The sequence below is a fragment of the Mus musculus genome, chromosome 10 (genome assembly GCF_000001635.26).
Source record: "Mus musculus strain C57BL/6J chromosome 10, GRCm38.p6 C57BL/6J".
Lineage (NCBI taxonomy): Eukaryota > Metazoa > Chordata > Mammalia > Rodentia > Muridae > Mus > Mus musculus.
In genome coordinates this window covers 89,713,980-89,858,158 of record NC_000076.6, presented here as the reverse complement: position 1 = coordinate 89,858,158, position 144,179 = coordinate 89,713,980, and the positions used below count along the sequence as shown (strand labels likewise).

Sequence of the window (144,179 nt, the reverse complement as noted above, 5' to 3'; positions counted from 1 at the left end):
GTATGTGGCTGTGTGTGTGTGTGTGGCTGTGTGTGTGTGTGGCTGTGGCTGTCTCTGTGTGTGTGTGTGTGTGTGTGTGTGTGTGTGTGTGTGGCTGTGTGTATGTGACTGTGTGTCTCTTTCTATGGGTCTGTGTGTCTCTATGTGTCTGTGTCTGTGTATGTCCGTGTGTGTATGTGTCTTGTGTGTGTGAGACTCTGTGTGTGTGTGTCTGTGTCTGTGTGTTGTGTGAATGTGTGTTTGTCTGTGTCTTTGTGTATGTGTCTGTGTGTGTGTCTGTGTATGGGTCTGTGTGTGTGCCTGTGTCTGTGTGTGTGATGTGTGTGCGTATAGTATATGGGAAGTTGTGGTGTATGTGTGTGTCTGTGTTCTGTGTATGTATGTACATATGATGTGTGCATGTGTGGCTCTGTATGGTTGTGTGGGCTATGTGTGGCTGTATGTGACTGTGTGTTCTCTGTGTGTATGCACATATGATGTGTGTGTGTGTGCATATTCCTATAAGCATTTTATAAGCAGTTTTGGAGATATGCATCTGCCACAGCTCATGTGAAGGTCAGAGAACTCCTCAGTTTTCTCTCACCTTCCACCTTGTTTTGAGGCACTCTTTGTTGTTCACCCCTGGATGTGCTGGGATACCTAGCCTGTACCCCCTGCTATTTTTCTTTGCCCACCTCCTATCCCATTATAGGAACACGAGGGTTACAGACACGCCACCACGCCTGGCTTTTCCATGGGTTCTGGGGCTTCAGACTCAGACCCTTGTGCTTGTGTAGCAAGGGCGTTACCCACTGAGCCACCTCCCCAACACTTCGGCTGAATTTTTGTTGATTAGACCCAACAGGTGGACTAAGATGTAATGATGCTGAACATTTTGGCAAGAGGAACTCTCCTTAGATGACCAGCCCATGAAGATCGCAGCCAGAGCCTGTTTAAAAACTTTGCCTGTAACTTAATGTGAACTGTTTCATTACAAGTTTTGGAGATATGTACATGTACAGTGGCATCTAGAAACTTCTGTCCCCTTCCCCACTGCCACATGTCCACCAGCAAACAACCACCGGGAAGGGATACTGCGCTAGGCTTTCTAATGTGAGACTGTACATGTTATGCCTCTTGAAAATCAGCTTGTGATAATGATATGCTGATGTCATGCTTTTGCCTGTGGTGGTTTGGATGTGCTTGGCCCAGGAAGTGGTACTATTAGGAGGTGTGGCCTTGTTGGAGGAAGTGTGTCACTGTGAGGGTAGGCTTTGAGACCCTCTTCCTAGCTGCCTGGAAGCCAATCTTCTGTGTGCCTTTAGATGGAGATGTAGAACTCTCAGCTCTTTCATCACCATGCCTGCCTGGATGCTGCCATGTTTCCTGCCTTGATGATAATGGACTGAACCTCTGAATCTGTATGCCAGCCTCAATGAAATGGTGTCCTTATAAGAGTTGCCTTGGTCATGGTGTCTCCTCGCAGCAGTTGAAACCGTAAGACACTGTCGCATGCGTGAAGGCACAGAGGATCATGGAAGTCGGCTCCCCTTTCAGCAAGCATGCGAAGAAACACACTTACACTGCCTTTAATGATGTAACAAGAGCATGGATTTCCCTGGGTATCCATTCAGCTCTTCCTGATACTTGCAGTGTACTAGGAAGTCTGCCAAGTGCTGGCATTTCAGCAGTGAACAAGCCAAATGTGATCACAAGCTCACAGAAGCCACAGTCTATTGAGGCAAAGGGCTGTGGAACAGGGACCAATGAACTTGGTGAGTGTTAGGAAGAACATTCAAAGCCCCGGGACACAGAGCAGCAGATCCATCACCTAAGTCTGGGGTACGGGGAGTAAGTGGAAGATCTGTCTCTAGGTGAGGTATTGAATCTGGGACCTGGGAGATGAGGCAGAAGGAGGAAGGTAGGGAGGAGCATCCCATGAACTGATATCTGACCCTTATGTCTCCCCCTCTCTCTTCACGTCTGCTTCTAGCTTGCTGTATACCCTCACATCTTCCCACTGTGCTTATACGAGTCATTGAATTTTATTCTCATCATTGAATGCTCTTAATCTCAAAAACACATAAGGTATTATAAAAAATGCTTTTTTCTATACGAGAAATAAAATTCCTTTTCCATTTGCGTATACCCCCCTGACATCATTTTAAATGGTATTAGTGTGAAGAAGTCTCCCTGTGAAGGAAAACAAAATAAATAAACCATGGCTCACACTTCACAGAGTGCCTGCGTATATGTTACAGACCAGCGAGTAGGGATGGGAACAGCTTCAACAATCTGAAAAGAATGCTAAGCTAAATATAAAACCGGAATAGTTAATTCTAGCTATAATTGTCTGCCATACATATGCTTTTTAGTTCCCACGAGCTAACAAAGAAACATGTGCAACTGATTCTCTATTTATTTGCTGCAATACAAAGTCCTCCCACCTACCATGTTCATGGGCTGGCTCCTTCCTGTTACCCAGCTGAAGCCGAAACGTGCCAATATGGGGACCAAGCTGGACTCAATTGGCAGCCAAGAACAGAAGGGGAACCATTGTGAGATTTTTCTGGGCACAGTAGTTCTCATCAGACTAAATGTATGTGCTTTATTTTATATTGCTACCAAATGCTACCCAAGGCATTTTCCATTCTCCTTCAAGTCACAGGGTATGGCATAATAAAGGGCTAGAACTGTGGGCAGAAAGCCTGGGTTTGAGTCAGAACATCTGGAGTTCAACCCTGGTTGACCTTTCCTTAGTTTAAAGACCTTAGGGAGATATGGTGCCCACATGGGAATGTAATACACACATTACCTTCAGAGGTATATTATTAGCTTGCTGGGATTGCAGTAACAAAATACCACAGAGTAAATGAGTTGAAGAAGAGAAGTATGTTTCCACATAACTCCAGAAGTTAGACGTTACAGGGTTAATATCTTCTGGCCTCTCTGGTTGGCTCAGCTTCCCTGTTGTCACAAGTCTTACTTCCCTGTGTCCTTATCCTGACTCTCTCCTTCTTACAGGGACAATACTCAAATTGGATTAGGCTTGTCTTAACTCATTTGTTTCTTTATAAAGACCTAGCCACCAAATAAGTCTCATGCAGATGTAACTGGGATTGGAATTTTGACATATGAACATGAACTTGGAAAGACACAGTTCAGCCCACAAGAGCAGAATGACAGATTTACTGTTTTTCTCTCTGTCTGTCTGGTTGTGACATAGCCACATATATCCCAAGCTGGGTGATTTCCTATGTAACTGAGGCTAGCCTTGAACTCCTAATCCTCCTGCCTTTACCTCCCTAATACAGGAATTATAGGCATGCAGAGCACATCTGGCTAGTTAGCTGTCTTGAAAATCAGATTAATTAAGGCTACTATTTTCTTTTTTTTTTTTAAGATTTATTTATTTATTATGTGTAAGTACACTGTAGCTGTCTTCAGACACTCCAGAAGAGGGCGTCAGATCATGTTACAGATGGTTGTGAGCCACCATGTGGTTGCTGGGATTTGAACTTCGGACCTTTGGAAGAGCAGTCGGGTGCTCTTACCCACTGAGCCATTTCACCAGCCCAAGGCTACTATTTTCTAAGTAGATGTTCAATAAATGCTCATTAAATCTAAACAAGTGAAATTTAAAAGTTATTATTTCTAATGTTATCTATATCTCCATTTGGTGGCCAAATTGGTGGTGAAGGTAAATCTTAAATAACAAAACTATATTTTTACAGGGATACAGAGCTCCTATCTGGTGTTTAGAAATGATTTCAAGTTTGAATTAATTCCCTTTCTTCTTTTGAGATTTAGCATGTCAGGGAGACAGTATTTCAGTTTGAAATTCATAAGCTCATAATACTCATTGGAGTTGTAAGAATTTTCTTATTGTGAAAGTTCTGAGTATTTTCAAAATTTTAATAACTGGAGCTGACTTTTTCTCCAATTACATTTTTTTTAGTTTTTTATTTAGTATTTGTGTGTGTGTGTGTGTGTGTGTGCGCGCGTGTGCATGCATGCATGCATGTGTGTGTGTGTGCGCGCGTGTGCATGCATGCATGCATGTATGTGCGAGAGAGAGAGAGAGAGAGAGAGAGAAGAGAGAGAGAGAGAAGCTGGCTTATAGGTGGAGGCAGAGGACAACTTCCTGAAATCACTTCTCTCCTGGAGACTCAATACAAGACCATCAGGCTTTTGTGACAAGCACTTTTAGACCATCTTACTGACCCCAAACTACAAATGTTTAAGTTGATTGAGTAATTCTATAAACTCTATTATGTTAAAAATATAGAAATATGAAAGATCTCACACCCAAATTAACCACACCCAAAGTCTACACAACTCAATGAGCTGCTATATGATTTTCCTTACCCTTGGGAGTAAGGAAAGAAAGTAATAAAAATATTCAAACTGCTAGGGTAAGTAGGGACTTGTTGAACTACTTATCTTTAATACTAGGAAATATATATTAAAAATACACTCTACATAAAGTATTTAAGACTCATTCTAAATTAAGCATGTTAGCTCACGAGACCGTAATCCTATAATCCCAGCACTCCAGAGGCCTTGGCTACATAATGAGTGTTCAGGCCAGCCTGAGTTACAAAGTGAGACCCTATTTTAAAAAGTCTCTCTGTCTTCTCTAGATATACATCGCATATGTTTGTAAGATTGTAGAGAGGGAAACTTTAAAATCCTCCTTATCCAGTCCCTGGGCATGAGATGGCTTAGCCTGTAACAGTGCTTACCAGTATGCCTGATGACCTGAGTTAAATCTCTAAAATAACCAATGTGGAAGGAGAGAACTGGTGTGATGATTTGTATTTGCTTGGCCCGGGGAGTGGCACTATTTGGAGGTGTGGCCTTGTTGGAGTAGGTGTGTCACTGAGGGCATGGGCTTTAAGACCCTATCCCTAGTTGCCTGGAAGCCAGTCTTCCACTAGCAGCTTTCAGATGAAGATATAGAATTCTCAGCTCCTGAACCATGCCTGCCTGGATGCTGCCACGTTCCCACCTTGATGATAATGGACTGAACTTCTGAACCTGTAAGCCCACTCCAATTAAATGTTGTCCTTTATAAGAGTTGCCTTGGTCATGGTGTCTGTTCACAGCAGTAAAACCCTAACTAAGACAATCAGCTCCAACAAGTTCTTCTCTGATTACCATATGTGCGTTGTGGAATAGCATGTGTGGTAGGTTTGAGTGAAAATAGTTCTCATAGAATCATTATTATGGGTATGGCCTGGTTAGAGGAAGCGTATCACTGGGATGGGCTTTGAGGTTTCAGAAGCTCAAGCCAGGCCCAGTGTCATTCTCTTTTCCTTCTGCCTGCTGATCCTGGGGTAGAACTCTCAGCTACCTCTCCAGCACCATGTCTGCCCGTGTGCCACCATACTTCCAGACATGACAATAATGAACCAAGCCTCTGAAGCTATAAGCCAGGCCCAATTAAAAACTTTTCTTATGCCGGGCGTGGTGGCGCACGCCTTTAATCCCAGCGCTTGGGAGGCAGAGGCAGGCAGATTTCTGAGTTCGAGGCCAGCCTGGTGTACAGAGCGAGTTCCAGGACAGCCAGGACTACACAGAGAAACCCTGTCTCGAAAAACCAAAAAAAAAAAAAAATTTCTTATTAAGAGTTGCTGTGGTGGGCTGGCAAGATGGCTCAGCAGGTAAGAGCACTGACTGCTCTTTCAAAGGTCCTGAGTTCAAACCCCAGCAACCACATGGTGGCTCATAACCACCCATAATGAGATCTGATGCCCTCTTCTTGTGTGTCTGAAGACAGCTACAGTGTACTTATGTATAACAATAAATAAATCTTTAAAAAAAAAAAAAAAAAGAGTTGCTGTGGTCATGGTGCCTCTTCACAGCAAGAGAAACCCTAACTAAGCATGATCACCCAAACACATATAAATAAATGAAGTAAAAATGAAATACAATAAGAATATAGATAGATGACACATAATACACACAACATGAAATTATAATGGTGACTATTTGGGTAGAGAAAGGAGGCCATGGGAGATGTGATGACAGGTTAATGACAAGAAGGTAAATCTGACCAAAGCACATAATATACTAAGCCAGGTGAAGTGGCACATGCCTATAATCCCAGCTCCTAAAATATGGTTTCAGATGAGTAAGGAGTTCAAGATCACCTTCAACTACATCGTGACGAAAGGCCAGCCTGGGTTACATGAGACCCTGTCTTTTCAAACTCTCCTAAAGTTGTAGCACATACTAATATCTGGTACAATGAATAAATGCTCATAAAAAGAATTGTAACGATGAGTATTAAGTTGGCAAGGTGAAATCTATCTGCATTATAAAACATTTATACAGCATTGAGTACCATGACTGTGTTCTGAAAGCCACACCAAGCTAAAGGGAAACAACAGCAAACCTGCAAATAGGTTTACATACCACAGGCACAGGGCAGTCCATGGCCTTTGCTTAGGAAGTCAGAAAACATTGAGAGAGAGAGAATGATTGTATTGTTTATCTAATCTTAAGTGACTAAGTTTGGGTTTCTATTGCTGTGAAGAGACACCATGACTACAGCAACTCTTATAAAAGGAAGAGGATTTAACTGGGGATTGCTTACATGTTCAGAGGTTTAGTCTATTGTCATGGCAGGAAGCATGTTGGGCTGCTGGGAAGGGGCTGTGAATTCTGTGTCTGGATCCTCAGGCAACAGGAAGGAAAAGTAAGCAACTGGGCTCAGTTCTAAAACCTCAAAGCCAGTGACAGACTTTCTCCAACAAAGCTACACCTACTCCCACTGCCTAATAGTGTCACTCCCGGGTGACCAAGCATTCAAATCTTTGAGTTTATGGGGGCCATTCTTATTCAAACCACCACATAGGCAAATGGGTTTTTAGACACCTCAAAATACTTGCTCTTCTTCACCTCACACAGCAAAATCTGCGCCTACAATTTAGTATTGTGTCAGTAATTCAGATAGGAGCTTTCCCATAAGTAAGCAAGGACCAAAGGGCGACGAACATTTCAGAGGTAACATCAGGGATCAGATGCCCCGCTTTGTTTAAGTCTCCAAAAGGTGAACCATTAGCCGAGGGTAGGTGAACCATTAGCCGAGGGTAGGTGGTGCCTTCAAACTCAGAGAGGAAACAGAGTGGGAAGTATTCCTGAAATTGAAATTAGGGTGAATCCTAGAAAGCAAGGGAAAACTTCATTTCCACACCCAAGCTTGTGTCCTGAAATCTCTACTCACCTTCAAGTAGTTTAGAAATCAAGATTTATAGCACACAAATTGTATCCTTTAGAGACAGCCTCTAGGATGCTGTTGTGCTATTGACCAAGCTGTACTTAAAAGATATACTGTGATGTAACAACCACTTGCTTTCACAGCGTACCCTCTGTGGGACCAGGAGTTTTCAGCTAAGTAGGGCTGCAAGGGTTTATAATGTAAGTTTATTAAGATCCCAGCACTTGCTCGACAGAGGCAGGTGAATCTCTGTGAGTTCAAGGCTAGCTTCATCTACATAGGAAGCTCCAGGCCAGCCAAGGCTACTTAGTGAGACCCTGTATCAACATAAATATAAATAAAAAGTGTATTAAACCAAAAGTTAAAAACATGATCAAGAAAATATTTCTCTCTTTCCATTTTTTAAAAATGAAATCTTGCTACATTGCCCAAAGTGACTTGACCTCATGATTCTACTGCCTCCACCTCATGAGAGATGGAAATATAGGCATGCACAATACGCAGTTTGGCACATAGGCTTAAGGGTTAAGCTCAGAGTTTGCCTTAATACAATAAGATGTATTTACTAATTACATCAATCACTGTGGGTTAGCTACAATAACAAATTAATACAAGAAGACAACCTACCCAGTGTCTTTTCTTATAAGGACATGAATCCTATTGGATTGGAGCCCCTTTTTTTTTTACCTTACTTACCACTTAGACCTTATATGTTTAGATACAGTCATATTGTTGGGAGCTATTAAGACAACTCTTGATCTCTGAATTGGGCCTCTCCCCCTGAGAAGAAAAGGGGATCAAAAGTGGGCCACCGATGCTTCGATTACAAGAACAACCACGGGATGTTCCAGCCCTAAGTCATTGCAGATGTCCTGACCACACCCTGATACCACCAAGTTCCTGCTTCCCCGTGTAACTGCCTAAGAATGTGCAATTCTATTGTCCCCCTCCCACTGATAAGTACTTCTCCTTTTGCTTGTATTGCCCCCACCCCTCCCGCTGCTAAGTATCTGTACTTCCCCCTTTTGCTTGTGCATTTAAGCCTTGGGCCTTTCTCAATACATTTGGGGCTTTGATGCATTCCAGAATGGTTTCCGTGTCGTTATTCGCACAAGGCCCTCATCTCTCTCTACCCCCCACCTTGGTTCTTAGGAGGAGGTCCCCTCGAGACCCTCAAATAACTAGACCTGCTAAACGGGTCATCACATAGGCATTTATGTCCTTTGAAATCTAACTTTAAAGTCTCACTATATAGCCCAAGCTTGTAGAGGAATTTTAATCTAGCAACATGGCTGCTCTGGCAAAAGATCACATCCAAAGATCTAGGTCTGTGTATTCAACTGGAATGCAGACATGCTCTGGATTGCAGTATGCTCTGGCTACAATACAGACATGCCCTTAGCACACACCTTTAATCCCAAACAATGAAGGTAAAGTTAGTTTGTAGACAGAAACAGCCATGTTTGAAAATGATGTTTAATTGAGGGGCAGACAAAATGACAAATCAGAAAAAGGTGTGACAGAATGAGTCAGAGATAGGATATACCCAACTGTCACAGGATCAAACAGGAAAGGAGAGACAACTTAAGAAAGCAGTGCAGAGAGACAGGGAGATAGGGGGAGGGAAGGAATGGGTTCAGTCAGTGTAGCTCAGGCAGTCAATGCACATCAGCAGAGACAGAACAAGCAGAGAAAGAGCCAGATTAGAACAGACTTCCAAAGTTAGTTTGAAGCCAAGCAGAGCAATTCAATGAGAAGCCCTGAGAAGCCAAATTGAATCAGTCAGCTTGGAGAAGAATTGGCACCAAAACAGCTGAGTTGAACCAGCCAGCCAGAGTTCAGAAAGAGCTAGAAAGGGTGAGCTTATTCAACAGTGAGCCTCCCAGACAATGATTACATCTGGAGAATAAAGCCAACATTTACACAAACTGGCCTTGAACTCAAAATCCTCCTAGTCTAAGTCTCATGAGTGCTGGGATTAAGTATGGTTGTGTACCCATCTCCAAGTTAGGTCTTCAAGATGAATTTTTAAAAGAGCATAATTCCATTCATAGCATTTACACTTTAAAGGCCTTCAAGGAGTACCAGTTGTATAGAACCAAATATAATTATGGTGTTTTCCATAACATATTTAGCTTGCTTTGTTTGCATTTTAACCCAATAGGCTTTCAAGACAATATTCATAGTCTTAATAAAGGATAAACTTAACTAAAAAAAGAAAGAAAAAGCCGGGTGGTGGTGCACGCCTTTAATCCCAGCACTCGGGAGGCAGAGGCAGGAGAATTTCTGAGTTCAAGGCCAGCCTGGTCTACACAGTGAGTTCCAGGATAGCTGGGGCTACACAGAGAAACCCTGTCTCAAAAAAACGAAAAAAGAAAAAGAAAAAGAAAAAGAAAAAGAAAAAGGGAAGGGAAGGGAAGGGAAGGGAAGGGAAGGGAAGGGAAGGGAAGGGAAGGGAAGGGAAGGGAAGGGAAGGGAAGGGAAGGAGGAAAGAAAGAAAAAAAGAAAGAGAAAGAAAGAAAGAAAGAAAGAAAGAAAGAAAGAAAGAAAGGAAGGAAGGAAGGAAGGAAGGAAGGAAGGAAGGAAGGAAGGAAGGAAGAACTCTGTTCTACTTAGTTTAAGAAAGATATATTTTTACATCTATCCTTGAAATTTATTTAAAATTGTAAGTGACTGCTACATTTCTTGCTAAATCATTACAGTGAGAATATGCTACCGTTCTACAAAACACTTTGTGTAGTGCATTATTGATTGCTGGCATTTCACTCACTTCTTTGTTAACTGAAATACCACTGTTTTGGACTTCTGCTGCAGCCATATGATTACCATTGATCTGGAATCAAAAATGAATTTTTTTATTCTTTAATAGTAGATGACAATGCAATAGTGGTGGCAAGGATGAAGAAAACATAACTGTCCAATATAGATTATTGACTTAGACATCATTACTCCTTGTGTACCTTTTATTCTGGGTACTAATATCTTACGTTGTTGACGGTGACTTAACATGATTAAAACATTAATGTACAGATAGCATAGTCTCACAATCAGTTCTCAATTATACTTTTTGGTTACTTCAACATTCCTAAATCTGTTACAGCCATATGAGCTTACAAAAAGATTGAACACCAAATAATGAAATTTTGCTGGAAACAGTATTATATTAATAATTCTACAATTCAATCTACACTGGCTACATAATAGCTATTATTAAAAATATGATTATGTGTTTTTAATATTATAGCTGTTCTGGGGAAAGGCAGTTATGTTTCACAGAAAATGGATTTTTAGGTATTTAAATTGATGTTCATGAAGTACATTTTATTGTGTGACTAGCAATATTTTAAAGAAAACTCATGTTAGAATTCAAAATATGCCCCCTTAAAAGCATTCTGGAAATATCATTGATATATCATAGAGTTTATCTGTTTTAAGTATAAAGTTGTATAACATGTAGAGTTGTACAAATACCACCAGAATCAAGATTCGAGTTTTAGAGAATTTAGGTCAACCAATCAATACTCTTGTGTCCCTGCAGTGAAGCCATCCTTGATTGTGACCTACAGCTTCTGGGCCAGCTACTTCTACCTTTTCCATAAATTTGTATTCATATTTCATCTCTACAACTGATTTCTTTTATGTTAAGGAATGAAGTATGTTCTTGCTATGGTATACTTAACTTCTAATGTTTATTTATTTCTTTTTAAATTTTTTAACTTTTTATTGATTCTTTATGAATTTCACATCATGAACCCTGATCCCACTCTTTTCCACATCCCTTTATTTATTTATTTTTATTTTATTCTATTTACATTCCTGTGGTTGTCCCCCCACCATGGTCCCCACCCCACAGTTCCTCATCCCATTCCTTCTCCCCCTTGCCTCTGAAAGGGTGCTCCCCTCCACCAAGCCTCCCCCTTGTCTGGGGCCTCAAGGCTCTCAAGTGCTACATCCACTCCAGTAGTGACAAGTGGGACAGGCCCCAAAAACCTGGGCACTGTCCAGAGGCGAAAAGTTCACGGAAACTTGGTCTCCTGGAATCGTGGCATCCTGTATTACAAATGCTCCAATGTCCTTGCTTTAGTTGGTAAACAGATCTGTGTGCTTTCCCTTAATATTGCTTTATTATAAGTGCCTCTATTTGACATATAGCTAAATTAGAATCTTCACCAGTCCTAGTCAGTACTTGAGCCAACCCTAGGCTTAGATAGCTAAAGTCACTGCCCTACACAGGAATTTACCATAATATCTAGGAAGAAGGAAGTTTGTGATCTAAGGAGGAACCAGAGTAGATACTTAGAACTAAAGATAGCTGAGTTACACCCATACACAAGAATTTACAATGGCCTAGGGGGAAGGTGGACTATACAATAGACTAGAATAGGAACTATGGCAAGGGCATGAAGCCCTTGCCCCTGGATTCTAAAATTAAGCTGACCTTAGGTGGGGCTGCTTTTGATCCCAGTTGTTAACAGTGAATTTTATCCCAGTTGGTTCCTGCCAGTCCTTCCATGTTTGCATTCTTCTGTTTTATGTAAGAATCAGGTAACCTCCTTGAACCTTGCCTGTGTGTCACCCAACTTCCCTATTTTCTTCTGTATAAAAAGTTTGGTGCTCAATTTAACAAATTACATTCAGATCCACACTCCCTTGTGTTGCGTCTGTTTGTCACCCCTCCATCTCCCCAACTCCTTTGCCCACCTACAACCAGAAACCAGTTCTGCACAGATAGGAGACCCAGAAGGGGTAAGTCTGTGGCACTCAAGGATTAGGTACATCTTCTCCCACTGATCCAGACCAGGCAGTCCTCTACTATGTATGCGCTGGGGCCTCCAACCAGCCTGTGTGTGCTACCTGGTTGGTAGCTCAGTCTCTGGGAGCTCCCTGGGGTCTGGGGTTAGTTGAAACTGCTGGTCTTCCTATGGGGTCGCCCTCCCCTTCAGCTTCTTCAAACCTTCCCCTAATTCAACCATAGGGGTCCATGACTTCAGTCCAGTGGTTGGGTGTAAGTATCTACATCTGACTCAGTCGGTTCCTGATAGGGCTCCTGGGGCTCTCAGAGGACAGCCATGCTAGGTCTGTAAGCACACCATAGCATCAGTAATAGTGTCAGGCCTTGGTGCCTGCCCCCCATGAGATGGATCCCAAGTTGGGCCAGTCATTGTGAAGAATGAAAAATTACTGGCCTCTTGTGAGAACATGAACTTTCACCTCGGAGCCCACCCCCTCCCATCTGGAAAACATACTTGAGAAAAAACATTTTCTGGAACAACCACAGAATGTTTCAACAGGCCAGATGTATTGCCAAACACAGGATATGACTCTTTGGTTGAGTAAACTTGTGGTTGTTAAACTTCCCCTATTCCCTCCCCATTCCCCCTCCCAGTTTGTGGTTTTTTCCTTTAAAAGCTTGTGAAAAATTTGAGTCGTCGTCGAGACTCCTCTACCCTGTGCAAAGGTGTATGAGTTTCGACCCCAGAGCTCTGTGTGCTTTCATGTTGCTGCTTTATTTCGACCCCAGAGCTCTGGTCTGTGTGCTTTCATGTTGCTACTTTATTAAATCTTGCCTTCTACATTTTATGTATGGTCTCAGTGTCTTCTTGGGTACGCGGCTGTCCCGGGACTTAAGTGTCTGAGTGAGGGTCTCCCTTCGGGGGTCTTTCATTTGGTACATTGGCCGGGAATTCGAGAATCTTTCAATTGAACAGCCTTTCCTTCAGACTCTTCTCCATTTTGGTCCCTGCAGTTCTTTTAGACAGGAACAAGTCTAGGTCAGAAATTTTGACTGTGGGTTGGTGACCCCCTGACTCCACTTGAGGCCCTGTTCATCTACTGAAGGTGGACTCTTCAAGTTCCCTCTCCTCATATTTGGGCATTTTGGCTAAGGTCACTCTCATTGAGTCCTGAGAGTCTCTTACCTCTCTGGTCTCTGGTACTTTCTAGAGGTTCCCCACCCCCTACTCCCCAAAGGCTGCATATTTCTATTTGTTCTCCTGGCTCTCTGGGCTTCTCTCCTGTCCCCCTATCCCTAATCCTATTCCCCCTTTCTACTCCCCCCAGATCCCCCTCCGTCTCCTGTTTCTTTCCCCTTTTAAGTGGATTGAGGCATCCTCACTTGGGCCTTTCTGTTTGTTAAACTTCTTATGGTATGTGAGTTGTATCCTAGATATTCTGTACTTTTTGGCTAATATGTACTTATCATTGAGTACATACCATGCATGTCCTTTTGGATTTGGGTTACCATACTCAGGATATTTTCTAGTTCTATCCATTTGCCTGCAACATTCATGATGTCCTCCCTCTTAATAGCTGAATAATATTCCACTGTGTAAATGAACCACATTTTCTGCATCCATCCTGCAACTGAGGAACATCTGGGTTGTTTCCAGCTTCTGGTTTACAAATATTACTGCTCTGAACATAGTGTAGCATGTGTCCTTGTGGTATGGTGGGGCATCTTTTGGGTATATGCCCAAGAGTGAGATATCTGGGTCTTCAGATAGAACTATTTCCAGTTTTCTGAGGAACCACCAGATTGATTTCCAGAGTGGTTGTACCAGCTTGCAATCCCACCGTGGCCATGGAGGAGTGTTCCTCTTTCTCCACATCTTCACCAGCATCTGCTGTCACCTGAGGTTTTTTGTTTGTTTTTGTTTTGTTTTGTTTTGTTTTGTTTTGTTCTCCCTGAGACAGGGTTTCTCTGTATAGCCCTGGCTGAGTTTTTGATCTTGGCCATTCTGACTGGTGTGATGTGGAATCTCAGGGTTGTTTTGATTCACATTTCCCTGACTAAGGATGTTGAACATTTCTTTAAGTGCTTCTCTGCCATTTGAGATCTTCTTTTGTGAATTCTCTATTTAGCTCTATACCACCCTTTTTAATTGGGTTATTTGGTTTTTTTGAGTCTAACTTAAGTTCTTTATATAGTTTAGATATTGGCCTTCTATCAGATGTGGGGTTAATGAAGATATTTTGCCAATGTGTAGGATGCCAATTTTTCCTGTTGACAGTGTCTTTGCCTTATAAAAGCTTACATGCTTTTACACCCTCTGGGCTAGCGCTTCTATACTCATATCCTTGGGGCTGTCTCACCTGTGCCCACAACACCAGAACCAACTTTACTGTGCTGCCCAGGTGATGTTTGGGCCACAATCCCATGTGCTGAAAGGGATGTGGTAGGGCCAGTTCTACCCAGCCGTTGGACATCAACATGGCCCAGGCCAGAGATGTCCACATGGCCTTTAATGGAAACATGAACCAAGAACATCAACACAGACCCCTGCCACTGCAGGGCCATCAACCTAGACATGGCCCTCAGAGACAGGAGTCAATGACAGCACAGTCTGGGTCAGTACATCACCATGGCCTCAGGTGACAGTATAGGCTATTCCCATCAGGCTGTTCCTCACCAGCCTTGTGTCCCCAGTTACACCTCTTGTCATGGTGCATAAAGGGTTCCACTTCTCCTTTTCTCCCATCTCTTCACTCATACTACATACAGTCTTCCACCCCTGGGTGGTGGTGGACGGGCCTCCCTTCTAAATTTTTAGGTTTATTCATTTTCACTTTCTGTGTATGATTGTTCTACCTACATGTATGTCTGCAAACCACCTGCATGATTAGTGCCAATGGAGACCAGAGGAGTGCATCAGTTCCCCTGGGGTGGGAGTTGGGGATGGTTGAGTCATGATGAAGATGCAGGAAACCAAAACTACAAGTGCTCTTAACTGCTAAGCCATCTATCGAGCTCCTTACTTGTCTTTCTAAAGTATGGAAATGCCTGAACACATCCATACAAGTAACATTGAACAGACTGAGTAGAGGTTTTTGGAGGGATTATATATGTATGTAGCTATATTTATGTGTATGCAATAACAAACAGTAAAGCTGCAGTTGTATTCCTTCAAGCAGAATATTTCTCTCTACTATGATGCTTGTGAGAGCCATCATGTTATTCTGAACATCACTAGCTTCTACGTTATTTGCTGAATTATATTCTGCTGAACATATTTGCCAAATTTGCTCCAGTCATTGACTGATAACTGGGGTAGTTTGAATACTTGGTTCCCAGCTGTTTGGGAAAGATCAAGGTGTGTGGTCTTGTTAGGAGGTTTGTTACTAGAGGTGGGCTTTGAGGTTTCAAAAGTTCACGTCATTTCCACCACTACCTCCCCCTTCTCTCTCCCCCTCCCTATCTGTCTCCGTGTCTCTCTGTCTCTGTGACTCTGTCTCTCTTTCTGTGTGTGTGTGTGTGTGTGTGTGTGTGTGTGTGTGTGTGTGTTTGTCTGGTTCTTGTGGATCAAGATGTTAAGATCTCAGCTACTGCTCTAGCAACATGCCTGCCTGCCTGCCTGCCTGCCTGCTGCTATGCTTCCTATCATGTTGGTCACAGACTCACCCTCTGAAACTGTAAGCTCCCAATAAACTATTTATTCCATAAGTTGCTTTGGTCATGGTACTTCATACAGCAAGTAAAGTAGGACAATAAAAACTTTAGTTACTTCTGTTGGCTGGTTATTAAAAACTAATGGTGGCTTGGGAACATTTATGCAAAAAAAGTTTTATGTGGAGATATATTTTTACTTCTCTGAGGTCAGCATCCAGGAGGAGACTTGATGGATCATGTGGAAGGTATAGTTTCCACTTTAAAGACTCACTCAAACTACCTTTACAGTAAATGCACCACTTGACACTGCCACTAGCAATATATGACATTCCAACTGTACCACGTCTTCACCAACACTTGGAAGTTCGCTTGCTCAAAGATATTCAAATGGAAATGTGGTAGTATGGTGTAGATTTAATCTAAAGTCTCTAATAGCCAAAGAGTTTATGTTTCTTTCTGTTAACCATCTGTACAAATGTCCCGTTTGGGCTTACTGTTGTTTGATTTGATTTATTTTTATCTTGGTATCAAGTTTTATATGCTCTCAATTAGATATGAAAACAAATGTTTAGTCAGGAAAAATGCTTAGCAAATATCTTTTCCCTCGTTGTGACTTGTCTTTTCATTTTTCTATTGATTTTACAAGCAAAGTATTTTTGAAATTTGTTTAACATTTTTGGACATATTTCATATTTTCTGTGTCTTAACCCAAGGTTGCAAGGATTTTCTTGTGTGTTTTGATATGTTGTGAATTAATTTTGATTTGATACAAATCAAAATTTGCTTCTTTTTTCTTAATTTGCTTAAGTGTATCTGATGTCTGTGGGTGTTTTACCTGCATGCATGCCTGGACCCCACCTGTGTGTAATGCCTGCAGAGGCCAATAGAAGGTGTCATATTCTCTGGGACTGGAATTCTAAATTGCTGTGAGCTGCCATGCAGATACTGGGAATCGAACCCAATGCCTCTGGAAGAGCATCAGCCAGTGTCCTTAACTGCTGAGCCATTGTGCCAACCCCCTCATTTTTCATTCAAATGAATATCTAGCTATTTCAAAATCACTTTCTGAAAACACTCTTCTTTACCCTTTGAAATTAATTGACCATTTAAGTATGGGTCACTTCTGGATTCTCAATTCTCTTCCACAGATCTATATGCTTCTCTTCATGAATTCTTCAAGTGTAATCACCCAGAACAGGATAATATTTAGAGAAAATGAGCATATTGATACTTTCCACTGAAGCATATAATGTATCAGAATTTAAATATAATAATGGTCAAAGATAATTAATCTCTCTAAAAAACATAGCCTTGCCCACACATTTTAAAACAAAAATAACAAGTCAATTTCAGTAATTCTTACGGGACCTAGAAAAAAAACTAAAAGAGAATACTGCTAGAAAGCATAAACTCTACTGTTAACAACTACTACATTGCTTATATTCATCTAGAAAAACAACACATTTAGAGAGGATAAATAAATGCTGTTATGAGACAATTGAGGCATAGCAAGAACATACCTTCAAAATTTGGGCCAAGTCTTTAGGCAGCAGCAATTAGTGGGTGCACAGGATAGCTGAGTGTTTACCAAGCATTCTGGAAACCCCGGGTCCCCATCCCCAGCAGTGCCTGTAATCCTAACACTGGGAAGGCAGAAGCAGATGGGTCAAAAGTTCATGGTCAGTCTCGGCTACATGGTGAGTTCAAGGACATCATGGGATATATGAGGTGTTCTCTCAAAAAGAATAAGACTCACAGATAGAAGCAAACCATTGTCAGAAATTTAGAGTTTAGAGAAAGAGAAAGATCCAAGAGTTGCCACAGGCCTGGAGAGGCTCAGATGTTTCTATTTTCAAAATATATGAACATGAATGCTAAGAAGCCATGTTATTGAAAGCTGCAGTCATGGGACAGATGAAGCATACAGTTTATCAATATATTTTTGGTAGAAGATAAAAAGCTTTTCTTCACTACACTAAATGATTGGAATTAATATGTGAAGATAGCAAGCATAACTCCTGAATTATTTAAAGGAGCCAATATGTATGTCTTTATAAAACAAACAAACAAAACAAACAAACAAAAAACAATCTCAGACCTATCTCTGGAAAAGTCATATAACAAAATGAAAACAGAGGTATAAAACCAAAAATGCAGAAAGATTTGAAAATTGATTTTTGCTATGCTTAGTTCTGCATTTGAAAGAATTGTAAGTCTTAATGGCATAGATCCATCTCAAGTCATTCAAAACGACCCTTTTCTCTTTGTGACAGAGCTAATGATACAAAGTATCAACTGGGTAATACCCAAGTCCAGGTTAAATATATGAGTTTAGAGGTCACGGAGGAAGCCAGGGCTAGAAATATTAATTCCGGGATAGTCAATACACTCTTGCTATGTAACAGTAATTGCTAACTGTCAGCTCGACAGAGTCTAGAATCACCTATAAGCTGGATCCCTGGGCATACCTCTGGGAGATTATCTTGACTGCAATAAATGATCCGAGAAGATTGACCATGTGTGGAAATCAGTCTCTGGCTAATCCACCCTATATAATGTTACTTGTATGTTTATATCCAAGGTGGGCCATTTGATATTATATTGGCGTGCTCTTCCCTGGGAAGGACTATTTCTCTTAGTCTCAGCATTCCTTAGTTGTCTGTAGTTCTTCATAAAGGGTCAAAGCCTTGTGGTCTTTCCTCTCTCCACTTCTACATATCTACTGTTGTCCTTGTCCAGCTTTTGATTGGGCAGTCACACTGGTAAACTTCTATTTCTAGGAAACACAACCTCACAGAAAATCCCTTGGTCCTCTGGCTCTAACAATCTTTCCACTCCCTCTTCCTCAATGATCTCTGAAACTTACGTGTAAGAGTTACATTGTAGATGTATACTCTGGGACTGGGCTCCACAACGGCATCTTGCTGGTTTTCTGTAATGCTCTCTGAGTCTGTTGCAAAGCAAATTTTCTCTGATTTGGGGTGGTGGAAGGGTGGGGGAGTGAGTGGTGGTGGTAAGGATTACATTTATCTGTGGGTATAAGGACAAGCATTTTAAAATGTAGTTATGGATTGTGCTGGTTTGCCAAAATGGTGGTTGTAGGTTCTCTTCCAAGATCTATGAATTCTCCAGCCCTGGGCAGTTGGCTTGCCAGTACTAGAATTAAGGTCCACCAGCCAAGAGAAGTCTGGGATTACCAGGAGCTAGAAGAGGCAAGGAGAAACCACATTCAGAGAGCAAGACCCTGCTGACCACTCTATGTTAATGTTCTGTTGCTGTGATAAAGCAAAGTAACTTGGGGAGGAAAGGGTTTATTTAGTTTACAGTTGTAGTTAATCGGGAAGAGAAGTCAGGGCAGGAACCCAAGGCAGAGAGGTCTGGAGGCAGAAACTGAAGCAGAGGCCATGGAAGAATGCTGCTAATTGATTGACTTGCTCCCATGGCTTGCTCTGTTACCTTTGTTCTGCAGCCCAGGACTACCCGCCCAGGGATGGCACTGCTCAGAGTGGGCTGGGCCATCCTACATCAATCATTAATGGAAGAAAATGACCCCAATGACCCGCACACAGGCCAATGTGATAGAGGTACTTTCTCAACTGAGGTCCCCTTGTTCTAGATGACACAATGTGTGCCAAGTCTATAAAACACAATACAAAACAAAATCACACATGCCAACACACACTCCCATTTGACTGCTAGCTTCTAAAACTTTGAAATAATAAATTTCTATCACTGTAAGCCACCCAGTTTGTGGGGTTTTGTCATGGCCACCCTTGGAGATTAATATATGAAGACTATTAAGAGGATATTCGTCTCTATATGATCAAATCATGATGGAAATTATTAAACGGTCAAGTAAAACCCTTCGCTTGCATAGACTCTGAATTCTCATGGTTTTGTTTTGTTTTTCTCTTGGACTTGCATACCAATAAAGCATCATTAAATCTGTCTTTAAACCTTTCCCATAATGACACCCACCTGTGCGGTTAAACCAGCCTAGAGAAATACACATGATTACACTGGCCGGTTTTACACATGAGAAATTACAGATGGATTCTAATGCAGGTTGGCAGTCATACTGTGGTCCTCCATTACATTCATTCTCTCCCGTGAAAGTGTTTCTCCTCTTTCTTTCTCAAATTCTTCAATACCTACTCCTTAATCCCTGTAACAACCTGCCCCGAGAATACAAAACATCATTTAGATATTTAGGCAAGCTCTCATAACATCAGCCCACCTACCTTCGTGTGTTTTCATATTCCATCATCTGCTTGTGCTCCTTGCAAAAACTGACCCTCTCAATTGTGCCCCATATACAGTGTGACCCTCTTGTGACAACATAAAGAAATTGGCTCTGAAATTCCCTTTTGCTCGAAATTCTCCTTTGCTCCTCTAGTACAAAATGTCTCCTGGTTGAGTCATTCTCATTATCCAATATTTGACATAAATATACAAAATAATAATAATAAATTGTATATATTTTATTGTGTTACATATTTATTACATAATCTTTATTATATATACTCTATATAATTATATATTTTATTATATATAATATATGTGATTAGATTATATTATAATTACATATATTAATATATTATTATTATCTCTTTCATTCTACTTCTCTTCCAATTACAGACATACTTCTTCCTTCCACAGGGTGACATTTACTCTAGTTTATACTTAATTAATTAACTCGTGGCTTAATTATTAATGGTGCCCTTTTCAAATGTTTCAGTTAGGACTGCAAACTTCTAAATGTAAAACATCTTCAAAGAGGTCTCTGATCACTCTCTCCCAGTTCCCCTTCTCTGATCCTCGAGGGATCCACTGTACATGGGACACACACACACACACACACACACACACACACACACACACACTACTGCCCCTTGTGGCTGCTCTTTTCATGTCATCCACCTTGCCCACGTTGTGAAAAGGAACTCTTGGTTTGGTCCTTTGGGCAGCTGATCATTCCCTTCCTCTCAATTTCTGCAGTTCATTTGGCTGTCTTGGCTATCCCTCATTCTCAGCTGTGACAAAGAAACAAGTGCTCCAGCTGTGACAAGGAGAAAGGAATAGGAAAGCACAGGCCCCTCCCTTTAAGGAATGTCCCCACAGCAACATAAAAGTTTTCTTTGTAAACATGGCCTTCACAGCTGCACCTAGAGGCCTGGAATTATATATACTCACATATATATAGTAAAAATGCAAATACATTTTCGTGTGTGCACATGCTCCAGAAAAACCACCTAAGAACTTGGAATTCCAGTTCCAAAAGAACATGCATGGTATGTACTCACCTATAAAGCTATTAACCATAAAATACAAGTACTCCACAGACCCAGCGAAGCTAAACAAGAAGAAAGGCTCAAGCAAGGAAATTTGTATCTCACTTAGAAGGGGGAATAAAATAGTCATAAGAGGCAGATGGAGGGAGGGAACTAGAAAGGAGGGGGTGGGAGAGGAATGGGGGTTCAGAATCAGGTATGGAGAAGAACAGGAGAGATGGCCGTGAAAATGAATGGGAATCTGCAGCTGATGGAGTGAGGAGGTGGGGGCATCTCCAGGAGGAGACAGAGACCTGGGATAAGGGAGTCGCCTAAGAACCAGTGGGAGTCACCTTAACTGTGACTTACAACATTGGGAATATGGAACCTGGAGAGGCCACCTCTTGTAACCAGGCAGGAACCCAGTGGCAAGATAGAGACACCAACCTACCCTCAAAACTTTCAACCCCAAATTTATCCTGTCTATAAGAAATGCAGGCACAGTGGAGGGAGTAAACTGAGGGAACGGCCAACCAATAACTGGCCCAACTTGAGACCCATCCCATGGTCAAGCACCAGTCCCTGACACTGTTAATGATACTGCTATGCTTGCAGACAGGAGCAAGGAGTGAGGCTCCATCCAGCAGCTGACTCAGATGGATACAGACACAGCCAAACAGTGGATAGAGCTTGGGGACTCTATTGGAAGAATAGGAGAAAAAATTGCACGCCCCTAAGGGGATGGGGAACTCCACAGGAAGACCAACAGAGTCGATTAACCTGGATCCTTGGGAGTCTGAACCACCAACCAAAGAACACACTCAGACTGGACCTGGGCCTCCCCGCTCATATGTAGCAGATGTGCACCTCGGTCTTCATGTGGGTCCAAACAACTGGAATGGGGGCTTTCCCAAAAGCTATTGCCTGTCTGCGGATATGTTCTTCTAGCTGGGTTGACTTGTCTGGCCTCAGTGGGAGAGCAAGTGCCTGTCCTCACAGAGACTTCAAGTGCCAGGGTGGCGGAATACCCAGGGGGCCCCACCTGCTCAGAAGAGAAGGGGAGGAAAGGATGGGGGGAGGATTGTGTGAGGAGGTGACCGAGATGGAGGCAGTGAGCGGGATGTAAAGAGAATAAATAAAAAATTAAACTTAAAGTTAAAAAAACCTGGGTATTCAGTTATTATGGAAGAAGGGAAGAGAATATTTGAGACCAATTAGCACAGTAATTTTCAGGTTTACTATAGGATTTTTTAAGGCTATGAAAAAGCAGCCATATTCTAAAGATATGATGATGAAAGGCGGTGATAAGGTTAATAGCAAAAATAATTCTGTTTCCCAAGCATCAAGGAGACACATGTGAGGACCCAGATATAAGCTCATGTAAAGACAGTTATCTGCTTTTTTTTTACAAAGACGTCTAAAATATACACTGTAGAAAAGACAAGCCTCTTCAACAAATGGTGCTGGGGAAATGGAATGTCAATGTGCAGAGGAATAAAACTAGATCCTTAATATCTGATGCGTTATTAATATGAATGTATACATATATATATATGTAGCAGATGTGCACCTCGGTCTCTATGTATATATATATACATAGAGAGAGAGAGAGAGAGAGAGCAGATAAACCAAACAGCGAACCTGGCCAAGGCAATTCCATGTGAGAGTTTATTGTGCAGAGGCAAAGGGGGGCAGTGAGGCGAGTAGAGGGGCAAAGAAGAGAGAGAGAGAGTGAGGAGGGGGTGATCTCCTAATTTATACAGAAAATGACATCACACAGTGAGGGTGAGAAGTGAGCCAAGTGGGTTGTGGGATTGAGGGTCGTTGGCTTGGCAACGCAGGTCAAGGGTCACATTGTTAGGCCTGGGTTTGGAGTGTCCTGGTACTAACAATATCACTGTGCATAAAACTCAACTCCACATGGATCATAGACCTTAGCACAAGACCCGGGACTTTTGGAGGAAAAAGCAAGAAGTGTGCATCAGCTTCAGGCACTGGCAGCAACATTCCAAACCAGACTCCCATGGCTCTCGAAGGAAGACCAACAATCAACAAATGTGACGTCATGAGGCTGAGAACCATCTGTCCAGAAAGGAAGGTGTGATGAGAATAAACACGGCCCACATAATAGGAGAGAAACTCCCCAGCCACTTGCCTGACATTCTTGAGCTTTCATAAAGAAGTGGGGGACCAAACGTTAAGAAATTAAGCAGCCCAATTAAAAATTGAGCTATGGACTGAACAGAAAGTTCTCAAAAGAAGAAAATGCGTATTTCTACGAAACACTTTAAAAAGCGCTCAGCATACACAGGCTGGACCTAGCCTCCCTCCCCCACTCCCAACATAGGGGTACATAGGTAGCAGATGTGCAGCTTTGTCTTCATGTGGGTCGCCAACACTTGCAGTGGGGGCTGTTCCTAAATCTGTTGCCTGCCTATGGATTCCATTCCCCTAACTGGGCCACCTTGTCTAGCCTCAGGGGGAGAGGAGGCTCCCTGTTCTCAAAAGAGAAGGAAAGGGGAAAGGGGGAGGGGCTGTGTGACGGGGATAACCAGGAGGCGGGGGAGCTATGATTGGGATGTAAAGTGAATAAAAAATAAATTAATGGAAAGAAAGTGCTCAGCATTCATAGGCACCAACTAAAACTACTTTAAGATTTATTTCACCTGGGTAAGACTGAGCATCCTCAGAAACTCATGGATTTGTGGTAAAAGTGTGGTCACTTTGCCCCTTCTTAGAATTGGGAACAAAACACCCATGGAAGGAGTTTCAAAGTTTGGAGCTGAGATGAAAGGATGGACCATCTAGGGACTGCCATACCCGGGGATCCATCCCATAATCAGCCTCCAAACGCAGACACCATTGCATACTCCAGCAAGATTTTGCTGAAAGGACCCAGATATAGCTGTCTCTTGTGAGACTATGCCGGGGCCTAGCAAACACAGAAGTGGATGCTCACAGTCAGCTATTGGATGGATCACAGGGCCCCCAATGGAGGAGCTAGAGAAAGTACCCAAGGAGCTAAAGGGGTCTGCAACCCTATAGGTGGAACAACAACATGAACTAACCAGTACCCCCAGAGCTTGTGTCTCTAGCTGCATATGTATCAGAAGATGGTCTAGTCGGCCATCATTGGGAAGAGAGGCCCCTTGGTCTTGCAAACTTTATATGCCTCAGTACAGGGGAACACCAGGGCCAAGAAGTGGGAGTGGGTGGGTAGGGAAGTGGGGGGGGGTATGGGGGACTTTTGGGATAGCATTTGAAATGTAAAATAAGAAATTACCTAATTTAAAAAAACATTAAAACACACACACACAGATACACTGATGGTGTGAGTGAAAACAAGGGCAACCACTTCGGAAATCTAAAAAATAGAACTGTCACATGACTCACATGACACAGCTATACCATCCCAAGGACTTTAGTTACAACTACAGAGATATTTGGACACCTATGCTCACAGTTGCTCTATTCAAATAGTGAGGCTGTGGAATCCGTGTTATGTCCATCAAGAGGTCAGTGGGTATCTGGGCAGAGTGGCACACACCTTTAATCCCAGTACTTGGGAGGCAGAGGCATAAGGATTCCTGAGTTCAAGACCAGCTTCATTTACAGAGTGAGTTCCAGGACAGCCCGGGGCCACACAGAGAATTCTGTCTTGAAGAAACCATAGAGGGGATGGGCAAGAAAAAAAATGTGACATGTGTACATTGTGTCATTTACTGAGCTATGGAGAAAAATGAAGTCGTGAAATTCACAGACGAAGAGATGGAACTGGAAAAACTGATAAGTCCCAGAAAGACAGATGCGTCTTTGCATGCAGATCCTAGCTTCAGAGCTTGGTTGGTATCTAACCTGGACTCAAGTAGAAACCAGGACACTGGAAAGGAGCTTTTTGGCGGCACGCCAAGGGGCGGAATAGAGTAGATTACAAGGAAAATGGAAGCAGAGATTCGGACTGTTGGGGTGGAAAGCTTGGGGAGGGAGGAACGGGCATGGGGATGTGTGAGAAAGTGGAGGGGGAGGGGGCTTACTCAGAGGAATATGGAAACCAACTATCTCACAATCAGAATTGAACACTAACCGGGCAGGCCGTAGGATACATGGAAGATGAACAAAGGGGAGTTCAGGGAGTCGGAATGGGGCAGTGGTGAGAAAGGGAGGGGCACTGGGTAGGGTAACCAAAACTAAGGGTGTATGAAAAAACTTTATGGGAACCCACTAGTTAGTTACTATGATCATTTCAAAATTCAACTTAAAAGTAAAGGTTGAATTGGAATTACCCTGTACAAGTGGATAATATAACTTTTAAAAGATATGGTTTGTTATATGAAAATCACAATTGAAGGCATAGTTACTGGTCAGGGGGATCCCAGAGTTCTCCCAAACAGCATACACGATTGCCAGTGCCTTGTTACTCCCTGTAAGAATATGGTAAGATCCTGGTGCTGAATAAACCACACACTTTGGCTGCAGGATACACACACACACACACACACACACACACACACACACACACACACACACACACACACATCAAACCAGCCGGGCACTTCCTCCCTGCTTGCACTCACAGTGGGGGTGGGTGCTATGCAGGCTGCTTGGGGGAGACCACTCAGGGCACAGGGCACCTATACCAACACTGCACCAGCTCAGGGAAACTGCAGGAGAAAAGGAGAGGCGAACACAGAATCTGGAGAGCTGGAGGAGAGCTGCAGCAGAAATGCTGCCTTCCAGACATGCATGATCATGCACTCGTGGGAACACAGCAGCTGTGGTTGCCTGAACAAGATCAAGCCAGCTGAGATTCTCTCTCTACATGAGAAGCTCCAAGCTCCAGCCTTCACTGAGGAGCTACTAGTAGTTGCTAACTGCTGGGGGAGGAGCGATCACTCTTTAGATGTGCCACTGGAAGGTTTCCTGGGTTCAAGTGGTTGGTCCCAAAGCCATGCACGTATGGGAAGCACTAACTGGGCTTATTAAAAACAAACAAAGCACCCTTCAGTGTTGTCTTCTTTCTCCCCTCCTCCTCCTCCTCCTCCTTTTATCTTTATCATCATTGTTGCCATCATCATCATCATCATCTTGGTTTGGGCTTTTCAAGACAGGATTTTTCTGTGTAGCCCTGGTTGTCCTGGAGCTCACTCTATAGAGCAGGCTGACCCAAGCTCATAGAAATCCTCCTGCCTCTGCCTCCCTCCCGAGTGCTGGGATCAAAGGTGTGCACCAACACTGCTTGGCTCTTCAGTTTCATTATTTGGCAGACTTCCCTTTTGCTTTTCCTTCAGTGAAATTTAAATGCATCAAATATGTATGGTAGCCAATGTGCAGGTGGCACGCCTAGTAAAAGTGATGGTATGTCTACTGCATAGATGCAGAGTTAAGACAACTGAGAGGCAAAATACATAGATCCACAAACTCTGTCTCAATCTGATGCTCAGTAGAAATAAACATAAGGAACAAGTTGAAGAGTTGGCTATGATTTTACTCGTTGCTTTTTATGTGGCTTTCAGCTGTTCTTCCCATTTCTGAAGACGAGCTTTGTGAACCTTCTGGAGAGAAACCCCTATCTGAGGACAATATGGCTGGATGCAGTTATGATACAGTTGAGGATAGATCCGATGAAGTAAATGCAACGTACACTCTTTTGGTACAAATATTCTCACTCAATTACAGAGTTGTGCACAATAGTGTGTACAAAATCACCAGGTAACACCTACACAATTAATAATAAAGGGACTGATAAGTTTTATTCTACTCCATGAAGTATCATAAAATAGTTACAAAGAGCTCAGTCATATTGGAAAATGTTCGTAAGAAAAAAGATATTTCATGGTTGAATAAATGCAAGTGCTAAGTAATCAATGTAATTAGGGAATAAGAAAATTAAAAATCCTTAATATGCTGAAAAAATAGATATTAAAGTGCAATTTCCAGTACAAGTGGAGAAACCAAGCTCTTGGGACATGCTCCACGGAGCAGATGAGGCCAGAAGACTCAAAGAGAAAAGAATGTGTCCTGCTACTGCCTTGAACAGAGAGGGCTGAGAGCTGAGGCACGCCTGTGCTCTCTACAAGCTGGGGACACTTTCCATAGCTCTGTCCTGAAGCTAAAAGAGAACTGACTTTAATCAACCATCTGAACGGGCTTGGAAGGGCATTCACCTTGGGACCCCGGAAAGCAATGCAGCCTTGCCTGTCACCTTGATTTCAGCCTTCGTAATGAGGAGATCGATCCAGCTGAGCCACACTGCGCAGGAAGATTGTATTGTAAAGTACATTTCTGGTATAATTTATTATAGCAACAATAGAAATGAATAAAGAGGGAAATACCGAGGCTGTTTAATAGATAGATGCCTGCCTGCGGTCCATGTAAGGAATGCCTTTCAACTTAAAAGAGTATGGACGTGTGGTAGATATAACCTGCAAGAAAACTTAGTATTGGGGCATATACACAGGCTGGACTGGAAAGGGCGAAACACCATCAAGAGCCTGGAATCACTTTGTTGTATAATGTAAAGTTGCCCCACAAAAGCCTTACCTGTGCTTACGTGTTTTACAAGGCTAATAAACTGATTAGAACATACGTGATTGTGGCTAATTGAAACGTTGCAGGTTCAGAGCCAAATTATCCTACACTATCTTTTTAAAACTATATCATATCATATCGTGTGTGTGTGTGTGTGTGTATGTGTGTGTGTGTACACGTACATGTGTGCACATGAACGCAGTTGCCCGTAGAGGACAGAAAAGAGTGTAAGATCCCCAGGAGCTAGAGTTAGAGGCAGTTGTGAGCCACCACATGGATGCTGAGAACCAAGCGGGCATCCTTTGCAAGAGCAGGGAGCACTTTTAATCTCTGCATCATTTCTCCAAGCCTTGAGCTATTTTAGTCCCTTTAATCGGCATGTGCTGCCCATCTCTGTTTGACCTAACATAATGGTGACCATTACGTAAGCTCTTTCCAAATGGACTAACAAACCAACAGTTTCCATCGACCCAAAGGCAACCTAGTAGTGTCACCAGATCGCATCCAAGACCCAGAGCTGAGATCTCTCCACTTTTCTAGAACCTGTGTATATGAGGTCTCCAGCAACGTATTTGGAAAGTGCCCCAAGTGAGGACTTTTTGTCCTTTTGCTATAAAAACTTCAGTCCCCATGTTGGAACACAGCATTTGGGGCAACCTGAATCTGTGTTCCCAGGCCATAGTTGCTCTAATTTGGCTCCAGAACAAACTCTTATTTCCTTGGAGGTGAGAGCTGCGTTTTCATTGGGGGCTACTGTAATATGATCATCAAGGGGACGAGTGGACGCAGATCCATGGTGAATCTGCGTAGATCTCAGGCACACAGAAATGCAGCTCTGACTAGGTAGGTCAGTGCTTCTCAACCTGTGGGTCCTGACCCCTTTGAGAGCTAAAGGACTTTCATAGGGGCTGCATATCAATTATTTACATTATGATTCACAACAGTAGCAAACTTAGTTATAAAGTAGAAATGAAAAGTCTTATGGTTGGGGGTCATCGCAACATGAAGAACTGCACACATTACAACTGTCACAGCGTTAGGAACGATAAGAACCACTAGGCTAGGTCGATAAGCTAACAAAATCATGTATTTATAGATCATTGCCTCAGACCATCTCTGGCCATGGCCTTCATATAAAGGATCGGTAAGGATGATGGGAAACTGACTTTCCTAGTTCTGGGTGTAAGCCCCCCTGGGACTGGAAAAGCATGTTTCCAGCGTGGTAGATGATGCCTTCTGCCTATCTGTAGCTAGTTTTATGGAACACAGTATAGCCACTCATTTACATGTTGCTGATAGCTGACTTCAATGTTATGGCAGAGATGGGTGCCTGCAACAGAGACCACAAAATATATACCCTTACCCTTTGCAGAAAAAAAATGTGCTGACTTCTGTCCTAATTACCATAATTACTGAACACCCCCCCAAATGAAATAAAGATATAGTAAACTTTTTAAAAAACCCTACAAATGTACATGTATAAACCATACATATGTATATTTAGGAAACTTGACTCAGTAGAAATGACCTTGAATGGTTATAAATCACACAAATTATACATGGTGGACATTTGAAACCCAAGTAAAAATACTCGTTGAAGACCCTAAAAGAATTATCTGGACATCAACTGCAGCTCCTGGATCCAGCCACATAGCCTGTCTCTTAGTTCTGCCTCACACCTCCCGACTTGCAGGTGGCGCTTTCCAGACTTCAGGTCCAGTGTCATCTTCTAAGAGGTCTTTAGTCTCCAAGACTGGATTACACAGATTTACTTTCTCAGAACATACTGAAGTTATCCATTTGCCCCTCCTCTACATTGAATCCACACAAGGAGGGAGAGCTGGCGCTCCTCAGACCCTGCCTGCCACACAGATGTTAGAAACGTGTGTAGAGTACTGAGAGCGTCACATCCCACGACAGCCCTCATCCTCATCGGTAGGACCGTTTTAAATGGTCTGGATGTTTAGCAGACTGTGCTTCCCCCCCTGACTTTCTGGTTGACAGCCTAAGGCTTTCGTTCTGGTTTACATTCATTTGTAGTGGGTAAGGGGAAAGCAGCCATGCTGCACAGGCTTCTCAAGGCAGAATTGTGTCAACTCCTGGGACTTGTTCCCCTCTGTTATATAGACACTTCTTCCTAGATTGAAACACTCCATCCACCAAGGAAGATCTTTAAGACAGGTAACCAGGTCAAAATAGTTTCAGGAAGTCCCTGAAGCTGACAAGATTCACGCACAGCCATCTCACTGGCCACATAGGTGCTAATTTCAATGTTTCAACATTTATACGGATTTCCCTATACATCATGGTAATTCATTAGACTGCATCTAATAGTTTCTAAAAAACCATCATGCTTCCATTTTACATCATGTTAACTTTGGACTGCTCAAGAACCAAACAAAATATATCAAATATAATTCAATAAACTGATGGTTTAAAAACATTACTTAGTATTTGAAAAGAAACATTAAAATGTTAAAAACTAGAAAAGTGGCTCAGTAGTTAAGAGCACATACTGGTCTTCTAGAACCAGAGCTTGACTCCCAGCACTCACGTTAGGTGGCTCCCAATCAGCTCTCATTCCAGCTTCAGGGGACCAAATGCTTGCGGCTTCTGTAGGCACCTACACTCACATGCACATATCCACACACAGACACACATAACTGCAAATACAAGTTTGTTAAACTTGCCTGTTGGGCTAGGGAGATGGCTCAGTTGATAAAGTATTTGCCACAAAGGCATGGGAAGCTGAGTTTGGAGCTCTAGGACCCAGGTCAAGAAAGCCAGGCATGGCTCACAGACTAGATCGGCAAGTGCAGAGTTTGCGTGGGTCTATATACTAGGTCCTCTGCATGTACGTTCCGGTTGTTGGCTTGGTGTTTGGGAGACTCCTGACTATGGGAATTGGGGTGTCTCTGACTCTTTTGCCTGCTTCGGGGGCCCTTTTCCTCCTCCTACTAGGTTGCCTTGCCCAGCCTTGATGTGAGGGTTTGTGCCTGGTGCTATGGCATCTCATGCTGTGCTCAGATGATGTCTCTGGGAGGCTTGCTCATTTCTGGGGGAGTTGGGGGGGGGAGAAAGGGGAAAAGGGAAGGGAGAACTGGGAGGAGTGGAAGCTGTGCTTGGGATGTGTTGTAAAGAAGAACAAATAAAAACAATATTTTAAAGGTCAGGAATGATGTCACAAGTATGTAATCACATGTATGTAACCATAGTGCTAGGAAAACAGGTGGATCTCTGGAGTTCACTGGCCAGCCTAGACAAACCAATTCAGTGAGAGACTCTATCTCCAAAACTAAGGTGTGAGGGGGTAATCCGAGAGGGCAGCCAACATCAATCTCCAGCTTCCATACATGCATAAGCATAAGTACATGTACACACAGAGAGACAGAGAGAGAGAGAGAGAGGGAGAGGGAGAGGGAGAGGGAGAGGGAGAGGGAGAGGGAGAGGGAGAGGGAGAGGGAGAGGGAGAGGGAGAGAACATAGTGCCTCTAAGGATAAGATAAAAGAAAAGATTATTTGGGCTTTAAGGAATTAGGCACAACTGAAATTTGGAGTGTCAGCCACTTTTCCCAGAGAGAAAGCATTTCCGACGCTGCTCCCTGGACTATTTGCACTCTGTTTAGCAAATGGGATTGGCAGCTCTCAACAGCCGTACCACCATATGTCACCACAGATGCCAGATGACACTCTGAGTAGCAGAGGAATGTGCTGGTTTTCCACCTTGTGACAAGTCAGCCAGAAACTCAAATACCCTACAAGCTGAGGGCAGTGTGGCCCACACTCCCACAATGCTGTGTCACACTTTCTCCACTGTGGACAAAAAGCCCTCATATCCACTTCTAATAACTAACCACCTTTCTGTCCTTGTCCCATCTCCCTGACATCCAGCCAAGGAAAAGGCAATCCTGAAACCTCTCCTCACATCTCACTTAATGTGCGACGGCCAGCACTGCATAAGGCCCAAGAAATGCAAAGTTTAATAACAATGACAAAACCCTCCTGTCCTCATGCAGCTTACCATCTAGTAGGTCAGACGCTAATCAGACAGACATGTCTAAAATCACAGAGGCTACAGCAGCAGAGATTTGTGATCAAGTGGGAAGGCAGAACAGCTGGTCTTAAGGAATCATGGAATGTTTCCCTTAAGAAAGGATGGAGGGGCTAAGATCTGAGAGACAAACAGGAATTAGCCAGGCAACGAGGAAGGACATATATTTCAAACCCCTGAAACATGCGTCAACCAAGTTTTTATTTCATGCTTAGAACAGGGTAATGAGGACAGAGGACAAAGTAAAACATGCTTAAAAAATAAAAAAGGCTCACTAGTAACAATAAGTGCTAATCTCTACTTTAGGTGTGTTTTTAAGAGGTGTGTGTGTGCTCAAAACAACAACAAAAAAGAGGTGTGTGTAGGTGTGTGTGTGTGTGTGTGTGTGTGTGTACCAGATTTAACCCCTTGCATGGTGAGAATCAACTTACTGGAAACAGTAATTACACATGAGGTAGACTTCGAGCAACAGCAATGAAGAGTTACTAAAGGATGTTTATTCTAGGGACTAGAACAGCTTTGGTTAAAGTTGCTTACAAGGCCACACATGGCATCTAGTTGGCTATTATTAGATTTATACATGCTCTAGCCAGACAGAACTCCAGCATGGAAGAGTAAAGTGGCACCATTGTCCCACCCCAAGCTGACAAGCTATGACAAGGCATTTGATTGGCTATAGGAAAGTCAGGTTTCTTTAATGATGTGACCCTGGTATACTGACCACATCCAGGAGCAGCTGGCCAACACAAACTGGATTTGATGGGTGGAGATCATAAAGTTGGGTGGGTAGCGTGGTGGGGAAAGAACTGGGAGTTGGGGAGGGCATGTGTATTATCAAAGTACATAGAATTAAATTACCAAAGAATTAATAAAAACATTATCAGATGGTGGAGAGAGCTCTGTTTAAAGACCAGGAGACCAAGGAGAATCAGAATCACTACAAGCAGGCCAGTTAGGAGACAACTGTAGCAATGCAGAATAAAGTTGGTGATGGCCGCTCTGGTGAGAAATGAAGCAGACAAAGTTGTTTACAAAGTGAAACCTAAGGACTCGGTGAGGGAAACAGTACATGTGTGTCCTGGTAGAATCTAGGTGAGCGGCTCTGGACCAGGATTAGACACACACTGCACAGATGGAACCAGGATTGAACAGACACTGCACAGATGGGACCAGAGCTGGACACACATGGACACAGATGGGACCAGGGCTGGACACACACTGCACAGATGGGACCAGGGCTGGACACACATGGACACAGATGGGACCAGGGCTGGACACAGATGGGACCAGGGCTGGACACACATGGACACAGATGGGACCAGGGCTGGACACACATGGACACAGATGGGACCAGGGCTGGACACACACTGCACAGGTGGGACCAGGGCTGGACACACACTGCACAGGTGGGACCAGGGCTGGACACACATGGACACAGATGGGACCAGGGCTGGACACAGATGGGACCAGGGCTGGACACACATGGACACAGATGGGACCAGGGCTGGACACACATGGACACAGATGGGACCAGGGCTGGACACACACTGCACAGGTGGGACCAGGGCTGGACACACATGGACACAGATGAGACCAGGGCTGGACACAGATGGGACCAGGGCTGGACACACATGGACACTGATGGGACCAGGGCTGGACACAGATGGGACCAGGGCTGGACACACATGGACACAGATGGGACCAGGGCTGGACACACATGGACACAGATGAGACCAGGGCTGGACACACAAGGACACAGATGGGACCAGGGCTGGACACACATGGACACAGATGGGACCAGGACTGGACACACACTGCACAGATGGAACCAGGGCTGGACACACATGGACACAGATGGGACCAGGGCTGGACACACACTGCACAGATGGAACCAGGGCTGGACACACATGGACACAGATGGGACCAGGACTGGACACACACTGCACAGATGGAACCAGGGCTGGACACACATGGACACAGATGGGACCAGGGCTGGACACACACTGCACAGATGGAACCAGGGCTGGACACACATGGACACAGATGGGACCAGGACTGGACACACACTGCACAGATGGAACCAGGGCTGGACACACATGGACACAGATGGGACCAGGGCTGGACACACACTGCACAGATGGAACCAGGGCTGGACACACATGGACACAGATGGGACCACGGCTGGACACAGATGGGACCAGGGCTGGACACACATGGACACAGATGGGACCAGGGCTGGACACACATGGACACAGATGGGACCAGGGCTGGACACACACTGCACAGATGGAACCAGGGCTGGACACACATGGACACAGATGGGACCAGGGCTGGACACACATGGACACAGATGGGACCAGGGCTGGATACAGATGGGACCAGGACTGGACACACATGGACACAGATGGGACCAGGGCTGAACACATACTACACAGATAGGACCAGGATTGGACACACAGTACACAGATAAGACCAGGATTGGACACACACTACACAGATGGGACCAGGCCTGAACACAGACTGACTGAAGCCTTGGATATCACAGTATGTTGATGAGAATACTCAAAGGCTCAGATGTTTGGACATTTGGTCTCCAGTTGGTGGTGCTGTTCGGCTAGGTTTAGGAAGTGTGGCCTTGCTGGAGGAAATATGTCACTAGGGATAAGCTTTGACATTTCAGAGCCAAGCACCATTCGTAGTTTGCTCTCTCTCAGACTCCTGCTGAGTTCAGATTGTGAACTTTGAGCTGTCAGAGCCACCATGACTGCTGCCTGCCTCTGCTCTGCTACCATGGATTTTTAACTTTCTGGAATGCTAAGCCCAAGCAATGCCTTCTTTCTATAAGGTGCCTTGGCCACGGTGTTTTATCACAGGAATAAAAAGGGAACAAGTACAGGGGTGGATGTAGGGGATTAGGTGGAGTGGGCAATAAATATCATTAAAATCCACTGCATGCATGTATGAAATTCTCAAAGAATAAAAAATATTATATTAAAAAAGAAGTTAATCCCTTGATTAGACAAAATATAACTTTCATACTAACAATACTACTCTCCTACAAGTAATATCAAATGATAGTATTTGAAATTTCTAAGATATGAGAAAAGAATAAATGTAATATACCAAAAAACGTTTTGACATATGTTAACTTAAAAAGCAAAGCATACCCCGCCCACACACAGAGAGAATGAGGTAGTGGCAAAAGGAAAAAGATACAAATTCAAATATGAATGAAAAAATAGGAAGCCCACAAATAAACCTATGAATTTATAACCAACAATTTTTGACCAAAATGCTAAGAATATAATGGAAAAAAGACAGCCTCTTTAGTAAACTGTGCTGGAAAAAAACAGAGGCAGAAGAGTGAAATCGGACCATCACATACACTAAATGCGAACATCAACTCAAAATAGATACAATACTTAAAAACTCAGTTGTCAGGGGCTGGAGAAATGGCTGAGTGGCTAAGAGCACTGGCTGCTCTCCCAGAGGTCACAAGTTCAATCCCCTGTAACCTAATGGTGGCTCACAACCGTCTGTAATGGGATCCAATGCTCTCTTTGGTGTGCAGTTGTGCATGAAGACAGAGCATATAAATAAACAAATCTTTTTTTAAAAAATCAGCATCAATGTACTGGAGGGGGTGGTAAACACGGAGGAAAAGTTCTACGGCATTAGCCTTCAAAAGAAAAGTTTAGAATACAATCCCTGAATACATGTAAGAACAACAAAAGCAGGCAGACAGGATAAACGCAGACTGAGAAGCCTCTGGGCTGTGAAGAGATGAGCTACAGAATGAAGGCACCCACTTTGCAGCTATGTATCTAGCGGGGGAGGGGGGGAGGGGGTGGGGGCGGGGGGGAGGGGGGATACACAGCCAGGACATATGTAAAGAATCCAAACAGCTCAGTAACAGGAAAGAGCCTTTTTCAAAGTACTCACGTGGCCTAGAGAGATAGTTCTGACAAACAGCAAATATTACAGAGGACATGAGAAATGCTCAGAATCCCTAATCATGGGAGAGCCCACAAATTCTAATAAAGAAGATGTGGTAGTTTGAGTATGCATAGCCCAGGGAGTGGCACTATTTAGAGGTGTGACCTTGTTGGAGTAGATGTGTCACTGTGGCCGTGAGCTTTAAGACCCTCATCCTAGCTGCCTGGTAGTCAGTTTCCTAGCAGCCTTCAGATGAAGATGAAGAACTCTCAGCTCCTTCTGCACCTTACCTGCCTGGATGCTGCCATGCTCCTGCCTTGATGACAATGGACTGAACCTCTGAACCTGTAAGCCAGCCCCAATTAAATGTTATCTTTATAAGAGTTACCTTGGTCATGGTGTCTCTTCACAGCAGTAAAACCCCAACTAAGACAGAAGCCAAACAATAACAAGCTTTGGTGAGGACGTGGAGAGAAGTAAACCCATGTGTACTGTTTGTTGGTAAAAATACAGATTAGTATGGCTATTATGAAAAACAGTACAAAGTAAAACACAACAACCAGTGACCTCCCACCCGGATAGACAGCCAAAGAACAGCAAATCAGTGTCCTCAGAGAAAGGCAATGCTATGCCCACCACAGAGACTTTCCTAAGGGGCCACTAATAAATGGAGAATGTGATTTACACACAACAGAAACACATTCGGTACTTGGAAAAAAGTCCCGTCATTGATGCCAACCTGGCTGAGTCTGGAGGACACAATGCAAAGGGAAGTAAAGCAGACACACAGACACATACTGCACGAGCTATACTCACCGTAGAAGAGGCACACTCCTGAAACCAGGCACTAGACGTTAGGGTGGCTGAGGAAGTGGGCAGATGTCTATTGATAGGAATAAATTTCCAGTAGGAGAAATAAATTCAAGAAATCTATATCATGATAACTACAACTTATGCTATATACTGTTAGCTAGTGAGAGAATAGATTTTATGTATTTCAGGGATTGTATTTTAAACCACACAATGTACATGATATAATATATATGTTAAATACCTTAACTATTCCATAATGTTTGTATGTATATATATGTATACATATATATGTGTATATATACACACACACACACATATATACATAGACACACGTATATATAAACGCACATGACTTTTAACTTATCAGTTTAAATTTCTAAAAGTTCCCCAAACAAAAACAAAAAATAACTACCACTTTCCACTTCTGACCATTCATATATATCTACTAGAGATTTACCCAAAATAAAATTCAATATATGACAACTTTATTTCCAATTAATAGTAATGTTAAAAATCGTGCTATGGTGCTCGCTTCGGCAGCACATATACTAAAATTGGAACAATACAGAGAAGATTAGCATGGCCCCTACGCAAGGATGACACGCAAATTCGTGAAGCATTCCATATTTTTTATGAATTTCCTAGGCAAATGGTTGGACCTGGAGGGCATCATCCTGAGTGAGGTAACCCAATCACAAAAGAACTCAAATGATATGTTCTCACTGATAAGTGGATACTAGCCCAGAAGCTTAGAATACCCAAGATATAAGATACAATTTGCAAAACACATGAAACTCAAGAAGAACGAAGACCAAAGTGTGGACACTTTGCCCCTTCTTAGAATTGGGAACAAAACACCCATGGAAGGAGTTACAGAGACAAAGTTTGGAGCTGAGACAAAAGGATGGACCATCTAGAGACGGCCATATCCAGGGATCCATCCCATAATCAGCCTCCAAACGATGACACCATTGCATACACTAGCAAGATTTTGCTGAAAGGACCCTGATATAGCTGTCTCTTGTGAGACTATGCCGGGGCCTAGCAAACACAGAAGTGAATGCTCACAGTCAGCTATTGGATGGATCACAGGAACCCCAATGGAGGAGCTAGAGAAAGTACCCAAGGAGCTAAAGGGAACTGCAACCCTATAGGTGGAACAACAATATGAACTAACCAGTACCCCGGAGCTCTTGTCTCTAGCTGCATATGTATCAAAAGATGGCCTAGTCGGCCATCACTGGAAAGAGAGGCCCATTGGCCATGCAAATTTTATATGCCCCCGTACAGGGGAACGCCAGGGCCAAAAAGTGGGAGGGGGTGGGGAGGGTATGGGGGACTTTTGGGATAGCATTGGAAATGTAAATGAGGAAAATATCTAATAAAAATATTAAAAAAGAAAAAAAAGTTAAAAAAATCGTGCTATGTTTACTGTAGGTTTATTTCTTTTTTTTTCTTATTCTACTAAATAGTATGAGATTAATTTAATGAAACAAAAACTGTCCCAGTATCTTTCAATTAGTGTGTATAATACACAATGACACCTCCATCAATACACACACACGCGTACACACACATGAGCTGAGTCAGTGGGGAGTGTGTACTGCTCTTCCAGAAGATTCAATTCCCAGTGCCCTTGTCAGGAAGCTGACAATTTCCTGCTAACTCCAGCCCCTTCTGGCTTCCACAGGCACTATACTCATATGCACAAACCCACCCTCACATATACACAATCAAAAGTAAAAATGAAATCTTTAAAAATTAAAAGTCCTCTTTAAAGAAAAACAGGTAAGACAGTGACTCGTCCCTTTACCACTGCCTTGACAAAGTCTGCAAACGGATGACCGTGCTGAGATAAAACCTATAATCATGCACTTTAAATCAAAGCCACATCACTAATTGTGGCTCTAGCCAACTTATTTTGAGCATCAAAGGTCTCTTTCCTCTCAAATTTCTAGCACCCCAATCACACCCACCTCCTGTGTTTGTGGGGGTACACGGCAATATTTTGGGAGATGTTTCCTTAATCGTAAACCACTATCAAAACAGCACTTTTATGAAGAAAAAAGAAAAAGGAAAAACCAATCGGACAAAGTATATTGAATGCTCAGCATATTATCATCTCTGTTGTTTATACGATTTCATGGGAAGGCCAAATACATCTTAAAGGAATAAAGAAAACATTCAGTGTCTAGTAACATTAAACAGTTTAACATTGTTCCATAGAAAACTTGTATGTTTATGTAGAACAGGTCAGTCCTGAGAAACAGCGTCAGCTCAGAAGTTCATGTCCCATCCGTCCTCCTCTGTGAGACTGCTCTTGCTGAATCCATACCAGACATCAAAGGTTAGCAAGGTGTGCATTCTGAAACTCTAATTAGACCTCCATACTTCATCTAAGGCTACATACAGCTTAGAGTAACAAAGTTTTCACATGGTGTTGTAAATACTCTGAGGTAATATAGTAACGATTTAATTTGTTCTTGGCTGTATGTTGGCTCCCAAACAGTGCCTGTTTTTATCAAATGATGTCACCCGAAAAGAATGATGTGAGGAGAAGGAAGGCAAATACTGTTCACAATAAAATTTAAATCACTCCAACGTGTGATGTAATGAAGGATGTGATTTCTGCCAAGTCCTCAGATACAGGGATGGCTGTAATTCCGGCCAACATGCAAAGCACCATGAGTGTCATAGCAAGGGCCAGGGTTCCCAAGTACCTTAAAGAAAGAACAGTCCAGCTGTCTCATGGCCTATCTGGATATAGTTCTATTGAGGAATGTGAAGTTTAAAATAGACACCACTTACTTTAATTCTATCAGAAATATACTGTCTTCAAAAACCTGTTTCTTAAAATACTCATGTACTTTATTTCATAATTAAGATTCTCTCATGGTGTTTTCAACCTTATCCCATAGAAAATAGATTTCAAAATTTACCAATGACTCATATATAAGACTGTGTGTGTATGTGTGTGCACACACACATATATACACACACAGACATACATCACAGAAATCTAATCAAAACTGGCTTTATATATTCATATGAGCAAACACATGTGTAATATGATGCTACAGGAATGGTATGAAATTGTTCTGCATGTGTGAAAAACAAATTCTCTGAAAACATTCTCCTTAAAGAGGAAAGATAAAGAATTATTAAAATAGTATTAATTAAAATTTTTATAGTTACAAATACCGCCAAATATCGCAAGATAACTTGCCTTTTTACTTCTAATGACACACATTTAATGGAATGTACAGGAATGCTTTAAGTCACTTGCCCAGTGCCCTGTATTTGTGCTTTGATTTTACACGAGTGCCTCACTGAAGCCTCCCCATCACTTAAGGTGACTTTCCTTTCACATTTTCAAGTTGCTTCACAAGTTCGGTAGGGTCAAGAGTTTTCCATTTGTAAACTCAGTAATTATATAATTTATTAATCTGATTGGACTTTTTACAACAATTAAATAATTATAGATTAAGTACATAATTTTAATAACATCTAAAATGTAAGCCTACTTTTCTTTTACATTAGCCCTAAAAGTATCTTTTTTTTTTTTTTTTTGTAAATAATAGTAAATTATTAACAGAGAAATAAATTCAGCAATCTGCATGAGCACAACAGGTCTTCGTTTTTCTTGTAAAAAATGCTTTTGATGAGACACTGAAGTTAGGAACTGACATTTCTCATTAGGCATGTAACTGTGTTACAGTGTGCGCAGCCTTCACGGGGCCACCCAGATGACTGTACCGCTTGCGCCCAAGGTTTCCTCCACAGGGTTTGGAACAGCCGCCACTTCACCACTCGCTTTATTTCATGTAAAGGAAAACTTCCCACTAACTGGTTACATCCTTCTGTTAAACCTAGCCGTCCTTCTCCAGCGCTCTAGCCCCGGTTCTCACGGCCACGGCAGCTACAGGCCCATCCTCTTCATTTGATGGAGAAGCTCATCTCTGGCCGAGTGAGCCTCCGCGAGCTCCATTTTAGCTTGAGCTAGTCTCTGCCTGAGACATTCGTTTTCCTCCATGAGCTGAAATGACATTTGTAAAACAAGAGGTTTTAATCACTTCCCAAAAATGCAACTATTTTATGTAGCATCACTTGGGATGGTAAACCACCCAGTGCTGGTGAGGGTCCAGTTGAGCTGAAAACTGGGAAGCAATTACTATGCAAGTAACCGTGTTCCTACATTTTGACCCAGTAATTGAAAATACTAATTAACTTCTCAGTTCCAAATTTAAAGTGATACTGTGTCACCGTACTACACTGGGGCCTCTGTGTCTTCAGATGCGCTGACCTTCCTTCTCTGTCATAAGCCTCCATCTTTTTGCCTATACCAGCCAGTTCTTTCAATTTGCCACCTCCCCACCCACTCCTTTTTCACCCCTCCTGGGACCCCTTCAGTTTTCAAATTTTATTAGATCTCACGGTTTCCCACTTTCTCTTTTACCTAAGTCACTCTCTTAGGTGACTTTCACTAGTCCCATGATACAACTAGCTCATAGACAAGAGACAGCCTGGCCCAGAACAACCCTCTCCTCGTCTTTAGACTCACGCTGTGAATACTCCAATGGGCATTTTCTTTCAGACGGTCAAAACTAGCTGGGCGTGGTGGCGCACGCCTTTAATCCTAGCACTCGGGAGGCAGAGGCAAGCAGATTTCTGAGTTCGAGGCCAGCCTGGTCTACAAAGTGAGTTCCAGGACAGCCAGGGATATACAGAGAAACCCTGTCTCGGAAAACAAAAAAACAAAACAAAACAAAAAACCAAAAAACAAACAAATAAACAAAAAAAAACCCAGACGGTCAAAACTTTCTAAGACTTATTGCAGGTGTTTTGCCGTCTCAGAGCTACTGCATATGAGGATACAATAAAACTAAGGACAGTCTGTGTTTACAGAGATCAATTAGAGTGTTCAGTCTCTGTACCCGGTCAGAGGTGTCATCTAGCAAACCCCTCAACAGATCAATGAGTTCCTTCTACCACCCTACCACAGAGAATTAAAACTCGGCAGAATGTTTTTTATCTATAATTTCAAATAATCAGAAGCAACTTGAATGTTAAAAAATGTCAAACAGGGCCAGTGCAGTCCCAGCACTTGGGAGGCAGAGGCAGGCAGATTTCTGAGTTCGAGGCCAGCCTGGTCTACAAAGTGAGTTCCAGGACAGCCAGAGCTATACAGAGAAACCCTGTCTCGAAAAACAAACAAACAAAAACAAAAAACAAACAAAAAAAGGAATGTCAAACAGAGTGGTCAGAAATGCTAATACATCACATCACATCATTCAGCCATTAAAGTAAGCTTAAAGTAAATGTAATGACATGAAAACACACGAGATAATGTTAAGCGAAACATAGTAAACTTTTTTTTTTTTTTGTGGTTTTTTGAGACAGGGTTTCTCTGTGTAGCCCTGGCTGTCCTGGAACTCACTCTGTAGACCAGGCTGGCCTTGAACTCAAAGATCCGCCTGCCTCTGCCTTCCAAGTGCTGGGACTAAAGGCGTGCACCACCACGGCCCAGCTGTAGTAAACATTTTTAAGGAATTGTTTAAGAATGAGTAAGGTTCTGGAAGGACAAAAACACTGAGAGAACTTCAAGAAAACAGAAAGAAATTGTTTTCTTATCTTGCTCCACATGAATAACTCTAGCATCTACGGCTTACACACGGCAAGGCTTTACTGACATACATTAGAGGTATTTTAACTGTTAGTGTTTTAGAATTCAACCTAAGTTTCCCCTTACCTGTTCCCTTGTAATGTCGAGAAAGTTGGCTGACTGTGAAGGCAAAGGAACCTCTGGGCTCGTCTGGGTGGCTTGGGTGACACTGCTGTGCATCCTCACGTCACACATCCCCCGGGTCCGCACTACTGAATCACTGCTGGCACCGTCTTTGAAATCAGTCCCAGTGTTAAACAGGTGAGAATCTGAACAAACAAATAAAATGCTCAGACAACAACAATTCCAAGTCACCTGACACATCTTCAGAGTTCTATTATGAAAAAGTAATTTTAAAATGAGAATGTAACTGTTAGTGTGAGGACAGTGGTTTGTGATAGAGAAATAGGGGAGACAAACACAGTAAAACCAAAAGCTACTCTTTCAAAAGATCCCACAACAAGAACAACACCATGCCAAGAAATTGAAAAATAACATCAAGATGCTTGCAAACAGAGACATAACCATCCTGTACAAAATATCAGTAAAGTGAATATACATACCAACAGATAAAATACAAACTGCCCCTAGGCAAGTAGTATGAAATGCAGGATGTCTTACATTAAAAAATAAAAAGGTGAAATGATTGTCTATATCTACAAAGTAATAAGAACCTTAGGCTAACTGCAAAGCTGTAGAAAAGGCACTTAAGGCCTGGGCATGGTGGCACATGTCCTTATCCAGCACTTGGGAGGCAGAGGTGGACTGCCTCCACCTTGGGAAGGTGGGTGTCTGAGAGTTCTAGGACAGCCTGGTCTACATGTGAGTTCAAGGACAGCCAGGGATATATAGAGACTGCCTGGAAAAAACAAAATAGTACAAAGAAAAGAAGGCACTTGAAAAATCCTACACCTTACCATAGTGAAAGTATAGAGACAGTCGGAACAGGATGGGCACTCTCTCGGGGTGACACCCCACACTTGTGTACTTAATGGTATCTTTTCCTCTTTGCCAAAGGACAAGGATGTCTGTTCTCACAACCTCAATACTGCCCTAGAAGGTCTAAGCCATTGCAACTGGGCAGGGAAAGGAAATCAAGAGACCTCAGCTGAAGGGAAGGAGTGAGGCACTTACAGGTGATAGGATCACAAGAATAGAGAAGGAGTTAGAAAAAACAACCGAACGGCTGGAGAGGAGGCTCAGCAGTTAAGAGCACTGTTACTCCTCCATAGGTCCTTAGTTCAATCCCCAGAATCCACACAGTACCTCACAACTGTCTATGGGATCTGATGCCCTCTTCTGGTGTGCAGATGCCCACGCAAACAAAACAAAACCTTGGTTTACATAAAATAAATACATCTAAGTAAATAAATAAATAAATAAATAAACAAACAAACAAATAAACAAACAAACAATTGGAACTAGTAACTGTTCAGCAAAGGTGTAGAATTAAAAACAAATAGTAAGCCGGGCATGGTGGTGCACGCCTTTAATCCCAGCACTTGGGAGGCAGAGGCAGGCGGATCTCTGACCAGCCTGGTCTACAGAGTAAGTTCCAGAACAGCCAGGGCTATACAGAGAAACCCTGTCTTATAAAACCAAAACAAAACAAAACAAACAAACAAACAAAAAACAACAAAAAATAAACGATATTAACGTATCACTATATGGAAAGTCTTAAAATGAAATTTAGAAAACAATCCCATTGAAATGTTTTCAAAATTAGTCATCTCCCCAGAACCACCAAACATATTTTTAGAGAAAAGAAAAGAATACTTCAATTTAGAAAGATCGTAGCACATCTTTTGAGCCAGGTGCAACCATAGCATGTCTGTAACTCAACCTTAGAGAGGCAGATGGGAGACTCCAAGTCCCAGGCTAGCCTGGATTACAGAAGAATGTAGGTAAAGCAGACTTCATAAAAAATCAGATATGGCTGTGTTTAAACCTATATAAGTTTTTAAGATTTGTTGTATTCTTATTTTATACATGAGTGTTTTGCCTGCATGTGTGTCTGTGTGTGTGTACAGTGCCTGTGGAAGCCAGAAGAGGACATTAAGCCCTGTAGAGCTGGAGTGGGTTTACCCCTAGGCCCATGTTCTCTCCGGTCTTAGGTTCTTCGCCTCATTAACAGTACCACGTATAGGCTCCATCTCATGCAATAGGCTTTAAATCCAATTAAATATTTGCTGGTTACTGCCATATCATTAATGCTACTACTGTAACAACGGGCATATCTTCGAGAATGTCATTATTGTAATTCACAGGGTTTGCAGCTGGGTGAGACAGATGTGTGTCCAGCACTCAGGTCATGTGTCCAGCACTCCAGCACTATGGATGCCACTAGGAGGATATGTGTCCAGCACTCAGGCCATGTGTCCAGCACTCCAGCACTATGGATGCCACTAGGAGGTCATGTGTCCAGCACTCAGGCCATGTGTCCAGCACTCAGGCCATGTGTCCAGCACTCCAGCACTCCAGCACTATGGATGCCACTAGGAGGTCATGTGTCCAGCACTCAGGCCATGTATCCAGCACTCAGGCCATGTGTCCAGCACTCAGGCCATGTGTCCAGCACTCAGGCCATGTGTCCAGCACTCCAGCACTATGGATGCCACTAGGAGGTCATGTGTCCAGCACTCAGGCCATGTGTCCAGCACTCAGGCCATGTGTCCAGCACTCCAGCACTATGGATGCCACTAGGAGGTCATGTGTCCAGCACTCAGGCCATGTGTCCAGCACTCAGGCCATGTGTCCAGCACTCCAGCACTATGGATGCCACTAGGAGGTCATGTGTCCAGCACTCAGGTCATGTGTCCAGCACTTGGGCCATGTGTCCAGCACTCGGGCCATGTGTACAGCACTTGGGCCATGTGCCCAGCACTTGGGCCATGTGTCCAGCACTCAGGTCATGTGTACAGCACTCGGGCCATGTGTTCAGCACTCGGGCCATGTGTCCAGCACTCAGGTCATGTGTCCAGCACTCAGGCCATGTGTCCCGCACTCCAGCACTATGGATGCCACTAGGAGGGCTGAAGCTTACAGTTGAGCACCAGTTCAAATTCTCCACTGTCTATGCCACAAATATGCAGTGTCTTCAGCAACAGATCTAACCTTCAAATTGTGGAAAGTAACCAAGTTGGTTATACTGTATGGGCAATATGCTGTATTATTTAGGTGGACAGTGGAACCCAATTGGCCAAGAACTCAAGATGTAACCCATTTGGGGGATTTTATTTGGTAACGCATTATGCCTAGCTGGGATACTGTCTTTCTCATCCTATGGTGACTATATGTAAACTCTTCACCTGACTTTCAAGAAGCCTTTAGTATATGCTATCTCCACCCCAGACCCCTCCTCTAGCCTGACCTCCCATCCCCATTAACCCTCCCATCTAAGTTCTCCTTTATCCCTTCATAGCCTGGGAAGAACCACTCCTTCCCTTAGTCCCTGACCAGCTACCCTACTTCTGTGTGATTCTCAAACAAACCTTCACATCCAGGGCATAAAAACTAGCATCCACATTCAGAAGATGCACGCAGGCTTCGTCTCCCTGGGCCTCCGTTACCTCACACAGGGTGTTTGTTTCTATCTCCATCCAGTTCCATGCATATTTCATATCTTTCTTTTTCTTAACAGCTAAACAGTTGTGTACTCCTAGTGTTCCTATGGGAGGTGGAAGGCAAAGACAGAGAATTCCTGCCTTGCAGGCCAGGCAGCCTGAAGTACAATGTGATAAGGGACAGAGGCTCTGCTGCAAACAAGATGGAAAGTGAGAATGACCCACTATCTGAGGTTTCCCTCTGACATTCACATGCTCACTGCAGCATGAAGTATAGACACACACACACACACACACAAACAGACAGACAGAGAGAGAGACAGAGGGAGAGAGAGGGAGGGAGGGGGGAGGAGAGGGGGGAGAGAGAGAGAGAGAACACAAAATCACAAACACCTTTCTTCCTTTCATTCCAGACACATCTGCAGCACAGGTATGAAGCTTACTACTGCTGCATCACTGCAGGGTTTACACGGATTCTGTAGACTAACGTGGCAAAAGCATTCCCCAATCGTCACTACTGAAAAGCCCCATACAGTACAATGAGACAAAACCCAGCAGCACGTGACTGTGCCGTGGCGTCATTTCCAGGGTACCTCTGATGTGGAAAGAGCCATCATCACTCCTCTCCACCACGAGACGGTCAATATGCACAGTCACAGGGCTCGGCTGCAGGGACACCGTGCTGCCCCGGGGACTGTCATCCTACAGGTAAAGAGAAAATACTGTCATGCTCTTATAAAAATAAGTGAAAATACTGAAACAGTCAACTTGAAAGAACATGATGTCATAGATTTATATAAATACCTTTAGTTAGTATGTCAGAAAAATTGTCTGCACTATTTTCCCTTTCTAAAAAGGATCTCTGTAGCATTCACTGTCAATATTAGTCACTCGATTTCATAAAATCTGACAGACGACACAGTTTAGGAATACCATGATTTAGACACAAATCGAAGTCCAGAGAAGGTAATGTGAACATTTATAAAAAGTTAATTGCTAACATACTTTCAAGTTTATCTTTGTGTTAGAAACTTGTATTTTCATTGGCATTACTGTTGCAACAGTTTCATCCTCCAGAAAGTGTTGAATATTCAGAAGGGAAGAGGTAAGGAACTCAGTAGTAAAGTTCTCAATGTGGCATTGGAGAAATCCATTTTTTTCTGCAAGCAGAGAGTGCACGACAGCACCTGGCCCACTTTCAAACCTCAGAGAAATCTCAGGCGAGGATTTAGGATGAATTATAGCTTTCTGGTCAGAACCTGAGAAACAAACATAAAAAAATGTAATTTTGTAACTAACACTACCAAAAAAGGACATTGCCACATATTATAACAAAAAAATTGTTGCCATTATATATGGCATTATATGCCATTGTATTATAGTAAAAAATATCAAAGATACTGCATATTAAAGAAATCTATGAAACAGCTTTAATATTTACTAATTTAAATGACTATATTATAAATAAAATATATCAAAAACAATATAATTTCACTTTTTCTCTGCAATTTTTAAATACACTACTGGCAACGTTTCTATATTTTCTACTTTTTCATAATAGGAGTATATTCGTGATGAACTCTGATAGGATACACACTTCACGTGAGTACCTGGCCATGTCTATAAGAAGACAGCTAAGTGTGGTGAAGTGAGTCTTACAAAGGCTTTTCATCTTCCTCAATAAATTAGGGTGTTAAACAATGTGAAAGTCTAAAGAAGACACGACATTGAAACATTCCCGAAGAACACTTATAGTAAAGAATATGTAATTCATATATAATTACATCTAATTATGGGTTGACCTTGTTCCAAGAAAGAATTTGAGTTGGTTGAGAATGGAGATAAACACCAACATAAAAAAATAAAATTTTAAACTTCAACAGAGTCTTATACTATATCCAATGTAAAAGGATACTAGTAAAAGAAAACTGATATCAACTATGTAGGAATAGAAACTAGTGGAATATTTTACTTCTTTATTTTATGCCAACTAATGTCACAATAAACAGAAGAAAACAAGTACACAGCACAGCAAGGAGACCCCACAAGGAGACCCCACATCAGAAGGGGCAAGACGGTAAAGACAAACTCCAGCGCCTTCTGTTTTCAGTCAGTCAAGACAAAGTATTTTGGTTACAAAGGCTAAAAAAGGCCTGGAGTCTTTTTTCAAATTTTCACTTACTCTTCTCTCACAAATACATCCTGACTGCAGTGCCCCCATCCTTCTCCTCCTCCCAGGTCCCCTCTCCATCTCCCCTCTCCCCAGATCCACTGCTCCTCCATTCTCCTTCAGAAAAGAGTCAGCCATCCTGAGGATATCAACCGAACATGCCATAACAAGATACAGTAAGACTAGGTACAACCCCTCCTATCAAGGCTAGGTGAGGTAACCAGTAGGAAGAGTCAAAGACACCCCCACTCCCACTGTTAGGGTTCCCACAAAAACCCCAACTAAACAACCACTGCAAGTATGCAGCAGGCCTAGGACAGGCCCATGCAGGCTGCGATGGCCACACCAGTCTGTGTGAGCCCCTGTGAGCCCTGCTTGTTATGTTTCCTTCCACCTCCCAGGATAAGAAGTGACAGCATAGCCGGGTAGTGGTGGTGCACGCCTTTAATCCCAGCACTTGGGAGGCAGAGGCAGGCGGATTTCTGAGTTCGAGGACAGCCTGGTCTACAGAGTGAGTTCCAGGACAGCCAGGTCTATACAGAGAAACCCTGTCTTGAAAAAAACAAAAACAAAAAACAAACAAAAAAAGAAGTGACAGCGTGCTTTCTGGTACTATGCCAAACTATATTAATTTCTATACATTATCTATCATATAGAATTCTATACACACAGCAACAAAAAAAAAATTCACTGACATCTTATTCAATATGGTCTCCCTCCAGCTGAGTCATAATGACAAGGACAAGACTATTAGTGAGCCACGTATAGAACACAATCTGTGTGAACCATAACCTTACCAACTGGACGGTTACCAAGGTAATGCCGCAGACTGACGTTGCCTAACTGACTTGGCGTCACCTGGTTCACCTGCAGACAGACTTCTGTGTCTTCCCCTCGGATGTCAATTTCTCCATTAACACCAGTGATTCTAAACACCACGACTGACATCTGTCAATGGGTGTATAAATACAGTTAGTACTCCATGGAATTCCGAAAACAATTAAGGAAACAATTAGCAAATATTAACCTCAGCAAATACAGTTCTCACTTATCAGTCAAGCCACCCTTGGGGGCCCGCAGAGCCTGGCTATTGCATTCTATAGCTTGAGCGTCTCTAGTTCAAAATTAGAAATGGACTACTTTCCACGGGACAGGGCAATGCCATGAGTAAGAACCTCCATAGCCCCGAGTGGTTTCCCGCAACTCTCGGAACCTGTACAACGTTACCTAGAGGCTGTGTGCAAGCAAGCTAGGAAACATAATCCACTTTGCGTTTAGAATCAAGTTCCATGTCCAAGATACCACACATGGATAATTCCCAAATCCACCAAATTCTTAAGTCCAAAACTACGTCTGGACTCAAGGATTTTGGACAAAGGATGTTCCGCCTTTGTAGCCGAGCTCCAGAGGCTTCTGTCCTCTGTCAATAAAGAGAAAGTATCTGCTTACAAAGACTAATAATGTGACATGTCCTTATGAAGGGATGGTTACTAAAAGGAGGGTGTGTCTACATTTTTTTCATAAAGCTTCACTGTGTCGGCAAAGTTTAAAAGAAACTAGCATCCTGTCTATCTCGTCTGTAGGAGGACTCTTACTGTGAGGACTGGATGCCTTCTGAGCTGACAAGCTTTAAAAAGTTTACACAAAAAATAACTAAAATATCGGTCAAGATATAAATGGGAACGGAGACAGAAAAAATGCACAGAACACTCCCCTCCTTTCTTCAATACAAACCGAACAGACTTCAACTGAAAAGCACAGGAATAGCTAAGCGGAAGGAACTGTCCACAGCAGAAGCCGCGCGCAGACCGTACAGCACGTGAGTGGCCATCGTATAGATGGAGCTCCTCAGACATGCTTGCATGAAGCATAAGGGACAGGCGGCCTTTCTTCCCACAGAACCCTGGGCCGGTACCAGATCGTCGCGGTTCTCCTGCGTGCCCTCTGAGTTGGTGCTGACAGCCTCTGGAGAGGCTTCCCCACAAGTCTGCGTATTTGCACTTGTGTTCACACTCTCTGCTGGGCTCTGGCAGCTTGTATTTGAGTTCCTTTTCATTGCTGAAATAACACACAGGTAAATTAATAAACTAAGATCTGTTTATACATGTTCCAGCAATGTTTATATTTATTGAAAAATGGACGAATGCTTTCAAGCAAAGCCTTGTTTAAATACCTCTAAGCAAACAGAGTCAAATTACGGTCTCTCAGCAAATGAGAAATGACTTCCTATAGTTAAATGCCAGAAATACTGTGCTGATTAGATTTATGTCAACTTGACACAAATTACAGTCACGTGAGAGGAGAAAACACCTCCCTCAGATCTGGCTGGGGACCAACCTATAGAGCTGATAGGAGAGGGCCCACGGCATTGTGGGTCATGCCACCCATGCCACCCCTGGGCTGGTGGTCCTGGGTCCTGTATGAAAGCAGGCTGAGCAAGTCCTAAGAAGCAAGCCAGTAAGCAGCACCATTCCATGGCCTCTGTATCAGCTCCTGCCTCCAGGTTCCTGCCCTGTGTGAGTTCCTGCCCTGACTTCCTCCAGGGATGGTCTACGATCTGGACGTGCGAGCCAGACCAACCCTTAGTCACCAACCTGCTCTTGGTCATGATGTTTCTTTACAGCAACAGAAACCCTGACTAAGTCAGATACTAAAGCCCTAACTGTAGTGAACTAACAGTGACAGTGATGATCAGAAGGAACTGAGAGGCAAACCTCCTCCTGCCTGTCAGCCTCACATCTCCCCTCGTCACACACTGCACAGATCCAGTCTGAGTCCCTCTCTCTTCTCCCCACCCTACAGCAGCCCCAATCACCTCTCACATGAATTGAATATCGTGTGACTATTCTCCTCCCTCAAGCTATCTATGAGAAAAGGAATAAGATCATTAAGTTTTGTATCTATCACAGATTAATATTGTAAAATGCCATAAAAGAACTAAAACTCAAATGAAGTCCAAGACACAAAAACTATACCCCCAACTCAGCTCCTTCTTTACTGCCGTGTAACCAGCTGGCTTCTACCCCATGCCCCTGAGTGTGGGACGTTCAGTAAGTGGATATCCCACCAGATATGGAGACAGAGAGGTGTATGTGGCGGTAACTGTGGTGCATGTTAACAGAACATTTCAGTCTTTCTCATAGTCCAGGGATAAGATGTCTATGATTTTTGCTAAACTGTACAGAAATAAAACAGCTCTCCAGGCCCAGAAGAAATACTGTGAAACAGAGAAGCATTCTTCACAGTGAAGAAAGTGAGACCTGGGAACAGCAAAGTGGCTCAGTGGGTAAAGGCCACCATGCCTGACAACTTGAGTTTGACACTCGGTGGAGGGAGAGGAACAACTCCTACAGGTTGCCCTCTGACCTCTACTCATGCCATGGAACATGTGTGCTACCCTGCCCCACACTCTCCTATAGACAGATGAATATAATTTCTTGAAAAAGAACTAAAGGAAGGAAAAACGACATGAAGAAAAACTAAACTGAGGTCAAATCATAAAGAACATCTTCAAAACGAATTAAGAATTCTAAATTTCACAGCCTTGAAGCAATGAAGATTCCTAAGATTAAACTGGAAAATAACATGATCAAATTCCAAGGGGTAACTCGAGGAGTCCTGCTAGCAAAAGGACAGCCACTAGCAAGTCACAGCTAGGAGGACAGGGCCAGACGTTCAGAACTGAGTCATTCTGTCTGTCCATTCGATGTCATTAATAAGCGTGGGGTACAACTTTAAGTACTTACATAGTACTTCTTGTAAGCGGTCTGTTCACTTACCCTTCCCCAGCAACACGTGGCTGTCGCTTCCATCGCTCTCCGCCTGCTCTTCCAATACCATGCTGTCCAGGGAAAGGGTATCCAGGGAGACCTGTGAGGCGCTCCTTTTCATGTTCTTGTAGGAAACAGAGAGTGGAGCTGGGGAGGGTGGGCAACGTTCCTTAGATTTAGCACTGTCAGCAAACAAAATCAATGGAAAATTACCCCAGGTATTGAAAGGACTTCGCCTTCCACTCTTAGTAGTGCTGGGGAGAGGGAGGGCCCCTGGAATCCCAGAACTGCGGAGGCAGAGGCAAAAGGAGTGCTGGAGTCCTAGCCCAGCCGGACCACAGCAAGACACAGGCCCAGCAAGGAAGCCAGCGTGTAGTAAAGGTAGCATCACATAGCGTCCCCAAGCTAGTAAGTGCTAAGAAGTATACCAAGACATACAAGTAAGGGCTATCTCAGATTCTGAACACAGACTCTTAATCCTGACAATGCCACACTTTGTCCTGAGGTTTTCTACTCCCAAACAAAACTAACAAATAAACAAGCCAAAGAAACAACAGAACTAAAACCACTTCCATTGCAACTGCACCATTACCTTAAGGACGTCTGGGATTTAGGTGCTCTGGCTGGGGGCGCCTCCTCTTTACTGCTCTCCGGGTTCTCAGAGAGGGAAGCTGCTTCAGGAAGGAAGTCTTCAGCTCTGAAGATGGAGTGTATGGCGTCAATTCCCTTACCAGTTACAGGGTTTGAAGGTGGGTTATGGTTGCCGTCATCATCCAGGGAAAGCCTAGTTGAGCCATCTCTGTAGTTTAAGACACTATCTGAGTCTGTGGAAGCCACATCCTTTGTGTGACTCCCTTCTGAGGTCATTTCTCCTGAGCCACTCTTGTGAGAAAGTCCACTACTTTCATCTTCACTTATTTTCCCTAAATGTTTATCTGATAAGTAGTCTAGAAAAGAAGTGCCTTTTTGCAGGTTTGTGTCACTGGCTGATTTGAAAAGCAACGGATCCTTTAAAGGGGCGTGGCTGAGGTCAACACTCATTGACCTGTTGTCTGACATGTGATTGAGAGTAGCATTTCTAATTCGGTGTATACCACTACCACCTTGTTTTCTCTTTGAAGACAAAAACCCCCCATTTTCTGCTGGCAGGAAGTCAGGAAGCAATGGGCTCCCACTTTCAGAAGCAGGAGAGCGCAGAGCACTTGTGGGATTCACTGGATGAAGCAGCAGGGCAAGCTCCGCACTGCGAAGTAAAATTCCAACGCAAACAGAAGTCTGGGAAGCGGGGCTTCCAATCACAGCTTCCACATCCCTCCGCAAGGTATCCGAAAGCAGAACGAGAGACTCGTGTATGAAAAGCAGCAGCAGATATTGGTAGTGATTGATCTGCATACTGACATGTTTATGAACACGGACCAAGACATGAACATCCGCATCTGAAGAGGAAGAGGAAAACCTTAAAAATGTGTCTGATGAAGGTCTTTGGCCGCCATTTGTCAGAGGCTCAGACTCTGTACTGTAATACTCCTTCAAGAGTTTCTTCCTCTTCATTCGGCCAGCCAGATCACTGGACTCACTTTGTGAGGTATTAAGGGTCACTTGATCACAAGTCTGGAACTCTTTCTGTAGCTCTGCGTATCTTGTTGGCTGGCAAATCCAGATAGACAGAGGGAAAGCATCTACAAAGCTTACTGGCCGCCCCTTCCCGCTTTTCATCCCTTCATAGTCTATCCAAAACTGGGAAAAGTACACCGCCCACACATCGGTGGCAGCAGATGTTTTAAGAGTGTTTTTATTCAATTTAGGGATAATATTCCCTTTATAAACCTCATGCATTTTGGTATCTTGTTCGTGGGCATGTCTCTGGAAGATGGGATGTAGAAGATTAAAACTGTCACAGGATTTGGGGAATCTAGTATAAGTTTTGCTAAAAAAGTCACACTCTTTAAAGTCTTGACACAAAGCTTCTAGATCAGAATGGCGGCAGTTCGGACAGTGCCTCGTGTTGGTGGCTATCATTTCAGAGCTCTGAATAGACACCGTGTGAGGCTGATCTTGATGGCAACCTGCCTTCACTTCAGAAGGAATGACAAACTGGAAGGGGAAAAAAATTGAGTTCAGTTTACAAATCCCTACATCATGAAAAATACAAAAGACTTGGTATTATTTTTATTGTTTTAAAGATTTATTTATTATATGTGAGTACACTGTAGCTGTCTTTAGACACCCCAGAAGAGGGCATCAGATCCCACTACAGATGGTTGTGAGCCACCATGTAGTTGCTGGGATTTGAACTCAGGACCTCTGGAAGAGCAGTCAGTGCTCTTAACCACTGAGCCATCTCTTACTTACTAAATGTTTGAGTACACACACAAAAAAGCACTAAGTGTGAAAAAGCGATATTCGATAGTTTTGTTAAGCTACTTTTAAGCCCAAGTGTTCTAGGAGACTGAAAGAATGACAGCAACTGTACAGACAGATGTCACCCGACTTGTTGTTCCAGGCTGCAAGAGAGCACACAGCTGTAATCGTAGCACTCTGGAGAACAGGCAGGGTATGCTGAGACAGTGAGACTAAGGCAGACTTATGACATAGTTCTCAAGAGGGAACTGAATCAGTGTTCCTAGCAAAGAGTCCAAAGTGGTTTCTGGGTACTGCTCATGCCCAGAAAATATAATGATCATTGTTTAGTTCTGTCTCAAGCACTATTAAACAACATGTTCCTTTATGCTAAGTTGAGAAGATTTTTCCTTATATGCTAGGAAATGTGGAATATTAGCTGCACAATGTTTTATAAAAGCGGCTACAACACATAATCTATCAACAACGGACCCTTCAGTAAATTGTCAGTTATGTCCACATCTTATTCTTTTTACTAAAATGTGTTTTAAAAACCTAAGATTGTATACAAATTAGATTAGTGGCTACTTACTTACAAAGCAAGTTTTGTTAACTTTAGACACTAATAATTGAATAATATGAACAAATGCAACTCATACACTTTAAAAACTTTGCTGTACACTTAACCTTTTCTAGAAGAAAAAAAATGTATAAACCCTATAACAGGAACAAAAAGGACTAAAGATTTTTAAAACCTCTTTATGTGACAGTGACTTGTTTATTATTTGCTGTCAGAGGAAGTTTGTGGAAGTCAGAGGACAACTTGCAGGAGTCAGTTTTCCTCCCATAATGTGGGACCTGGGGACTAAGGTCAGGTATTCAGGCTTACATGCCCCATTTTTACCCACTGCACCATCTCACTAAAGATTTACATTTTACTGCTATCTCTTACTTTCAAATGAATAGAAGTCAGAAAAATTAAAATCATAAATACACAAAAGTAGAGGAAACACTCTCAGATTTCCTATAGCTGAGAATCAAAATTCAATCTTACATTTCACCATGAAATTAAGATTATAATTAAGCTTACTCACGTCTGAACAGCACGTTATATCCTGGGATTATAACAATTAGTCAGTTTTATATCTATAAAAATGGCTTTGCTCTCAGCTGGGTGTGGTGGACATGTCTTTAAACCCAGGAGGCAGAGGCACGATACCTTTAGCATGAAGCCCCACTTGTTTCCACGATACCTTTAGCATTAAGCCGTCAACTCGGATGTCAACATGCTCATCGGATTTTGAGCTGTCATTCAACTTGTACACAGCCATGAACTGATTAAGACTTTGTTTTAAATCCAGCAGAAACTGGTTTAACCACAGAATGCTCCTTTCATCTACAGTAAACTGTAGAGCATTCAGCTGGCTATATAGGTTGGGAGATGGAACTGTGGAGAAAAAAAAGAAAAGTGTTAAGCTCCCTCAGCGAACAGACAGTTATGTTTCCATAGAAAAGATAGCCTTAACAAGTAATATTTCTCCTTAATCAATATCACACATGAAGCTACATATGTGACTAACAGCAAATATAGACATAAGACATTTTTCTATGCTTCACTAACTGAAAAAAATATAATGTAAATAAAATGCATAAACTGGGAGTCCTGTTAGATTCACAGTGAAGCAGAGTAATAAAACATCACCCTCTTAAAGCACGGTGTCGAAATCATGGCCTGCCCGTAAAGCCTATCTGCCTATCTATCTACCTACCTACCTACTTATCTACCTACCTACTCATCTATCTATCTATTTATCTATTTATCTATTTATCTATTTATCTATCTATCTATCTATCTATCTACCTACCTACCTATCTACCTACCTACTTATCTATTTATCTACCTACCTACCTACCTACCTACCTACCTACCTACCTACCTACCTACTTATCTATCTATTTATCTATCTACCTACCTACCTACCTACCTACCTACCTACCTACCTACCTATCTGCATCACACTCTGTGTCCTATAAAGAGGTGTGCCAGGCAGAAAGCCCATGAGGGGAGAGCATACACAGCCCACTCTCCTCTTTAACAATGGCCTAGAACAGAGCTTTCAAGTACAGCAGTAACTGAAATGTCTCGGATAATCCATTATTATACACTCGGTTTCCTCCCACTAAACTAATGCTGATAATTACAGGTTGTATCTCTTCTGAAACCGCAAGTATATTAATCATAAAAACTACAGGGTTCAGAACAGCTTGATGAGGTCTTTATTCTACAAGACTAAGAATCCTGAGAAAGGACCCCAATTTTCCAGTAATACTTGATACACCAAGTGAAGCGTCCTACAGTTTCTGATAACTATGGATATTTTTTCAGTGTATTGGTACTGCCTCCTACAGAACCAACTCATGTTTCTAATTGAATACATATAGGCTTGGTTTTTTTCTCCTTAAGCCCCTTTTTTTTTTTTTTTTTTTAAAGATTTATTTATTGATTATATGTAAGTACACTGTAGCTGTCTTCAGACACTCTAGAAGAGGGAGTCAGATCTTGTTGGGGATGGTTGTGAGCCACCATGTGGTTGCTGGGATTTGAACTCTGGACCTTCGGAAGAGCAGTCGGGTGCTCTTACCCACTGAGCCATCTCGCCAGCCCCCCCCTTTTTTTCTAGAAATGAGGTCTTCTCTACCATGCCTCTCCACCATGATGGTCTGCACTCCCAAAGCCTAAGGCCAATGCAGTAGGCAGAGGATAGATGGGCTGAAACCTCTGCTACTGCCCCTAAGTCATCCCCGTCCGGAGCTGAAGGCCCTGTGGCTAGAAGAACTTGAAAGACGGAAGGAGTAGACGTGAGATGATTTACTGGGGCCTTGAGGATGATAAAGACAGGACACAGGTGGACAGGCGTGGTTACCGGTCCAAGGATAAACCATAAGAACAGAACGTACTGTGTGAAAGTAAAATGTGGGCTGAGCGAGCAAGTTTCTTCTTCAGTCCAATTGAAATTTAGTAGGAATGGAATAAGCCATTCTGGGGGGTGGGGGTGGATGGCCAGAGCACATCATTGTTAACAAAATGGCAAAAGTGACAGAGCATTAAGTTTAGATGCAGTAACTAAGACATCCCAAAGAAAACCCAAAGCTTCTACAGCCACCAGCACAGGCATACTTTATTTTAATGATCTAAACTTGTCTAAGATCAACAACCTTCTATGCATATAAATGTCATGATTATTAGGTAAACATGCCTAGGACATTTGTAAGGACACAGTAACTATACACATATGTTTTCAGGTGCAAAGAACATTGCACAGGATGATCTATGTTTGACTTTGGGTACCTGCACTCATCTCTTCATTCCATTCATAAAAGCAAAGAAGCTTCCTTGAAGGTCTACCCCTAGGCTTTATGCTACAGACACAGAACATAGAAGAAATAAGGGATGTCCAATTCCATTTAACTTTCCATACATGAGACAGACATAAAACAAAAAAGTTGTGATTAGAAACTAGCTGTGATGTCGAGGTCCTTGCCTTTGGGATTAAGGGGAAGTAGAGTGCCCAGAGAATGCATCACACTCAGGAATAAAGGGAATTTCTAAAGAGAGACTGTGATGGCAGCAGCCATAGACGACGAGACGTCGTCCCCACACGGGGCAGCCCTGGGCTCCATGTGGCATTGCTAACAGGCTCTTCAGATGACCATGTAGCTCAGGGATACCTACCTGCTTATTTGTTGTTCTGGTGTCAGTTTCTGCTTGTCTTGGGCTTGGTGGTACTGAGGAGTGAAAGCAGGCATCACAGATGCCGGGCAAGCATGCCGCATAGTTCCATCTCAGCCCTTCAAACAGTGCAAACTAAGCTAGAAGGAGCCTGTCCTGGGCTCCTAATGTTAAGGGGAAGGGGCAGGATCCAAACCAAATACGACAAAGAGGCACACATGTTAAAAACAAGATCAAGAATACTATGCTTATTCTATGAGCTGAACTGTACACTCTACCCCACGCCTCTAAAGTGCTTCTGTTTACGGTTTAAATTCAGCACCTCAGAATGTGACTATTTGGAGACAGAGCTCTTGAAGATATGAAGGCAAAGTGAGCCCATATGAGTGGACCCATGTCCCACATGGCTGATGGATGCACAATGGTGTGCACTTTAAACCCAGCATTAGGAGGCAGAGGCAGAAGGCCAATCTGGTCAATAGAGCAGGCCAGCCAGCCAGCCAGAGTAAGACACTGTCTCATTTTTTTTTTTTTTTGAAGTTATGGCACCTGGAAACTAGTCTTTACCCCAAAGAAAGCAATCCTTGGAGAATGAAACATTTTAGTTAGGTACAACACCATGGAAACATTCAAGAAAGATCAGATGACAGGCGAATGGCTGCCATGGATGGCTTGGGAGCAGCATACCACTGTGGGAAGGAATATGGACAGACCATGCCTGCATTTCAGGTGTGCTCTTCTGTCACTTATGAGACCCTGGGAATATACTTCAGACTATCTTAACCCTACCTTCTTAGTCAGAAGAGGAGTTGAGAGAAACAACTCTTAAATGCACACACAGAAGAATAGTGCAAAGCAAACAACAACAACAAAAAAAAAAAAAAAGAAAGAAAGAAACCCCCCCCCCCCAAGGATTCCATGTCATCCATTTGGTACAAATAAAAAAATAGCATGACAAAATGCATTTCTCTAAAGTGATTTCTAAAATGCCTTATTTTAAAACAAAAACAAAAATTACTTCAGGAGCATAAAACTCCTACTGAAACTAAAAGCCTACATTACTATGTCAAACTGAGCTAGGGAGATGAGTGAGCTGCTCTTTCAGAGGACCTGGACTTGATTCCAAGTCCCCATGTGACAGCTCACAACCATCTGTAACTCCAGTTCCAGGGGATCTGATACCCTCTTCTGGCTTCACTGCATACTATATGCAGGTGGGGCACAGACATACATGCAGGCAAAACATTCATATATATAAAATTATTATTTTTAAAAAAGTAAATCAGCATTAAAGAAAACAGACAAATTCTTACAAACATGAAGACTTGAGTTCTTAGAATTCTGTAACAAAAGCTAGGTATGGCACCTATAATCCCAGAATAGGGAGGTAGACAGAGGCAGGATTCCCTGGGATAGACCAGTCAGCCAGCCTGCCTAACATACTTAGTAAGCTGGAAACATCTTGTCTCAAAAAACAAACTGTCAAGCATGGTGGTACATGCCCTGCCCTCAGTCACAGCATTTAGGCAACAGAGATAGGTAGATATCAGAGTTCAAGGCCAGCTTGGTCTACACAGAAAGTGTCAGGCTAGACTGGTCTACAAAGTAAGAGTACCAGGATAGGCCAGACTAAATAGTAAGACCCTATCTAAAAAAGGCCAAAGCAAAAACAAAGCAGACAGACAAACAAAACAGTCAAAGTGGACAGTTCATAAAGAATGACATTGGAGCTGGGCATGGTGGTGGACACCTTTAATCCCAGCGCTTGGGAGGCAGAGACAAGTGGATTTCTGAGTTTGAGGCCAGCCTGGTCTACAGAGTGAGTTCCAGGACAGTCAGGGCAATACAGACAAACCCTGTCTCAAAAAACCAAAAAAAAAAGAAAAAAGAAAGAAAGAAAGAAAGAAAGAAAGAAAGAAAGGAAGGAAGGAAGGAAGGAAGGAAGGAAGGAAGGAAGGAAGGAAGGAAGGAAGGAAGGAAGGAAGGAAGGGAGAGAGAGAGAAAAGAAAAAAAAGAATGACTTCGGAGGGGACACAAACTCTGCAGATAGCCCCGTAATACCCAGAGGCAGCTCTACTCCCAGGCACTCCAATATGCCCAGGATAAGAGGTGAGGAGGACACAATATCTGTCCCCAACACCAGGAGTAAGTGGGACTGGTGGGCCCCAGGCACGCATGAACTCCGCCAGACCAGTGGCACAAGTTCCTTCTGGTCTGTCTGGGTCGGCGCCCTGAGCAGACCTAGGGCACAAACTCTGCAGCCAGCCCCACAACACCCAGAGGCAGCTCCACTCCCAGGCTAACACACCCAGAATCAGAGGATCCCAGGATCCCAGGATCTTGATCTCACCAGGATCTCAAGGTCCCAAAGGCAGCTTGACTCCCAAGATCCCAGAATCATAGGATCAGAGAAAAAGCTTGACTCTGAGGATTTCTGACACAACCAGGATCATAGGAAGGACAGGTTCCAGTCAGACACAGGCAGGGCAGGTAGCACTAGAGATAACCAGATGGAGGGAGGCAAGCATAAGAACATAAGCAACAAAAGCCAAGGTTACTTGGCATCATCAGAACCCATTTCTCCCACCATAGCAAATCCTGGATACCCCAACACACCAGAAAAAGCAAGATTCAGATCTAAAATCACTTCTCATGATGATGATAGAGAACATTAAGAAGGACATAAATAATTTCCTTAAAGAAATACAGGAGAACACAGGTAAAGAGCTAGAAGTCCTTAAAGAGGAAACACAAAAGTCCCTTAAAGAGTTATAGGAAAACAATCAAACAGGCGAAGGAAAGGAACAAAACCATCCAGGATCTAAAACTGGAACTAGAAACAATAAAGAAATCACAAAGGGAGACAGCCCTGGAGCTAGAAACCCTAGGAAAGAGATCAGGAGTCATAAGTGCAAGCATCACCAACAGAATACAAGAGATGGAAGAGAGAATCTCAGGTGCAGAAGATACCCTAAAAAACACTGACACAGCAGTGAAAGAAAATGCGAAAAGCAAAAAACTCCTAACCTAAAATATCCACCAGGAAATCCAGGACACAATGAGAAGACCAAACCTAAAGATAATAGCTATAGAAGAGAGTGAAGATTTCTAACTTAGAGGGCCAGTAAATATCCTCAACAAAATTATAGAAGAAAACTTCCCTAACCTAAAGAAAGAGATGCCCATGAACATACAAGAAGCCTACAGAACTCCAAATAGACTCAACCAGAAAAGAAATTACTCCTGTCACATAATAATCAAAACACCAAATGCACTAGACAAAGGAAGAATTTTAAAAGCAGTAAGGGAAAAAGGTCAAGTAACATATAAAGGCGGGCCTATCAGAATTACAGCAGACTTCTCACCAGAAACTGTGAAAGCCAGAAGATCCTGGGCAGATGTCATACAGACCCTAAGAGAACACAAATGCCAGCCCAGGCTACTATACCCAGCAAAACTCTCAATCACCATAGACAGAGAAAACAAGATATTCCATGACAAAACCAAATTTACACAATATCTTTCCACCAATCCAGCACTACAGAGGATAATAGATGGGAAACACCAACACAAGGAGTGAAACTACACCCTAGAAGAAACAAGAAAGTCATCTTTCCACAAACCCATACAAACATAATTCCACCTCTAACAAGAAAATTAACAGGAAGTAACAATCACTTTTCCTTAATATCTATTAATATGAAAATTAATATTACCAATATACCCTAATCTATTAAATTCAAAAATATGAGGAATAGAAATTTGTCAGCTGTCATCCCATGGTCTCTCTAATTTGGTAATGGGAGAAATACTGTTCAATCCATATACACTTTCTGCTTGTTTGTACATGACAGTGTCTTGCTGTGTGCCACATAATGGTCTTGAAATCATGCTTCTCCTATCTCAGCCTCTATTAGTAGGATTGTTTATTTGATGTTTTTACACTATACTGTGGTTTTCAGAGCAGCTTACATATTTCCAAATTATTTATACAGCCAAAAGAAATGTAGACAATTAATTTGAGTGGTGGCTTGTAAGAGAACAGCCAAGAGTGAGACTGAAGGCTTTGCTTGACACTTATAATTATTGTATCAATTTTGAAGAAGAGGGCTTTATACATTACTCTTATTCTGAGATGAATGCTTTTCAAAATCATCACAGTCAATAAACCAGATCTTACCCTCACCTAACGTCTGTGCCACCCTCCAAGCAGAACCATGGCTCACTGAAACAGTTGATGAACGACTTCATGGATAGACCATCTTAATACACACACCATTTCTTAAATGAATGTACCCTGTTCCCTGTGGGCTGAGAATGATGACAATCACTCAAGTCAAATAGCTTTGACCATAACAGGAAATCTGTATCCAAAAATCATGCTTACAATTCATTCCTTAGCATAGCAGAACTGTCAACTCTTAGCTTATCTACTATGGAGGTAAAATCCTTTGGTGGGGGCTGGTGTGATGGCTCAGTGGTTAAGAGAACTAACTGTTCTTCCGAAGGTCCCAAGTTCAAATCCCAGCAACCACATGGTGGCTCACAACCACCTGTAATGAGATCTGATGTCCTCTTCTGGTGTGTCTGAAAACAGCTACAGTGTACTTACATATAAATAGTAAATACATCTTTAAAAAAAAAAGGATTAAAAGAAAATCCATTAGCGATGTCAGGGACATTCAAGTACAGCCTTATTACAGTGAACAGCAATGGCCAAAAACTGTTCTTAGTTTGTGTCTGTACCACAGTAAGAGCCAAAATTTTAAGCACTACTATAAACAAAGCAAACAAACAGAAGACTTTATCTATTTGTGATCATTTAAAAAAAACTAATAGTGATATATTATTTTAAAATATCATACAGCTAATATATTTAGAGTTGTTTAAAATTTATATTGAGAAAATATATTTTCAGTATTGCTGTAGACAAGCATCTACATAAGACTGTTCAATTGATTGTTGTTTTATATCGAACAACTTTTATACTACTCATTTTTATTATTATAATATTTTACAAATTTTAAAGAATATGATAAAAAATGAAAGGTATTACAGGTTTTTTGGGGGGACTCACAGGGAGGAGCTGGGGTATAAAAGGGAAGGAAGAATGTAAGAATGTGATATAAGTCTATTTAATCAAAATATGTTTTTAAATGTTAGCAAATTCAGATAAATTGAAATTATGGTTTTTTTTCTCATCATAATGCAATAAAACTTAAATCAAAGGAAAAAAATTAAAAACAACAAAAAAAGAATGACATCAACTTGAAGTTGGTCTCTGACCTCCATGCACACAAACATCTGTAGCCTGCATGTGTGCACACACGCACACGCACACAAATACACACATGCATGCATGAGCACATATGAAGATTACAATATAAAGAAAGACTTCATTTCAGATAAAACAAAACAAAGGGGCATAAATATTCAAAGAAACAAATGTACAATCATTTTAACTTTAAGAAGCCAAAATAGCCTATAATAGTCAAGAAAAATTCTTTATAGCTAAAAGAAACTTCAATTATTCCATTTTTAATAAAATGGATTTTTATATATCTGACTTTGCCAATGGAATTTTATAAAAGAAAATGACCACTCTCTACATAACATTCATTCATACTTCATTTAACAAATAGCTAGTAAGCACAAAAAAAGCAGGATAGAAGCACAAACTGCAAATATAAAATCAATCACAAATGCCACAAGATTCCTGCCATCAAAGATGCCACAGTAGAAGGAAGAAGGATGTACAAACAACTATTAACAATATGCAGATGTGTAAGGAACAAAGGTGTCCACATGAAATGGGTGTCATAAACACAGCGATAAGAGTACACTTTCTGGCCGGGCAGTGGTGGCGCATGCCTTTAATCCCAGCATTTGGGAAACAGAGGCAGGTGGATTTCTGAGATCAAGGCCAGCCTGGTCTACAGAGTGAGTTCCAGGACAGCCAGGGCTACACAGAGAAACCCTGTCTCGGAAAAAAAAAAAAAAAAAAAAAGAAAAGAAAAGAAAAGAACATTTTCCTACATAAATTAATAATACCTAAAATATTCATCAAAAAATCCAATTGTGAACAAACAATAACAAAGTGAACTCTCTTACTTGGAAAATCCTTCCCATCTGGATAATAATATTCTGTGAATTCTATATAGATAGCTGACATTTCTTGTGGAAGATACAGAGATTTTTTGTTGCAGGAAATCATACTTTTAGGGGAAGATCGACATTGTTCTGCTGTAGAGACCTGAGAAAACAAGTTTGCTTAAATACCGAAAAAAACAACTTGCCAAAGAATTTCTGCAGCCCACATAGCCATCACTTCCAAGCTCTTACAATCACCTCTGGGCCAGCAAGAGGGCCGTGTGGGTAAACGTACTTGCTGCCAGGCCTGCTGGCCTGAGTTCAGCGCTGAAAGTCACATGAGAAATGAAGAAGACTGTGTCCTACAAGCTGTCCTCCGACTTCTACAAAAATGCTGTGTTGTGGGCAGGGGTGTGGGTGTCAGTGACACACTAAATATATAAATAAATGTATAAAAAGAATACCCAAAATGAAATATCCATGAGCCATTCAGAAAACTCTATAACCAATTGGATCTTTATCAACTAAAAACTCAACTTTTACACTACCTTCAGTAAACTTACTCTTTTGAGTCTTTAAAATGACAGTTAGTTAGTGTAGATAAGTAAGTGGTAGATTCAGGACACAGATTGGAATCAAAGTCAGACTGTTTCTCAGTCTGTACTTTATAATTCTCTATTAATATGAAAGAGATTTAAAGTGTGTGATACAGAAAAGAACTGCCAGAGAGATGGTGGTGGCAGTCACACACTGTGAATGTATTTAATTTCAACAAATAGTAATTTTAAAGTAATTATAATGGAAAATTGTGTCAATTTTATAGAAACAATTGATGTAAAACACAGTATAATATAAATAGTTCACTCAAAGTCATTTGATCTCTTAATTGTTTTCCATGAGGACTATTATTTTTAAGGTCCTGGTTTTATTTATATGTATACATAAAATATAAATATATCTTAAACTACTTTTGTCAAATGGCTCATTTGTAATTAAGTTAAAGTAATGTATGCATACTAGGCTGGGGATGTAACTCAGTTGGCAGAGCGCTCACTTAGCATATACAGACCTCTGAGTTCAATCCCCAGCTCGTTACTGCACAACCCAGGCATGGTGGCACAGGCCTGCAATCCAGGATTTTAAAGATTCAGTCAGGAGAAAAGGAAGTTCAAGGTCAACCAGAGCTACGAGGCTTGCACACCTGAGAGCCACTGTAGCAAAAAGAGTGCACTAGTTCTCAACTAGGGAAGCTTTATCAATGTATGTATGGAGGCTAAGTTACCAGGATTGGAAATTGCTTTAACTGTCTCTTTGTTCAACAAATGTCTATATTCCTTTTCTACTATTATTATTCCTGTGTGTGTGTGTGTGTGTGTATGTGTGTGTGTGTGTGTGTGTGTAGCTGTGCGCGCCATGGTACACATACATGTGGCAGTTGGAGGGCACTTTCTAGAGTCAGTTCTCTCATTGTCATGTGGGTCCCATGGATCAAACCGAGGCTTGGAAACAGACACCTTAACCTGCTCAGCCATCCTGCAAACTCCACATGTATCTATTTCTTGTATGGAGCATTAGTAGAATATTTTTTCTTTTGATAATGTTTCTTCTTGAAATAGTCGTTTTCTGGTTACTTGTACAAAAAGATTTAAGGGAATTTACATTGTATAATTTAAAACCCCTCTGCACATTAAAGAAACAAATCCTTCTTAATATTGTCAACTTAATAAACAAAAGCATATTCATATTTTTAATTGTTAAAGTTATTAAAATTATGATGAAAACATCACTACTTTCTGTCATTTTTTACTTTTGTGGTTTTTCAAATGTTTCTAGATAAAGAGTTTCTTCACCACTCTATGAACAATGAATCATTTCCCTATGGATTTACTTAAATGTTAAAATTTAAAGTCTACTTTAAAGCTAAGTATGTGGTGCATGCCTATAACCCCAGCTCACTGGAGGTAGAGGCAGGAGTAAACACAGCTCAAGGCTAGCCTCAGCTACATAGCTACATAGGAGATTCAAGGCTAGCCTATGCTACGTGAGAGTCTGTCACAAAGAAAAATAAAGCAAACAGCAAGTAAATGAGCTGCATTATATAAACAATTTGTAAAAAAAAAAATAGCTATTGCACAATAAGAAAATAATCAGGGCTTTACATATACGCAAATGAAACTTTTCAGTAAGACTTACCACAATAAATGCTAACACCGTATAAATGATTATAGGAATCTAAATGTTTTTATTTTTAAAGACAGGTCAAATATAAGGTATTGTTCCTGAAGATGGAACAAACTATCAGGCTATGTTGTGTATTACCGTGATGACTGAATAAAGCATGACCACAGTATGACTGAGTGAAACAGGACATGTGAGGCAGAGCCCATCACAGGGACGTCCGTTCACAGCAGTTAATCTACAAGGGTTGAGCACACAGCAAGAAAGGTGCTTCAGCTTCTTCCACACACACCACTGCGCTCTGAGAAATTTGGTCTCCAAGTGCTCTGGGCTTTGCTCCTGCTCCCTAGAGATAACCAGAAACCATAATTTCCTATTCACAATGTCAACTGATAGAGTTAGGAAAACCAGAAGACTGTGGTTTGAGCTGGTGACACTGGATAATCCTCTTAGTGGTTAGAGGTTGAGAAAAACACTGGGTCATCTGCCATCAGACAACTCCAGGATGGTTCCGCCACAAGGCAGCAGCACTCCAAGTACAGCAGTGCTCCCTAGTACTCCTCAGCTGCACTGAGGTGCTAGGGAACCCAGGGCCTTCTGAATGCTAAGGAAGCTCTACCACTGAGCTACACTGACAGCCTAAACGGCACTCTAGGTTCCCAGACTGCACCCTGTGCATTGTCTCTACGACACATTCTACTTTGTATTCTTTTTCTTTACAATCAAAATGAACAAAACAGATTTCAGAGACCTGTGAGGCTTTAAGCACAGCACTAAGCTGCGTGTAGTTTTAGGCAACCCCAAGACTGTATGGTGAAGAAGCCTCAGCGCCACTCAGCTTGTGTCAGTCAAGGTAACAAAAGTCAGCAAACTGATAGTTTCAACCCCATATAATTAGGTTTCATAAAATCAGTCTAGATCTTTAAAGATAAATGGTGGTATTAGTTAATTGGGTTGCTTATACAATGAAAAGATTTAATACATACCTGATATATATTGAAATCTGCAAGTCTAACAACAACAGAACTAGACATGAGCTTAGCTTTTGACGGTTGAGGTAATACTGAAGGTGTTTTAGGAGTCCCTTTCAGAGTTGAGTCTTTCTCTGTGAGAAACAAAAACTCCTTTTAGTTTATTAAGAAATTACTTTTCATAGGTAATCTGCTTAGAGAAAGCTACTAGAAACAAATGAAAGCTAAATTTCTCAAACAAGGTAATATACATGGATATAAGAATGCAGGCTTTTATAATGATTTTTTTAAAACAAGAATCATATTTTCAATTACATTTTAAGCCACTCCCTCAGAATGTTAAAGTAAAAGATTAACAAGCAAGCCACTTAAGAATATAAATATTCTAAGTGGTTATTACTATTATTAGTTATATTAATCTTAAAAGTAGAGAGCTGACTCGGCAGCTAAAAGCCCATACATAGTTCTCTTACAGAGGACCCAAGTTTGGTTCCCAGTACCCATGTTAGGCAGCTCATAGCTGCCTACAACTTCAATTCCAGGGGATCTCATGCCCTCCCTAACTCCACAGGCATTGCACTCATGTGCACAAACCCATACATAAACATACACACATATAATGTGCCTATACAACTATTAAAATTTTAAAATAATGCTTAGAAATAATATTTATAAAAATATATCCTCACCCTCCCTTCCTCTCCCCCATCCCACCCCAGCCCACCCCGTTTGAGTATCAGGGGCATGTCATTAGGTGAAATACCTGTTTGTGTGTGCTGGGGAGAGGCATGTGTCGGGGATTTAGGAGGTGAACCTAAATTACGGTCCTTCATGGCCTGCTTAAGCATTTCCACGTTGCATTCGAATTCATGTAACAACTCATTAGCCCATCCGTTTTTTGTTTTAGTTGCATCACTGAAATACATCCAGTGACTGCAACTATCTCCTGCAAAGTGAATACGAGGACCTTTACTGCACGCATGATTTCTATTCTGTTACAGCTTTTTATAAAACAGTCACTTTTCTCAAGAGTCAGTTTTCTTTTCTTTTGAGACATGGCCTTGATTACAGGAGAGCTCAGCATCCCAGGCTATAGCTGTCTTCAGACACACCAGAATAAGGCATCAGAACCCATACAGATGGTTGCGAGCCACCACGTGATTGCTGGGATTTGCACTCAGGACCTCTGGAGGAGCAGTCAGTGCTCTTCACCGCTGAGCCATCTCTTCAGCCCCCGGGGTTTTTTTTTTTTTTTCTTTTTCTTATTTGTGTAAATTACAAAACAAAAAATAATATACTACCAAAATTTAAAAGATTGGTATGATAGTCAAATTAATTTGGAAATAAATCATCCTATTTTAATAGTTTTGGATATTTGGGAGAAAAGAATATATACATATTTGGTGATTAAAGAGCCTATAAAATCTTACTGATGAATTTAGAAAATACAGAAAAGTGGAAAAAAGTTCCAATATCATTTAAAAATTTAAACTATTGACTAATGATTTGATTTGTCACAAATAAAATAATACAAATGAATGTTACTATATTCTAAATTTTTATAAGCTGTAAAAAATGTATTTATGCTGGGTGTTACAGCAGATGCCTTTAATCCCAGCACTCGGCAGGCAGATTCTCTGTGAGTTCGAGGATAGCCTGGTCTACAAAACTAGTTCCATGACAGCCAGGACTGCAGAGAAACCTCCTCAGAAAACAAACCAAACAAAAATGTATTAATTATTTATTTAAATAATTTTATTTATTTCTCCCCCTCAACTCATGTGGGGGGGGGGAGAGAGGGGGAGGGGGGAAGAGAGGTGGGGAGAGAGAGAGAGATGCTGTGGATCAAACCCATTACCCAAACACACTATTCAAGTTCTCAATCGTTTAGTGATACCTTAACCCAAACCAGTCAGTTCCTAACAGCTGCAGTTTCTAATAATCTACACCTCAGTATATTTCTAAGGCAATGCTGCCAGAAGAAAAATAATAACATCTTGATCTCTTTTCTTCTTAATAAGTTAAAACATACAAACAATTAAATTTGAAAAAAATAATTGGCTATGTCATTTGAAAAGCAAGATTTGCATATTTTAAATAAATTATTATACACACCTGCTTTATGATAAGGATAATAGTCTATGGTCAGCTGTGTGAAAGAGAGTTGCATAGCACCTCCACTAACGCGTCTATTTGACTCTGGGAAGAGAAAAAGAGAAGGAGAAACACAAAGCCAGTATTAGAAACACTGAATTTATCATTAAAAAAGCATCAGGAAAACCAGAGTCCAAGTAGCACTAGCAAGTACACAAAGCCAACGTCATCTGCTAGCCCAGTTCCCACCCATCACTACAACGTGGCAAAGCTCCCGGTCCTCATCTGCACCTCTGAAGCAGTCAGTGAGGTAGGTGGCTGGGCAGGCAAGAACACTTGCCATGCAGCCTGATGGCCGGAGCTCAATCCCCGACTCAGGGTAGAAAGACTCCCAGACGTTGACCTCTGACCTTGACATGGTCAGAGTTGTTTCAGAACTCAAAATGTTTTCTGTTTTGGTTATATGAACGTGATATGATATGTACATAGCATATTCAGTAGTTTCGGAAGTAGTGCTCAGTAATAAAAAGTATTCTACAGCAAAACCTGCCAAACAAGTAAAATAAGTGAAGTAATAGATACGTCTTGGTTAGGTTTTACCACAGACAAGTTTTCTGCAAACTGATGAATGTTTCAGAGTATTTAGAATTTCACAACAGCAGAAGCAGTAACGTGGCAGGGGTGGAGAGCAAAGAGAAGATTTGGGGTCTGTCAAGGAATCTGTGGTCATTTTCTGTCACTGTGTGACATTTGGTTTATAGTTGTCATTTTCTGCTGTAGACTTTAAAGCACAGTAACAAAATGTGAAGTTAAAGCCAAGTGGTTTTTGCTCAGTACTTTCTGGGCTCTGTCATTCTGCTTTGTCTGATAACTAGAATAATTCTATGTACGCAGGCCTTAATAGTTTCTTAGCTTTAAAACCAGTAAAATCCAAAGGATATTCTGGTATAGGCCTGAAGAACCCAGGTCAAATACCACAATTTTAAGGAGATCTCCAGCTTGGCTCTAAACCCTGGCCCTGAGTTAAGCTTGCCTGAACTCTCCCAGTCAGTGGGCCACTGACACTGTGACAGACAAACAGAAACATCAAGCACTGTGTGGGACCTGGGTTTTCTGCCTGCCCTGTTACCCGAGTCTCCTTAATAAGGATAAAAACAAGGGACGTGGACTCACAGGAATCTGCTTCCGTATGAACTGCTGGGAAGACGGGGCAGGGGACACAATGTTAAAGACAAAGACACAGCTGTCTTTATGTGGATAAAGAACATGGACTCAGGGCTGGATTGATGGCTCAGAGGTTAGAAGCGCTTACTATTCTTCCAGGTGGGTTCAATTCCCAGTTCCCACACAGCAGCTCACAACCATCTATAACTTTAGTTCCATGGGATCTGACATCCTCTTCTGGCTTCCAGACCAAACACACACCAGTGCACAGACACATTTGTAGGCAAAATACCAATAGAATTTAGGTTTATGATAGTTGATATCACAATGCTCAAAGCATGATGTAAATACTCATGAAGGAGAGGATGACATTTATAGATAATTGTAAGTTATTCAAGGATGTCATGTATTAAATCTTTGTTGTTTTCAGACAGGGTTTCATTATGTAGTTGTAGCAGGCTGACCTGGAATTCAGACTTCTGCTTGCCTCTGCCTCTCCAGGGCTGGGAATAAAGATGTGTGCCACCATATTGGCCAATCTTAGTTTTTTAAACCTAATTTTACTGTTAGCATTGATAGCCAACAGTTATCATTAAGTTAACATTAAGTATTAGGGCTGGGAGATGTCTCAGCAGTTAAGAGCACTGACTGCTCTTCAAAAAGTCCCGAGTTCAACTCCCAGCAACCACATGGTGGCTCACAGCCATCTGTAATGAGATCTGCTGCCCTCTTCTAGTGTTCTGAAGACAGCTACAGTGTACTCACATACATTAAATAAATAATTAAATCTTTTAAAAAAATGATTAAGTATTAACTTTTAAAGCCAAATAAAACTTCATATCAATAAAATATTTCAAGTAATGTTTCATATTCTACAATATATACTCCATGTAATAAACAATAGTTTCATACTTGATCTGTACAAAAGCCAAAATAGTCTGGTGTAAGATTACCTTTTTCTTTTGCATGGATATCATCACAGATGTGTAGATCTAGATGGGAAATCACTAGATGATGGGAGGTTTCCTTCACATCAAAGTCATTGAACAGTTTCACAATTGCATCACTCAGGTCGGGAGCATTGGCAGCCTGTGGGGTCTTGACGTGCTGTGCAGATGAAGTGACTGTAGAGCTCTAAAGAGTCCAAACCACACTATCACTGCCCACTCGCTCCTCAGAGTGTCACAGACAAGCAAACCTGCATGTTTCCAGCAATAAACTCATGGAAAATGAGCATGATACATTTTGTGCCAGTAGCTCAGCTGCTGGTACAAAAAGCCCAATAAATTTCAGTACACATCTGTACATACTTACATTCCTAGTTTTCTTTATCCTTGCCTCTTCAGTCAAAGCTGCTTTCTCCTCTGTATTTCTTTTTATGGCTAACAAAACAATACACTATCATTCTAAAACCCTCAGGTCCTTATCTGTAACTTTTGGAAGACATAGGTATTGCTTTCCAATCTGGCTTGATATTTCTTTCAAGCTATTTTCAAAATTCCATGTACACACTTCTCCTGGACTAGCCCTGCCCTCTTGCTCTAACCCATCCTAAAACAAAAGAATATACCTTCTTCTCAGCACCTCATGGTATCTGCTCCAAAATTGACCACGTAATCAAATACAAAACAAGCCTCAACAGATACAAGAAAATTGAAATAGTCCCACACATCATCACCATGGACTAAGGCTGGTCTTCAACAACAAAATCAACAGAAAGCACACATACACGTGGAAGCTGAACAACTCTACTCAATGATAACTTGGTGAGGGAAGAAATAGTGAAAAAAAATTAAAGACTTTTTAGAATTTAATGAAAATGAAGGTACAACATACCCAAACTTATGGAACACAATGAAAGCAGTGCTAAGAGGAAAACTCATAGCTCTGAATGCCTCCAGAAAGAAACTGGAGGGACTGGGGAGATGGCTCAGCAGTTAAGAGCACTGACTGCTCTTCTGAAGGTCCTGAGTTCAAATCTCAGCAACCAGATGGTGGCTCACAACCATCTGTAATGAAACCTGACACCCTCTTCTGGTGTGTCTGAAAACAGCTACAGTATACTTATTTATAATAATAAATAAAATCTTAAAAAAAAAGAATTTTATTTCACAAACAGGAAAGAAAGAAAGAAAGAAAGAAAGAGAGAGAGAGAGAGGGAGAGAGAGAGAGAGAGAGAGAGAGAGAGAGAGAGAGAGAGGGGAAGGAAGGAAGGAAGGAAGGAAGGAAGGAAGGAAGGAAGGAAGGAAGGGAGAGAGAGCACAAGCAAGCAAGCTGGAGAGAGCATACACTAGCAGCTTAACAGCACACCTGAAAGTTCTAGAACAGAAAGAAGCAAACACACCCAAGAGGAGCAGATGGCAGGAAATAGTCAAACTCAGAGATGAAAACAACCAAATTAAAAAAAAAAAAAAAAAAAAAAAGAGGAGGCTGGCAAGATGGCTCAGCAGGTAAGAGCACTGACTGATCTTCCGAAGGCCCTGAGTTCAAATCCCAGCAACCAGATGGTGGCTTACAACCATCCATAATGAGATCTAACACCCTCTTCTGGTGAGTCTGAAGACAGCTACAGCATACTTATAATAAGTAAATAAAATAAGAAAGAAAGAAAGAAAGAAAGAAAGAAAGAAAGAAAGAAAGAAAGAAAGAAAGAAAGAAAGAAAGAAAGATTTGCCTTACTTACATTCTCGCAAACTGAATCCAAGAGAATATCAAAATGATCATTCACCATGATCAAGCAGGCTTCATCCCAGGGATGCAGAGATGTTTCAATATATGAGGAATTCGTTTTTAAAATGGAGTTTGGTACTTTAAACTCCAAGTTACATGCTAGGATTCATAATGTGCTCACCATATTATATTACTTGCAATAACCCAATCCTTCTAGTTCCTCCTGAGACATATTAGCTCCTCCTCCAAATGGATTCAAAACAAAGTAATGGAAGTCATTTGTCACGTAGTCAAGGGAATCATTCATTTTTGACAGCAAGTAGCTCAAATTTCCCGTCTTGTTCCCAGAAGTACTTGTTCTTTCTGGACAAGTCCATCACAGACTGAAGACTGGTAAGAGTGCCCTTCATTTCTTACTACGTAGGATTATTGTGATCATGGCCCTGGCACCGGAGAACTCGTGTAACATCTAAAACAAGCACATTCTCAGGCCATCAGGAGAAATAGAGAGAACATACGGTGTGGAACTCAGTTTCCGTAAAATGCAAGTCTCAGAAACAGAGTTGGGGGTGTGCTGTGTAGGCCTCTGCACACTGGCCCAGGAGCCCCACTCCTTGTCTCCCACAGGAACGTGGGGACTAGAGATGATTACATTACATCTGGCCTTCTGTGGGTGCTGCGGGTCCAAACTCGGATCCCAACAATGGCTCAGCAAGCACTGTTTCCATGGAGCCATCTCCCTAGCTTGGCTCCTCACTTTTTAAAGACATGGTCTTATGACAGTCCTTATAAAACATCTCCACATATATCCAGAAGATGTCCCAACCGGTAAGAAGGACACATGCTCCACTATGTTCATAGCAGCCTTATTTATAATAGCCAGAAGCTGGAAAGAACCCAGATGCCCCTCAACAGAGGAATGGATAAAAAAAATGTGGTACATTTACACAATGGAGTACTACTCAGCTATTAAAAGGGATGAATTTATGAAATTCCTAGGCAAATGGATGGACCTGGAAGGCATCATCCTGAGTGAGGTAACACATTCACAAAGAAACTCACACAATATGTATTCACTGATAAGTGGATATTAGCCCAGAAACTTAGTATACCCGAGATATAAGATACAATTTGTAAAACACATGAAACTGAAGAAGAACGAAGACCAAAGTGTGGACACTTTGCCCCTTCTTAGAATTGGAAAAAATCACCCATGGAAGGAGTTACAGAGACAAAGTTTGGAGCTGAGACAAAAGGATGGACCATCTAGAGACTGCCATACCCAGGGATCCATCCCATAATTAGCCTCCAAACGATGACACCATTGCATACACAGCAAGCGTTTGCTGAAAGGACCCTGATATAGCTGTCTCTTGTGAGACTATGCCGGGGCCTAGCAAACACATAAGTGGATGCTCACAGTCAGCTATTGGATGGATCACAGGGCCCCCAATGGAGGAGCTAGAGAAAGTATCCAAGGAGCTAAAGAGAGCTGCAACTCTGCAGGTGCAACAACATTATGAACTAACCAGTACCCCGGAGCTCTTGACTCTAGCTGCATATGTATCAAAAGATGGCCTAGTCGACCATCACTGGAAAGAGAGGCCCATTGGACTTGCAAACTTTATATGCCCCAGTACAGGGGAATGCCAGGGCCAAAAAGTGGGGATGGGTGGGTAGGGGAGTGGGGGGAAGGGCATGGGGGACTTCTGGGCTAGCATTGGAAATGTAATTGAGGAAAATATGTAATAAAAAAAAAACCAAAAACAAAAAAAAAATCTCCAATCCTACAACTCAGGCAGGACTCTATGCTCCTTTCACGTCTCCAGTCTGCCCTCGTGTACTTCTTCCCTCTGAAGCAGGGTTGATTTTATAATATCTTACAAAAATTTTACAAGTTATGAAATTTTTCAACTTTTAATAAAATAATCAAAGATACTATACACTGGAATTTTCCACATCCCTTCTAAAAAGATGTTTATGTATTAGTAATTAGAATTTAACACTGGGAAAAACTGAAAAATTAGTTTTCTTCACATAAATTGACATTTCTTATACCCAGCTCACCCACCACTGGCCATCAGAAAATCCTAACAGATGCTCTGCTTTCAACACCAGTGTCTCCGGACAGCTATCTGTGCTGTTAGCCTTCAGTGCCTTCTCTTAAAATATCCAGGCCTGATTTCTATTTCCCTTGATTTTTTTTTTGTTGTTGTTGTTTTGTTTTTTGTTTTTGTTTTTTTTTCGAGACAGGGTTTCTCTGTGTAGCCCTGGCTGTCCTGGAACTCACTTTGTAGACCAGGCTGGCCTTGAACTCAGAAATCTGCCTGCCTCTACCTCCTGAGTGCTGGGATTAAAGGCATGCGCCACCATGCCCGGCTCCCTTGATGGTTTTTAACTTCCTAAAAGGCATTATTGGGCTAGAAGATCGCTCAGTGCATAAAAGCAGTGACTATACAACCACAAAGACTTGAGTTCAAGTCCCCAGCCCTCATGTAAACAGTGGGGTGCTGCCAACTCTCACCCCAGCACTGTGAGGCATAAAGCCAGGATGACTGGGGCTGCTTGCCATTCCATTTGCAAGCTCAGGGAGAGACTCTGCCCCAAGGAAACAGGTACAGCTGATGAAGCAGTGGCTCAACAGACTCCTATGTCCTCCATGCACAGTGCCATCAAACACTCTACACTGCAGATAACATTGTCCTGCATCAGATTTAGATAAAGGAGATAATTTCAATGTCACAATATCACAAAAAGAAAATAACAGCTCACCCATTGAATTGGTTAAACGAGTTACACGGGCGTTATGCTGTGAATCTGTAGCGTACCTGAGTAGGTTCAGGAGCCATGCTCTTCCTTTGCTCCGTTGATTTCTCTATTGCTTCACTAAGAGACTTTGCATATTGCACCATAGCCTTCAACTGGGAATCCGTTAAAACCCATAACAAATCATCCAGAATTAGAACTAACTTTGTTGCAATGACATTGCAGTCTTTTAACTGTAAGAAAAATGATTTAGACAATTAATCCAAGAACAGAACTTATAACACATTTACATTTTTTTAAAGCATAAAGTGTTTTGGTTGGATTAAATGTGAATTTGGATATTGCCTTTATTTAATAAGTATTTAAGCCATCAAGCTGGCTCAACAGGCAAAATCACTTGCCACCAAGTCTGATGACCTGAGATCAATCCTCAGAACCCACATAGTGGAAGGAGAGACCCAACACCCCCAAAACATCCTCTGACCTTCACACACTGAATGGCATGGGTATCACTTCCCACAAGATAAATGATAAACAAGGATAAAAATGTAACAAATATTTATTGAGTTCCTATATAATAGAATATTTCTCAAAGCTAGAAACCATGTTACAAGAAAGACTGACAAGCTTCTGAAGTACAGATTATACAACATGTATATAATTTCTATGTCCAGTGTCACAGATCATAATCACTTCTACTAACTGAACTCATCCTACCTGAGAAAGAGGAATTAACAATTCATCAAATACCTGACGGCTATTTCACCCACACTTCACATTTCAGGGAATCTCTCTCTGTTCAACTCACAGAAAGCCCCCTTCAGCGGAGCTTACCACAGATGCGCACGTTACTGTGCAGCGACACGGAGCACAGAGCATGCTAAAAGAATCCTCTCCTCCTCTTTCGTCTCACCTCCAGCCCCAGTGGACTCTCACGCTCTCACCCTCTTACCGCTGATTTCTTCATTTATCTAAGTTACCAGCAAAGTCGTTTTTTGTTTGAGACAGGGCCTTTCTATGGAACTGGAACTGGATCTCTGCCTTGCAAGTGGTGGCTAAAGGTGTGTGCCATGATGTCTGCCCCCCGCCCCCGCCCCCGCCCCCGGAAAAATCTTAAAAACTTACTGACCTTTGGGCTACTGATAGTAAAGACCACTGTTGAGAAGTTTCTTCTTCCTCTGCCTCAACTTCTTCATCTTTTTTTTTCCTAGCTGCATCTGAGGACTGAACTCAGGGCCTGGCTGATGCTACGTTAGCATCCTACCACAAGCTATACTCCCAGCCCGTGACATGAAACTCTAACACAGGAAACATCCAGCAAACATGTGAATCTAAAAGAATCTATTCACTCACCTATTCCCAGAGCAAGAGTGCTGTATCTGTGCCAGCTTTCTACAAGCACAGGCGACGAGTGCCACCACATCCCCCTTCACCTGCCAACACTGTCTGAACAGGGCACACCGTGTCAGAGCACCCCTGACTCTCCTGCTTACTCTATCAGCTATCACAGCAGCCCAAAAGACCATCTTACTTACTCTTCTTTTAAGGGTGACTCGGATTTTTGACTGATTAGTTATTAATCGAACAGGAGCACACATAATTTCAAGATGTGAACTTTGGGTAGCATCTGCCTCAATTCGAATCATCTGCCAATTTATTTCTTTAAATGTCAAAACCTAAGGAGAAAACAGAGATTAGCTGTTTCTCATGCAAAATAAGACAAGTGTACATTTATGAAAACAAATAAAACATGCACATTCCCAACTAATTTGTGTGATATTCTAAAAATATTTGGGCTATTTTTATATGCTTCATCAAACGCAATAACACACATTCAGAATCGCCCTCATCTGTAAGAGTCCTGGAAATTTCATTTAGAAAACAGCATCACCAACAAGGAGCACCAGAATCATCACTAAAACAGTGGTGGAGTAAAACGCAAAGGAGCTAACGGAGCTCTCTGGGATTGGCCGACCTCAGCTTGACCCCTGGAACCCACGCAAATAAGTCATTCTCTGACCTACCTCCACATGCCATGGTGAGCACGCATGCCTGCACGTGCACCAACACACGAGCACACATATATACAGAAACAGACACATACACAGGTACATACATGTACACACATGCATGTGCAGACACACACACACAGATACAAATAAGTACACAGTCACACAGAAACACATGCACATACACACATGCACACACACACAAAGTAGGACTCATTATTTTCATAAGGTCAAAGATTTATATAGTAAAACATTAAAATTCAATAATTTAGGTTAATATCAAAGGATACTTGTAAGTCCAGAAGAAAAACAATCCGCTAGAATATGATTCCTGGCAACCATAGATGCACATGACTAAGCGTATGTAAGGGTACCATGTGTGCATGTGCCTGTAGACGCCAGAAAAGAGTCAGATAACCCTGGCGCTGGAGTTCCAGGTGTCTGTGAGGCTCAGAGTGTAGGTCCTGGGAACCACATGCAGGCCTTCTGCAATAGCACCATGTACTCCAACTGCAGGGCACCCCTCCCGGTGCTCTACTAATTGTGTGCATGCGTGGATATGTGTACATATGCGTGGGCATCCACGTGCCTCAGGGGGAGTTAGTTCTCTCCTCCCACCACGTGGGTTCCAGGAATGTATCAGGTCATCATTTGACAGCAAGTGCCCTCACCACTGAGCCATTTCACAGGTCCCAGATGTAATGTGAAACTGTCTCTGTTTATTTATCACTGACTAAAATGGGTTTTAGTAAGACAAGAAGCCTCTTACCTCTCCTCTCTGCGGATCCTGAATCCGAGTAAATCTCAGGTCTCCGTGCTCCCACTGTGCATTGACACTGTAGATACGGAGCTGAGAAAGCTCAAAGGAAGCATTGAAAGCTTTCGCTCCAATTCTGATGACGATAGAGTTGACAGAAACAGTAATTCCCTCAACAACCTTCTCAGCAAAGCCGTACTCACTGGAAAACAAGGCAAAGCAAAACACAATGCACGATAGGGAGAATAAAGCCAGTAAGAGGTACTGGCTAGTGATGGCATGCAAGTCCACATACAAAATGCTTAATATCCAACTCACACTTCCCAACGTGAGAACGCCAAGGCAATCAGTCTTACTACACAGTTCCCCTTCAACAATCTTACAGGGGTTTCTACCTTTTCTCCAATTCTTTCAGACAAGCCAGTCTAAAAACAAACCACTCTATCCAACATGAAATTTTAGTCCATACTATAAAGTAAGTTTCTATATAATGGAGAAATTATAGAATTACCATGAAAGCCATTTTCCCTGTCACTGTTGCATGTGGTCCAAAGCTAAGCTCCACAGCCAATCAGCACAGCTCTTTTAGGCATTGAGGCACACTTTATACATTACACAAACACACGGGAAGTTAGGATTAGTCTGAGTTGCTCCTCTCCATCCATAGTGTGCAACCCTGTGGCCCTCACCTGATCAGCCATCTTACCAATCTTACCAGTCTTTTTTTTAAAAGATTTATTTTTATCTTATACGTATGAGTATTTTGCCTTCGAATATGTAAGTACACAGAGACCAGAAGAAGATGCTGGATACAGCTACAACAGAAGTTTGAGAAGGTTGTGACCAGCCATGTGGGTGCTGACACCCAAACCTGGACCCTCTGCGAGAGCATCCAATGCCCCTAACTCCAGAGTCATCTCTCCGACCTCTTAAATAAATAACTCTTCTTTTTTTAATCTCTTTTTTTATTAGATATTTTCTTTTTTACATTTCAAATGCTATCCCCTTTCCTAGTTTCCCCTCCGAAAATCCCCTATCTCCTCCCCCCTCCCCCTGCTCAACCTCCCTCCTGCTTCCTGGCCCTGGCATTCCGCTATTCTGGGGCATAGAACCTTCACTGATAACTGACTAGGCCATCCTCTGCTACATATGCAGCTAGAGCCATGAGTTCCACCATGCTCCACCATGTTTTCTTTGACTGGTGGTTTAGTCCCAGGGAGCTCTGGATATTGGCCCTGAAGCTCAGAATACCCAAGATACAATTTGCAAAACACATGAAACTCAAGAAGAAGGAAGACCAAAGTGTGGATACTTCGATCCTTCTTAGAAGGGGGAACAAAATACCTATGGAAGGAGTTACAGAGACAAAGTCCGGAGCAGAGACTGAAGGAATGACCATCCAGAGACTGCCCCACCTGGGGATGCATCCTACAAACAAGTAATTCTTAAAAATCGATTTCAACTTTTCAGTACTGAAAAGGGGCTTCCTGGGAAGGCAGCAGAGGGACAAGCCAAAGGCTTCAGCAATTTACCTCCTGCTGAGAGCAGCAGGGGATTAAGAAAAAAAAAGACTTAGTTACCTGGGCTCTTTTCTCTGTGGCCCCTCACTGGCGAGCTGGCCAGGTGAGAGGCTCAGAGTTAACTCTTCGTGAGCCAAAAAGAAAAAAAAAGGAAGAACAAAGTCAGGCACGCATACACACACACAAACACACACATATACACATACACACACATAAGCTTACACACATATGTATGTAAATGCATATAGACAGACAGACATATGTAAATATATGCATTTGGTGGGTGGGGCAGAACCCCAAAAGCCACACTGTATTTCTTTTCTCTAGCAATTTATACCTTCTAGACAAAAGTTCTTTATAAAATTAACTCATAAATAAAACGTTACACAAAAGGAGAGTTACAGAAGGATGTGAATAGTAAATTCAAATCAGTGTTACATTCTGTAAGCTCATTATCAGTTCAAAGCAACAGTTTCACATGGCCTGACCTTATCACAGCACACACCAGTGGCTTCATCCTTGGACCCGACCTAGTAAGAATCTCTTTCCTTGATCACAAATGTGTCCCAAGTGTATTTCTCTTCTTAGTATAATTTATAAAAGCTCATTGCATTCTTTTGCTTACTATTCTATGAGGAGGGGCACATTCCATTCTTGATTCTAACTCTATTACATCTTTCTGGCAAAGCAACTAAAACCATCTCCTTAAACTTTCTTCTTAAAATTATTTGAATCAAATCAGGAATGTAATACAGTAATTGATTCATCTAGCATTAATTCATGTTGATCAGCAGGAAATCTGCCTAATAGGGTGGGCCGATGCCCAGGCATAATTAGGCTATGTAATACTGGCAGGAAAGGCACATCAGCAGAGAGAAGCAATCTGGGACAAAGTCTCTGGGGCTGTGCATCTCCAGAGTGCACCCATCTCAGCCATGCAAAACAGGGCCATCTCCAGGAAACTCACTTACTTGCCGTAGCCTTTCCTAGATGGTTTCTGTCACCAGAAAGCTTTATAAAATAGTCCACACGACACTATCTTACTAGCATCTGATTTTATCAATCCAAATTTAACTTGTGGAATGTGACTTTTTTGAAACTGATTATTTTATACTTCTGTAATTTACAAAGACATCAGTTAACTTTTAAGAATGACAGAAGTGGGGGCTGGAGAGATGGCTCAGCAGTTAAAAAGAACTGACTGCTCTTCTGAAGGTCCTGAGTTCAAATCCCAAAAACCACATGGTGGCTCACAACCATCCCTAAAGAGATCTCACGCCTTCTTCTGGTATGTCTGAAGACAGCTACAGTGTACTTACATATAATAAATAAATAAATAAATCTTAAAAAAATAAAATATTAAAAATAAAAAATGACCGAAGTTCATTAATGCCTAGGAAATGAGATGCAGAGAAACATTAATGTTCCAAGACTCTAGGGTCGCCTGAAATCATAGATTCTACCGAACTGTATAATAAATACTATTTCCTTCATACATATATATGAAGTTTAACTGATAAGTTAGACACAAGAGGCAGCAGTAAGTAATAATAAAAAAGCAAGTATAACTACACATTGTAGGAAAAAAAGGTTATGAGATATGGACGTTCTTAAGACATTTTTGGTTTTGAAACAGGATCTCAAATAGGTAGCCAAAGGTGACCCTGAACTCTTTATCCTTCTGCCTCTACTTCCTGAGGGCTGGGATTCCAGTCATATCTCACCACATTTGTTTCTGAGTAGTGCTGCATAAATCCAGGGCTTCGAACATGCAAAGTTAAATAATCCATCAACTGAGTTACATCCCCAGATCAAAATAGCTTAGGCAAAACATACCCTTCTTGTAATAATGTAAGAAGATATAGGCCCAGATGATAGATTAAATAAACAGCATATATACTATAATTTTATGAGTACTGCTATGTAAAAGTTACTTGAACACAAAACACTGTGATCCTGACAAATGATCAGAGACCCAGGCGGCTGTCTGACCATCCAGCAGCAGCCTACACAGAGTGAATACAGTGGACAAATGAATGAGTTGCATATCCAGTTAAATTTCAGTCTTTCATGACATTCATAATAGCATAGATTTTCAAATTTTATTAATTATTTCCAGAACTTTCCATCTAGTATGTTTAGACTGCCTCTAGTCACAGTTAACTGAAGACATGGAAAATGAAAGCAGACAGCTGCTGTAATGAAAAATAAGAGAAGTTCTGATTTACAGAACGCCTACGCTCTTCTGCACTGCTCTTGCCTACTCATTACTATTTAACAATTCGATGATCAAGAGGAATGGAACTTAGAATGAATCAGCCACTCACAGAATGTGGGGACTGTCTAATGGAGCGGTGGCCTCAGTAGAGGGTATGTGAGGGTAAAGGGTTTTATATCTTCCTATCCTGTTGCTGCAGATGAGAATGCCTACTACAGAGCAGAGCAGTCTATAAGAGCCACACAGAGCCACACACGCCGTGGCTTACCTCTGTCCTGAGGCAGTTGCAATCGGTGACGGACCGTTAGGGGCTCGTGGCTCTTCACATGTACTCATCTCCATTATCACCTTATCTAGAGACTAATAAGAAAGTCAATAATTAGAGATGTATGTGAACTGTCAAAGGATGAAGGGTACTATGTCTTTTGCTTATGTAGGACGGAAGCTAACAATTATAAAAACCCTGAAAGAGAAAACAAAGCATTCAGCCCTGCACAGAGACACTGATCTACTAGTGGGAAAATTACATACACATTCTATGAGAATACAGAAGCAGCCATTAACTGATTAGGCCACTGGATTTAATGAAGCACTATCTCTAATCCCATATTATTGCATTACTGATAAATTATATATTAATTAATGGAACGGAACTACATCTAAAAGTCTTATCTTGAGACCTAGGATATGAGACATAACAGTGAGCACACTATGGAGTAAGAGAGGGAAGCACTCCATAGGAGGAAAAGTTCTTCTCTAGATAGCTTTTTCCTTGAAGATCGATCTAATGTCTGTGACAGTGACTGTATCCACAAATTCACGACTTTAAGTACAGCATTTATCATTATCTAAAGTCATCTTATTTGATTGTGTATTCAATCAACCTCTGTTAAAATATAAATTTCTTAAGATCAAAGAACAGGTAATTTTAGTCAAGTTACAGTTAATATAACCCATTACAGGAAACTAACCAGATTTCTGATTTATAAAAATATTTACTAATAATTATGCTTTCATTTCAGAGGAGAAAAGAGAACGGAGGCAGGAAGGGCACCGAGAAGGTGGTGGCACTGTTTCAGGCGAGAGATGAGGAAGCCAGATCAATCATAGATTCCAGAGATTGATTGAAGTTTCTAGCTTGGAGCACGAGGTGGAGCTTGGTGGCACAGCACTGACTGAGATGAGTACAGCGGGTGGGACAAGGGGTTACGGAAGAGTAATATGCAGTGTTACGTATCCTGTGTTTAAGGCTTTCTCAGGATTTGGGGTGGAAATAATTAATATAGGAATTTCTGGTTTAGAAAGTATCTTAGTCAACAATAACTAAAGTCAAAAACAAGAATAATCTTGGTTGGGCAGTGGTGACACCACTAGAGGCAGGCAGATCTCTTATGGTTTCAGGCCAGCCTGGTCTAAGGAATTGCTACACACAGAGAAAGCTTGTCTTGAAAACCCAGAAAGAAAACACGTGATTTTATAAGGAATACTTATGGAATGAGGCTAAACCCGGTAGAAACTAACACGCTCAGGGACGCGGACTCAGTTTAGAACAGCACGCCCAGGATTACAGAATGCGTGACCAACAAGGCATTAGGAATCCAGGGCTGGGAAAAGAGCTCAGGAAAAGTGCATGCTGCAAAGCCTAAACCTAACCCTAAGTTCCCCACAGGAACACAGGGTAACATGGCAGGGGACAGAGCCAACTCCTGCAAGGTGCCTTTAACTTCCACATGCCTGCCATCTCTCTCTCTCTCTCTCTCTCTCTCTCTCTCTCTCTCTCTCTCTCTCACACACACACACACACACACACACACACACACACACACAAACACACACACACACAACCACACACACACACACACTATAAAACAAAGGGTTAACTGATTCATTTTTATCCCATTCTCTTTAAAAAGTGAAGTTCATTACAGAAATATGTACTAAACTTGATTAACCAATAAAAGCAAAAACATAGAAAGTGGTTTGTTAAATTTAAATTAAAAGATAAATTTCTCATATTTTAAAGTTCAAGTTTCACACATAATGGCTTTAAAAAAACTAAAACCAATAAAAATAAAGTGGAAACAAACAGATGGAAAATCTAAGAAACAAAATAGTAATGTTTACAGAGCAGTTCATTTACACATCTAAATGCCTATTTTTGAAAGAGGTTCAGTACTCACCAAACAGATAGGCTGTGTTTTCAGTTTTGTCCATGGAATCTACAAATAAATTTATTTCTTTAAAATGAATTATTAAAACTTTATATGAAATAGTAATCAGCAGATATCTTTGCATTTAAAAGATAGCAACTTATACTTTATACTATACATCTCTCTCAGATTGTGAAATAATAAATTGAGGAAATTATTAACACTATTGAAATCAAGGTATCTATGTTATATCAGAAAATAGAATTTCAAGTTCTATTAGTTACATGTTTTTATAATATATTATTATTAATAGTCTTTTTTATTTTTTTAATATTTATTTATTTGTTATATGTAAGTACACTGTAGCTGTCTTCAGACACTCCAGAAGAGAGAGTCAGATCTCCTTACGGATGGTTGTGAGCCACCATGTGGTTGCTGGGATTTGAACTCAGGACCTTCAGAAGAGCAGATGGGTGCTCTTACCCACTGAGCCATCTCGCCAGCACCTAGTTACATGTTTTTAACCTGTCCTTAAAAATACGTTTTATTTTCATAATTTAAGAATTATCAGCAAAACATAATCACTTTTCTGTTGATTAGTTTTTTAACTTTAGAATTCCAACCATCATATTTTTAGCTCCGTAAAAGCAAATTCAAAATAAACCCACTGATGGCAAACACCAGATACATCGCAGAAGCAATGTTCGTAAACAAGTCTTTGCTGATATTTGAGTCACAGACACAAATTAAAGAATGATGAACACCAAAGGACACAGGACCCTTTTCCAAAGGAAGCCCAAAGTCTATCTCTATATAGAACACACACTGTCTCTCCCATGCAACTGCTCACCTAAACCTGGTCTTTAGCAGCAAGAAGTTATAAGATGTAAAAACTGATATAAGATTGAAACAAAAATCAGTAAAATAATAAGAATAAAGACAGTAGTGAAGTAAATAGATATCCCTAACCGTCTCAAAACAGCAAAGGGGTAAATGAAAGGCATAAAACTCTAAAATAGCATAATGTCTACAATAACAAATGACAATTCTAATATACGTCTTTAAAATAAAGTATTAAAAATTTAAAACATTTCATTTGACAATAAAACCTGGGGCGGGCTATCATTGAATATATGCCAAAGTAAAGCAATTAATTTATAATAAATCAATTTTATTAAACTATCAATAAAGATGTTTTAAACAAAATGTAAATGTAAGTTGTTAATATGTTACTTCAGTTATACTCATAAGGGATGAAAACCATTCATGCAGCTATTTTCTGTGTAAATACTAGGAACACAGTGTTTCTTTATAAGCAGTTCTGAAGCCGAGTATCTATTGAAGCCGAGTATCTATTGTGAGAGCAGGCAGCCTCCGCAGACAGCCAGGCCTTGCTTACCCTGATGGAGGCTTTATTGCAGAACACCTTGCTGATGGCCAGCCAGGTGGGCAGGTCCAGCATGTTCTGCAGCACCTCCTCGTCCAGCTCCAGGTTCTTCAGCTCCCCCTCTCCTTTAAGGGTGCTGAGGTTTATTTTGTCAGGAGATAAGTTTTTAGTGAATCTGAAAGAGACCACACTTACATTACTTTAGTGTCAGCTAATGCACCCTACAGACAACCTAGCAAATACAGAGTTCTAGAAACACATCAGCAGACTAAACTCCACCACAGAGATGAGTTTATTTTAACCCATGTCCAGTGTCTGTCACTGCTGTTCTCTGCTCTCCAGGCCACAACTCTCTAATAGTGAGTCTACAGTTTGGGGGCCCCGATGTGTACATCATTCCTGTAAACAGCTGAAGTCTGGTCCTGACTCCCTCAAATGGATGAAAACTGTGTATCCACCACTGCTTTCCAGGCACAATGCAAGCCCAGTCCCTACCACATTTTGTTCACTGTAGACCCTATCAGAGAGAAGAGACAATGCTATGCTATTAACCAAGCACACAAAGGTAGGGAAATTGAGAGGACCCTCTAACAGCAGCTCACATGGCACAGATGTCAGTCACCACGCAAAGAACAAGGGTCAGAGGTCATACCACTCCTCTGAGGATCACCTGCTACTCCCAGCCTTAGAAACCAACCCAAAACACTTCAGAAATAAATTCTGACGTATAGTGTTTTTAACTTTTCTGAGGAAGGAAATTACACAATCCCATTTAGAAGTTGATTTTGATATTCTCTGGGTAACTTTTTAAAACTCTGACTTAACTCTAGAAGCACCACTTGTTCCTCCTACAAGTTTACCTACAGGAAGTCAGAAAACTAAAAGTACTTACTGAAAGTGCAAGAAATCATGACAGAATAAACGCTGAACTCTAATGAAGACTATGATCTCTTTTTCTAAAAAGCATTTTTCCTAAGGTTTGGAAGTATTAAGGACAGGACACAGCACAGCTCAGAGGTCAAGCTTGCCTACCACCTGTCTGATTTGTTCCCATGGCTTGCAATCCAGTTTGTGTAATGAAGCCTCTCTTAGGGGATATTTGTGGAAGACCTTTCCTATTCTCACTTTAAATTTCATCTCTGCTTTTCAACATGTTGCTTCAGACATTTAATTGGTATTTTTAAAGTTAAAACAAGTTGATATAACACTGAATTCCTTATAAGAGTACACACGAGAGCTGAGTGGAGGGAAAGATGGCTCAGTGACTGAGAGCACTTGCTGCTCTGTCAGAAAGCCTGAAGTTCAGAGCCCAGTACCTACAATGCAGCCCACCAACCGCTGCAGCTCTGACTCCAAGAAATCCAGCATGCATTCACATAACACACTTCACATTTACACATGTACGAACATAAATGAAGCATAAGTAAATAATAGAGTGAGTGTGTGTGTGTGTGTGTGTGTGTGTGTGTGTGTGTGTGTGTGTACCTGCAGAGCCCACAAAAAGGAGGTATCAGATCCCTCTAGCTGGAGTTACAGACAGTTGGGAGCTGCCTGATGTGGGTGCTAGAAACTGAACTAGTATCCTCAGAAAGAGCAACAGTGCTCTTAGCAGTGAAGCCATTTCTCTAGATCCCTAAAATAAAATCCTTTAAAAATTATTTTACCCTGTGTGCCAGACAGAACAAGAAACCTGAACTTCTATGCTTGGTACTACAAACAATAATGATAATAATAAACTACAAACCTATTTTTCAATACTTTTAGAGATATTTCTGAAACCTGAAAACAATTCCTTCTCCCAAACAAAAATTTCTAATTTTACCGAGCTACTCTTCAAAAAGTAATTGCTGAGCTGGGTGGCGGTGCCACAGGCCTTTAATCCCAGCACCTGGGAAGCAGAGGCAGGAGGATCTCCAGGTTCGAGGCCAGCCTGGTCTACAGACTGAGTTCCAGGACAGCCAGGGCTACGCAGAGAAACCCTGTCTCAGGGGAAAGGGGGTGGTGGGGTGGTAGAGGGGTCTGCAAGAGGACTCAGCAGGTAAGGCACTTACCACAGCCTTGTGACCTGAGCTCAATGCCTGGATCCTCCAAAAGTGGTGAGAGAACTCACAGCACTGTCCTCTGATGTTCACACACACACAGTGGCATGAGTGTGCCTCTTAACCATGCATACACAATAATTATAATAAAGAAATGCTTTTAAAGCCCGGTGATTGTGGAGAACTGGAATGTTACAATTGGGAGCCAAACCAGCTTGGGCTCTCTAAGTCCCCTAAATATTCCCTCACTGCCCAGCTGTTTCACTTAACACCCCTAACTATTAAGTAAGTCCACCAGAATGTACAGAGACCATCTGATTTTACCAACCCGGAGACTAAGCATATCAGACAACATCTGGGGCCTACAGAAGAGACTTTGTCCACTTTGCTGTAATCCCCCTACTGAGTTCCCACCAATGTATCTGATGTGTCTTGATTTATGATGTTCTTTGCTGTTTTACCATAAAGGCTTCATGAACTGTTACCACACTGGAACATGGTATTTGAGGTACACTAAATCTATGTTCCTGGGCCATGGTCCTGACAGCTGTGTTTTCTGTGCCAGCACTAGGAAAGTCAAAGTTCAGGGAGACCAAAATCACCAATCACTGTCATAAAGATGCTATACTTCAAGTTAAGAATTTAACACAACCTCAAGAACCGCCACAAACCAATGAATAATCACTTCGGAAGAAAGCCTGCTTGCTGTACACATAAGCACATCTCATCCCGTAGAGCAGCTTTGCCAGACTGACCAACACAGCTACTCCTGAGAACAATCTTCTTCCCATCTCCTCCAGCCCAAAGCCCCAGAATGCCTAGCTCTTCCTCCACCAACCAAATTCCTACTTCCCTCTTATGGTCTAGTATTGTAGTCTGGACGATGGATGTTCCCCCAAAGAGCCCTGTGCATAAAGGATTGCTTGGTTCCCAAGATAGTATGATACTGTGACAGTAAAGAGGTGAGACCTAAGCCAGGTGGTGGCGGCACACGCCTTTAATCCCGGCATGCAGGAGGCAGCGGCAGCTGGATCTGAGTTTGAGGACAGCCTGGTCTACGGAGAGAGGTTCAAGGCAGGCAGGGCTACACACACACACACACACACACACACACACACACATACACACACACACACACAGAGAGAGAGAGAGAGAGAGAGAGAGAGAGAGAGAGAGAGAGAAAATAGGAATCTCTCTCCCCCCCCCACCTCCTCTTAACCTTCCCTCACACCTCCCTCCCCCTTCTTCCCTTTCCACTCCCCTAACTCCCCCAACCCCAGCAAATGTCACAATGGATAGCTAAAAACAGGAAAAACCCTGGGCTTTCATTTTGCATCTGCTCTCTTCCAAATCTCAGCTGAGATTCCTGCTCAAATCTGCACACAGGCAAGTTAATCATTTAAGAAGCGTCTGCATAGAAACTGGTAATTCAAGGTTGGTTAGCCCTAAATATACCTATTCTATCTCAGCTCCCTTCCGGACTAAAGGCACCAAGATAAAAGTGAAGTATTTTCAAGATTTGCAAGGACATTCAAAGGTCAGTTTTTACATCAGGTTCTGCGTGTCCTGCAGCAGCATCTAGAAAGTTCTGGTCTTTGTCACGAACTTGCAGTCACCTTAGATAGAATTCAGGAAGAGATTCTCTGGCGAGAATGCCTCTCTCCCCCTATTCCTATCCCCACCACCCAACCCTGACAAAATGGAGGTGAGGGATAACTACTCTCTACTGAGTCTTCTAGAACCTGGAAAATCCAGAACTGAAACTGAGATAAGGACAATTGGATCACAGCGTGACAGACTCCTTACTTAATGCTCCCCCTCACCCCTGAGCTAATTCTTCCTGCTGTAGATCTTTATCCAATGGCCGCACTGATCCTGTTCCTGCCCCACCTTCCCACTACTATTTCCTCCGTAACTCCCAGAGGGTGATGATGGTTGAGTCAGTCCTCTGTCCTATGACTCCTGTGACAGGTTCTTAGGTCCTTTGGGATGTCAGGACTCCGGCCTCTTTAGCTTGTTCTCACTCCCACTCGCTCCTGCTCCTGGCTCAAGATATCACCACTTGTTTGCTCCCAATACATTCTCCTGCCATTGCTCTCTCCCATTTGCCACCTGGTGATACAGCCAAGGATCAATCTAGAGCCACTTGGACCTTGAGCCTTCAAAACTGTGAGCTAAACACTTGCTAAGTAGCCTGTGTCAGATACTCTGACAGACTGGCGACTAATCTATGCAGGTCAAACGGAACTAAGAAATACTCTCTGATGTCTCCAAGTAGACAAACATTCTTTTCTGTGTGTTTCCAGACTCTTTACACAATGGCTGCTGATTATCAGCTACACTTCTGAAGTGCTTTATAGACTTCATTTTGGCTTATAACTTTCTAAAGTATGTATAATTATACCCTTCATCCTAAAAGTGGAGAAACTGGGCTGGCAGGATAGCTTAGAATTTGTGAGAACCTGAGTTCCATTTCTGGTACCCAGATGGTGGAAGATGAGAATCAAATTCTGTACATTGTGCCCTCACCTCCACACTCACTCTATAGCACACAGACATGCATGCACACAATAAACAAACGTAATCTTAAAATTTTAAGTGATGAAACTGAGTCATTAAGATATTAAATAATTGGCCAGACATGGTGGTGCACACCTTTAATCCCAGCACTCAGGAGGCAAAGGCAGGCAAATCTCTGAGAGTTTGAGGCCAGCCTTGTCTACAAAGCTGGTTCCAGGTGAGCTAGTGCTGTTACACAGAGAAACCCTGTCTCAAAAGAACAAAAAATAAACAAACAAACAAACAAACAAACAAAAGCAAAACAAACACACACACCCCAAAGATACTAAATAATGGGCTGGAGAGATGGCTTGACGCTGCTCTTCTCGGGTACCCTTGTTCAATTCCCAGCAGCAACATGGCAATTCACAACCACCTGCACCTCCAGGTCCAGGAGATCTAACGGCCTCTTCTGACCTCCCTGGGCACCAGGTGTGCACAAGGTACACCCACACACACACGTAGGCAAAAACCTCATACATATAAAATTAATTTTTAAAAACTTACAAATATTAAGTAACATGCTCACTGACATACAAAGGACCAGGAACTGAACACAGGTACTCTGGTTTCTCAAGCTGTAACAATGATGATAAAGAAATGTAAATGAAGAAAATATCTTAAAAAAAAAAAAAATACCTAAAAAACAAAACAAACAAACAAACAAACAAAAAAAAAAAACCAATGATGATAGATAATAAAGAAGCCAGAAATACACACTGGAAATCAAACAAATTGTGCTGGTCAAACTGGATGCCTGATGTAAAAGAATGTAAATAGACCCATACTTATCACAAACAACTCCAAAGGGATCAAAGACCTCATCCTAAAACCAGATACATGAGGAAATGTCAGTGGACCAGAAAGCCCATCCGATGCTCGGCATCCTAGACACAGTCAGAAACAACACTTCCCTACTTGAATAGGTGGGATTTTTTTCCACTTTGGAACACAAAGATGTTCCCCCTTATACATTAAGGGCAAATGTACCATGTATATGCAGATGCCTGGAAAAGTTATAGCTGGATGTGAGCCTCTGATGTGGGTGTTGGAACTGAACCTGAGTCCTTTATAAGAACAGGAAACCACCACTCCCCACACACAGCTTCTTCTTTTATGAAGACAGTCTCTCCATATGGCTCTGGCTGGCCTGGAACTCACTATGTAGATCAGACTGGTCTCAGACTCACAGAGATCCACCTGCCTCTGCCTCCTGTGCTGGGATTAAATGTGTGCGTCAGCATGCCCAGCTTATGTGCCCCTCAGGAAATAATGTCAACCCTTCAAGCCTGCCTTGTATTAGAAACTGCTAACTTCAACTACACTTCTACCTATAAGACCAAGTGAAGAATGTACATCAAAAATATGCTTCAGTAACTAATTCCTTGAAGATGACCCTGTACCATGTAGAAAGGGAATGATTTCTGGCCAGATGTCTATCTTCTTCAGGGCACATGGACCATATCTTTTTGAAGAACTAGAAGAAAATATAATAAACTCAGAGCTCTTCCTGATTCCCTTTTAATTGCTTACAAGGCACTCAGAGGTATCCGTGTTCCTTTTTTCTCTTGCTTTGATTTAATTTTTGCAGTCGGCCTATCCTCAAACTTACAATGTAGCAAAATATGGCCTTGGACTTCCAATCCCTGTTTCCTCCTCCCATGCGCTGGGATGGCAGGTGTGTACTACCACTCCAGGCTTATGCAACACAGCAAGCACTTTATTGTCTAAACCTCAAGTCCCAGCACTCTCAGACTGGGCACTGAGTTTGGGGCCAGCCTGAGCTACTTAGTGATATCCTGCTTCAACATTTTATTTTTTAAATAAAGTAAGAAGAGGGGAAAACCTAAGTTGAAATAAATTGAAATGAATTAATTTATTTTAAAATGCTGTAACCACACTGAAAGCAAAGTGAGAAAAGAAGACTGGGAGGAGGGAGGAGGAGGAGGGACGAGGAGCGAAGAGGGGGAGGGCACAGACCCAGACTAACCAGAACAACTCATAGCACACACATGAAAGCTGACAACTTGGCCTTGCAGGGAGAGGGAGGCAAGGAGTGTTTATAACTTCCGTGCAGATGAAACAACCAAGTACAAAAAGAAAAGTCTGGCAAAAAGTGAAGATGGCAAGGCTCAAAGCATATGTAATTCACAGCATATTGGTTTCAGTTTATGACAAAGGAGCCTGGCCTGATAATGAGACACAAACAGGTCTGAATCAGTTCAGCCACACACATCTCTCTGAAGCTCAACTGGCTCATCCGTAGAACGGAGAATAAACACGCTAACTGATCTTCAGTGTGGCTTGAAGATAGGTGCTAGGTAAATCATCCAGAGCCTCTCACGCGCACCCCTCTACTGTCTATTCAACTACAAATGCTAACACTCGTCTGCTGATCAGAGGACTATCACAAGTTCCTACTTTCCCAAGAGGACTTCAAAACTGCTGAGCGATGAAGCTAAGCCTGTAAATACCAATACTGCTCTTCATTCAGCTCTTCTGGGTAGTTTATAGTAGATGGAGACACGCAGGCGACTATCACATTCACAGTTACACAGCAGCTGGTTTCTTACTAAGTATCGTATAGTATAAGCTATACATTTTCTATTCTGCATATATTGGTTTATTTTACATATATTTCACTTACATACAAATGCTTACCAATCACGTAATATCATGCTTCAGGAAGTGACTTTTCAGCCATATTTCTGTGAGACTAAGAGAGGAATGCAAACTTTGGCTAAGTGTGTATTGTGTGTTTCCCTGTCTGCATGAGCAGAAGAATACAATGAAGTCTTACAGCATGGAAGACCGAGTGCTGCTGTGGGGCTCTCCTTCCTAAGGTTCCATTTGCAGCTCCCAGATAGGACAGTAATTCTCACGAACAGTAACCAGGAAAGGGTCACAGTACTGAACTTGACTCAAAACAGAACACATCATAGTCTGAAATCAAGTAAATTATTTTAGCTTACTGAATAATCACTAAATATTTAAAACTAAAGTGTAAAGGGGGGGAGCATGATAGCTACCATAACTTAAACTTGTGAATATTTATTTGGAAGGCAGATAAAAGAGAAGAAGGGAACCATAAAAACCTAAGAAAGAAAGTGTGTTAACAGGAATGCAGATGATGATAAAGAAGAAAACTGTTTGGCCCAAATATGTCAAAGTTGAAACAGCTGCACAGACGGGAGTCACAGGATATGCTAAAGATAAAGTCAGCACAACTCTTACTCATTTCCTTTTCTTTTCTCTTTTTTTTTCAATGTTGAGACTATAACCCAGTCCCTCGCCTATGCTCGACGAGGGTTTGAACCACTAGCTTCAGCCCCAATAATTACTTAGAGAACTCAAATTACAGAGTAAAATTTCAATATTATGTCAACATTATGGCAAGCACAGTGGCTTATTATAAAACTATATGGGCGGGCTGAAGAGATGGCTCAGTGGTTAAGAGCACTGGCTGCTCTTACTGACAACCTAGGCTCAGTCTCCACATGACAGATCAATCTAACTATCTCTAACTGCAGCTCTGGGAGATCAAAAACCCTCTTCTGGCTTCCACGTGTGCCAGGTACATTTGTGGATATGCCGTACCCAGATATACATACCTGCAAAACAGCCATGCACAGAAAATAAAGTTAGAAAAAATAGAAGTATATGGCCGGTGAAATAGCTCGGCAGGTAAAAAGTACTTGCCACCAAGCCTGACAGCCTGAGTTTATCACCTGAAACCCACTTGTGGAAGGAGAGAACCAACTCCCACAAGTTGTCCTCTAACCTCAACACACACACACACACACACACACACACACACACACTGCGGCACACACACACATCCACTCTCCACAATAAGTGTTTTTAAAAGTATACATGAGTCATGTTTCTACCACTATAACAAACAAATGTTAATATGAATGTACATTATTGGCTATCATATTTCTTAAAGGTTTGTTTATTCTCTATGTGCATGAGTGTTTTGCCAACATGAATGTCTGTGTACCACATGAGTGCCTGTGCCTGTTAAGTCAGAATGGGGTACTGCATCCCCTGGAACTTTGCAGATGCAGATAGCGTGAGCTAGCTAATACACGCATGGGTACAGGGAACTGAATCTGGGTCCCCTGTAAGAGTAAAAATAGCTTCTATTTTAACAAGCATCTCCTTTTTTGTTTGTTTGTTTGTTTGGTTGGTTGGTTTGGGTTTTGGTTTTTCGAGACAGGGTTTCTCTGTATATCCCTAAGCTGTCCTGGAACTTACTCTGAAGACCAGGCTGGCCTCGAACTCAGAAATCCACCCGCCTCTGCCTCTGCCTCCCAAGTGCTGAGATAAAAAGGGTGCGCCACAACTGCCCGGCAACAAGTATCTCCTTTAATCACACATAATATATGAAAACAAATTTACTAGCATCTTAGTATAGCAAAAATATCCAAACTTCAGCACTAAAATTTACAAGCAAATGTGTCTTATTTAAATCACACATTTTACAATCAACGCATAATTACTATAGTCTAAATTATGTCTACAACACTGCATTAAGTAATGGTTTAGGGAAAACTAAGGAAAGTGCTGCATAGTGGAAGATGACCTTAATCTCATTTGCCCAAGAGAGCGCGTCATATAACCACAGGACAAGTGAGCGCGTGCACGCCTCCATTTCCTTACGCGCAAAGGGAGGTAACAGAAGCTCCTAGGTAGAGTAAGTCTGAGGATGTCCAAGTTAGAACATGTGACATGTGACATGCTAGAACATGTGACATGCTAGAACATGTGACATGCTAGAATGAGCCCCAACACACAGTAACTGGGTGAGTGTCAGCACGATCAATACTACCATAAGGTTTGAAGAACATGAACACTGCACAAATTACATCACAATTTACCCTAATTTTCTTTACAAATGTTTTGGGCTTCATGAAACTTCATAGAATACACCTTAACTTAGAAGACATACATTTTTATATCTGATATTATATACTATAAATCTTAATTATATTTATATCCATTTTCATCAAATTGGTTTTGCAGTCTCATCACAAAAACAAAGCTCGCCAGGGCGGTGCATGCCTGTAACCCAGCACTAGAGAGGCTAAGGTGAAGGATAAAGAATTCAACAATGGCCTAGACAGGGGGACTTAGTCAGAAAACATGAAACACGGGCTGGTGAGGGCTCGGTAGGTAAAGCCCCTGACCCTACACTTGAAGACTGGAATTCCATCCCTGGAACCACAAAGTGAAAGAAGAAAACTGACTCCCACAAGCTGTGCTCTGACCTCCATGTGCACATATGCACACACATGCCCCAATACAAAAACAAATAAAACTGAATAAAATGTAATAAAAATTTTAAATGAGAACATAAAACCTCCAAATATCACATATTTATTTGCCAAAGCAACAGGAGGTAGCTATTTGTTAAGTTAAATAGAGTGTGTGAAGGACAATGTAAAATTCTATGGCTAAAGAGACTATTGGAAAGTTTGCCCTAGTGGGTTATGCCTGTAACTCTTAGGAGATGGAGGCAGAAGGGTCAGAAGTGCAAAGCTAGCCTGGGCTACATGGTTAGTTTGAGGTCAGTCTCTAAAAGGAAAACCAAGCACAAAGCAGAGCAGGAACCTCAGAACGTACATAAGCTTATCCTAACCCTCAGAACATCCACACACTTATCCTCCGCCTCCGCAGGAACCTCAGGACATACACTTATCCTAACCCTCTGACAGCTTGCCTCCCTTCCTCCGAGCCACCTCCTCCCATCCACATACCTCCCTCCATGACACCAGTCTAAGATCACCAATAAATGTGCATTTCTCAAATATCCTAACTACTCAGAAGGCATGTTTCTGACTGCTGTGCTCACGTGTTCATCATGCCCTGGCACTATTCTTACAAAGAGCTCATCCTGGATCTTGAAAATATGTTGTCAAATAGCAAATGTTATCGAATAGCTAATAGTAATTAGAAACAAGCATTTCTGTGTGATTGTATTCAGGATATAGCATGAAAGTCTAGATTTTACAGAGAATTTAACAATACATGTTAAACAGTTTAATTTTTTCTAGTAGTTATCCAAACTGTAGTTCTTAAGTAGGGTCCATATTTTAGCAAACTGTTAAGTGTTTTAAACACAGAAAAGGCAAAATATCACTGCATTGAAAACTGATTAAGTTTAGCCATACAGGAAATAAAGTGGGACTGGTGTGGTGGTGCATGCCTTTAATCCCAGCACTTGGTAGGCAGACAGGCAGATCTTTGAGTCACAGCCAGCCTGATCTACAAAATAAGTTATAGATCGTAAGGACTACATAGTGAGACCCTCTCTCTAAAAACTTAAATAAAATCACTTCAAATTCGTTATTTTATTTTTGTTAAATTTTTTAAAATTAATATTTATAAGCAAATACTTTTTTAAGATTTGGGTTTTTTTTGTTTTGTTTGGTTTGGTTTGGTTTTTTGGTTTTTTGGTTTTTCGAGACAGGGTTTCTCAGTGTAGCCCTGGCTGTCCTGGAACTCACTTTGTAGACCAGGCTGGCCTCGAACTCAGAAATCCACCTGCCTCTGCCTCCCAAGTGCTGAGATAAAAAGGGTGCGCCACAACTGCCCGGCAACAAGCATCTCCTTTAATCACACATAATATATGAAAACAAATTTACTAGCTTCTTAGTATAGCAAAAATATCCAAACTTCAGCACTAAAATTTACAAGCAAATGTGTCTTATTTAAATTGCACATTTTGCAATCAATGCATAATTACTATAGTCTAAATTATGTCTATAACACTGCATTAAGTAATGGTTTAGGGAAAACAAAGGAAAGTGCTGCATAGTGGAAGATGGCCTTAATCTCATTTGCCCAAGAGAGCGCTTTAATCCTGAGTGCTGGGATTAAAGGCGTGTGCCCTGCTTGTTTGTTTTATGTACATGAGTAGAGTTTAGCTGTCTTCAGACACACCAGGAGAGGGCCTCAGATCCCATTACAGATGGTTGTGAGCCACCATGTGGTCTGGGAATTGAACTCAGAACCTCTGGAAGAGCAACTCATGCTCTTAACTGCTGAGCCATCTCTCCAGCCCAAGCAAATACTTCTTGAGTGACTGCCCAGCACACGTTACTAGGAAACACCACAACATGGAAAGTAACACATAAAACACTTTGAAATGCGTCTTTAATTACACTTTGTTTGTGTAGAGGTTGACTACACAGCCTCGGGGAGGCAACATTAAATTCTTAGTCTACAGCTAATTACTGATAACAGCTGTGACTGAGAAAGAAACAAATCAACATTTTAGAATAGAAGCCATCCAAAGGACTCTTCTCAATACTGTTCTCAGTTCACCCAAGCTGGACACACACCGACCACAACAGGAGCTCATAGTGAGTAGGGAAGTGCGACCCCTAGACGGACTCTTAAGACTGTCTGTCTGTCTTTATAAGGATCAAAGCCAACATGGAGCTGAGCGTGTACTTCAGTGGCAGAGCTCTTGTATGACAAGTTAAATCATGAGTCTGGTTCTCCAGCACTGAAAAGGAAAGCCATTACATATGCAGACATATTGAAGTCATTATAAGTCGTTATAGAAGTCTGTGCCCCACTGTATTGCTAACACTATTTCTAGAAAGATAAAATGCCTTCAAACCAATGGTCTTTTTGTTTTGTCTTAAGAAAGGGTCTTACTACTAAGAGACCCTGGCAGGCCTAGAGTTCTAGAACTGCCTTCATAGACCAGGCTGGCCTGGAACTCACAGAAATCTGCCTTCCTCTGCCTCTGAGTGCCACCACACCTCGCTTACAATACCACATTTTAAAGTCAACAAAAAGGGATATTTTTGGAAACTTCTTCCCTAATCTGATAGATTATTTAAATTAAATACTCTATTTAATTATTTTTTAAATTATTAAATTATTTTTAATAATTTATACATATTTTATTTTATGTATATTGGTGTTCTAGCTGCATGTATGTATGTATGTATGTATGTATGTATGTATGTATGAGGGTGTCAGAACACCTGGAACTGAAATTATAGACAGTTGTGTGCTACCATGTGTGTGCTGGAAATTGAACCTGGGTCCTCTGGAAGAGCAGCCAGTACTCTTAACTGCTGAGCCATCTCTCCAGCCCCTAAGAACATTAAATCCTTAATCTACAATTAATCGTATCTTTCACAGTCCGTGAAATGCATTATACATCCATTAGTATACCTCCAGTAGAGAGTAAGAGACAAATGAGGCTTTTCTGCAGAGACATCCACGTTCTTCTCGTTGACCCAAAGCTATGCCTTTCAGCCGAACCATGCTTTCATCTACCCCATCGCTCTCTTCTGAAAGGTAACTGCTTCCTTCTCTTTAAAGGGTTCATCTTTACTCTCCTTAGGGAGTGCATGTATGCATGTGTGTAGCTGTGTGCAAATGCACATGTGTGCAAAGGTCAGAGGATAAATTTCAGCAGTTGGCCCTCTCAAGTTGTCAGGCAAGGTAGCTAGGATTATAGGTGTGTCAACGCATGGCCACAGAAAATGATATTTTGAGCTATATACATTTAAGAGGGTATGTAACATATATAAATTAGAGATTTAAATAAATTTATGTGGCTTCATGACTCAATATTGCTAAGAAACCAATTCTCCCCAAATAGATTTAAGATAACTAAAAGTAAAATTTCATTAGGATGGTAGAAATAACATGCTGATTTAAAAATTCCTATAGAAATACAGGAGACCTAAAATAGCTTTCAAAAAGATGAACAAAGTTGGTAGCATTATACAAACTCAATGTTTATAAAAAAGATACAGAAACCAAATTAGCCTGATCAATAAAACACAATACAGCTTTCAAAACATCCAAATTTATACTGAATTGATTTCCAACAAATGGACAAAACCAATTCACTGTGCAAAAGGATTGTTTTTAAGTTAAGAGCCAGGGGCCAGCATATATTAACTATACATAATGGGTTTCACTGGGACATTCTCATACATGTATCTAATTTATTTTGATCCTAGTCACCCCACACCTCCCTTGTTTCCCTTTCCTGCCTTTTCCCAACCAGTTTCTCTTCTACATTCCTGTCTTGTTTTGGTTTTTGGTTTTGGCAGCCCAGTGAGTTTAATAAAGGTTGCTTACAGGAGCACGGCTGACAGACTATCTACAGAAGTGTGGGCATCTTGCCTGTGGCTACACCACTGAGGAAAATCTCCCTCTGTCCACTGTGCTTTGCAATCTCAATTTGCATTGTTTGCTCAGCATGGTTATCTTTGTAAGTGCTAGAAAAGAAAACAACTTTGAATAGGCAGTTTTTCAACATAAGCACTTAAAGCACACAGAGGGTGGGGACCCACTGACTACGCTGTCTTCTATGCAAGAGGGTGGGACCTACTGACTATGCTGTCTTCTATGCACTGATACATTTTTTTCAGCTTGCAGGATTATTTTCAAAAAATATGAAAATGGTTCTAACACTAAAAATAGGGACCAGTTATTAAAATCGGGATGGGGTATCTAGACTGTTGAAGTATAAGGTGTGGCAAAATTCTACACTTACCCTTCATAGGAAAGCCTAGCAGACTCTGCAGCAACTTGAACAGTGAGACACAGTCACTGCTCATTCTTAGAGAAGAGCCCGACACACATCACCACAGTGTGTGACAGTGCCACTATGTGCCATAGACAATGCCATACAAATGAAAATAGGAGGAAAAGGGGGCTGGGAAAGAGTGCTCAATTGCTGGTAATAAAGAATACAACTTTAGCTGTCCAGTGGTGGTGCACACCTTTAACCCCAGCACTTGGGAGGCAGAGGCAGGTGGATTTCTGAGTTCAAGGCCAGCTTGGTCTACAGAGTGAGTTCCAGGACAGCCAGGGCTACACAGAGAAACCCTGTCTCGAAAAAACAAGAAAAAAAAAAAAAAGACAACTTTGGGAAAGCATTCCCTGAGACATGCTTATTTAAGAGAAACTTTGTACTCGGAAAATGAGACAGAGGACAGAGGCAGTAAGTAATAAGGTCAAGGTTTATAAAGGGTCACATACAATGGCCATATGCAGATGTAGTGTAATATAGAACAGTATACCATAGTATAAGACATTTTCATTAGAAAAAAAAAAGGTATACCTTGAGAAACAAAAACAAGCAGTAAGGACTTTTATTTTACAAGACTATCCTTTCTTCCCATGAATCAGTTTCTCATGGTCTCAGTAGATTGACTGTGGCTCAATGTAGATGGGAGGAGAATCAAATAAAGACATGCAAGCTGATGGACTCTCGGCCCCATTGCCAACCCAAGAAGTTGACTTTCATCAACCTATGAGCTGAAGCTCAATCTTAAGAATTCTTTGAGGCCAGAAGAAATGGTGCACACCATTAATCCCAGCACTCAGGAGGCAGAGACAGAAGGACTTCTGTGAGTTTGAGGCCAGCTTGGTCTGCACAATGAGTTCCAGGATACACAGGTGTATGTAGAGAAACCCTGTTGCAAAACAAACAAAATTCTTTAAGGGAAAAAAAAATCTGTTATAAACAACTTTTTCTTGAAAACTTCAACATGAACCATTAAAAGATTTAGCAAAATCTTAAGTAAGATTAGCTCCAAAACAGCTCTCTGGTAACAGAGCTAAGGATAAAATAAAGAACTGTAAGACCAGAAGGAAAAGAGAACATTTAGTTGCAGAAAACTGATAAATCTGGGTAGTGAGAGCAGAGATGCTCCAACGTGTGCCAGGCAGTCTGCCACGTCCTAACTTCAGAACAAGATAACCTCAGCAATCAGGCTGGTGGGATGCAGCACTTGCTGCTTTTGCAAAAGTCCCAGGTTCAGATCCTCAAACTGTCTTCACTCGGTTGCAGGGATCGCTGCTGCTCCTCTGGGTCCACAGTTACTAGGGACACAGAGTAAACACACATACACACAGGAAAAACACCCACATCAAATACAACAAGTAAATCTTTATAAATGTAACAGGCATCTACTAAGCAGGACTCATGACTGAGTCAGGCGAGGAGCTAAGGCACAAGCCTGTAACCCAGGAGGCTAAGCAAGCTCAAGGCCTGGCCTAGGATGCAAAGAAAGGTCAAAGGTCTGCCTGTCTAGAAAACCTAGTGAGATATTGTCTCAAAAACAGAAATAAAACTCAAAGGGCTAGGAATACAGCTTACTGGTAAAGCACTTACTTAGCATATATGGGGTGCTAGGGTCTACCCCCAGAAATGGGAAGAGAAGCAAAGCATAGAGAGGTAATGAAAAAGAATTAACCCTGGAAATAATGAGTACTGACACACAGTGCTCTCACGGTGCTGAACAGAGGTCAGTGGGTAACAGTGCTGGTTACTCTTTTGGAAGGTGCTGGTTCAACTCCCAGCATTCCCTGTGACTATTCAGAACCATGTATACCCTCAGCTCCAGGAGACCAGCCACTCTCTTCTGGCTTCCATGGACACCAGGCACAAACATCGCTCTGAGACAGACATGCAAGCAAAACACCTTACATATAAAGTAAATACATCTTAACAACCAAAAACCAGAATACAATCATAATAGCTCATCTTCATAAGATAAGCACTGACCAGCAGACGCTATGTTAAAGAGGGGCAATGGAGAAAATGCACCAGATTGTGGTTGGACTATACTTCCTGAATGCCTGACCCAGACGACTTAATGAATGTATACACAAGATCAGAGTCTTCCCTGAATGCCTTTATAAGCAAACAAACAAATAAACAAACACCTTAATTGCCACTACAGCAAAATGAATTTCAAACGTTTTTAAAAGTTTGTCAATTTTGCAGTGAGATCCAGATTTCTAAGTGCCTACAGAGGAGCAAGAGAAGCAAGAATGGCAAACGAGACCATCATGACAATATAACACTTACTGACTGTTCCATTAGTCTGAGCTATGTAATGAGTTGTATAATGTCACTGTTTTTTTTTGGGGGGGGGGGGAATTGTCCTTTGTTTGGACATATGTGTGTGTGTGTGTGTGTGTGTGTGTGTGTGTGTGTGTGTGTGTGTCTGTGTGTGTGTCTGTGTGTATTATCTGATATCCCAATTAGCTGGAGCTATGTGCAGGTGGCATAACTCACCACTGATGATAAATCTTCAAATGAGACGCAGAAGGTAAGACAGAACCATGAAAAGGCTGCCCAACTGCAAACAGAACCATTCCCATGATTATGACTATTTAAATGATACAGATCAAAATTGATATTAAACACAAAATGATCTCTTAAGGCCTTCAATGGAGAATGAGAAGTTACCAAAACATTTTTATGATCAAAAAAAGTCTTTAGACGTTAGTAATCACATTAGACTAAGAAGCCATACACATTAAAACATCAGATGCTAGTTACCATTGCCCAATACCTGGCTGTAAATTATCAAACTCCCCTTGCCACATCAGAAAAGGATGGTGACAACTTTCTGAGTTGCCAAACCTTGTCAAAAAAAAAAAAACAAAACAAACAAACAAAAAAAAAAAAAAACCAGACATTCTAAAGGAAGATTTACATGAACTTGTGAACTTGTAGCTATCTACTTCTTTAAAAATGAGGTCATCTTTATGTGGGGCACAATCCGTGCTTACAGAAAGGACATGAAAACTGGGGAAGAGAAGTATTACCTGAGGGACAAAAGGTCCCTATTCCTGGAGAAAGCAAGCAGTCAGCTGCCAGGGTTCTTAGACTCTTCTGGTACTCACTTAGCTGATTGTGCAATTCACAGCACACCAATCTCCACCACAGCCAGCAGGGAACGCTGTAGGGAATGGGGACACAGGGGACACAGAAGGGGGCAAATTTAAGGGAAGGAAGGAAGAGGAGTGAAATATTCAGCTGTGATGTGCTTACAAGAACAGTTGTACCTCACACCAGATCATCTGCAGGCAGACACTGCGTACATCTGCAAACACACTAACCACGTAGGGGTTCCTCACCCTCACCACCACTGTCATGACTCTCCTCTGGTACCTCCACTTTTAAATGCATATAAAAGCACCAAGAAAAATGAGATTGCTATGTGGAATAAACCTTATGTAAAGGCTGCACTGAATAACTTAAAATTAAATAAATAAATTCATTATATAAAACTAGCAACCTACAAATACAAATTACCACATCAGTTGAACTGCCCAAATCAGTGAAAACTGTAGTTCTTATCTCTGAATTCTGAAGTATATATAACATTACCAGCACTTGGGAGGCAGAGGCAGGCGGATTTCTGAGTACGAGGCCAGCTTGGTCTACAGAGTGAGTTCCAGGACAGCCAGGGCTACACAGAGAAACCCTGTTTCGAAAAAACAAACAAACAAACAAACAAACAAACAACAACAACAAAAAAAAAGCAAAAGCAAAACCATCACCTATAAAAAAATAGTCCAGCCTAGCGTGGTGGTTCACATCAGCACTGCCAGTACTCAGGAGGCAGAGGCAGGGGAATTGCTGTGTGTTCAAGACCAATTTGGGATACAAAGTGTGTTCCAGGCCAGCCTAAAATATGGTACCGAACCCTCTGCATCTTAAAGAAGGAGAGAGGAAAGAAGAGAGGAGCAAAGAAGAAAAATAACTCATAAACCAAAGAATATTCCAGTAATGAACTATATTTGCATATCCAAGTGTCTTAAAGGGTCTGGAGAGATAATCAGATGTTAACACTGGCTGCTCTTTCAGAGGACCCAGGTTCGATTCTGTCCATAAAGAGAATGTAACCACAGAACTAAGGACAATTGTTTTAATATACATGCATGCATGCATGCATACATACACATAAAATAAAAACCACTCGAGTCTTAAAAATGAAGATCAGTAAAGACTAGCTTCATTAAAACTGCTCACAGGAAATGTTCTTGTAAGATGAGGCCTGAGAGACAATCTGTCCTAAAGGGAGGTAAACAGCCTTATTTATAATAGCCAGAAGCTGGAAACAACCCAGATGTCCCTCAACGGAAGAATGGATACAGAAAATATCGTACATTTACACAATGTACTACTACTCAGCTATTAAAAACAACTTCAGCAGGAGAGATGGCTCAGTAGTTAAGAGTACTGAGTTCAATTCCCAGCATCACATGGGGGCTCACAACCATCTGTAATGGGATCTGATTGCACACTTCTGGTATGTGTCTGAAGACAGCTACAGTGTACTCATATAAAATAAAATAAATAGATCTTAAAAAAAAACTTCACAAACTTTGTAGGCAAATGGATGGAACTAGAAAATATCATCCTAAGTGAGGTAACACAGACCCAAAAAGGGCATGCATGGTATGTACTCACTGATAAGAGGATATTAGTCCAAAAGCTCAGAATACTATGATAAAACTCACCATAGGAAGCTTAATGAGAAGAAAGGCCAAACTGTGGGTGTTTCAAATCCACTTAGAAGGGGGTAGAAAATAAACCCTGGGGCGGGGGGGGGGGGGGGGTGGAGGAGAAGAGGGAAAAGGGGGTGGGAGAAGACCAAGTATGGAAAGAGACAGGAGAGAAGTCCAGAGAGCCAGGAGAAGGAATACAAATAAGTAGCAGTGGGGGATAGGAACTTGGGGAACCACTAGAAAGTCCCAGACACCAAGGATGTGAGCAGCTCCCAGGACCCAATGGGGATGATGTAAGCTGAAATACACAACAGCTGGGAGATAGAACCTGAAGAGATTGCCTCCAATAGATAGACATGGTCCCCAGTAGAGGGATGTGGCCACCCACTGATTTCAAACTTTTTAACCCAGAATTGTCCCTGTCTAAAGGAAAGGAACAAAAATGGAGCAGAGACCGAAGGAAAGGTCATCCAGAGACCACCCCACCGTGGGATCCATTCCATCCACAGACACCAAATCCTGACACTACTCCTGATACCAAGACGTGCTTGCAGACAGGAGCCTACTATGGTTGTCCTCTCAGAGGTTCTGCCAACACCTGCCTAAGACAAATCCAGATACTCACAGCAACCACTGGACTGAGCCTGGGGACCTCAATGGAAGAGTCAGGGGAAGAGCTGTGAAGGAGATTGCAACCCCCTGGGAAGAACAGTATCATCTAACCAAACCCCTCAGAGCTCCCAGGGACTAAACCAGAAACCAGAGAGTACACATGGAGGGACCCATGGCTCCTGCTACATTAGTAGCAGAGGACTCTCTTATCTGGCATCGCTGGAGGGGAGGCCCTTGGACCTTTGGAGGCTTGGTACCCTAGAGAAGGAGGATGCTAGAGTGGTGAGGCAGGAGTGTGTAGGTAGGTGGGAGAGAACCCTCTTAGAGGCAATGGGGAGGGGGAGCAGGTGGGAGGTTCATGGAGGGGAGAGATTGGGAAGAGGGATAACATTTAAAACATAAACTAATAAAATGATGAATAAATTTTAGAAAAACAAAACAAAACAAAAAAAGAAGTAGGAGAAAAGTGAAGTATTGAGGGGAGGAGGATCATGAACCAATTGGATGGCCTCAACAACAAAAAACCACTTTCATTGTTACTGCCAGACTAAATGGTGGCATACTCTAAATCAGGTCATAAATTTAAGAAGGGAGGGCATCTCTACTTCATAATGAACAGATACAAATTACCATTCAAAACCAAACTTCCGGCCTCTGACAGCCTGCTCCCCCAGCAGCCACCTCCAACGCAGTTCACGGCAATCCCATCTTGTCAGTGGCCTCCATTACCACTCTCAAGACAACTCTTAATCCATATCTTGTCTGACAGTCAATGGGGCTCTGCCTCCCAGGTACACCTAGAGACTGACCCTCCGCAACTCCACGGCATCTATCTACCCTGGTAACATTTTCATTCACCTGCATAGTTAGCTGTCTCCACTGCCTTTCACGTCTTCTCTGTCCTGTTGCTCACACAGCTGACAGTGATCCTTTGCTTTAAAAAAAAAAACAACAAAAAAAACCTCTAGTGATTTTTTCCAACCTCGATTCAGTGTAAAAGCCAGTCACTACCAGTTTCCACATTGATATTGGATATGAGGAAACTTGGTCCCAGTAAATACAGAAATAAAGCCCGAAACTAGGGGCTGAAGAGATGGCTCAGTGGTTAAGAGCATCTGCTGCTCTTCCAGAGGACCTAGGTTTAGTCCAGGACTCACAGGAAAGACAGAAATTCCTGGTGGGTAACAGGTTGTAGATGAAGGCTACAAGAGACCCTGTCTTCTACAGAGCCTGTGCTGGCCTCTAATGACCTTGAACTCCCTGAGTTCCCTTCTCTATATGACACACACTAGGACTGTAGGCATGTCCTGCCAGGTCTCCCCATCTCAAATGTGGCACCCTAGATAGCCCTCAGGACCCTGTGCACATTAGTCAAGCACTCTAGATCTGAAATTGGAGAGTCCACATCCTTTGTCCCCAAAGGTCTTTAAAAAAAAAAAGATTTATTAATTTATTTTATGTATATATGAATACACTGTGGCTGTACAGATGGTTTTAAGCCATCATGTGGTTGCGGGGACTTGATCTCAGGACCTCTGCTCACTGGGGCCCCGCTCGCTCACTCCAGCCCTGCTCACTCTGGCTCAAAGATTTATTTGTTATTATATGTAAGTACACTGTAGCTGTCTTTAGACACACAGAAGAGGGTGTCAGATCTCATTACAGATGGTAGTGATCCACCATGTGGTTGCTAGGATTTGAACTCAGGGCCTCTGGAAGAGCAGTCAGTGCTCTTAACCACTGAGCCATCTCTCCAGCCCCCGAAGGACTTTTCTTTGTACTTTAACACGATCTGGATGTTTTTGTTGTCAGGTGGGGATCAAACCCAGGGTTTCAAGCAGGCCAAACAAGCCCCTCACCACTGAGGTGCACTCTCCCCAGCGTGGCCTGTGTTTTCTTCCCTGCTCCACTCTATTTCACCTCACTGGAGGCCTCAACATATTTCAAAATAACAAGCAAGCTACCACCATCAGAGCTGTTTGCATTGGCTCCCACCACCACTTTCAGGTCTTGTGAAATACATTCCAGTTGAACATTCCTGACCGCCAACAATCAGGACTAACTACGAACCCCATTCCTATCTTCCAACCGCCTTTCTGTTACTTTTTAAAGTGCAGTTAATACCCTGTTACATGTTTGATTGTTTACTATTTATTAATTACCTTTATCCTCTGATTAAAATGTAACACCATGAGTGTGGGGGCTTCTATCGTGTTTTCTCATTGCTATGTTCTCAGTAGTACAAAGCAGGCATCCAGTAACTTATTTGTTAAAAAAAAAAAAAAAAAAAAAAAAAAAAAAAAAACCTAGTACAGCTAATGTCAACATATTTTGGTTTGTTTTTTGTTTTTTGTTTTTCAAGACAGGGTTTCTCTGTATAGCCCTGGCTGTCCTGGAACTCACTCTGTAGACCAGGCTCGCCTCGAACTCTGAAATCCCCCTGTCTCTGCTTCCCAAGTGCTGGGATTAAAGGCCTGTGCCACCATGCCCCGTGATCAACATACATGTATTACTAGGGATTATATTAAAATGAAAAAGCAAAATTACTTTTAAATAATCTCAAATCTTATAAAAGTAAATTCATTTGTAATCTAAAAAGTAACCAGGTTTTCTCTCAGTTGCCTAGTTTAAGTAAACCAACTCACAAATTTCATACAGCAATGTAGTTTAGAAATAAGCTAAAACCCCTATTTATGCTTCCTAGAACAGAACAGGATCAACTAAAATCATCCTTGCATCTGTAATGATCAATATGTAGTGTGTGTGTATGTGTGTGTCTCTCTCTCTCTGTGTCTGTGTGCACACGCTCATGATCTGAAATGTACACATCCCTACAAACTGTCAAGCTTTATTACAAAATGTGGGCCTGAGGTCCAGGCTCAAGCCTGAATTTATAGCACTTGGAAGCTGGAGGCAGGAAGATCAAGAGCCCCAGACAAGGGCTGATGAGATGGTCCAGTGAGTAAGAATGCCTGCCACCAAACCCATGACCTGAGTTCCGTTCCCAGGACCTACATGGAAGGAAGCGATCCAACTCCCAAGTTATCCTCTGCCTTTCCACATGCACACCACAGCATGCATGTATCCTACACACACAGTGAATACTTAATATTAGTTCCAAGCAAAGCTTTGCTAAACAGCAAGACCTTGACTCAAAACAAAACAAAAACAACAAAAAAGCATGTGAAAACTTGGTCTTTGAATAGAGATCTAGTTACTTAAGAAAGTGACGGATGCACATGTATGCACACAGATGTGGAGGCCAGACATTAACAGCTGATATCTTCTTCGCTCTCCTTTTTACCTTTGGGATAGACTGTCTCACTGAACACAGAACTCACCGATTCAGCTAGACTGGCAGGCCAGCTCCAGGAAACCTCCCAGCCTTCCCAGCCCTGGGATTAAAGACAGAAGCTGCTGCACAGGGTTCTATGTGGGTGGTAGGGATCTGAAAGAGGGTCCTCATGGTGGTGCAGCAGGCACCTCACCCACAAGCCTGCACTCACCCTTTCAAACTGTCCTTTCCCCTTAGTTTATGAAACAACTCACACTGAGACATTCAGGTTGTCTCTCCTATCTCCATCCTTGGAGCTGCCCTGGACCCAGAACCTTTCCAAATCTGGTTCTCCAAACACAGAGCAACAAACAGATACTAGGTTCTGAAGGATACAGCATCCTTCCAGTACATAAGTTACTCCAAGTCCATTTGCGGATGCTATATTTAGCCTTTAGATATTGTTCCTGGATCCAGACTCCACAAACAAGACTTCTATACTAACTATACTCTTCTGTTAGCTGGAATTACTTATTAGTAGTCAGCCACAACCCAGGTATGAAGTTCAGTTTCCTTAACACAGCAAACGAAGCCCATGAAAATCTAATTTAGCTAAGCCTATTATTGACACCAACATGAGCAGCAATCTCAATTCAAAATAATTCTCTCCATAGCCAGATCTTTGCCGTCTGTGATGGATTGAATGTGAACACTCCCAATGCTTGATCATCACTTGGTGGAACTATTTGGGAAGGATTAGGAAGTGTGGCCTTACTGGAAGAGGTGAGTCACTGGGGATGGGTGGGGCGGGCTTTGGGGTTTCAAAAGTCCATGTTATTCCCAGATGGCTTTCTTTCCTTGCCTCACACTTAAGCTCCAGTGTTCTGTCTGACTGCCTACTGTCATGCTCCCTGACTTGACAGCCACAGACTCATCCTATAGAAATGTAAGTCCCCGGCTAAATGATTTCTTTTATAAACTGCTTCGGCTGTCATGTCTCTTCACAGCAATAGAAAGGTAACTAAGACATCCTTCCACTCTTTGTCACGACAAACTAATCTATGAATAGCTAGAACTGGGCCATAAAATTTTTCTCTCCCAAGAATCTAAAACTTGGCAGGAAAGATCAGAGAGTAAGAGTCCTAACTCCAAAGTTGCACAATCAGCTGCAGTTTTATCCCCTAGGGAATTTTTGGAAATTCCTAGAAATACTAAACACCCCACACTGCACAGAGGAATCCTCTACAGCAAAGAACTGTCTAGTCTACTATCTGAAATTGACAGGCCTTGCTCTAAGATGAAGGCCCAGGGAAATTCAAAGAGTTTGCCTGTCTTCCACCTGTCTCAGGGTGTGTGGTCAGATCTTCCTCTGAATCTGTGACCCACCCAACAGCTTCAACTATATTTCCCTTTTTTACTTAAGTTGACACATTTCTATTGCCTGCAGACAAAATAACCATAGCCAGCAAAGCTATCGAGCTCCATCATTTGATACACATCTACATATTTGAAACCAGTTCCTCAGCCTTTCGGCTGCTGGCATCTGGGCCAGATGTGATTTCATATTAGAGGTCTGTGCTGGGTGTGCGTGATAGTGTTGGGCAGAATCCCCAGCCTCTACCTACCAGGTGACAACCTTCCAAGTCACAATAATCAAAACCATTGCCAAAGGAACAAAGTTCCAGTGGTTGACAACCATTGCTTCAAACAGGACAGAGACTCCACCCCATGAGGTACAGTCTACCAAGTGAACTCCTAATCTGCAGAAAAACCTGTGTATCATATACTATGTCCTGAGGCTAAGTGATGGGAGGCAAGTATTTGTGCTTGGATCTTTCATATCACTTTGCAGGTCCCAGCTTAATTAAATGTGTACCTTTTGTCCCTGCCTGTCTTCCGACTATCTCAGGTGTGTGGTCAGATCTTCAACAACTTCAACTACATTTTCCCTGCACATACACCTACACACATATGTACAGAGAGACACAGAGCAACAGATAAAAAGGTGTAATGGTGAAATGACAGGTAGTTCCTGCTCCATCTTCCTTTCTTATATATGAATGTTTTAAAGAACTTCTTATCCTCTTACGGGGTGCGGGGGCGGGGGGGGGGGGGGACGGATTCCCCTATAACCACCTTCAACACATACCCTGTGCTGACCTAAAAAAATCTGGGTAATTTCTTTCAAAGGCTTTTCATGTTTCATTTCCCCTAAAATATAACACTTCTAACCTCTTCCTGTCTCTCTTCACACACCCCAAAGTTGATTCAGATCAGTCAAGTCTACAAACTTCTCATTAAAGCAAGAGGCACTAAGGAAACAAACATTAGGCAAGAAACAGAGATGTTTCTTATAAGATGACTTATAATACTCAAACCAAGCAGCGCTTACTTAAAGCATAAAGCATATGTCAGTCTCTTATAAAACAGTTCCTCTTCCTCACTGGTCCAATATGCCAACGTCCAAAGTCCTGGCCAGCCTCCAGAATTGCCAGTTTCAATCTTAAGATCTCAACTTTCACTCAGTGTGACCATTCTATTTTTCTAGACAGACTTCTTCCTGGAAGAGTCCCTGCAGGAGAGCCTGGAAGAACTTGGGCATTTTCCTAATGTTTCCTCTCTCTGATGGTACAGGTTCCAACGCCCTCCCCCAGAGGATTCCACCATTCCAGGCTGGCCTCAGGCTCTACTGCCAAGGACAATCTAAATCTGACAGCTTCCAACTCCCAAGCGCTGAGACTACAGGAATCTGTCACCACACCCGCTTTATAAGGTATATAAGGTGTTAGGCACTGAACTCAGGGCAGCTTTCATGCTAGGCCAGCACTCTAACCCAGCCTGGGAAACTGAGTTCCAACTCACACATGGTGTGGTAGGTGAGCACCAGTTATCCTCAGATGTTCCATACATAGACTGGATCAGGCACATATGTGCACACTTGGATGTATACAGTAAATAAATAAAAATATAATAATCTTTAAAAAAAACTACAAATGGTTTCTCCATTTAAAAAGAAAGAAAATGCTATGTTTTAGAAACTTTCTGATTTAAAATGAAATGCTCATTACTATTTACCACACAGGTGTAAGAAATCAGGAAGATTATAATGTAATCCTAAGGGCTTAACTCTAAGTATGTGGGAGTTATCTATGTGGCAGAGTAAGCCATTACACGCCTGCTCTTAAGAGGTCTTCCCAAATGGACTTATACAAGAGAATTAAAGGATAATGCCCTAAGGCACTTATCGACTGAATTAGATTTTCTTTTGGGCATACAGAGTGGTACAGTATCATTATCCCTGGGAGAGAAAAGGGCAATAAAATCAGTGTCTATGGATCTGAATTTTCTTATGGCTCTTGAAATAGGCAAGGGCGAAGTGTATCTCATGAGTCAGACTCACCCTAAGTAATAAACATTATTCAAAATAAGATGACTCAGTATTGCACTATCTATATAATTAAAAAAAATCCAACAAAGCATGGTAGCACAGACCTGTAATCTCAGCACTCAGGAAGGTGAGGCAGGATGACACTGAACTTGAGGGTAGCCTGAGATTTATTTTCAGGACAGCCTGAGCTACTTAACCTGTTTAAATACACACACACACACACACACACACACACTCACTCTCTCTCTCTCTCTCTAATTAGTGATACTAAGAACCAAACACACGGTCACAAACTTTGCTATAGTTTGATACTTTATGTATACATACTGTGTGTATTAAATTTTATTCAATATAAAGATATAATGTCAGGAAAATATCTGCTGAATCATAGTATTGTTTTGTTCAATATGTTCTCAACTGTAATATATATATATGTATTACACACACACACACACATATCCAGAAAATGAAGACATGTTTACTATACAAGTCTATCATTAAACCTGAGAACGTTCCTTTAATCAGTTAAAAGCATTCATTAACTTACAAATAACAGAGGAGAGAAAGAGATCCTAACCAAGAGCTTTTAATTCTCTGTCACCAACTTGGAACAGGGTCCTACATTTAGCCTGTTTCTTGAGACAAATATGGAGAAGCCAAGAGCAGTAACAAACTGCCAGTTTACTGAGTCATGTTTCTGACTAAAACTGTGTTATGAAATGGAAAGAGTGACACGTCTGGGGTTTAAACACCAGGGACGTTAACTCCCTGAACTCAAGGGTCGCGGAACAAAATCGGAAAACTCTGCAGCAAGAACGAACGCGATGCGGGACTGAAAACGACTTCCACGGAGAACTGGCCGAAGCGGAGAAGTCCTGCTTAATTTCCCCTAAAACAAATCCGAACTGTGCAAACAAGCACACCCTCCCGTGCAGCGGAGCGGGGACGCCAGGTAGGGGGCACCGAGAACAATCCCAAGGTTAACGTTTCACTGGCACACACACACCCCAGTCCTCGGCTAACGGAGCCGCTCGGCTCCGAGCCCCGGGAGCTTCCGAGCCGGACCGGGTCCCAGCCCAACCCCATCCACCCAGCACCTGAGTGACGCCGGGGACGTCACCAGCCTCGGCGCAGGAGCGGCCCCCGGCGGAGGAGGAGACCCCGGCCCGCCGAGCCCCGCCGCCCTCCGCGTGACTCCGGAGGCCGGTCGGGGGCGCCAGCGGCACCGGCAGAGCCCGAACCTGCGACCTGGACCCGAGAACCGGCGGCCAGCGGACGGGACCGGCCCCGAGCGCTCGCTGACCTGGAGAGGTGCTTCAGGATCTGTTTCTTGATGATCCCAGCCATGGTGCCCGCCGGGCTGGAGCGCCGCTCTCTTGTCGCTCCTCACAGCCTCCTCACTTCGCGGCAGTCTTCTTTCGGTCCCGCCTCACCGGCCCGGAGGAGAAGCGCCGGAGAGATCACTCTCAGAAGAGACTCGAGGGCCTGGCCGAGGCCACAGCCGCCGCAGCCGCCGCCGAGAGCCCGAAGCATGACGCTCAGGCCGCCGCGGCCGCCGCCAGCGCCATCTTGGCTGCAGCATCACCTAAGAGACCGGGGGCGGGGAGAGGAGTCGGGGGGGCGGAGCGAGCTCGAGGTGGGCGGGACCTGTGGGAGTTCCGGGAATCTTCAGCCCTGCCTACTTCGGACTCCCACTAGGTCCTCCGCTGCCCTTTCCTAGTTGGTACTTGGGCTTTCATCTTTTCTTCATCCCTTTCATCTTGTCTGTGCCTCTCTCGCTGACATCCTAGTCTTGCTTCTTCATTTCCTCCGAACTCAACTTTCTGCTCTACAAGTAGCTCTGTTTATGTTATTCTTTTGGCCATTTCAGCTTTTTAATCTCAGTTTCTTTTACCAAGATCCTTCCCTTAGACTAACGGCTGTAATTTAATGTTTCCATTCGTTGGTCTAACCTTAAAGGAAGTAAAATTGACAGCATGTCATATTTAACCGAATATACCTAAAGACCTAGAAGTTAGAAAGTCTAGAGCCAGTGAGATGGCTCTCAGCCAGCAAGAGTACTTGTCAAGCAAGCTTGATGATCTGAACTTGATGACCAAACCACCATGAAGGAAAGAACTGCCCTTGAAAGTTATCCTCTGGACACACACACACATAGACACACTTAGTAGAAATTTTGAAATGGAATGCCCAAAATGAAGTCCTGGTTCTAATATTTTCTAGCTATGTTAACTTGGAAAGATTGTTTTCAGCTTTAGTTTCACTTCATGTATGAATGTGACTTTGGTCACACAAGGGGACGTCAGAGAACAGCCCTGGGTGTAGTGCCTCACTTTCTTCTATCTCTTCCTCAACAGCTACTTGTGTACTCCAGGTTACCTGGTTCCTAGGATCCTCTTGTTGGTCTCTTGTTGCCTCTCCCATATTGCCTAAAGAGTGCTGGGATTACAGACTTCTGGCTTCATGTGAATTCTGGAGACTCAAGTTCAAGTCCTGATGATTGAATGGCAAGTGTATTGTCTGCTAAGCCAGCTCTCTCAGCCGTTAACCTCACTTTTAATCATCTTTAAAATATAGTGTCTGCCCTTAGGGATGGTTTGGTAGGGGCCCTAGTAGGTACTGTTGGTGTGTCTGGGCCATATTGTCTGGCCACCTGTTGTAGAAGCAGGTTTTGAAAAAGATATAAATCACTAAAATATTTCATAAACAGGTGGGAGAGAGAGACAGTGTAGCCATTTGAGGTGGGAAGAAGCAGCATTAGAGTTCACAATGCTTGAAGCATGCCAGGGTAACAAGAATCTGCTAACACAAATACTGTGCAAGGATGAAAGCAATCTGAGCTGTTTGAAGGGAACCAAGCTGGGTGTAGTGACACATGGGTCTGTAATGTCAGCCCTTCGGGGACAGAGGCAGGAGGAGTGCTACAAGTCTGAGGTCACCATGATCTACTTAGCAACACCTTCTCTTGAAAAAATAAAAAAATAAAAATAACTACAAAGCCAAGATTTTATTACTTGGACATAGGATCCATAACAACTCATAAAAATGCCTGTCTTGGGACTGACTCCTACTTGGAAGCTGGCATGACAGTGATGGGTTGTACTTCAGAGCCTTACTAGACTAGCGAAGGCCGCCTGCAGCCAGCCAGGTCTTGTCCCTAGCTGGGTGACTCATTCCCAGTCTCTGCCCAGAACCCTGCTCCTCTCCGTCTCTGAGCTTCAGTAAGATAACATCCCTTGTCCCCAGTCTCTGATTCAGTAAGATAACATCCCTTATCCCCCGGCCCAACCCTTTTCTTCAGTTGACCTGAAGTTTCTTCTCTTAGAAATGATTAGGTGGAAATCAGCTGTATTTGCAGAGGAATAAATGTTAAAAGTAACATTTGATTGACAAACCAAACATAGGGTGTGGGGAGGGGCAAAGAAAGGCTAGCCAAACCTCCTGCTTCGCCCTGATTATGAACTATTAGGACAAACAAACATAGAGCAACAGAACACAAGGAAGTTCTTGAGGCTCGGACAGCCTCTGAGCACAGTACAGACTGGATAGTCTAGTGTACTTCAAACTGCCAACACCCACAGACACCTTTCTTCTGCCCTGGACTTCCTACAGAGTCATAATAACTCTAATACAGCAGCTCCCTGCCTTCATCATTTTAGCATAGGGGCTGGAGAGATGGCTCAGTGGTTAAGAGCACTGGCTCTTCTTCTACAGGAAGTGGGTTCAAATCCCAGCATCCACATGGTGACTCATACCTGTTTGTAACTCCAAGATCTGACACCCTCACACAGACATACATGCAGGCAAAACACCAATACACATTGTCTTAGTTAGGGTTTTACTGCTGTGAACAGACACCATGACCAAGGCAAGTCTTATAAAACACAACATTTAATTGGGGCTGGCTTACAGGTTCAGAGGTTCAATCCATTATCATCAAGGTGGGAGCATGGCAGCATCCAGGCTGTCATGGCACAGGCAGAGCTGAGAGTTCTATCTCTTCATCCAAAGTCTGCTAGTCTTCCCAGGCAACTAGGGTGAGGGTCTTAAGCCCACACCCACAGTGATACACCCATTCCAACAAGGCCACACCTCCAAATGGTGCTACTCCCTAGTCCAAGAATATACAAACCATGACACACATAAAAGTAAATTTTTAAAAATTTTAGTTTATATGTACTCATAGTACACACGAGTGTATGCAAAAGTTAGGGAAAAATTGGTGCAATTAATCTTTAGCATTTTAACTTTTTTGAGCCCTTTGATTATAAAACCATATATCCAAAAGGACACTTATATACCATTTATTTACTGGTTAGTTGAGATATATTAATTTGTATGAACATATAACCCACATGTCAAATCTAACTTGGCTATGGTATGCAAACTTAATTTTAAAGTTTAAAATGAGCCAAGCAGTGGTTGTGTGTGTCTTTAATCCCAGTACTATGGAGGCAGAGGAAAACAGAGCTCTGAGTTTGAGGCAAGTCTGGTCTCCAGAGCGAACTCCAACGTAGCCAGGGCCACACAGAGAAACCATGTCTCAAAGAGAGAGAGGACGAAAGAAAGAAAGGAAGGAAGGAAGGAAGGAAGGAAGGAAGGAAGGAAGGAAGGAAGAAAGAAAGAAAGAAAGAAAGAAAGAAAGAAAGAAAGAAAGAGGAAAACAACTATTCATTCTTTAATCAGCATTTTTAAAAGTTATAGGCAAGCTGGGCAATGGTGGTGCACAACTTAGATCTCAGCACTCTTGAAAGACAGAGACAGGCAGATCTCTGAGTTCAAAGCCAGCCTAGTTCCAGGACATCCAGGGCTACAGGAAACTCTGTCTTGAAAAACAAAATGAAACAAAGAAACAGAGAGAGAGAGAGGGAGAGAGAGAGAGAGAGAGAGAGAGAGAGAGAGAGAGAGAGAAAGGAAGGAAGGAAGGAAGGAAAAAAGAAAGAAAGAAAGAAAGAAAGAAAGAAAGAAAGAAAGAAAGAAAGGAAGGAAGGAAGAAAGAAAAGGAAAGAAAGAAAATATGTTATAAGCAGATATAGGTAATTCCTGCACCTTGGGCTAATCCAGATATGGGTATATATCAGAAAGGATTGTTTTCAAAATAGGCTAGGAAAAAATGAAAATAAACTAGGGAGTTATAAAAATACACCTATGATATCAAAAACAATAGAAGAGTTATATGGTAATCCTTTCAGCTTATCTACTTGGCTTGGTTGTTGTATCTAAATAAATGCATATGTAAATGTCACTTAAAATTTTCTGTATTAAAAAAAAAAGGAAATTGTTGAAATAGGAAAAACTGTTACTACATTCTGTTCCTCTTTTTCACCCAGCCACAAGGGGTGTTTTTAAGAGACAAAAGTGACCACAGAGTTATGTCTACATAAGGAAAAGAAGTTGCACTCCCTCCTGGGGGATGCATCAGAAAGGTACGTGGGTTTAGAGGGTAGTTTATGCGTAATCGAACAATCTAGCCTGTTTTGATGAACTCGTATGGAATTAAGACAGCGCCACATGCCTGGAGTTCTAGCTCATCGAGTGGAAGTAGAAGGACCATCTGAGAGGCCTTTGAGGTCAATGAGAGGGAGAGTGAAGAATAAGAGGAAAAGGCAGAGATGAAAAGATTGAGAACCAGAGTGGTGAGGGGAGGAAGGAAGGGAGAGAGAAAGAAAGGCCCGCCCTTGAGAATGGAAAAAAAAAAAAATAACGTGTGGGTTGACTATTCATGCTAACATTTAATCATATACTATAAAACAAGGTCTTTAAAAATATCTGTAGCTTTCTGATAGTGACAACCTCCCTACAAGAATACACCTTTCTAAAGGAACGCCTCCATCCCTCTTCAGAAAGGAGAGGGGGAAATGCTAGGGTGGTGCCTGCTGCAGAGGCTCAGCTCAAGTTGCTGTAAAGTCACTTAGCCCCCATTAATAAGGACCCCTTTTCTATTTTGGCTGCTCTATCCTCTGCTAGCCTCTAGGAAGAGAAACAAGATCGACTGAAGGACGTTCTTTCCAGAACAAGCAGGATAAAAAGCATCCCATGGCCAGGCAGTGGTGGCGCACGCCTTTAATCTCAGCAATTGGGAGGCAGAGGCAGAGGATTTCTGAGTTCGAGGACAGCCTGGTCTACAAAGTGAGTTCCAGGACAGCCAGGGCTATACAGGGTGGGGGTGGGGGGGAATCCTAAGATAAGTGGAAAACCACCCAAATAAATAGATAGATAGATAGATAGATAGATAGATAGATAGATAGATAGATAGATAGATAGAATCTAGGTTTTTCCTAAACAACAACAAAGTTGTTCCCTGCCCCCTAAGAGTAAGCAACCTAACGTGAATGTAGGGTCACGTGACTAAGACTCTGGGTTCTGTCTCTTGACTCAAGCTCAAACGTTGCCTTAGGAACTTTTTGTAGTGTAAACTTGGACAAGATTTGTTTTTTTTTTTAAAGGCTTACCCGTATCTAACTTCTGTAATTTGTGAGGGCTAAATGAGATTCTGCACATCTTTTAACAAAGTGCCAAGTGTGTAGAAAACTTTCTAGACGGTGGTGTTACTATTCGTTATCGGTTCTTTTGGAAGGAAGCAAAGCATTGTGAGAACACAGTGAACAGAAAGATTCATTCAGAGGATGTACCAGGGGTCCAGCACTTCTCAGCCCCGCCCCCTACTCTCCTGCCCAGGGGCTGGGCTTGCCTTCCCTTCCCCCAGCCTGATCCCTATATAACCTTAGCCATTTTAGCTCTTGGTCTTTTGGCTGGCTCCTCACTCTCTCTTGGTCTGTTTGACTCTCCTGTCTCCTTCTCCCCAACCCGCCCCCCCCTTCCCCCCAAGCCTGGTTCAGTCTACTGGCTCGATTTGCCCGGTTCACTCTGGAACCTTCCAGATGCCTCTGGCTGTTTCCTTCCCCCTAGCTACAATAAAACCTCCTCAATCATACCTAGGAACAATCATTGTTTTTTTTGTTTTTCTTTTTTTTTTTCGATTTTCCATTCAGAGGTATTATTTCAAGAACAAACAAGCCACTTCACGTTGCTTAAACAAATAACTGACGTTGAAATCCAAGACATGGGTTAGAAAGACAGCTTGGCAGAATTTTATACAACGACGGGAAAGGGAAAGAACTGAGCCTTTCAGAGCCCAGCGATGGCATAAACCTTCACAATGATGTAAGGACCACTCAAGCTAATAAAGCTAAAGTATCCAGAAAAGTGCGGGACACAACAGGATGGAAGCTCTTGGTAATTCAGAAGGCAGAAAAGAAAGTTTAGGGCTCTAAGTGGTTGGTGATCTTATGTTGCCAATAGAACAACATCATAAAAAGTTCCTTTTCAAAATAGCAACTGTTAAAGAGGCCACCGCACTAATTATAGTTACAGTCTTGATGTGGAAAATTAGTGATAATAGTTTCACGCTTGCTCTTCTCTGACAGAGAAAATGCACATTACCTCAAAGTAGTAAAAATGTAGTCGTGCTTTCAAATGAATTTGCCTGCTTAGTGATTGACATTTAATTTGCAAACTGTAAATTTTAATTTCAGCAGCAGGGCACTTGCCTAGAAACGCCATAAGCTTATGAGGTTTGATCCATAGGACCAGAAAAGGGGGCGGGGGGCTGTAATTTTTAAAAGGTTGAAAATATGATTGACATAACAAATTCATAACGACCATTGTCCTAATTTGCCTCTGTTATTATGATAAAATATTAATCACAACAACTAGAAGGAGGGAAGGGCTTGTTTGGTGAGAGTCCATCACTGAGGGAAGCCGAGGCGGGAGCTCCACACAGGAACCTGGAGGCAAGATCTGAAGCAGAGACCACCATAGAAGAGGAGCACTGTCTACCCGCTTGCTTGCTTCCTCCCTTCCTCCCTTGCTCAACAGCTTTTCTTACCCTACCCAGGCCCACCAGCCCAGGACCGAACAGCTCACAGTGGGCTGGGTTGCCCCACATAATCAGCAACTGTGAATGCCGCATAGACACGTGAGCACGGTCTTGCCAACCAATCGGATGGAAGAATTCCTCAGTTGAGATGCCCTCTTCCCAGGTGACTCTACTTTTGGGCAAAATGGACAAAAAACTTAACCAGCACATGGATCAAAGATTTGTTAAATAACATTAATACAGGAACTTGAGTCTATGATGAATACATCATAGACTCATATGACACGCTTAAACGCTCTTAAAATTACGCATCATTTAAATACATTTGTCTTTGAAATGATTTGTGAGAAAGCATGGGAATTGAGTGTGGAAGGTGTGAGGGCGAAGAGAGTCGGAGCTTTTATTGAACAATTCGTGCTGAAGCTTGGTTTGTCTTGCTCCCAACGATCAATTGTCTCCTTTTCCCAAAAGTTTGGTAACTCCCCTATGGTTTGAAATCTGCCATAATAATAGTTTTCTAGTGACACAATAACAATTATTATTAAACACTACAAACCAAGGCTTATTTCCTCTTTAGAGAGCTGGTTGTCAGGCATTTACTATCATGCTTCCGTTACATGGGCTAGACGGTAAATTATGACTGAGGACTTGGCTTAGCAGATAAGAGCACTTTATAGCCACAAGTTCATGGACATTATACAGATGGAATGAAAACTATTCTTAGACAGGTTCTCTCTACACAGTCCTGACTGTCTTGGAATTCACAGTGTAGACTAGGCTGGCCTCAAACTCACAGAGATCCACCTGCCTTCTCATCCAAGTGCTGAGATTAAAGGCATGTGCTATGACACCCAGCTAATAATATTTTTAAGACTATGATATCATAAGAAGATATAAGGATATTATTTCACAGGTATTAACAAGCCATGGCTATTTCTATGATGAGTGATCTGAGGAAATTTATCAGCTACTTATTTCATTGCTGTGGTAAATGTTGGGAACAAGCAAGAGAAACTTATTCTAAGTACTGCCATTTCTTTTTGAGACTCCATTTACTCATAGGGAGAAACTAAATTCAAGGTCCCAGTCCCTAGGGATTGAGGACTTCTCTATAGCTGAACAGCTTCTGTTGTGAACAATTGTCTTAGTCCAAACATTTCAAGGATGATTTATAAGGAGACAGTTGTCTGAGCCCAGCCATCTCAAGGACAACGTTCTCATCTTGCTGGCAGGGTCAAACAAGCTCATGTTCCCAGGCCTAGGAACGAACACCTGTCCCACTTCTCTAAAAGATTTCTTTTAAAAAAATAAATCTTTTTAAAAAACGATTTATCTATTTATTTCATGTATGTGAGTACACTGTCGCTGTTTTCAGACACCACAGAAGAGGGCAACAGATCCCATTACAGATGGTTGTGCTCCACCATGTGGTTGCTGGGAATTAAACTCAGGACCTCTGGAAGAACAGTCAGTGCTCTTAACCGCTGAGCCATCCCTCCAGCCCCTCCAAAAGTTTTCTTAATTGATCATTAACTGGTAAAGAATATAGAGATTATTGTTATCTAAACCAAGGTGCATAAATTATAAAAATATATAAGCAGTTGTCCGTTATGCCCTAATTGGCTATGTGCAGTTTTTCACTCCTTTGTTCCCTTATCATTCTAAAATTCCAGGCCATAGTCCAGGAGGAAACTTGACTGCAAAAGTTGAATTAAGGACCTTGAAGACATGAGCCCTGGATACAGTCCAGTCTCCAAGCATGGGTGTTCCCTTTTTTAACCTGTAATGTCAAAATACAGTTGGGTAGCACTGCAGCTTCCCGCGCACCCCTTTTGTGTTCCTGTCCTTTAAAAATGCTATACAATCTCCCTTTAGGGACTTGGTTTAGGTCTCGAGCTAACCACCTCCCTGCGTGCTCAGAAAATAAAGCTGTCATTTGTAAGCTTCTGTCTCTGAAGTGAGCTTTCTCAGCGTCCACCCTGAAGCCAACAATAAAATAAAATAAATCGGATGAAAGCAACATGCGAAAGGGTTTGTTTCAGCTCACAGACTGAAATCCATCAAGCCAGGCAAGGTCACTCAGGCCATTAATGCCAGCACTCAGGAGGCAGAGGTAAATCTCTGAGTTCGAGGCCAGCCTGGGCTACAGAGCGAGTTCCAGGACAGCCTGAGCAGTAATGAGAAACCCTGTCTGGAAGGAAAAGAAAGTACATTCTATCATGATGAGTAAGTTCCAGCATCTTCAGGCAGAGGTCACACAGGATCTCTAGTCAGGAAGCAGAGTGCAAGGAAAGCTTATGATCAGCTTGCTTTCTCTGTTTATTTTTTATTCAGTCTGGCAGTTAGAGTGGGTCTTCAGATCTCTGTCAATCTAATGCAGAAAATTCTTTACATACATGCCAAGAGATTTGTCTCTAGGGGGAGTCTAGATCCTATTATGTTAGTAATCAATATAAACAAACTATCTTTTGTGAACATGGCAGTCACTTTTAAATCTTAACCTTCTGGTCCTTGTCCCCACAAGCTCATGGCCATCTCATAGAGCACAATGTATCCAGTCCATTATTCGTTTTAGCCATCCACATTGAAGGGGCTGGATCAGACAGGTTTTGCTCTTATACACCCCCCCCCGCCTTTTTCTCTCCTTGGTCAAATCCTGTTACATTCCTAAGGCTACCCCCCCCCCAAAGTCTATTCCATTATTTGGCCACTGACTCATTTCTGAGGCAAAACACCAAGTTCCAACAAACAAACTTCATTATTCTGCTAATACGTCCAATTGGGCTTTATGAACACACACAGACTCCCTTCTTTTGTCCTTAAAAAACCCACTCCTCCAGAAATACCTTCTCTTCTCTTGCTTCTCTTTTCTTTTTTAAAGATTTATTATTTACTTATTTATTATATGTAAGTACACTGTAGCTATCTTCAGACACTCCAGAAGAGGGAGTCAGATCTCGTTACGGATGGTTGTGAGCCACATGTGGTTGCTGGGATTTGAACTCCGGACCTTTGGAAGAGCAGTTGGGTGCTTTTACCCACTGAGCCATCTCACCAGCCCCCTCTCTTGCTTTTCTTGCTTGCCGCTGCGGCCTTTCCTCCCTGTTGGAAAGCAGTTCCAAAGCCCTAGGATTACATGGCTAGGATTATCACAGGAACAGTTCCGCTTCTTGGTACCAATATTTTGTATTACCTTTATCATTGCTGTATGCAATACCTGACAAAATTCTCTTAAGGGGGAAAGTGTCTGTATTTGGCTCACAGTTGGAAGGTGTAGTTATGATGGGGAAGTCACGGTGGCAGGTGATGAAGGCAAGTGGTCACAAAGTCTCCATAGTCGGGAATCAGGAAACACTTAATCATTTCAGTCTGGAAGCCAGTACAGGTCTTCATGACACAATTAACCAAACTAGAATAATCCTGCACATACATGCATGGAAATCTGTCTCCTGGCTGATTCTATATCTTGCCAGGTTGGCAGTCAATATAACCAGATAACAGGAGGCTAACCAGATTTCTGATTTATAAGAATATTTACTAATAATTATGCTTTCATTTCAGAGGAGAAAAGAGAACGGAGGCAGGAAGGGCACCGAGAAGGTGGTGGCACTGTTTCAGGCGAGAGATGAGGAAGCCAGATCAATCATAGATTCCAGAGACTGAAGAGTTGGCAGTAATTGAAGTTTCTAGCTTGGAGCACGGAGTGGAGCTTGGTGGAACAGCAATGCCTGAGATGAGTTCAGCGGGTGGGACAAGCCATTATGGAAAAGTAATATGCAGTGTTACGTTCCCTGTGTTTAAGGATTTGGGTGTGGAAACAATTAAGATAGGAATTTCTGGTTTAGGATGTATCTTATTCAATAATAACTAAAGTCAAGACCAAGAATAATCTTGATCAAAAAGCATGTAAAATTTGGTGAGGAAAGCCAAAACAATGTTTAAATAAGAAAGGGTTGTCGCACAGGAGGAGAAACAGGATTGAAAGTGCATAGTTTAAGGATGAGAGACAAATAGAAATGACGGTTGCTGTGTGAGAGAAGATTTAAAAGAGCTGTGCCACTTGACTGCAGAAAAAGAGCTGATCACTTTTTTGTTCTGTCGAGCTTAGTTTGCTGGTTTTGAAAGTACCATCCCTGGCCTTGATATGTCTCCCAAGTTGGGCTGGAGCAGGTGGTCACCCTGCCTCAGCCTGAGTTCTTACCACCTTACTAACTGAATTGGATAAAATAGAGTGTTGATGTTGGTCAGAATTAACCTTAGACATTCAGAAAGGTTTTCATTTTATTTCTAGTGCTAGAGATCAGAACCCAGACCCCTTGAAAACGTTGAGAGAGCAATTCCACCACTGAGCTTCGTCCCCACGCCCTCATTTACTTCTTTTATTTGTTTGTTTGTTTGTTTGGTGTCAAGACAGAATTTCTCTGTGTAGCCCTGGCTGTCTTGGAACTAGCTCTTTAGACCAGGCTGGCCTCGAACTCAGAGATCCAGCTGCTCCATCCTCTTCCCCACCAGTGCTGGGATTAAAGGTGTGCACCAGTACTGCCTGACCCTAATTAACTTTTTAATATATATCAGTAGAGATTATCAATAGAATACTCTGCCTGATTTGAAGGAGTTTGATGGTTAGGCAGGTTGACAGAAGGTGCATGAAGCCCTGGGGTTTTGTCCTCAGTACCAGACAATCCAGGCAAGGTTGCGCAGGCCTGTAATTCCAGAACTCCTGCAGGCGGAGACAGGAGGATCCCAAGTTCAAGAGCGCCCTTCTATATAGTAAATTTGAAGCCAGCCTGGGCTATGTTAAACCCTATCTCAAAATAAATATTAAGCAAACTAAAAAAAATGATAACAGTATCTATTGACAGGTAGGTGCTTGACTTCTAACACTAATATTAAACCATTCTATAACATAGTGAGAGTCATATTAGTTTATTTTATAATTTAGATAACCCAAGGGTCATTAAGTTGCTTAAACATTTTTTTCTTTTTTCTTTTTTTTTCTTTTTTCTTTTTTTTTTTTTTTTTTTTTTTTTTGAGACAGGGTTTCTCTGTATAGCCCTGGCTGTCCTGGAACTCACTTGTAGACCAGGCTGGCCTTGAACTCAGAAATCTGCCTGCCTCTGCCTCCCAAGTGCTGGGATTAAAGATGTCCGCCACCACCGCCCGGCTTAGTTTAAACATTTTTTTTAAGATTTATTTATTATTATACATAAGTACACTGTAGCTGACTTCAGATGCACCAGAAGAGGGTATCAGATCTCATTACAGGTGATTGTGAGCCACTATGTGGTTGCTGGGATTTGAACTCAGGACCTTCGGACGAGCAGTCAGTGCTCTTATCCTCTGAGCCGTCTCTCCAGCCCGCTTATATGTTTTTAATGTCATAGTCACAGTTTAAAATTAGAAGGCCACACTCTCATCTCTTTATCTCCTGGAGTTTTAAACACTAGTTAATACGTGTAAAGAAAGTGAAACAGCTTACTCTCTCTTTTTTTTTTTTTTTTTTGTTTTGGTTTTGGTTTTTTTGAGACAGGGTTTCTCTGTGTAGCTAACTTACTCTTAAGCATGGCTGTGTATTCATTTATATCAGATTCATTACCCGAGATTATTTTGTAGCAGAGTCTACATTCCAATCAAAACATTTTGAGAGAGACTCTCTGTATCGTGTATGTCTGGCTGTCCTACGTAAACCAGGCTGGTTTTGAACACCCAGAGAGCCACCTCCCTCTGTCTCCCGAGTGCTGGGATTAAAGGCGTGTACCATTACGCTCAACTCCAAAACTTTTTCTTAACATTATGAAACACAAGCTCTCCGTTGTACAGAAACACCCAGGAACGATATCTAATTCCAGGAGTCAGAGCAGACAAGGAACATGTCAGATGTCAAGAAGTCCTTTGTAGATAGGATACATAAATAAGTAGCGGAGAACAAGCAGGGGGATTCGTTGGGGAATGTGCAAATAAGTTAAAGCACAACGCAGATAACAACACAGCCCATACATAATTTATTGTGACCAAATTCTATAACCTGATGACGAGTGCCAAGAAATGAAGGTGAGGCTGAAGAGACTTCGTATCCAGTTCCACGATGCGTATGGTTTCATACTCAATTCTTCAAGGCTCGGAGTGTCTTAACAACTCTAATCAGATACACGCACACGCAGCCCACCAAAGGGCTCACAAAAAGCTTCCACTCGCCAATGTGCGCAGTAAAGAAAATCAAAAGAAATAAAGTACTTAGCAGTTTCTACTACGGAATGTCGCTGCCACCGAAAATCGATGCATTTGAAAACTGGATACAAGCACAGGAAGGGCTGCTCCGCTGCTCGACTTCTGGCGTACTCCGTTGTCAGGGTAACCGGAAGTTTACGCCACGGCCACGCCCCCATCGACCATAGAGTACCGGAAGAAGCCTGAGCAGAGGAGATTCAAACAGTGGGAAAGCGACTCCGCTGCAGCGTGGTGCGTGCCGAAATGACGACCCTAGTTCTGGATAATGGAGCTTACAACGCCAAAATCGGTTACAGCCATGACAGTGTCTCGTAAGTGGTCGTCGTTCCCGAGGGACAGGACACGTACGCCTTTTAACTTGACAGACTATGCTTTCCGATTTGCGTGATCCACAGACGCCATCGCGCGCCTCCAGCCTCAGTCGGGGGATGCTCAGTTTCGAGCTGGGTTCGTTGGTTGGTTTGATGCTTTGAACTGAAATTGACTTTGATTTTTTGTTTGAGGCCGCGGGGCTGCGGAAGTGAATGTATGTTCCGTTTGGTAACGGGAAATAGGCTTCTCGAGATTGACTGAGGAGACTAAAGTTTATGAAATTTCAGAAATAGTGGGCAACGTTTCGCCTTTAGGGGAACACGATTATAGGTTTTCATCGGATCCTCAAAAGGTTCAATGCCCCCCAACCTCCCAAATAGTAAAACCCACTTCATTAGAGTCCAGGGAGTTTGAAGGCATTGGGGAACCAAGTTGAATAACCTGGTTGGTAAAGTCAGGAACGCTACGGTGGCATCTTAAGATGTGTTTTATAAAATGTATGTTTGAATAAATAGTAGACTTTCACAGTGCTAGAACTGAAATCTAGGACTTTGCGTAGGTAATTAGTACCTTCCCACAGAGCTACACCCCCTGCTGCCTTGCAGCACAGCGTGTAATCCAGGATGACCTTGAATTTAAGATCCTCCTGCCTCCACCTCCTGGTTGCTAGGATTACAGCTGAGGGCCACTACTTCAGAACTCAGTGGGCATTTGACTGAATTTTTTTTTTTTAATGCTATGTTGAACTCTTGCACGGTGGACAAGCACAACATTACTTCTTAGCCCAGCCCATATGACCAGATTCTCATATGACCAGATTCTCACAGCTTTAGTGGTGATGGAAGCCATTTATATATAAGGCTTCCACATAAGTTTTTTTTTTCCTCATTAAGAACTAGGTACATGGGGCTGGAGAAATGGCTAACCCGCTCATTCTGCTCTTCTAGAGGGCCTACGTTCAATTCCCAGCACCTACATGGCCGCTAACAACTGTCTGTAACTCCTCTCTTTCTCTCTCTCTCTCTCTCCCTCTCTCTCTCTCTCTCTCTCTCTCTCTCTCTCTCCCTCTCTCTCTCTCTCTCACATACACACACACACACACACACGGTGCACAGACATACACGCAGGAAAAATACCTGTGCACATAAATACATAAATAAACAGATGCATGTAAATACATATAGAACCAGATTTTCTGTTTTGTTTTTAATGTGCTGGAGAATGAATTATGGGCCTAGGACATGTTAGGAAAGTGCTGTGCTACTGAACTATATAGCCTCCAAGCCCCTGTGGTTCTTTATTGAGATAAGGTCTTACGCAGTGGCCCAGCTGGGCATTGTGTATCCTAAACTGGCCTCAAACTCATGAGAGTCCTCCTGTCTCAGCCTCCTGAGTGCTGGAATTGTAAGCATAACCCATCATTCCTGGCCCCCTGATCTCGTTAAAGACAAATCAAGGCCCACAGCCAGACTTTACACAGAGAGTGAGAGACCTCGGAACATTCAGCTCTAAATGGTTTGTCTCCAGCAAATCCGTCCCCTCAGAGCCAGAGGGGACGGAGGACAGCAAGATAACCAGGCCTTCTAAATCAACATGAGCAAAGGTCATGAGTCCTCAGAGACTGAAGCCCTGTGCACACGGCCTGCACAGCTCTGCATCAGGTCCTGTGTGCTTATACTCTAGCTTCCAGTTTAGTGTGTTTCTGGGACTCCTGAGCGTGTGAATGAGTGGGTCTCTGATTCTTGTGCCTTCTTGTGGGCTCTTTTCCTTCTCTTTTGTCTTGTCCAGCTTCAATGTGATAGTTTTCACTTTGTCTTTTATTTTGCTATATTCTTTTAAGAAATGAATGAATGAATGAATGAATGAAAACCTAGCCACTAAGAGTAAGAGTTAACTGAATTATCATTTGTACCTGCTGGGAGACGGAAAGTAAGTTTCCTCCAGTTGAGTGAAGCTGGGTATATCACTCACTCCACAACAGGCTTCATGATCAAGTGCAGTTGATCAAAATATAATGGACTTCACAGAGTTGTTGAAGGGAAGCAAGGTAAATAGTCAAGGGTAGCAAACCAGCTAAGTATATTAGAACACGGGACAGCTTCTTTTAACTGTGACGTTAGGATCAAACCTAGGACCTTAAGCCTGTGCTTTACAACTGAGCCACACCAGTTTCTTCTAAGAGGCAGCATCTCATAATATCGTACAGTGTCGCACAGGCCAGTTTCCAGCTCCTGCCTCCAGTGATGGTCTTTTCCTCAGGTGCCCAAATATCTGGGATTACAGGCAATATAACACTGAGCCCAGCCCATGCTGATTTTAAAATCATACCTCCCAAGAACATTTAAAAAGGCAGGGGGAAAAAAAAAACAACAAAACCCGTTGCTAGTGAATAGTAAGTGAAAGTAGGTGCAACCTTTTTATGGTATTATCTCAGTATCACCATGTATGTGTGTCTGTGAGTTTGTGTATCCATGTGTGGACATGGGATGGTCTTCCTATCTAGACTGAGCTCGTGGAGGTCAGCATTCATCCTTAAAGGTAGTGTAAGTAGTTCTTAACTTGGTCGTCTGTGGCAGAGTGCGCCAACATTTTGAACTTGGCGTTAAGAATGTGTACCTTAAAGTTTGAGGGAAGAATTAGCTAGAAATAAGGACTGCCAGAGACCATGATCTTCAGTCTTGCTAAGAGAACATTTCTTTTTACATTTTCATTGTAGTTTTTTTTTTACAGTAGTTAGCCTCTGTGCTAACTTGTTGTAGTTATAAAATAATTAGTAAAATAGCTGATATTTATGTTTATTTTCTATTCTATACTTTTGAACTCCCTCCCTGTTACAGGGATCAGATTCTTAATTTCGCAATAAGCTTTTGTTTGCTTACTCCAAATAATCTAAAATAAAAAGGGAAAAGAAAACAAACCTCTTGCTTATGTAACAGCAGGACTACACCCACCCTAAGGTTCTTCAGGACCCTCTGAGAAAGACAAGGGTTCAGGGCAGAACCTGTTGAACACTAACCAGCACCAACCCAGAGTGTTGTCGTAGTTACTCGGAGACAATGAGAGATGATAGTTTGTGAATACAGTAGTCTTTGAATTAAAAGTACTTTTTAGGATCTAAATATTTGGAAGATAATTCTTTATTTCTTTGCATCTAGGGTTATTCCCAATTGTCAGTTCAGATCCAAAACAGCACGTCTTAAAACATTTACTGCTAACCAGATTGATGAAATAAAAGACCCTTCAGGACTCTTTTATATCCTTCCTTTTCAAAAGGTAATCTAATTGTTTCATTTCTAAAATTATAAACCTATAATAGTGTGTGTGTGTGTGTGTGTGTGTGTGTGTGTGTGTGTGTGTGATATGAGCATGCCATCCCAGGGCTTGCGTGTGGCCACCAGGGGACAGCCTTGTAGAGTTGGCTCTTCTCTTTTATCTTTGTTAGTTCTGGGAATGGGACTCGGGTTGCCAGGCTTGTGAGGCGAGCTTCTGTACTTCCTGAACCATCTTGCCCTTAATCTCATGTTTAAAAATTACTAAACTAGCTGGGCGTGGTGGCGCATGCCTTTGATCCCAGCACTCGGGAGGCAGAGGCAGGTGGATTTCTGAGTTAGAGGCCAGCCTGGTCTACAAAGTGAGTTTCGGGACAGCCAGGGCTACACAGAGAAACACTGTCTCGAAAACAAAAACAAAATCAAAAAAAGAAATTACTTTTTACTTTTTACTTTTTTTTTTTTTTTTTTTTTTTTTTTGGTTTTTTGACACAGGGTTTCTCTGTGTAGCCCCTGGCTGTCCTGGAACTAACTCTGTAGACCAGGCTGGCCTCGAACTCAGAAATCCGCCTGCCTCTGCCTCCCAAGTGTTGGGATTAAAGGCGCGCGCCACAACTGCCCGGCAGAAATTACTATTCTTGATAATTACATTTTTATTTTGTTTTATTTATTTCATTTTAGGGATACTTGGTGAATTGGGATGTCCAGCGACAAGTTTGGGATTATCTTTTTGGAAAAGAAATGTATCAGGTAACAACTTAGAGTATGTATTAAAATCTATTTCTGTGTCTTAATTCCAATGAAAAATGGGGACTTACATTTATAAACTTGTGTGTTACCATTTGTATAAACTTACAGTTATATGTATGTAAGGCACTTGGATATCAATTTACCTAGATTTTATTTATTTACTCTTGGAGGCAGAGTCTTACTGCATGCAGTCTTGGCTAGGCTGGAACTTGCTGTGTAGAACTGAGCAGCCTGGAACTCTGCCTCTGAGTGCTGATATTAAAGGGCTACACCACCACACTTAGTATGGTCTTCTGAATATTTAGAAAACATAAATAAATAAAACCTCCGGGTTGGAAACTAAGGGCAGTACAGATCATCTTTGTGAAGCTCAATATTAAGTTTTTACTTCCTGTTCCTCTGCGTATGCTAGGGCGCAAAACCAGGACATGTTGTGTGCCAGGTGCCTCCTCCGTCACTCAGCCACATCCTCAGCCCAAAAGTTCCACCATTACCTGACATATAACATCCCCTTTCTGTTTCCCAAAAAGATGTTTGCCTACATATCTGAGTATGTGGCTGGTGCAAGAATTTTTATTTTTTAAAGATTTTAAAAAATTTTTAAAAAGTTTTTTAACTCTTAACCTCTGGACCCCCTAGCCCCAAATTTTATGTCTTATATTACTATAGTGTGACAAGCTGAGAGGATGGTCAAATTTTAATCTACCCCAAGCATATTGAAAACTCTCCCTCTGTCACCCATGATATTTCCATGAAAGGAAAGAAGCCCAGGGGAGAAATGAAACCGAGACCATCTAATTGCCAGGAAGACCTGGTCCACGGGCGCCTTCACTCAGGCTAACCCTGAAGACAGGGAGCCCTCGGGAAAGCTCGTAGACACTATCAGAACTCATCCGCAAGAACAGCCCTCGCTGGCAGGGAGGGGGCAGTGTCCAGGGCCTGAACTGTGAACTGCCAGTACAGAAAGGCCGAACAAGGCTCCATGAAATACTGCTGAGTTTTCTGCAGGTAACAGTCCTCCAGAAAGACCTGAAAGTTGCTTGCCTTCTTCCTGTTTATAACAGAGCAATATGGCTCCACTGCTCGGGTGCTTCAGCCCTGACTTTTGTTTTTAACACTTGACAGTTGTGCAGTCCCATGTTAGTTTTTATTTTATTGAGGTAAGATTGCAGCTAGATTCAAATCCTAGGTGTGGCCCTAAGTGACTCTGTGAACCTGGGTAGCCCATTCAGTTTTCCTATGACTCCATTCATGTATTAAATGAGGATTACAGTCAGAATTATTGTTATTGTGAGGATTAGATAATTTTATTATACACACACACACACACACAGCATTTTTAATGATAATCACTGTAGATTATAAAACTTCTGGGATTTTTTTTCTCCCATAGGTTGATTTTTTAGATACTAATATTATTATAACAGAACCATATTTTAACTTCACTTCAATCCAAGAATCAATGAATGAAATCCTATTCGAAGAATATCAGTTCCAAGCAGTATTAAGAGTAAATGGTAAGTTAAAAGCTTTTATTGAAATTAAATTATAAGTAAGGTTATAAGTGGAGAAAAGAAATTCAAGGTCCTGAGAACTAGGCAGCAGCTCTTAGGTCTGAAGGAAATAAAGTACAGAATTGTTATTTTAAGCATAGAACTTTAGTTTGGCCTGTGGTGCAGGCCTGTAATTCTGGCAGCTTGGGAGGCCAGGGCAGGAGGATTGAGAATTCACAGTTTGCCTGGACAGCAGCACACTGAGTACAAGGCCAGTCTAAGCAACTTGGTGGTAGTCTGCCATACAGTAAAAAGAGGCTGTCGTGAGTTCCAGGTCTACCAAACTGTAGAGTTAGCTCTGTCTCTGGTCCCTTCTTCCATATTAAAACCAGCAGTGACAATAGAAAAGGATTGTATATTCTTTCTCTACCTACCACATAAGTGCGACTTTTAAACATTGAAACATTGATATCTTAAGACAGTTATAAAGGGACTGGAGAGATGGCTCAATGGTTTAGACCACCTTCTGCTCTTAAAGAAGACCCAGCTTGCTTTTCAGCACCTATGTTAGGCAACTTCAACCACTTGTAACTCCAGCCCTGGAACTCACAAGAGATCCTCCTGTCTCTCCTCCTGAGTGCTTAAAGGCAGCTTTTGGTTGTTGTTTCTGTTTGCCTAGTTGGCTCCTTTTCTTTATTATTTTAAAGTACTAGCATATTGTGGTATGTTCATCTTCCCCACGGCATCCTGTGAACAGCCGGTGCTCTCAGCGCACACAGGTATTTCCGAGATAACCCTTCTGAGCTGTGCTGCATCATTGTCGACAGTGGCTATTCCTTCACGCACATTGTTCCTTACTGTAGAAGCAAAAAGAAAAAAGAAGCAATTATTCGGTGAGCTACATTTAATTGTTATTTTCTTCCTCCTTTTATGTCACTTTCCTGCTCTTTCTTAGGATGAAATATGTGATAACTGAACCAAAGTTGATTTCTCTGTTTTTAGGATAAATGTGGGTGGAAAGCTCTTAACGAACCATCTAAAAGAGATCATATCCTACAGGTAATACTGGGCTTTGAACTTGGGAGTGATGAGGCACCAGCATACCCTGCTAAAGGCTGGCTAAATAAAAAAAGAAATGGGGCTGGAAAGATGGCTCAGAGGTTGAAAGCACTGTCTTCTCTTTATGATATTTATATACAAAATATAAAATAAAAATAAATGTTTAAAAGTAATTTAAATGATACTTTAAAGTTATGTTCAGTTGTTGCTCATTTAAAATTTTATCCATTTATAAGCTGCATTTAGTGTGTGTGCGTGTGTGTGTGTGTGTGTGTGTGTGTGTGTGTGTATTTGGTGTGTGTGCACCATGATACCTATTTCTGTTCTGTTAGGCAGCTGCATGTGATGGATGAAACTCATGTGATTAATCAAGTGAAAGAAGACGTATGCTACGTGTCTCAGGATTTTTACAGAGACATGGACATTGCCAAGTATGTATAATGGGCATCCGTTTTCTGCGAAATTGATTTTCAGGTGATGCTAACAATTACGAACTTTCATGAATCTCTGCTTTGTCTTTAAGGTTAAAAGGAGAAGACAATACAGTGATGATTGACTATGTTCTGCCTGACTTCAGCACAATTAAAAAGGGCTTCTGTAAGGTAACTTTTGTATTTCTTTTTTGTTTTACATTTTTATTTAATAGGTATGGCTGTTTTGTTTGCATGTATGTCTATGCATGTATGCATGTGTCTTTTTTGTTTTGTTTTGTTCTTTTTGAGACAGGGTTTCTCTGTGTAGCCCTGGCTGTCCTGGAACTCACTCTGTAGACCAGGCTGGCCTCGAACTCAGAAATCCACCTGCCTCTGCCTCCCGAGTGCTGGGATTAAAGGCATGCACTACTACTGCCCGGCCGCACTTACGCATGTGCAACACCCACAAAGGCCAGAGGAGAGTATCTAATTCCCTGGAACTGGAGTGACCGACAGTTGTGAGCCACTGTGTAAATGCTAGGAATTGAACCTGAGTCCTTCAGGAAAACAGCCAGTGCTCTTTGTTGCTAAGCTATCTCCCTAGCCCCTGTAAGTCGATCTTCTTAAGTGACAACCCCTGCCAGATTTGCAAAGCATTTCGCATCTAGCTGGATTGGCAGGGTATTACAATGCCTGCCTTCTTTACAGCCATTCTTTAGGCACGAGTAGATAAATAAGTACGTTTCTCATTAAGATTGTTGTGGAAGACAAACTCCACTGCATGTTCCCAGTGTTAAGAAGCAGTTTATCTTGAATGTCAAGATAATTTTCCTTTGCCTTTGATCAGCTCAGGAAAAGACAGTTCTATGTTGGTGAATGTGAAGTCTGACCCTCTAGTTACTGGCTTGATAAAGACTCTTGGGAAATTAAAAAAATTTGTCTGAATAGTGGTGGCACATACTGTTAATCCCAGCACTGGGGAGGGAGATGCAGGCAGACCTTATGAGCTTGAGGCTAGCCTAGTCTACAGAGTGAGTTCCAGGACAGCCAGAATTACACAGAGAAACCACCACCACCACCACCAACAACAACATATAAAATAGAAAATTCCTATTCAGAAATGTAAAGAGATGAGCTGGAAAGATGGCTGGCTCAGTGGTTAAGAACACTGACTGCTCTTTCAGAGGTCCTGAGTTCAATTCCCATCAAAGACATGGTGGCTTACAACCATCTGTAATGGGATCTGATGCCCTCTTCTGGTCTGTCTGAAGACAGCTAGAGAGTACTTGTATACATTAAAGAAGGGAAGGAAGGAAGGAAGGGAGGGAGGGAGGGAGGGAGGGAACAAGGGAGGGAGGAAGGAGGGAGGGAGGAAGGAAGGAAGGGAGGAATGTAAGGAGACATGACACTATTCATTTAGAACTGTGGGAAATTGACAACACCTAAGTAATAATATATTCATATATTCATATAGTAAACAGTAATGAAAACAGTGCAGAGCTACATGACTAGCATGGCTCCACCCCAAATGTAATATTTAGTAAGAAACAATCTATGGGGGCTGGCGAGATGGCTCAGTGGTTAAGAGCGCCGACTGCTCTTCCGAAGGTCCTGAGTTCAAATCCCAGCAACCACATGGTGGCTCACAACCATCTGTAACAAAATCTGATGCCCTCTTCTGGAGTGTCTGAAGACAGCTACAATGTATGTACATATAATAAATAAATAAATCTTTAAAAAAAAAGTTCAATGTTAAAAAAAAAAAAAGAAACAATCTATGGAAAGGTGTGCATACTTTCAGTGTATATAGATTATATTATTTAGAATACAGCAACAAGAACTTCGTTTTCTATAGTTTCAAAAGATTACGTGAGTGATGAACATTGGATTTTAAAGGACATGATAATTTATTTGTCACATTACATCAAGCTGTTTGATGGGTATTTGTATTTTATGGAAGTATTTGTACTTAGCATGCCTGAGATCTTTTCTTTTTTCCATATAATAGAGGTGAAATACAGATCAAAAATCAAAATTGCCCCAAACATTTTGACTGCAGAGCTGTCTCAATAGACACACTTGACCATCTGCACGTTTTGTATTCAATTATAATAAAACTTGAGTGATGATAAGAGAGGCAGTGGAGAACATGACTCAGTGGTACAGTTGTCAACCTCTATCACGTCACAGTGATTTCTAGTCCCTCCCAACCTGGCAGACGCTGGAGTCATGGGGGCATTAAAATCTGTGTGGTTTCTGTTCTTCCAGGAATTTTTAGTTCCTAAGTCAGAAAACTTAAATGTTTGGGGTTTTTCCCTGCATAATGGACAACCAGCTAGGAATCTTTCTCTCCTTAAGAACATTTCTCCCTCTGTGTGAGTGGCATGCCATTAGATTATCAGACATGATCTATGTGTGTTCTCAGATCGGCACCTGCTCAGTGAGCCAGCATTGGTGAGGTCGTCCTTACAATTGACCAGTGTTTGTTTTCTGTGATGGGGAGGGGTGAGGTGGGAGGTGACACACTGGGACAGACAGTCAGACACAGCACACGAAGCAGGTGGCGTGACGGTTGTTGGAAGGTGTTCACTGACCTGCGGCTGGGGACAGGGTTGGGTAGGAGCTTATACTTCTTCAGCTTCACACAGATGTCTCGGCTCTGACCTGGATGGCTTGGTGCCTTGACCTGAGTGGGCATGGCAAGGAGTGACGCAATCTGGAACCTCAGCACAGCAGGCAAGAGTTCAGGAGTTTCAGTAGGAGAATGTGTTACAGCAGTCTCAGGCTGGAAACATCTGAGAGGAAGAGGCCATAGTTGCTGGGTTTTGCACACACTGACCAATCATTAGGCAACACTCGTACTTGGATCAGAGGGAGGCTTTGTCATTGCAAGACTGACCCTTTAGGGGCAGGCTATGCCAGTTCCCCGTGCGTGTGGCATCGGTCCTTTACCTGGCAGTGTCTGTATCCTAGCATTCACTCAGGACTCCATCTCTCTACTCCTTACAGTCACTCAGGCTTCCTGGGTGCCTCACACTAACTGTTAATGGCTTTCATGTGTAATGCATGCTTTATCAAATGAGAACATAAAGTTAGCTGAATTGGACTCTTGCTAAATGAACTATTACAGTAAGTGTATTTTTTAAAAAGAATATTTTACTCTTGATAAATGTTAAAATGTATGCCTTATATACAATCATGTTTTAGTCATCTATATGAAAGTTATATTGTATATGTAGTAGCTTAATTTTTTGGTTTTTGTTTTGTTTTGTTTTGTTTTGTTGTTTTTTCGAGACAGGGTTTCTCTGTATAGCCCTGGCAGTCCTGGAACTCACTCTGTAGACCAGGCTGGCCTTGAACCCAGAAATCTGCCTGCCTCTGCTTCCCAAGTGCTGGGATTAAAGGTGTGCGCCACCACGTCCGGCTTAAAGGAAAACTTTTAACTGGGGTTAGCTTAGTCTGTTATTGTCATGGCAGGAAGCATGGTGGCACGCAGCAGGCATAGTGCTGGAGAGGGAGCTGAGAGTTCTCCATCCAGATCAGCAGGCAGCACGGAGAGAGAGTGACACTGGGCCTGGCTCGAGCATCTGAGATCCCCAAAACCACCCCCAGTGGCAGACTTCCTCCAAGGCCACACCTCCCAATAGTGCCTCTCCTTGGTGACAAAGCATTCAATCTATGAGCCTGTGTGGGCCATCCTATTTAAACCACCACACCTAGGATATTGTTGATTTGAACTGGGATACATGAGTCAGGAATGCTTGGGAAATACAAAGCTTTGATTTTTCTCCTGCTGATAAAAGGAACAATAACAACAAATAGAGAAATAAGATTTATAGTAACATTGGACAAACAGCGGAAATACTGATTTTACTTCTTCTCAGAAAGAGATGCCTGTTGAAGTATAAATTGTCAGACCTAAATTAAGAACATTCCTTTATCTTTAGTGATTACCACTTTGTGCAGAGCCAATATAACACAAACTGACAGTTTCTTTAATGGTACTGGAAATAAATGTGTGAGGACCATTCAGTTCAGTAAATCACAGCTTTCTCTGACCAGCTTCCCCTTCTAAATCCCTTCAGTTGCCTCTGTCTAAAAAAAGGTTTTGGAATTGTACCCTTGAAAACAGAAACTCCTTGTGCTTCCAGATTACATATTAATGACTAATGGCATTTGCGCTGACATTCAGCAAGGACACCGAGTGCTGGCTCTTTTCCCTGGTTAGATATTTGGTCAGTCAGCCTGATCATCATCTGTAAATCAGGGCTTTAAAACAGCTATAAACCTTTAATGTCCTTCAGTCCGTATTGGCCTCAGGTAGTTTTCCAGTATTGAAAAAAAATGAATTAGCCTTTAAACTAAATTTAGTGTGTGTGGGTTTTTTTCTTTTTCTTTTCTTTTTTTTTTTTTTTTTTCCTTTAAACAGGGTCTCATTCTGTAGCCTAGGCTAGCCTTAGACTTGCACCTTCTTCTTCAACCTCCCAAGTGTTGGGATTATAGGTGTATAGCCCATACCAGGCTGTGGTGGTTTGACTATGCTTGGCCCATGGGAAGTGACACCATTAGGAGGTGTGCCCTTATTGGAGGAGGTGTAGCCTTCCTTGCTCAAGGAAGTGTGTTACTGTGGAGATAGTGCTTTGAGGTCTCTTTTATATGTTCAAGTCTGGCCAGTGTGATCCAGACTCTTCTCCAGGCTGCCTGTGGAAGACAGTGCCCTTCTGGCTGCCCTGGGATCAAGATGTAGAACTCTTGGCTCCTCCAGCACCATGTCTGCCTGAACACTGCCATGCTTCCTGCCATGATGATAATGGACTGAACCTCTGAAATTGTAAGCCAGCTCCAATTAAATGTTAACCTTATAAAAGTTGCCTTGGTCATGGTGTCTCTTCACAGCAATGAAACCCTAACTAAACACAGGTTTAATATCAGTTGTAAGTTAATTAGTAAATTGATAGAGAATCTTTTCCATTCTACCTAAGACAGGATGCTACTTCTTCTATGGGGAATAATACTATTTTTCTTACTACAACAATTATTTAATTGGGTTAGATGTGACATATTTATAGTTTCTTTGTCTTCCTGGTAATATTGTATAATTATCTGAAAATTTATGTTTAAAATTTATGCTATGAGCAGAGTGTTCCCAAATGATAGCAAGCTGAATCATTTGTATCCAGGCTATAATGTCTGGGCAGGTATGATAGACCTGAGTATGACACATGATCTTCCTGAGCCTAATTATACTGTGAATGAAAGACAAAATGCCTGTTCTTAAGATTTATTTATTATTATATGTAATTGCACTGTAGCTGTTTTCAGACACACCAGAAGAGGGCATCAGATCTCATTACAGATGTTTGTGAGCCACCACGTGGTTGCTGGGATTTGAACTCAGGACTTTCGGAAGAGCAGTCAGTGCTCTTAACTCCTGAGCCGTTTCTGTGGCCCCCTAAAATGCCTGTTCTTAGTGTTGTGTGAGACTTGTGGAATACTGTACATAAAATGTCTAATGCAGTTAATGGCACTGTGTTATTTTGCATGCTACTGCCCAGGAATGTATTGCATACCTATCATATACAAGGGTCCATGTGGTGCACTAGGCAATGCCAATGTGATGAACACTGTAGGTTGGGGAGGACTTGATGTGTATTAAGGAAACACCGCATATATGCATATATATGTGTACTTGCATGTATATGTGAATAGACACATTCATTGCTCATTAGTATGTTGAGTATGTTGAGGTGGAGAACTGCATCTCCATCAGCTGGATGAAGTGAGTGACTGTAGCTGAACTTATAGGAAATGGCGACTCTAAGACTGAACAGGAGAACCGTTTTAATGATGTGGATGTTACAGAAGGACGAACTTTTTTCTAGCTCCTTCAGGATCATAGCTCAGCGTCTAGGGAGGTTGGCAGACCCTAAAGAGGAGAATGGACCTGATGATGTAAAGTTTGTGTTTGCTATATAGACCCAATGCAGGTTGGCATTAAAGGGAACATGTGGGTAATGTAAAGCATGCCTTTGCTGAATTATTTGGAAATGGATAGTTTATTGTTTGAGAATTTCATCCATGCATTCAGTGCCTTTTCAGACCCTCTGTCCTTCCTCTCCTATTCCTCTCTATCCTTACCACCAGTTTTCCTTCCAAACAAAATGTGCTGTATTTTTTTTTAACTGAGTCTATTTAGTGCTGCCCACGTATGCCTGGGTGTAGCCCTTCGGCTGGGGTGTGACAGCCACATGTACAAGTATGGCTTCACCACTTGTCTAACTCTGAAGTAGGGAATGACCTAGGTGGGGGGGAACACAGGAGAGCAGATCCTATCACCGCATCATCTTTAGTTAGCAATGTGCCGCAGGCCCTCTGGTCCCCTGTGCCTGCGTAGGAAAGAGTCTCTAGAGTAGATGGGCAGAGATTAGGATGAAAAATGACAATCAGTCAAACACACAAGAGAGGTGTTGAATCTGAATGTAATTTTTCAGTCGAGCATCAGACTTTTATAATACAGAATAAATTGCAGAACAAGGCACATTGAATTTTTCCAGGTGCAAAAGGAGTGACTTCAAAAGGAACCAGATAAATGTATAACACTAGAGATTAGCACAGATGCAAGGGGAGTGACTACAAAGGGAATTTGTAGGGACCAGATAAATGTTTACATTAGAGATTAGCACTTTCTGCCAGGCAAGAGTTTTACACTTAGAGTTAATTGCCTCAGGGTAGTTAACTCTTGACACGCCTCAAGAATAATGTAGTGTCACTGACCCCAAAATTCTCTAGGCCTCGTTAATTCTTATCTATATCTGAAGACTATCCATTTTCAGTATAGTATACAAATTTGCTCTTGGCATGGAATGTAGTCTGTAATAAGAATTTCTATTTCAGTGAGAATTTTAGTCTCTATCTGTAAACAGCTGAGTAAAATGGCAAGTGCTTAATTGTTTACTGAATGGGTTAAGCTCCTTGCTGCTATCTGGAATCTAAGAACATTGGGAAAAGGCTTTAGCTATGTTAGAATACAATCTTAAAAGGCATTTACTATAAGGTGATGCTTAATAGAGTGCACGTGAATCTATACACTAGATTAATGTGGTGGAAAATTTTGAATATAATGGGTTAGGGAAAGAGATGCCATAACTCTGGGAGGAAAATTTCCCTGGACTCTTATCCTTGTGAAACAGCTTCCAGGCTTTTCACCTGACAAACCGATCCAAACTGGAGAGTTGGCTTTCGCCAGAATATCTAGGAGGAGAGTCCTAGAAATTCATTTCTCATGAGCAGCTTTTTGACATTTCTGCCTCACAAGCTGACTCCACCAGAGTGCCCTGACAGCAATGGAATCACTGGACAATTCCAGGCCAACCGTGAACTTTCCTCCTCTGTTTCTCCTTTTCTTTCTTTTAAAAACGAACAAAGTATAGCTGGTAGATTGTCTGCAGGGTGAGATTGCCATAGGAACATTGAATTTTTTTTTTTTTTTTTTTTTTTTGGTTTTTTTTCGAGACAGGGTTTCTCTGTATAGCCCTGGCTGTCCTGGAACTCACTCTGTAGACCAGGCTGGCCTCAAACTCAGAAATCCACCTGCCTCTGCCTCCCGAGTGCTGTGATTAAAGGTGTGCGCCACCACGCCCGGCGATTTTTTTTTTTTTTTTTTTTTTTGAGACAGCTCCCTCAACCTACCCCACACCTATCCTGGAACGCATTATGTAGCCCAGGCTGGCCTCAAATTCACAGAGATCCTCCTGCCTCTACCTCAAGCTAGGTTTTATTTGTATGCTATGGCAACAGGAGAGAAAATACATTTTCTAACTTTTGAGAATCATAAGACTTCTAATAAGAAGGTGGTTACTCTACTAGTATTACATATTTCTAATTATTATTTGTCATATGAACAAGGTAATGTAGCTCAAACTCTTTATCTTACTTTGCTTTAAGCCCAGAGAAGAGATGGTGCTGAGTGGGAAGTATAAATTCGGGGAACAGATTCTTCGCCTTGCCAACGAGAGATTTGCTGTGCCAGAAATACTCTTTAACCCCTCTGACATCGGCATTCAGGAGATGGGGATCCCAGAAGCCATTGTCTATTCAATCCAAAACCTACCTGAAGGTACGTTGATGGTCAGAGTAAAGTGTTTAAGAGAGATGGTTTTGAAAAATCATAATCACAGTACTGTTTCATAGGTAATTTTAAAAAATAACATCTATATTATTGGCAGAATTTCCAGGTCCTATAATGCATTTAAATAATTCTTGGTTCGTTTGTTCTGGGTCATAAATTGTATTTGGAAAAAGTCATTATAGTTTATTTAAGCATGGATATATATTTCCTTAAGTATTAAATTGCTCTGTTCATTTTAGAAAAGTCTATTTATTTACATATTTATTTATATATTTATTGAGGCACATTCTGGCTGTGGAGCTCAGACTCGTCTAGAACTCAGGATCTCCCTGCTTCAGGCTCCTGAATGTTAGATTTATAGGTGTGTGCTAGAAGGCTTGCTTGACTGAAAGTCTTAACCTAAATTTACATAGAATTGAAATGTAGGTTTTAATGGACTGCTTTTTCAGCAGTTCATAAGACTGATTTATTCTGAATCCTGAATGATGACAGGATTACTCTCTCTCCCTTCCTCTTCTTCCTCTTTCTTTTACTTTTTTGGTTTTTCAAGACAGGGTTTCTCTTTCTCTGTGTAGCACCAACTGTCCTAACTCTGTAGAACAGGGTAGCCTCGAATTCACAGTGCTGCCCCCCTCTGCCTCCAAGGCATGCATCACCAGCACCCAGCCTTCTGGGTGACTTTTAAGAAGATAGACAGGAAGATGGCCAGGCCTTTGTGTATGAGCCTGGGCCTGAGTTAGTTCCCCAGAACTTACATAAAGGTGGGAGGAGAGAAACAATGTTATAGAACTGTCCTCTGACTTCTACACTTGGTCTGTGGCAAGAATGTCCCTCCCCTATCCTCTGCGTGTGTGTGTGTGTGTGTGTGTGTGTGTGTGTGTGTGTGTGTGTCTGTCTGTCTTTCTGTCTGTCTGTCTGAGTTTATATGTGCCATATGCATGCAGGTGTCCTTAGAAGCCAGAAGATGCCCTGGAGCAGGGCTGCAGGCAGTTTCTAACCGCTAGATGCAGGGACTGAACCTGAGATTTTTGTCTTGACCACAGAGCCATCTCTCCAGCCTTTTCTATCAGGAACAGTAATGACACCAAAAGAAATGTAGTGCACACAGTGTGCTCTCCCCTCCCTGAGAACAAAGTCAGTCCAGCTGTTGCATTGCGCGGCTGTTCTCCTGGTTCACAGTTTATATGCAGTTTCAGTCATGACGTAATAGCCACACAGGGCTAACCTAAGGCAACTTTACCTTGATGAGTAGACGCAGTAGGCATGGGATGGCCACTGCCCATTAGTTCCTGGATTGTGCTCTAGGTTTTTAATCCTGGTGCGCCTTGTGATGCTTAGTGTCTGCCATCATGTGCCTTAGTGTACTTGTTCACTCCTGCCTCCTTGGTTTAAGGGCTGGATAGATTGTGAGTGTTTTCCCATCAAAGGTGTGTAGTGTGCAATGGCTGTATCTGTTTTACTGTGAGGACATAGAAATTTAGACTAATAAGTTAAAAATACCGAGGAAGGCCTTTATATTACAGAAGTTTCTAGTAAAGGCCCCTTCATTTTAAGAAAGAAGAATGGTAATTATGATCCAGAGTCTGCTGCAGAAAGTTCTTTATGTGTGGCCTCCATGCAAATATGATTGGCAGTCAGTAGTTCACCCTTCTAGTGTTTTGTTTTAAAGACCCGTGAGGTCACATTTCACTGTCTTAGTGTCTCCACTGTGTACACTATCGTCTTGTGGTAAATCTTAAAATGCGTCCTCATGTCACAGTAGGGCAGGTCTGTAATCCTGGTATTCTAGGGAATGAGGCAGGAGGATTACAGTTCAAGGCCGTCCTGTCCCATAGAGTGGGGCCTTGTCTTAACCTGCAGCAACATAATCTTCATAGTGAACACAAGAAAAAAAATGTAAAAAATCTTAACAACGGACCCCAGGTGGTTTGGTTTCCCAGCCACGCCCACACGCTCTCCACACCCACATGCTCAGCTGAGTCTTTCCAGAGACAAGTAGATTTTCTAACGCTCTTTTTCTTCTCCTCTTTCCTTTTTTTTCTTCTTTTAAAGAAATGCAGCCACATTTTTTTAAGAACATCGTTTTGACGGGAGGAAATTCCCTTTTCCCCGGATTCAGAGAGCGTGTTTACTCAGAAGTTCGGTGTTTGACGCCAACAGACTATGACGTTTCTGTCGTGTTGCCTGAGAAGTAAGTGTGGTTTATAGGGAATCAAAAGCCAGCTTGCAGGAGGGGAGCTTATGGAAGACGTGACTTTAAAGCTGGACTCAGTATAGATACTGGCAGATTTATCCCCCAACAGGATTCTTGTTCTCTTTCTTTCAAACATGAAACCTCAGTTCTTGAGTGAAGTAGAAGAGCTGGCATGTAAGGTGCCAAGCCCAGCATGGACACAGGACAGGAGCTCATAACAGGAACTTTCCATGTGTGTCTCAGTCCTGCTTCCAAGGCCTGTTACTCTCGAAGAAGCCAAGCTGTTCCTAGATTTGTCTTAGGTGTACCACCTCAAGCTAGGTTCTCTCAAGAATAGAAGTCTATGAATTGATTATTAAGAGAAGCACTGTCAGTTCATAACTTTGGGAATTTTTTTAAGTTCTAAATGTTCTCGGTGAACCATTAGAGTTAACTAGATGTGCTTTTATTAAAATGGTGCTGTGGTGGTGCTTGTTTCTAATCCCAACTTTGGGAATTTAGAGATGGGAAAAGCAGAAGTTCAATGCCAAGCTCAGCTGCAGAGCAGCCTGGTCTATGTGAGACTGTTTCAGAAAAACCAAGAGAGAAAAAATGTAAGGTCTCCTACTCTTGAGAATGATAGTATCATTCCAACCTAAGCTGTAAAAGTTAAAGCAGGTCGCTAGAGCCTTAGGAGTGGCCTTAAATGGCATCCTACTCCGAGTTTGCATTGGACAATGGAGAGAGAAGGTCTTATGAGCCCCTGACTCTATGCTCAGTTCATAGCAGGGACCAGAATTAAGCCCTGCTACATCACCCGAATCAAAGGGTTTTCATTTTATTGTTATCATTTGTATGTGATGTGTGGGCTTGGGGATGTGTATGCTCCAGGCATGTGTGTGGAGGTC

At 42.0% G+C, this 144,179-nt stretch overlaps 3 protein-coding genes, 2 long non-coding RNA genes and 1 other non-coding gene across 24 annotated transcripts in view; 3 read left to right on the top strand and 3 right to left on the bottom strand.

Moving 5' to 3' along the window:
* Nucleotides 1-31,623: 31,623 nt before the first annotated feature.
* On the bottom strand, nucleotides 31,624-35,281 carry Gm46238 (predicted gene, 46238). Of its 2 annotated transcripts, XM_017314188.1 has the most exons (3): nucleotides 33,702-35,280; nucleotides 32,791-33,615; nucleotides 31,624-32,704 (listed from the first exon to the last, which is right to left on the bottom strand). In XM_017314188.1, the coding sequence occupies exons 1-3, from the start codon at nucleotides 33,747-33,749 to the stop codon at nucleotides 32,528-32,530; spliced, it is 1,050 nt and encodes a 349-aa protein (XP_017169677.1). In that variant the 5' UTR covers nucleotides 33,750-35,280; the 3' UTR covers nucleotides 31,624-32,527. The 2 variants fall into 2 exon arrangements, with proteins under 2 accessions (XP_017169677.1, XP_017169676.1); XM_017314187.1 differs by having other exon boundaries at nucleotides 31,624-33,615; nucleotides 33,702-35,281.
* A 1,431-nt stretch (nucleotides 35,282-36,712) lies between these two features.
* Gm26180 lies at nucleotides 36,713-36,819 on the top strand. The gene has a single exon (XR_003949143.1). It is a non-coding gene; the product is annotated as a U6 spliceosomal RNA (small nuclear RNA).
* A 1,448-nt stretch (nucleotides 36,820-38,267) lies between these two features.
* Nucleotides 38,268-113,191, bottom strand: Uhrf1bp1l (UHRF1 (ICBP90) binding protein 1-like). Of its 10 annotated transcripts, XM_030245340.1 has the most exons (24): nucleotides 112,871-113,176; nucleotides 105,764-105,839; nucleotides 102,605-102,738; nucleotides 102,069-102,132; nucleotides 85,410-85,572; nucleotides 84,041-84,079; nucleotides 82,129-82,220; nucleotides 78,135-78,324; nucleotides 76,892-77,032; nucleotides 75,419-75,589; nucleotides 70,874-71,054; nucleotides 68,778-68,861; nucleotides 67,426-67,608; nucleotides 66,678-66,796; nucleotides 63,535-63,676; nucleotides 54,947-55,140; nucleotides 51,946-53,447; nucleotides 51,363-51,535; nucleotides 49,499-49,641; nucleotides 48,381-48,531; nucleotides 46,419-46,672; nucleotides 46,007-46,115; nucleotides 41,938-42,119; nucleotides 38,268-40,224 (listed from the first exon to the last, which is right to left on the bottom strand). In XM_030245340.1, the coding sequence occupies exons 5-24, from the start codon at nucleotides 85,470-85,472 to the stop codon at nucleotides 40,108-40,110; spliced, it is 4,230 nt and encodes a 1,409-aa protein (XP_030101200.1). In that variant the 5' UTR covers nucleotides 85,473-85,572; nucleotides 102,069-102,132; nucleotides 102,605-102,738; nucleotides 105,764-105,839; nucleotides 112,871-113,176; the 3' UTR covers nucleotides 38,268-40,107. The 10 variants fall into 10 exon arrangements, 8 of the variants coding, with proteins under 8 accessions (XP_030101200.1, XP_030101199.1, XP_006514327.1 ...); XM_030245339.1 differs by lacking the exon at nucleotides 102,069-102,132; XM_006514264.3 differs by lacking the exons at nucleotides 102,069-102,132; nucleotides 105,764-105,839 and having other exon boundaries at nucleotides 112,871-113,165.
* Gm31090 lies at nucleotides 44,266-46,000 on the bottom strand. The gene is made up of 2 exons (XR_871946.1): nucleotides 45,342-46,000; nucleotides 44,266-44,964 (listed from the first exon to the last, which is right to left on the bottom strand). It is a non-coding gene; the product is annotated as a predicted gene, 31090 (long non-coding RNA).
* A 3,774-nt stretch (nucleotides 113,192-116,965) lies between the features above and the next one.
* Gm30963 (predicted gene, 30963) lies at nucleotides 116,966-121,388 on the top strand. Its single transcript, NR_155765.1, has 4 exons — nucleotides 116,966-116,993; nucleotides 117,535-117,696; nucleotides 119,465-119,609; nucleotides 121,120-121,388. It is a non-coding gene; the product is annotated as a predicted gene, 30963 (long non-coding RNA).
* Nucleotides 121,389-125,839: 4,451 nt separating this feature from the next.
* Actr6 (ARP6 actin-related protein 6) overlaps nucleotides 125,840-144,179 on the top strand; it is a 20,354-nt gene continuing 2,014 nt past the window's right edge. Inside the window, exons 1-10 of one of the 9 annotated variants that reach the window (XM_011243532.3) lie at nucleotides 125,840-125,985; nucleotides 129,142-129,259; nucleotides 129,937-130,018; nucleotides 131,399-131,522; nucleotides 132,256-132,391; nucleotides 132,501-132,557; nucleotides 132,890-132,988; nucleotides 133,081-133,159; nucleotides 140,915-141,086; nucleotides 143,151-143,289. In XM_011243532.3, coding sequence (XP_011241834.1) covers nucleotides 131,468-131,522; nucleotides 132,256-132,391; nucleotides 132,501-132,557; nucleotides 132,890-132,988; nucleotides 133,081-133,159; nucleotides 140,915-141,086; nucleotides 143,151-143,289 — 737 coding nt within the window. In that variant the 5' untranslated portion in view covers nucleotides 125,840-125,985; nucleotides 129,142-129,259; nucleotides 129,937-130,018; nucleotides 131,399-131,467. Of the gene's footprint in view, nucleotides 126,122-129,141; nucleotides 129,260-129,936; nucleotides 130,019-131,398; nucleotides 131,523-132,205; nucleotides 132,392-132,500; nucleotides 132,558-132,889; nucleotides 132,989-133,080; nucleotides 133,160-140,914; nucleotides 141,087-143,150; nucleotides 143,290-144,179 lie in introns of all 9 variants that reach the window. The other 8 variants (XM_030245224.1, XM_006513965.2, NM_025914.3 and 5 more) reach the window with 8 other exon arrangements.

Excerpts from the sequence above, each read along its gene's own strand:
- Uhrf1bp1l (NM_029166.2), bottom strand. The coding sequence starts at position 112,914 with ATGGCTGGGATCATCAAGAAACAGATCCTGAAGCACCTCTCCAG. Across the intron at positions 82,221-84,040 it reads AAACACAGCCTATCTGTTTG|TCTCTAGATAAGGTGATAAT; the intron begins GTGAGTACTGAA and ends CTTTCTTATTAG. Across the intron at positions 46,673-48,380 it reads CCTTGGTAACCGTCCAGTTG|GTTCTGACCAGAAAGCTATA; the intron begins GTAAGGTTATGG and ends TTTGTTTCTCAG.
- Gm46238 (XM_017314187.1), bottom strand. The coding sequence starts at position 33,865 with ATGTGTTCAGCCCTGGTCCCATCTGTGTCCATGTGTGTCCAGTCCTGG. Across the intron at positions 33,616-33,701 it reads GCAGTGTGTGTCCAGCCCTG|GTCCCATCTGTGTCCATGTG; the intron begins GTCCCATCTGTG and ends TGTCCAGCCGTG.